We start from the raw sequence: 144,179 nt of genomic DNA on the forward strand, positions 1-144,179 counted from the left end.
AAGTTTAGAGCTGATATCTTATTATTTTAACTATGCATGCAAACTATTGGAAAAACAAAAAACACAATTTTATTCCATGAATCAACCACCCTTTCTATAAAGAAGTGCTTCTTCAAATTACTTCTGAACCTACTACATTTCAATTTAAGACCATGACCCCTTGTTCTGGAATTGCTCTTTTTAGTAGAAATACTTACAGCCTCAGCTTTTTTAAGTTTTCTAAAGGGCAGTCCAGATAATTCAGCACCAGTGTATTAAGATTGTAAACACTGCAAGACTCTGGACCACGGTTTACATTTTCTGTTAAGTTCCTTAAAGGGACATGATACCCAAATGTTGAAGCACTTGAAAGTGACGCAGCATATCTGTGAAAAGATGACTTGAAAATATCACCTGAACATCTCTATGTTAAAAGGGAAGATATTTTACCTCAAAATGTCCTCAGTAGCCACATCCCATTGTAAAGGGACTTTAAGCAGCCAATCAGGATGCTAGTACTGGGACTTGCAAGGGAGTGTGTATCTGTCATGCTATTTCCGTCCTTAGTATAAGGAAGTTTACTATAAAATCTCACGAGATCACAGTAAAACAAATTGTAGCAATGCAACATGCATCTGACAGTAGCTGAAGAATAACTGTTCAGAGAACTTACTCTAGGGAGAAGAACAAATGTTGAGGTAAAATATCTTCTTTTTTACATAGTGATGATCAGGTGATATTTTCTTGTTAGCCTTGTACATTTATGCTGCATCACTTTAAAGCGATTTAGCATATGGGTATTATGTCCCTTTAATATAAATAACTATCATATCACCTCTCCCACCTCTCTCCACTAAGCTATACATATTCAGGTATTTGAGTCTTTCATTGTTTTAATTTTTAGACCATGTACTACTTTAGTAGCCCTCCTTCGAACAGATTCCAATTAATAAATGAACTGTATAAATATATAACACATCTAAACATGATTCGACTTAGTCACCCTATTTAGAGTCTAATACCAGTCACCAAATTCAGAGGCTAATAGTTGCTTTGAAGCTATCTGAGCCCTGTAAATATGTATTATATTAAGGGTTATACCTTGACAGGGCATGAAATATCTGTTGCATTCTTATTGTTGCTCATGTTTTATATGTAGTTAGAGAGCACTGTTTAATATAAGGTTTCCAGAAAAAGTTTAGAAAATGAAGGTGCTTTAAAATGCCATTTATATTTTGTTTTAAAAAAACTTACATTAATAATTTTCATTATTCAGATAGAGTATCCATTTTACTTGCATTTTAAAATGTACATCATTTTCTTGGTATCCATTTTTGAACCACATGACTTAGACACTATATGGCAGCAGCAGTGTTTGTAATAATGAGCTCAATAGTAATATTCTAAACACCATTAATGTCTGCGGGTATTTTGTAAATAAACCATTAGATCGCTAAATGTTTGTGATTGAGCCCAATGTTTGTAACAGTTTTAGACATTGTTTCGAACGCCTTTGCCTTTTAGTGCTCAAGATACGTGCACATTTCTGAGCCTAAATAGGCATTTTGTCAAGGAAAATAGATAAGGAAACCAAGAGAACTAAAAACAATTTGAAAATAGAAATATATTTTTTTTTTAGTTGCACACTCTATCTATATTATGAAACTTTAATTTTGACATCCATGTTACTTTATAGGGACTTTCCAGCATAAGCTTTTTCAAGGGCTCTGTAGCTTCAGAATATTTTGCTACACAAGTTCAAAACTGATTTGCTGTTTAAAAAAAAATAAGAAAAAAAGTGCTGCTGAATGGTTTATTTTTGATTGGTGTGTACTTTACCTCCCACTTGATTGACTGGCAAGTGCACCAATCAGATGTTTAGTGTGTTCTGAAATTGGCACCTTGTGGGTGATTCCCTGCTCACCTTGTAGTTATAGAATAACAAGCACATTACAGCATTAATTAAAAAACTGTGCTATGGCTATAAACCACCAGAACAGTGCATGATGGAATGTTCCATTAATATTCTTTAAAAAAAAATATGACATAGTTATTTATTTAAGCAGACTTTTATAATGAAGTGAGAGCAAGTGGAACAATCAGCTAATAGTTATTGATAGATTCCAAGTGAACAAACCATTTTGCAGAAGAATACAAATCTAATTTATACATCATATTATATTTATCATGTATGTATAACGCTCCAAGTGTATAAATTTGATTTAAACAAAATGTTAACCCAAGGTGTAAAATATTTACGCGTTTAATAGCTATAAATAGTGTCAGTCATATCGATTCCCCATCCTAGCCTGTCTGTCTGTAATGTCATCACTAGGGATGTGTGACTGGTGCCCAAATCAATCAGCTGGAACAATCTGTAGCAGAAAAAAAAGCCTTTATTTTCCAGGTTTAAAAAATTATACTGATTTTCTGCAATGCCAATTCAATTTGCAAATAGTTATTGTTCAGTCATCAGACTGCTGCAATGTCAATATATATTATTAGGAGCCTACAACACAGTCAAACTACTTTTAGCTGATGAAAAGTAAAATATGCATTTTGTTTTCTATATCTCTGCTCTTCTGCAACTAGGGAATAACCCACATATTCATATTACACAAAAACATAAACAGATCAATGTATAGTTGCATATTGTACTGCAATACAGTTATATTATTATATATTTTTTTATCAATTACATGGATATTCACAAAAAATGTAAAGTCATTGCTGTGCCATCATAATAAAATAACTAATAATTTTATATTTTTGCTGAAGACTTTGTGGTGCTTAAGGTGATGATGGGTTTGAATTCATATAAACTTGCTCATACTATGGTTTTATATTCCATAGCAAAGAAGAAGCATGTTACTATTAATTTTCAAATGAAAAAGGAACAGCATATTAATTTTTTTTTTTATATCTAGGTACATTTGTTCAGTTGCCATAACAGGCTGGATATTTAACCAGTAAATAATATTGTTGGAACCTAGACTGCTATTTAGTAAGAGTCATATTTTATAAAAGGGATTATGAGCTCAGATTTATACAGCAACAACTTGAAAATCTATATGAGGGATTTGCCATTTTATACATAATGTGTAAGTGAACTAGGTGCAATACCATTTTGTATTGCAGTCTGAAGCTGCTGTTTTAGGAAAGATTTCAGCCATCTGGTTGTGTCTATCAGCTCAGACCATACTTGCTGCATTAAAAGCTTCAGCTCATTCCCCCACAGTCCCCCTCCTCTTCCTATCCCTTTGTGTCAGCTCCAGCATAGGGAGCACTTGCTGATCACACACAGACATGGGAGTTGCAGCTTTAAAATACTATTATAGCTATAGTAATGTAAAAAACAACTGCTTCATTTGATGACCTAGGGGGCACCTCAGGACGATGCACAGCTTCTTGTCATTTCCTAGTAATTCCTGTTCTTTATCCCCATGCTCCTGCATAAACTAGAGACACAGACAAAATCTAAAGACACAGCAAGGTGTGATAATTGCTGCTAGCCGATGTTAGCTACAGTAGGAGGAGAGAGGCTGCTGGCCCACACAGGCGCAGAGACTAGCAGGAGACCAGCAGGCGGGGCTGTTCAGCACATCCCTGCATGCAAGGCACTGACAGCAGCACATCAGGGAGAAGCAGTTTGCAAAGCAAAGGTCTCTCTTCTCCTGCACCCTCACAGCCTGCAACTCACCTTCAGCCCCAAATTGCATAAACTGCCATGGGATTGTGATAAAGCTCCCCTTCTGTCAGCCCTGCCTGTCTCTGAAAGAGCCCATCACTTTAATCTGATGACAGCCTTGCAACCTGTTTACTACCAAAGGAAGACGGATTATTTTCACTTGAGATTATCAAGGAGGGAAGGGAGAGGAGTTTTGCAGTCTTATCACACAGTAAAGCGGAGAATTTGTTGTACCAAGATGATGCCACTAAGCAGCCTAGACAAACTGTTTAGGTGAAGATAGTGGTGTAAAATAGGGTGGATCCCTCTTATTTTTTAACATCTACAGCATTGTAGTCATTAACTTTTTATTCTGCAAAGCTATCAAGTGATAGAGCTGGCTAAGGAATAAGTCTAATGTATATTGTATTTCCTTTGTTCTGATGAATTACCTGCAAAAATGTGTAACTTGATTCAGGGGAGTGTTTAATTTATTTACAACTCATTGTCACATACCTGTATGGTTTTAGTACACTGAGATCAGATGACATGATTGGAAATATCAGTATATTGCTTAGTTTATAACTGAAGATATATTAAAATCATGCATTCCCCTTTACACTCAATATGCTTTGCATTTTTTGTGTGGGCTTTTGATGTTTTAAATGTGCATACACAAGAGTTGCAAAAAGGATTAATTAAAGTTCAATATGAAGCACTGGATTTTTCAACCTGGTGCCATGCCACTGCAGGTAAACTGTATCCAACCACAAGTGTTTATTTAACATCTCCCACAGAAGGGACCTTAAAAAAACTTCTTTGCAAATTTAAGGTTAATGATGTGCCAGATGAGGACTTAAAAAATCCAAGAATGTCTGTAGGTTTTGGACAGAATTTACATCAAGATGGGGACCCTTCATTCACACAGAATATTCAATCTAATACCTATTTCCAGGAACTTGGAAAAGATGATATAGAGGGAAAGGTATCCATGGAAACAAAATATATTAGTAATGGACCTGAGACTGAAACTAGATATCACATGATCACCCAAACTAGAAGAAAAAGGGGAGCTAACCAACTTCTTGCTAGGAAAGTAAAAGATGGAATGAGCAAAGTGACTAATGAAAATGATGTCTCTATGGATTTAAATGAAACTTTACAAAGACATTACACAATGAAAGAGACAGATCACTTTGCTTTGCCTTTTAATGGTTCCATTCAAATTGCTACCAATGATCTTAAAGTATTTTCTGAAAATATGGAAATTAATCAACCTTTGGCACCAAAAAATACCTCAAATAAAAGACTCAAAATTAAGAATCCTTTTTACCCAATCACAGAACATTCATATGGTGCCTATGCTGTCATGTGTCTGTCTGTTATTATATTTGTTATTGGAATAATGGGCAATATGGCTGTCATGTGTATAGTCTGTCACAATTATTATATGAGAAGTATATCAAACTCACTATTAGCTAATCTGGCATTTTGGGATTTTTTGATAATTTTTTTCTGCCTGCCATTAGTGATATTTCATGAACTTACCAAAAAATGGCTACTGGAAGAATTCTCTTGCAGAATCGTACCCTACATTGAGGTAACATTTTTAATGTTTACAATTGTATAGTTAAATGTTACTTTTTTTCACTTTTTCGTATAGCTTTCTTGCAATCAATTCATATAGCGTGTGTGTGTATGATTGTGTGTATATATATATATATATATATATATATATATATATATATATATATATATATATATATATATATATATATATATGTGTGTGTGTGTATGTCTATGTTTGTATGTGTGTGATTGTGTGTGTGTATATATATATATGTGTGTGTGTGTATGTCTATGTTTGTATGTGTGTGATTGTGTGTGTATATATATATATATATATGTGTGTGTGTGTATGTCTATGTTTGTATGTGTGTGATTGTGTGTGTGTATATATATATATGTGTGTCTATGTTTGTATGTATGTATGTATGTGTGTGATTGTGTGTATATATATATATAATCTACAAATAGGCATGCACTCTTTGGAATTTTTCAAATGTTCTTTTAATGTGCACAAAAAATCATGTGACTTTTTGGGGATCTCACCCTTTCACACACTCACCCACACACAAACACACCATGCAGCACAAAACCTAAATACGCCATATAAATATGTTTGTGTACATAATTATATATGTGTGTATATATATATATATATATATATATATATATATATATATATATATATATATATATATATATATATATATATGTGTGTGTGTGTGTGTGTGTGTGTGTGTGTGTAATTATCCATAATACATTTAATCTGTTTTAGAAACAAATATTGAAACATACTTTCATCATTTAACTAATAAATAAATAAATAAAAAAAAATAATAAAGAAAAAAAACATGTCTACATGATACAGAATTTGACCTTTCAAAATCCTGCATGATACATAACTTCACCCTGTAACATGCTACACAGTGATTGCTTGATTGGTTAATATATGTTAATAATAACTGGTCGCTACAAATAGATGACCATTGCTCACTAAGCTTTTCAGTTGGTATGTCTCTGGACTGGTTACAAAATAACCATTTTGAATGTTTTAAAATATCTGTTTTGTGTGCAGATCTTTTGCAACACAGTCTTGGTTGTAGCTATTTACTGTGCATGTATATAAATCAGTTACATAATTGCCCCTTTTGAAAGTCACAAAACATGTGTGTGCCCTATGTCATGCTCTGCAACAAAATATTCCTGAATTCTGGTTTACTGACTGTGAATTGTCAGTGATGCATATTTGCTCCTTATTTAAAAGTGACCCAGCTTTAGTGCAGTGCCAGTCTGTTGGCATCATTTCTGTAGCTTTGCCAAGCAAGAATAAAGCCAACTGGCTTCATTCCTACCTCCATTCAAATTGTGCATGATGGGAAAACAAAAAGAACATCAGTTACTATGATTATCATGATGATAGTCTGAAATCCAAAAATGTCTGCACTACATTCTTTGTTTCAGACCACTCATATATTTAGTATTCACAAATTATTTGTTTAATACGATTATTATAATGCATATTTAAAAGTAGCTTAAAGGGACATTGTACTCAAAATGCTTCTATTGTGTATATTAAAAATATTTATTTGCATAAAAGACAGTTAAACAAAAGCGTTGTAAATCTGAATAGAAACTTTTGGTAAGTTCACCAAATACCTACGTATCTATTGTTCACTGGCTGAGAGAGAGAACTCCCACAGGAAGAAATAGTTTATTGATCTCAGTAATATCCATAAAAAAGCACTATAACAAATTTTGAAATCTTTGGTTTTAAATGGAACATAGTCAAGATGTTGTTCCATTAAAGCATGTAATTTTATTACTATCGACCCTGCAAATGTATGTGTTTAAACCACACAAAGGAGTTAAGCACATAGGTAAATTACCGATCTGGAGTGGCAGAGAACTGGTGGTCCCATGCGGAAAATGACACTGATCCAATCAGGTTAAGTTTGGTGGGGGCTCATTCGACTACCGGTGCCTATTGGCTTACCAGCAATTTCTTGCTTGGAACCAGCTGTTCTCTGCGACTTCTTGAGTGGTAGTTTACGTGTGGGTTATAAACATAGATTCCAGGGTCAGTAGTGGGAAAACCACATCCTTTAACAAATTTGATCATGTAACTTTTCCACTGCAATGTCCTTTTAATTGAATCCTGGTATTTATTTATTTTATTACAACAAATACCTTATACTTTACCAATAGTAATTCAGTACTTTAACACTGAGATCAGATTCTTACCACTGGTATGTAATTAAAATGTTTTAAACCGACTGCTGGGCTTTGACAGTATGTTAATTACAAGTTGTACAATCCTGTGGTTAATGTACATTAGAGTTTTACCAACAAGACTAAGAAATGAATAGCACTAAGAGAATCACTCTATTAAAGAGATATTCAGTACAGAATTGTAGACCATGATTATAATACGATTTTATTTTTCAAATTGTCTACAGATAATGGTTGTTTTTAAAGGGAATGAAACCCCAGATTTTTTCTTCAATGTTTCCGATAGAGCATACTATTTTAGACAACTTGAATGTACTTCTGTTATCCCGTTTGCATCTTTCTCTTGGTATCCTTGGTTGAAAAGCATACTTAGGTAGGCTCAGGAGCTGGGAGTTAGCTTCTGATTGGTGGAATATACCTCTTATCACTGGTTTACGGATGTGCTCAGCTAGCTCCCAATAAAGCATTTTTGCTCCTTCAATATCAAATACCAAGATAATGAAACAAATTTGATAATAGAAGTAAATTAAAACGTTACTTAAAAATGTATGCTCTATCTGAATAATAAAATATTTTGGGGGTTTCACGTCCCTTTAATACTGCAGAATGATGGTGTGTATGTTTTATATATTTTTACTGCTATTGTTTGTATATTCACTAAATAGGATGAGATGAAGTACATTAATAAATCTTTCTATGTTCATATAGAAATTGATTTAATAGTACGATCTGCTGTGATTTTTTAACATTTGTTAATGTTTCGACAGATTATCCCTTTAGAAAATCTTATCAAATGATTAATCTACAAAAATCCCCATAAACGTTAGAGGTGTTTTCTGTACAACAACACTAGCTTTTCTAAGGGTTGTAATTGACCCCTAAGTTAGAAAATGGTAATTTGCAACTTGTGTATCATTTATTAGTTCTTTTAAGAACAATGAAGGTTAAATTGTTTGGCTTGTTTGAAGTTTCTTAAATTGGGCTCAGTGGAAACCTGGTATTCCTGTTCCATATTATGTTATTATGAGGTTCCACAAGAAGAAATAGCCTTTAAAAAAACATATATTTTATATATAGGGTGTACAGGGTAAAGCTATATTTGTAGTAATTTTGGGTTGTGATTTATGTTTTTGGGAAATGTATTGTTGATGAAGATTTTTACATTCATTTATACCTTGACAGGGATTTTAGGGTTGTATTTGGAGTTTATGGGTTCCTTAGACATTGTTTTGGAGTCGTATTGTTTTGTTGCTACTTTTAGAAGTCTCAAAAAGGTCTCAATAGGTTCTATTGAATTATTTGTTTTGGAAAGTCTGTTGTAGAGTACAAGAGTGTACTTGCGGTATGCTTTAATTTCCTTTCACTGAATGGCTATATGGACACTACACATGTGTTTTCTACGCAACTATATATTAGGGCAGTATGTATCTAAAATTGATTTAATAATTAGCACAATATGTTTTAACAAGCAATTATTGCATCTTTACATTTCTCTCTTGTGCAATTAGTAATATTAATTAAGATATCTTTTTATTCTGAACATCCTGCTGCCATATGCAAAGTTTAGTGCTTTTACATACAGCAACTACATTTTTTCTAAGCACAACACATTTAAACTAACACACAGTGTAGCCTGAATTTGTTTTATTAACACCTGACTTGTTAGTCTCTAAGATGTTAAAAAGACAGGAAAGTCAAAATTTAACTTTCATGATTCAGATAAAGTAACAAATTTTAAAAATAAACTTTCCATTTTAATTATATTATAAAATGTACCTCTTTCACTTAGTATCCTTTCTTAAAATGTAGCTAATTTCTATGAGAGCATACTGAGATAGGCTCACAACCTACATTCTCTACCTCATTGCCTGCAAACATTGTAAAAACTGCTGTTTAAAATTTGACTAATGAGTCATGACTAATTATCTTGGGGTTATAGCTTATAGCAGATTATGTGGTTTTTTTTTTTTAAATATTTCATTTGTCACTTGTGGTTTGTAGAAATCAACAGCCCATATTGTAGCATAACGCATTTCACCCATAATACCAAAGCGATTATAATGTCCCTTATTCACAATTACTTTTACTGCAAATATATGTGAATTCCTTGCATTCACTATTATGTCAACTACTATAGTAGCAGAACTTTTTATGTAATATGCACAAATGTCAAAACAACAATTTTTCAGTTAACAATTAAGAATGAATTGAAGACTGTCCGATATATTCATTGAATTATAGAATTCTTTTGTCTGGCATTTTCCTTTATTCTTGAGTTTCAATGGAAGATCTGTTCTTGCTTGATGAATAGTGCCTAATCAACCAGAAAAAAAAAATATTGGCCCTTTGCTCGTTGTCTGATTTTTGGCTTACAATTTAGCTACATATGAATAATTGAATAAGAAAATTTAAGATTGGCATGAATTGCCAGGAATGTTCTTTCCCCAAAGCAATCTGGAACTGGGTTAAGTTATGTCTTGCAGGGGATGTATAATTGTATCCTATGCAGATGTTATCAAACAACTGTACCTGGGTAAGCTGAGTTTATTATTATTAATAGTAATTATATTTATACATTAATAGAAATGCGCATGTTGCATATAGCACAACATAACTGAACAAGCAGAATACAGAGTAATAATAGTGATATCAAAACTGCTTTAAAAGGGGCTGCTTCTATAGTTACACTAGACAATCAAGACAAGGTAAATTCTAAAAACCAATTAAATGAAACAGTATCGCTATAATGGTGCGTTGCACTACCTACTATTATACATGTGAAGACTTTGAAAAAAAATCAGTTTATGACTTGAAAAAATGCAAGGACAATGTGCCCTAAAGTAGTTCCAATTGTGTATGGCATCAAATTGTGGGGAACTAGATTTAGAAATATATTGTTATTATTATTAGCATTATTATTATATAAGAGATAATGGTCAAAATACTTTAAATCAAGGGATGTTCTGACCCTATACAATATTTTTGAAGATGTCTGTGGAAAGTAGCTCAAGTAAAAGCAAAGAGTAGTTGCTGATAAACCCAACATATCCTTTCATCATGATTCAGAAAGAGTGTAGCATTTAAAAATAAAATTCCACTTATATTGCCAAATTTACTTTGTTATCATGGTATCTTTTATTGGAAAGCAGGTAGGTAGACTCAGGAGCGTGCTTGTGAATAAGCACTATATGACACATTTTGTAAAAATACTATTATACTATTACTACATCTGCGATTATTTTTTCTGTAAATGTATGTATTTTAAAGTTAGAAAATATAATTTTTAAGACATATTAATGAGGTTCCCCACTCATTTCTATTCCAATGCAGTGATTTCTCTATTTTATCCATCTACTTGCAGTACTTTTTTACACCTAAATGTGTAATATTAACATTTTACACTACCCTTCAACTCGGAAATGAGCATGATGAGCAATTTTAGTGATTATTGTATTATTTTGTATACAATATTTTTATCTAAGGGACCACATTGGATTTGTATTTTTACTTGCAAGGTCAACAAAAATAATTTTAAAAAAATATTTTTACCAAGATACATTCTAACTGTATTTAAATGCCAAAACAATCTCTAGAAAGTAACAAATGTAAAAAATAAACTTTCCATTTTAATTATATTATGAAATGTACCTCTTTCACATGGTATCCTTTCTTAAAATGTAGCTAATTTCTATGAGAGCATACTGAGATAGGCTTTAGTTATAACTTTTACTGTGTATGTAGCATGCAGAGAGTATAGCCAAAGAATACAGGTTGCATATATTGTCTGATTGCACTTGTTCAGTAGTAAAATAGTCAAATACCAATGCATCTCAGCAAGCCAGAGTTGGCACCTGGACCTGTGGCAACATGGTACGGAACACCTGGCATAGGTTGCACCTCTCATTGTTTGATTGCACTGATAAGATCTTTCTTGGCCCCATGTACTTGGTCTTCCTATGGTGAGGTATGGTGTGAATGGGAGTATTTTCAATGTAAATAGGTTGCAGAGGAAGAAGTTGGTTGGTTGACTTTATTGCTGGAGTTGGGTCTGGCCATGGAAAGTAAATGGTTGTCTCCTTCTAGGAATTTATTTGCTCTTGCTCTTTCCAGTTTAGATTGTTGTGTCGGATATTATAAAAGGGAGAGTAAGTTCAAAATTAAACTTTCATGATTCTGAAAGAGCACGCAATTTAAAACCACTTATCAATTTACTTCTATTATCTAATTTGTTTTGTTTTCCTTTGGTATCCTTTGTTTAATAAAAAAATATACCTAGGTTGGATCAGGAGCAGCATTGCAGTACTGGGAGCTAGCTGGTCAGCACATAAATGACTCTTGTCTTTGGTTCACCATATGTGTTCACCTAACTCACAGTAGTACAATGATGTTCCTTCAATAAAGGATACCGAGAGCATGAAGTAAATTTGAGAATATAAGTAAATTGAAAAGTTGTTTAAAATTGTAGATTATATATGAATGATTGGGTTTCATGCCCCTTTAAGCTCTTTTTTTTGTTAGACAGATTTTAAAGGTCTAAAGACAATCGCAAGAGGGATCAGCGGCAACCTATTTATTTTTGTTCATGACTAGGTTGTTGTGAATTTTGCTTGAGATCTGTTAATTATGAGAAGATACATTTCAGTGTGTTTTTAGGGGGCTTTCTGTATTTCTAAATTTTGTTAGCCGGCTACAGTGTTAAAGATATTTCTTTTGCAATATTTTGTTTAGGAAAGAGTAAGACTGATTCTTGTGATAGGGGTAGATTATTTGCATTGTTTCCAACTGGTTACTTGCACTTTGTTTTGCAGTTTGAGTTTATGGAGTTTAGACCATCTGTTGGGTATTGTTCTTGATTCATAAGGAGAGTCAGGCTTTGTCACAGTTGCAGTTCTGGTCCTTTCCCAGGAAAAGGTATTTTTTTCTGTTGAGTTGCAGTCCTCATGTGATTAGGTCACAAACCTTCATTGTGAGTTTAGCATATTTCTTTTTTTAACTCTGCTACATGACTGACTAGTCATTTAATCCTTTGAGTGCTAACGACGGCTTGGAGCCATCGCAAATTGTCCCAGTCAGGTGCTGACGACGGCTTAGAGCTGTCGCTAGCACTCACCCACCTTGAGGGCAATCTGGGGGCTCCCACTGACTCCCACCCCGGCGATCTGGCCTGTCTAGTAACAGGCATCGCCGGGGCTTCACGTTTTGTGCAGTTACGTCACACATAATGACGTGATGACGTCACAGCGCAACTTTTTTAACAATTACAATTGACAGTATAGGGAAATAGGGGCATGCTACTTAGAAGCCTGTATCTTAGGCAGACCTCCAAGACACACCGTTGGAAAGGTAAGCGCCTAACCTTTCCAACGGTATAAGTCTTGTGGATCTGGAAAAAAAAAAAAAAAGTAAAAATAAATATATTTAAAAAAAATTAACCCCCCCCCCACTAAAATCCAGTTTAGCAACCAGGTGGGAAATTACTTAGCACTCAAAGGGTTAAAAACTAACAATAATAAGTGCCTTTGGTGTGATTTCAACCTTTGATGTTCAGTACATCAGCAATAAACTATAGTTCCTATGCTATTTGGTGACATCACTTAGAGAAATAGATTATTCATCTATCATAATCATAGGTGAAATTCGTTAACAAGCAAGCACTCGTTGTGAAGCATCTTCAGTAGATTTTTCCACTTAAACAGTGCACCAAAAATCTATATTTATTTTCTATTTTATCTTTATAATTCCCAAAATACTACTATACCTATTTTAAATAAATATGTTTTATTTGCATGAGAAATTATGTAAACACACTTAAATATATCCACTTTTAGGTTACTTTTTAACATTCTTGGTGTGGTCTTGCCAATATCCAAAAATATATTTGCAATTAATTTTCAAACAGACTAAAAATAAATTACATTTGCTAGATCAGCATTACCTTCAAGTATTGATTTACATATACAAGATCAGAATAATTCCTAAAATCAAATTAGGCACTGGTAGTCAGGATCAGAACATCTAGATAGAATTGCAAATTATATTACCTTCTAAATTCAACATAAGCTCCAGATAAATGTAAAATGCAAAACTGCTATAAAAGTTAAAGAACCACTCAATGCAAAATAATTAAATAATTAACAAACAGCTATATTACGAGTTTGGCGTTATGAGTGAAAACGCTGCTATTACAAGTCTTGTAGGTATAGGTGTACCGCACACCTTTTTGGCCGTCACGCAACATCAGTACCGCACTTTTAAAAAAAGTCCTTTCTCAATGGGACTCCCATAGCGCCGGTATTACGAGTTTGCCTGGGAGGTACACCCTATAACTACAAGATCCGTACCGCCATCTAAAGTCAGTAGTTATGAGTTTTACGTTAGAAATCTGTAGCATAAAACTCATAACTAAAGTGTTAAAAAGTGCACTAACACCCATAAACTACCTATTAACCTCTAAACCGAGGCCCTCCCGCATCGCAAACACTGTAATAAAGTTATTAGCCCTTAAACTGCCGCTCCGGCCCTCGCCGCCACTATTAAAATTTATTAACCCCTATTCCGCCGTTCCCCGACATCGTCGCCACTATAATAAACCTATTAACCCCTAAACTGCCGCCCTCCTGCATCGCAAACACTATTTAAATATTATTAACCCTAATCTGCTGTCCGCCCACACCGCCGCTTTAATAAACCTATTAACCACTAAACCGCAAGCCCCCCACAACAAAATATACTAAAATAAATAATTAACCCCTAAACCTCTGACCTCCCACATCACTAACTCTACATAAATATATTAACCCCTAATCCTAACCCTAACGTAACCCTAAGCCTAAAACCCCTAATTTAAATATAATTAAAATAAATCTAAATAAACCTTATAATTATTAACTAAATAATTCCTATTTAAGACTAAATACATACTTACCTTTAAAAAAAAAAAAAAAACTAAGCTAGCTACAAAATAACTAATAGTTATATTGTAGATATCTTAGGTTTTATTTTTATTTCACAGGTAAGTTTGTATTTATTTTAATTAGGTAGACTAGTTAGTAAATAGTTATTAACTATTTACTAGCTACCTAGTTAAAATAAATACAAAATTACCTGTAAAATAAAACATAACCTGCCTTACACTAAAACCTAACATTACAATAAAATGAAATAAATTAAATTGGCTGTTCCAATCAGCCAATAGAATGAGAGCTCAATCCTATTGGCTGATTGGATCAGCCAATAGGATGAAAGCTCAATCCTATTGGCTGATTGCAACAGCCAATAGGATTTCCCCCCTTTAATTCCTATTGGCTGATAGAAATCTTTCAGCCAATAGGAATGTAAGGGACGCCATCTTGGATGACCTCACTTAAAGGGAACCTTCAGTTTACGCCGACGACCGTAAGAAGAGGATGCTCCGCATGTCTTGAAGATGGACCCGCTCCACGCCGGATGGATGAAGATAGAAGATGCCATCTGCATGAAGACTTCTTCTCGCTTGGATGAGGACTTCGCCAGCTGGAGGAGGATGGATGTCCAGACTTCGATAACTGTAAGTGGATCGTCAGGGGTTAGTGTTAGGTTTTTTTAAGGGTTTTTTGGGAGTTTTTTTTTTTTAGGTTAGGGTTTTGGGCAATTCTTAAAAGAGCTAAATGCCCTTTTAAGGGCAATGCCCATCCAAATGCCCTTTTAAGGGCAATGTTTAGCTTAGGTTTATTTAGATAGGTTTTTATTTGGGGGGTTTTGGTTGGGTGGGTGATGGGTTTTACTGTTGGGGGGTTGTTTGTATTTTTATTGCAATGTTAAAGAGCTGATTTGTTTGGGGCAATGCCCCGCAAAATGGCCTTTTAAGGGCCATTGGCAGTTTAATGTAGGCTAGGGTTTTTTTTTTTTATTTTGGGGGGGGGCTTTTTTATTTTGATTGGGCTATTAGGTTAGGAGTAATTTGTTTTTCTTTTTGATAATTTCTTTTTTTCTTTTTTGTAATTTAGTGTTTATTTTTTTTTGTAAGTAAGTAAATTGTATTTTATTAATTTAATTTATTTCATTTTATTGCAATGTTTATTTTACAGGTAACTTTGTATTTATTTTAACTAGGTAGCTAGTAAAAAGTTAACCTCTTGAGTGCTAACGATGGCTCTGAGCCGTCACAGAGTTTCCCACTCTGGTTTCCCACTCTGGTGCTAATGATGGCTCAGAGCCGTCACTAGCACTCTCCCACCTTGAGGTAGATCTGGGGACTCCCACCTACTCCTACCCCGGCGATCAGGCCTGCATAGTTACAGGCATCGCCAGGGCTTCATGTTAGGCGCGGTGATGTCACGCGCAATGACGTGATGACTTCATCGTGCAACTTTATTTATACTTAACAATGTTAAGTATAGGAGCAGGGGCCATGCTGCTTAGACCTGCCTAACCTTTCCAACAGTGTAAGTATTGGGGATCTGGAAAGAAATAAAAAAAACTTAAAAAAGCTTAGCACCCAGGTGGGAAAGTGCTTAGCACTCAAAGGGTTAATAACTATTTACTAACTAGTCTACCTAGTTAAAATAAATACAAACTTACCTGTGAAATAAAAATAAAACCTAAGATAGCTACAATGTAACTATTAGTTATATTGTAGCTAGCGTAGTTTTTTAAAAAAAAATGTAAGTATGTATTTAGTTTTAAATAGGAATTATGTAGTTAATAATTGTGAGGTTTATTTAGATTTATTTTAATTATATTTAAGTTAGGGGGTGTTAGGGTTGGACTTAGGCTTAGGGTTATGGTTACGTTAGGGTTAGGGGTAATAACTTAATATAGTGGCGGCGACATTGGGGGCAGCAGATTAGGGGTTAATAAGTGTAGGTAGGTGGCGGTGATGTTAGGGGCAGCAAATTAGGGATTAATAACTGTAGTGTATGTGGCAGCCATGTTAGGGTCAGCAGATTAGGGGTTAATAACTGTAATGTAGGTGGCAGCAATGTCGGGGGTGGCAGATTAGGGGTTAATAACATTATGTAAGTGGCGGCGATGTCGGGGTGGCAGATTAGGGGTTAATAAGGTCATGTAGGTGGCGGCGATGTCAGGGTCAGCAGATTAGGGGTGTTTAGACGTGGGGTTTATGTTAGGGTTGTTTTAACGTTACTTTTTCTTTTTCCCCATAGACATCAATGGGGCTGCGTTACGGAGCTTTTGTTTCCGTGATCGCAGGTGTTACGCTTTTTTTTGCCGGCTCTCCCCATTGATGTCTATGGGGAAATCGTGCACGAGCACGTCAAAGCAGCGTTTGATTTCGGTGCAGTATGGAGCTCCACGCCATCATATCGCCGTGTAAACCTGCTTTTTTAAAACCTGTAATTGCAGCGCTATAGAGAGGTGAAATTACTCCGAAAATGTTGAGGTCGCTAATTTCCCTATAGCGCTCAAAACTCATAATCTAGCTGAAAGTTCATTATAAAAAGACAATGCAAAAACACCTACTGTGAAATTTTAATAAGCAGTAGATTTTTTTTCTGACAAATGTATTTTTTTTCTCCCATTTTCTGGCCCCCTGTATCATGTGTCAGACATGAGCCAATCTCCGGCTAGTATACGTATACCTTGTGATCTTGTGCCCCAGAAAGTGTGTAATTAAAAGATCATTTAAAAATGGAAGTAAATATTAAAGTGTCCTAAAACTGCATGCTCTTTCTAAATTATAAATGTTTATTTTGACTTGACTGTCCCTTTAAACATATCTGGTGCTGAAAATGCTGCTCAGTTTGTAGTAGTATCAGACAAATTCCAACCAAATTTCCAATAACACACAAGAATGTGAATTAGTCCCTTATTTTCTTTTAACACATTGATTTAACCTCTTGACTACCAATAGGCAGAAATAGTGGTGTGACCCCTTTTTTACCAGTAACTCACAGTGATTTCATATCTTTACAGTAACACATGCTATTCTGATTTAACCCCTTGGTTCATCTATACCACATGCAACAGTAAATGTGCCTTATAATTGTTCATAACTTGCAGAATTTATTTAACCCCCTTATAGTAATTAACACACATGCATAGGGGATGTAACTTCAATGATTTCCAGAAATACTCATGCAGCAGTGCATACAATGAAGGGGAGCGGGAACCCAGTACCTCTATCCAGCTACCACTGCAAAGACATTTACCTGGTGCCAGCTTCTGTTATATAGCTGCTGTTATACATATACAACAAATACATCTATACAGAGAGAACAGTGATGATTGAGTTACAGAGAAGAGAGAAGCTCTATGATTTGCAAATTGGAATGAGTTCGGCAATTTTATGGCCAGCACTAAAGGGCACTAGGTGGGAAAACCCTAATAAAAACAGTATACATTAATAGTGATGATCTGAGTAGAGATACAATAGTTGTCACTTAAAGTGCATTTTATATTAAATCCCCATAATCCCTTAGTGCAATTTGTGTTCATCTGCTTTTGTCAAGCTTCCAAAACAAATTGAAAAGATAGAAAACTCTAAAATGTATATCATGCTTATGAAAGTGCAATATTTAAACTAAAATATAACAAAGGTTAAAGTTAAAACTGTTTATTTTGATTTTGAAGATAACAGGAAGTGCACCTGTGTGTGCAACTGTTTCTTAAAGTCATATTCTCTAAAGCTCTCTGATATGGTGAGACCATCTAAAAAGTCTCATCAGTACTGTAAGAGGTCCCTCAAATAATTGTAGTAAGGCAAATATTAGCTTGATTGCTGTTTATACTGATATGCGCGGTTCTGGATATCAAGGAGAGACACCTAAATTATAATAAAAAACACATATTTTGGATAAAAAATTTTTTTAAAAAACTGCATCACAAATTAGTATTACAGTTTTATATTTTTACGCAATGAACACAGTAAGCAATGTGACTCACTGGTGTCCATATGAAAGTTTTACTGTTGCTTCAGGCTCCAACCCGAAAAGCCAGCACTGGTCTCCAAACCAGGGCAGTCTAAATAATACCAAACATGTTGATAACAGTGTTCACTCTCCCGTATGCTGCACAGAGGTAAACTGTCTAACCATGCGGGCAAGCATCCGTACAGTATACAGTGAGTTTAAGAGATAATAAACTTTATTAGTACATTGTTAAAAACAAGTATAAAAAAATAGACATGTTATGCACTTAGGTAAGCTCATTATCAAAAGTGATATATTTTATAAGCTAGATGCTCCTGTATTTTAAATTTAAAAACAAATGTTTTCTCTTGTTAGGTGTATCCAGTCCATGGATCATCCATTACTTGTGGGATATTCTCCTTCCCAACAGGAAGTTGCAAGAGGATCACCCACAGCAGAGCTGCTATATAGCTCCTTCCCTTAACTGCCATATCCAGTCATTCTCTTGCAAGCTCTCAACATAGCTGGAGGTAGTAAGAGGAAAGTGGTAAAATATAGTTAGTTTTTTCTTCAATCAAAAGTTTATTGTTTTTAAATGGTACCGGAGTGTACTATTTTTATCTCAGGCAGCATTTAGAAGAAGAATCTGCCTGCGTTTTTCTATGATCTTAGCAGAAGTAACTAAGATCCACTGCTATTCTCACATATGTCTGAGGAGTGAGGTAACTTCAGAGGGAGAATGGCGTGCAGGGTATCCTGCAATAAGGTATGTGCAGTTAAGTTTTTCTAGGGATGGAATTTGCTAGAAAATGCTGCTGATACCGGATTAATGTAAGTTAAAGCCTAAATACAGTGATTTAATAGCGACTAGTATCAGGCTTGCTATCAGAGGTATATACTCTGATTAATGTGCAATATAAAACGTTTGCTGGCATGTTTAATCGTTTTTACATATGCTTTGGTGATAGAACTTATTGGCTGGCTTTATTTTTGCCTATAAACAGTTTCCTGAGGCTTTCCACTGTTATAGTATAAAAGTTACAGTTGGTGCAGTTAAAATACAAACTGTGACATTCAGCTTCCCTCAGCAGTCAACTGCATGCTATAGGACATCTCTGAAGGGCTCAAAAGGCTTCAAAAGTAGGAGCTGTGGCAGTTGTTATGACTGTTTAAAAAACATATTTTTCGTTTTGTTAATCTGTTTTTTGTATTAAGGGGTTAATCATCCATTTGCAAGTGGGTGCAATGCTCTGCTAACTTGTTACATACACTGTAACAATTTCGTTAGTTTAACTGCCTTTTTTCACTGTTATTTCAAATTTTGGCAAAATTTGTTTCTCTTAAAGGCACAGTAAGGTTTTTTTTATATTGCTTGTTAACTTGATTTAAAGTGTTTTCCAAGCTTGCTAGTCTCATTGCTAGTCTGTATAAACATGTCTGACATAGAGGAAACTCCTTGTTCATTATGTTTAAAAGCCATGGTGGAAACCCATAGGAGAATGTGTACTAAATGTATTGATTTCACTTTAAACAATAAAGATCAGCTGTTATCTTTAAAAGAATTATCACCAGAGGATTCTGACGAGGGGGAAGTTATGCTGACTAACTCTCCCCACGTGTCAGACCCTTTGACTCCCGCTCAAGGGACTCACGCTAAAATGGCGCCAAGTACATCAAAGACGCCCATAGCGATTACTTTGCAGGACATGGCGGCAATCATGGATAATACCCTGTCAGCGGTATTAGCCAGACTGCCTGAATTCAGAGGAAAGTGCGATAGCTCTGGGGTTAGACGTAATACAGAGCGCGCAGATGTTTTAAGGCCCATGTCTGATACTGCGTCACAATATGCAGAAGCTGAGGAAGAGCTTCAGTCTGTGGGTGACGTCTCTGACTCGGGGAAACCTGATTCAGATATGTATACTTTTAAATTTAAGCTTGAGAACCTCCGGGTGTTGCTTGGAGAGGTTTTAGCTGCTCTGAATGACTGTGACGCAATTGCAGTGCCAGAGAAATTGTGTAGACTGGATAAATACTACGCGGTGCCGGTGTGTACTGACGTTTTCCCAATACCTAAAAGGTTTACAGAAATTATTACTAAGGAGTGGGACAGACCCGGTGTGCCGTTTTCCCCCCCTCCTATTTTTAGAAAAATGTTTCCAATAGACGCCACCACATGGGACTTATGGCAGATGGTCCCTAAGGTGGAGGGAGCAGTTTCTACTTTAGCAAAGCGTACCACTATCCCTGTCGAGGACAGTTGTGCTTTTTCAGATCCAATGGATAAAAAATTAGAAGGTAACCTTAAGAAAATGTTTATTCAACAAGGTTTTATCCTGCAGCCCCTTGCATGCATTGCTCCTGTCACTGCTGCTGCGGCGTTCTGGTTTGAGTCTCTGGAAGAGGCCTTTCAGACAGCTACTCCATTGACTGAAATACTTGACAAGCTTAGAACACTTAAGCTAGCTCATTCTTTTGTTTCTGATGCCATTGTTCATTTGACTAAACTAACGGCTAAGAATTCTGGATTCGCCATCCAGGCGCGTAGGGCGCTATGGCTTAAATCTTGGTCAGCTGACGTGACTTCAAAGTCTAAATTACTTAACATTCCCTTCAAGGGGCAGACCCTATTCGGGCCTGGTTTGAAGGAAATTATTGCTGACATTACTGGAGGTAAGGGTCATACCCTTCCTCAGGACAGGGCCAAATCAAGGGCCAAACAGTCTAATTTTCGTGCCTTTCGAAACTTCAAGGCAGGTGCAGCATCATCTTCCTCTGCTACAAAACAAGAGGGAACTTTTGCGCAATCCAAGCCGGCCTGGAAATCTAACCAGGCCTGGAGCAAAGGCAAGCAGGCCAGAAAGCCTGCTGCTGCCTCTAAGACAGCATGAAGGAACGGCCCCCTATCCGGCAACGGATCTAGTAGGGGGCAGACTTTCTCTCTTCACCCAGGTGTGGGCAAGAGATGTTCAGGATCCCTGGGCGTTGGAGATCATATCTCAGGGATATCTTCTGGACTTCAAAGCTTCCCCCCCACAAGGGAGATTTCACCTTTCGAGATTATCTGTAAACCAGATAAAGAAAGAGGCATTCTTACGCTGTGTGCAAGACCTCCTAATAATGGGAGTGATCCATCCAGTTCCACAGATGGAACAAGGACAGGGATTTTATTCAAATCTGTTTGTGGTTCCAAAAAAGAGGGAACCTTCAGACCAATTTTGGATCTAAAGATCTTAAACAAATTCCTCAGAGTTCCATCGTTCAAAATGGAAACTATTTGGACAATCCTACCTATGATCCAGGAGGGTCAGTACATGACCACAGTGGATTTGAAGGATGCTTACCTTCACATACCGATTCACAAAGATCATGATCGGTTCCTAAGGTTTGCCTTTCTAGACAGGCATTACCAGTTTGTGGCTCTTCCCTTTGGGTTAGCTACAGCCCCAAGAATTTTTACAAAGGTTCTGGGGTCTCTTCTGGCGGTCCTAAGACTATGGGGCATAGCAGTGGCCCCTTATCTAGACGACATCCTGATACAGGCGTCAAACTTCCAAATTGCCAAATCTCATACGGACATAGTGTTGGCATTTCTGAGGTCGCATGGGTGGAAAGTGAACGAGGGAAAGAGTTCTCTATCACCCCTCACAAGGGTTTCCTTCCTAGGAACTCTGATAGATTCTGTAGAAATAAAAATTTATCTGACTTAGTCCAGTTTATCAAAGCTTCTAAATTCCTGCCGTGTTCTTCACTACATTCCGCGCCCTTCGGTGGCTCAGTGCATGGAAGTGATCGGCTTAATGGTAGCGGCGATGGACATAGTGCCATTTACGCGCCTACATCTCAGACCGCTGCAATTATGCATGCTCAGTCAGTGGAATGGGGATTACATAGATTTGTCCCCTCTGCTAAATCTGGATCAAGAGACCAGAGATTCTCTTCTCTGGTGGCTATCTCCGGTCCATCTGTCCAAAGGTATGACTTTTCGCAGGCCAGATTGGACAATTGTAACAACAGATGCCAGCCTTCTAGGTTGGGGTGCAGTCTGGAATTCCCTGAAGGCTCAGGGATCGTGGACTCAGGAGGAGAAACTCCTCCCAATAAATATTCTGGAGTTAAGAGCAATATTCAATGCTCTTCTAGCTTGGCCTCAGTTAGCAACCCTGAGGTTCATCAGATTTCAGTCGGACAACATCATGACTGTGGCTTACATCAACCATCAAGGGGGGACCAGGAGCTCCCTAGCGATGTTAGAAGTCTCCAAGATAATTCGCTGGGCAGAGACTCACTTTTGCCATCTATCAGCGATCCATATCCCAGGTGTAGAGAACTGGGAGGCGGATTTTCTAAGTCGTCAGACTTTTTATCCGGGGGAGTGGGAACTCCATCCGGAGGTGTTTACTCAACTGGTTCATCGTTGGGGCACACCAGAATTGGATCTCATGGCGTCTCGCCAGAACGCCAAGCTTCCTTGTTATGGATCCAGGTCCAGGGACCCAGAAGCGACGCTGATAGATGCTCTAGCAGCACCGTGGTTCTTCAACCTGGCTTATGTGTTTCCACCGTTTCCTCTGCTCCCTCGACTGAGCATCGGTGATCTTGATCGCGCCTGCGTGGCCACGCAGGACCTGGTATGCAGACCTGGTGGACATGTCATCCTTTCCACCTTGGCCTCTGCCTCTGAGACAAGACCTTCTACTACAAGGTCCTTTTAATCATCCACATCTAAGTTCTCTGAGACTGACTGCCTGGAGATTGAACGCTTGATTTTATCAAGGCGTGGCTTCTCCGAGTCAGTCATTGATACTTTAATACAGGCACGAAAGCCTGTAACCAGGAAAATCTACCATAAGATATGACGCAAATATCTTCATTGGTGTGAATCCAAGAATTACTCATGTAGTAAGGTTAGGATTCCTAGGATATTGTCCTTTCTCCAAGAGGGTTTGGATAAATGATTATCAGCTAGTTCTTTAAAGGGACAGATTTCTGCTCTGTCTATCCTTTTGCACAAGCGTCTTGCAGAGGTTCCAGACGTCCAGGCATTTTGTCAGGCTTTGGTTACAATTAAGCCTGTGTTTAAACCTGTTGCTCCTCCATGGAGCTTAAACTTGGTTCTTAAGGTTCTTCAAGGAGTTCCGTTTGAACCCCTTCATTCCATTGATATCAAACTTTTATCTTGGAAAGTTCTGTTTTTGATGGCTATTTCCTCGGCTTGTAGAGTCTCTGAGTTATCAGCTTTACAATGTGATTCTCCTTATCTGATTTTCCATACAGATAAAGTAGTTCTGCGTACAAAACCTGGGTTTTTACCTAAGGTAGTTTCCAACAAGAATATCAATCAAGAGATTGTTGTTCCATCATTGTGTCCTAATCCTTCTTAAAAGAAGGAACGTCTTTTACATAATTTGGACGTAGTCCGTGCTTTAAAGTTTTACTTACAAGCGACTAAAGATTTTCGTCAAACATCTTCCCTGTTTGTTGTTTACTCTGGACAGAGGAGAGGTCAAAAGGCTTCGGCAACCTCTCTTTCTTTTTGGCTTCGGAGCGTAATACGCTTAGCCTATGAGACTGCTGGACAGCAGCCCCCTGAAAGGATTACAGCTCATTCTACTAGAGCTGTGGCTTCCACCTGGGCCTTTAAAAATGAGGCTTCTGTTGAGCAAAGCGGCGACTTGGTCTTCGCTTCATACCTTTTCAAAATTTTACAAATTTGATACTTTTGCTTCTTCGGAGGCTATTTTTGGGAGAAAGGTTCTACAGGCAGTGGTCCCTTCCGTTTAAGTACCTGCCTTGTCCCTCCCTTCATTCGTGTACTGTAGCTTTGGTATTGGTATCCCACAAGTAATGGATGATCCGTGGACTGGATACACCTAACAAGAAAAAACATAATTTATGCTTACCTGATAAATTTATTTCTCTTGTGGTCAGTGTTCCCTCTAAGAACAGTTTTGTGTGCAGCCCAGCAGTGAAACAGTTAACAGGAGAACCATACATTGCCATCTGCATTGTGCAGTGTTTGCTAATTGCAGGGTGTGGTTACCTAATTAACTGTTTCACTGCTGGGTCGCACACAAAACTGGCCTTAGAGGGAACACTGCTTGTGGTGTATTCAGTCCACGGCCCGCCCTGTCCTTTTAAGGCAGGTCTAAATTTTAAACTACAGTCACCACTGCACCCTATGGTTTCTCCTTTCTCGGCTAGTTTCAGTCGAATGACTGGATATGGCAGTTAGGGGAGGAGCTATATAGCAGCTCTGCTGTGGGTGATCCTCTTGCAACTTCCTGTTGGGAAGGAGAATATCCCACAAGTAATGGATAATCCGTGGACTGGATACACCACAAGAGAAATAAATTTATCAGGTAAGCATAAATTATGTTTTTTATTATTACACTTTTGAGGTTTATCTTTGTTAAACTATGTGTCACATTGGATGTATTTTTCAATTTTTTTAAAAAAATTGTGTAGTTTTATAGCTTTAACCAGCAGCTGTATCATCTCTTAGTACAACTGCATGTTAAGGCTATCAAAATATTTAATAAATCTGCACCAAAAGTGTGTTTTTGATAGTTTGTTAAGCCAGGAAAGGCTCAATGATTGAGCAAAGAGAGGCTCAATGACCTAAATATGTATAGCTTAGAGGAGTGAAGGGAAAGAGGTGATATGATAGCAACGTTCAAGTATATTAAAAGGGCAGTAAACCTACAAAATAATGTTATATAATTCTGCACACAAAGTACAGAATTATATAACATTAACTTAGCGCCAAGTATATACAAAAAGTGTTACTGAGATTTTTTACTACGAAGTTAAATTTTTCCAGAATGCCTCTCCTGGCTCTACTGAGCGGGTCTGTTTTTTTCTTAAGCTTATCGTGGGCATGCTGTCTTGTCACAGTGCGCCCGATTGCACCATTAAAATGAATGTAGCTTGCTTCCGCTCTGGTCTGGTAGCGGGAGCAAGCTATGTTCATTTTAATGGCGTGATCGGGCACACTGTAACCAGACAGCATGCCCGCGATGCGCTTCAGAAAAAAGCCAGGAGCGGCGTTCAGTAGAGCCAGGAGCGGCGTTCTGCAAAACACAACTTTGTAGTAAAAAATCTCAGAAACACATACGCCTAGATTTAGAGTTTGGCGGCCAAAGGGGTGCGTTAGCTACGCGTGCTTTTTTTCTCCTGCACCTTTTAAATACCGCTGGTATTTAGAGTTCACAGAATGGCTGGGTTTTCACTGCGTTAGGCATAATTTAACGCCACTGCAACTCTAGATACCAGCGGTGCTTACGGACGCGGCCAGCTTCAAAAACGTGCTTGTGCACGATATCCCCATAGAAAACAATGGGGCATTTTGAGCTGAAAAAAACCTACCACCTGAAAAAAAGCAGCGTTCAGCTCTTAACGCAGCCCCATTGTTGTCTATGGGGAAACACTTCCTACGTCTGCACCTAACACTCTAACATGTACCCCGAGTCTAAACACCCCTAACCTTACACTTATTAACCCCTAATCTGCCGCCCCCGCTATCGCTGACACCTGCATATTTTTTTTAACCCCTAATCTGCCGCTCCGTAAACCGCCGCTACCTACATTATCTCTGTGTACCCCTAATCTGCTGCCCCTAACACCGCCGACCCCTATATTATATTTATTAATCCCTAATCTGCCCCCCACAACGTCGCCTCCACCTGCCTACACTTATTAACCCCTAATCTGCCGAGCGGACCGCACCGCTACTATAATAAAGTTATTAACCCCTAATCCGCCTCAATAACCCTAGTATAAATAGTATTAACCCCTAATCTGCCCTCCCTAACATCGACGACACCTAACTTCAATTATTAACCCCTAATCTACCGACCAAATCTCGCCGCTACTGTAATAAATGGATTAACCCCTAAAGCTAAGTCTAACCCTAACCCTAACACCCCCTAAATTAAATATAATTTAAATCTAATGAAATAAATTAACTCTTATTAAATAAATTATTCCTATTTAAAGCTAAATACTTACCTGTAAAATAAACCCTAATATAGCTACAATATAAATTATAATTATATTATAGCTATTTTAGGATTTATATTTATTTTACAGGCAACTTTGTATTTATTTTAACCAGGTACAATAGCTATTAAATAGTTAAGAACTATTTAATAGCTAAAATAGTTAAAATAATTACAAAATTACCTGTAAAATAAATCCTAACCTCAGTTACAATTAAACCTAACACTACACTATCAATAAATTAATTAAATAAAATGCCTACAATTATCTACAATTAAACCTAACACTACACTATCAATAAATTAATTAAATACAATATCTACAAATAAATACAATTAAATAAACTAACTAAAGTACAAAAAATAAAAAAGAACTGTTACAAAAAATAAAAAAATATTTACAAATATTAGAAAAATATTACAACAATTTTAAACTAATTACGCCTACTCTAAGCCCCCTAATAAAATAACAAAGCCCCCCAAAATAAAAAAATGCCCTACCCTATTCTAAATTACAAAAGTTCAAAGCTCTTTTACCTTACCAGCCCTTAAAAGGGCCCTTTGCGGGGCATGCCCCAAAGAATTCAGCTCTTTTGCCTGTAAAAAAAAACATACAATACCCCCCCAACATTACAACCCACCACCCACATACCCCTAATCTAACCCAAACCCCCCTTAAATAAACCTAACCGCTGCAATTATGCATGCTCAGTCAGTGGAATGGGGATTACATAGATTTGTCCCCTCTGCTAAATCTGGATCAAGAGACCAGAGATTCTCTTCTCTGGTGGCTATCTCCGGTCCATCTGTCCAAAGGTATGACTTTTCGCAGGCCAGATTGGACAATTGTAACAACAGATGCCAGCCTTCTAGGTTGGGGTGCAGTCTGGAATTCCCTGAAGGCTCAGGGATCGTGGACTCAGGAGGAGAAACTCCTCCCAATAAATATTCTGGAGTTAAGAGCAATATTCAATGCTCTTCTAGCTTGGCCTCAGTTAGCAACCCTGAGGTTCATCAGATTTCAGTCGGACAACATCATGACTGTGGCTTACATCAACCATCAAGGGGGGACCAGGAGCTCCCTAGCGATGTTAGAAGTCTCCAAGATAATTCGCTGGGCAGAGACTCACTTTTGCCATCTATCAGCGATCCATATCCCAGGTGTAGAGAACTGGGAGGCGGATTTTCTAAGTCGTCAGACTTTTTATCCGGGGGAGTGGGAACTCCATCCGGAGGTGTTTACTCAACTGGTTCATCGTTGGGGCACACCAGAATTGGATCTCATGGCGTCTCGCCAGAACGCCAAGCTTCCTTGTTATGGATCCAGGTCCAGGGACCCAGAAGCGACGCTGATAGATGCTCTAGCAGCACCGTGGTTCTTCAACCTGGCTTATGTGTTTCCACCGTTTCCTCTGCTCCCTCGACTGAGCATCGGTGATCTTGATCGCGCCTGCGTGGCCACGCAGGACCTGGTATGCAGACCTGGTGGACATGTCATCCTTTCCACCTTGGCCTCTGCCTCTGAGACAAGACCTTCTACTACAAGGTCCTTTTAATCATCCACATCTAAGTTCTCTGAGACTGACTGCCTGGAGATTGAACGCTTGATTTTATCAAGGCGTGGCTTCTCCGAGTCAGTCATTGATACTTTAATACAGGCACGAAAGCCTGTAACCAGGAAAATCTACCATAAGATATGACGCAAATATCTTCATTGGTGTGAATCCAAGAATTACTCATGTAGTAAGGTTAGGATTCCTAGGATATTGTCCTTTCTCCAAGAGGGTTTGGATAAATGATTATCAGCTAGTTCTTTAAAGGGACAGATTTCTGCTCTGTCTATCCTTTTGCACAAGCGTCTTGCAGAGGTTCCAGACGTCCAGGCATTTTGTCAGGCTTTGGTTACAATTAAGCCTGTGTTTAAACCTGTTGCTCCTCCATGGAGCTTAAACTTGGTTCTTAAGGTTCTTCAAGGAGTTCCGTTTGAACCCCTTCATTCCATTGATATCAAACTTTTATCTTGGAAAGTTCTGTTTTTGATGGCTATTTCCTCGGCTTGTAGAGTCTCTGAGTTATCAGCTTTACAATGTGATTCTCCTTATCTGATTTTCCATACAGATAAAGTAGTTCTGCGTACAAAACCTGGGTTTTTACCTAAGGTAGTTTCCAACAAGAATATCAATCAAGAGATTGTTGTTCCATCATTGTGTCCTAATCCTTCTTAAAAGAAGGAACGTCTTTTACATAATTTGGACATAGTCCGTGCTTTAAAGTTTTACTTACAAGCGACTAAAGATTTTCGTCAAACATCTTCCCTGTTTGTTGTTTACTCTGGACAGAGGAGAGGTCAAAAGGCTTCGGCAACCTCTCTTTCTTTTTGGCTTCGGAGCGTAATACGCTTAGCCTATGAGACTGCTGGACAGCAGCCCCCTGAAAGGATTACAGCTCATTCTACTAGAGCTGTGGCTTCCACCTGGGCCTTTAAAAATGAGGCTTCTGTTGAGCAAAGCGGCGACTTGGTCTTCGCTTCATACCTTTTCAAAATTTTACAAATTTGATACTTTTGCTTCTTCGGAGGCTATTTTTGGGAGAAAGGTTCTACAGGCAGTGGTCCCTTCCGTTTAAGTACCTGCCTTGTCCCTCCCTTCATTCGTGTACTGTAGCTTTGGTATTGGTATCCCACAAGTAATGGATGATCCGTGGACTGGATACACCTAACAAGAAAAAACATAATTTATGCTTACCTGATAAATTTATTTCTCTTGTGGTCAGTGTTCCCTCTAAGAACAGTTTTGTGTGCAGCCCAGCAGTGAAACAGTTAACAGGAGAACCATACATTGCCATCTGCATTGTGCAGTGTTTGCTAATTGCAGGGTGTGGTTACCTAATTAACTGTTTCACTGCTGGGTCGCACACAAAACTGGCCTTAGAGGGAACACTGCTTGTGGTGTATTCAGTCCACGGCCCGCCCTGTCCTTTTAAGGCAGGTCTAAATTTTAAACTACAGTCACCACTGCACCCTATGGTTTCTCCTTTCTCGGCTAGTTTCAGTCGAATGACTGGATATGGCAGTTAGGGGAGGAGCTATATAGCAGCTCTGCTGTGGGTGATCCTCTTGCAACTTCCTGTTGGGAAGGAGAATATCCCACAAGTAATGGATAATCCGTGGACTGGATACACCACAAGAGAAATAAATTTATCAGGTAAGCATAAATTATGTTTTTTATTATTACACTTTTGAGGTTTATCTTTGTTAAACTATGTGTCACATTGGATGTATTTTTCAATTTTTTTAAAAAAATTGTGTAGTTTTATAGCTTTAACCAGCAGCTGTATCATCTCTTAGTACAACTGCATGTTAAGGCTATCAAAATATTTAATAAATCTGCACCAAAAGTGTGTTTTTGATAGTTTGTTAAGCCAGGAAAGGCTCAATGATTGAGCAAAGAGAGGCTCAATGACCTAAATATGTATAGCTTAGAGGAGTGAAGGGAAAGAGGTGATATGATAGCAACGTTCAAGTATATTAAAAGGGCAGTAAACCTACAAAATAATGTTATATAATTCTGCACACAAAGTACAGAATTATATAACATTAACTTAGCGCCAAGTATATACAAAAAGTGTTACTGAGATTTTTTACTACGAAGTTAAATTTTTCCAGAATGCCTCTCCTGGCTCTACTGAGCGGGTCTGTTTTTTTCTTAAGCTTATCGTGGGCATGCTGTCTTGTCACAGTGCGCCCGATTGCACCATTAAAATGAATGTAGCTTGCTTCCGCTCTGGTCTGGTAGCGGGAGCAAGCTATGTTCATTTTAATGGCGTGATCGGGCACACTGTAACCAGACAGCATGCCCGCGATGCGCTTCAGAAAAAAGCCAGGAGCGGCGTTCAGTAGAGCCAGGAGCGGCGTTCTGCAAAACACAACTTTGTAGTAAAAAATCTCAGAAACACATACGCCTAGATTTAGAGTTTGGCGGCCAAAGGGGTGCGTTAGCTACGCGTGCTTTTTTTCTCCTGCACCTTTTAAATACCGCTGGTATTTAGAGTTCACAGAATGGCTGGGTTTTCACTGCGTTAGGCATAATTTAACGCCACTGCAACTCTAGATACCAGCGGTGCTTACGGACGCGGCCAGCTTCAAAAACGTGCTTGTGCACGATATCCCCATAGAAAACAATGGGGCATTTTGAGCTGAAAAAAACCTACCACCTGAAAAAAAGCAGCGTTCAGCTCTTAACGCAGCCCCATTGTTGTCTATGGGGAAACACTTCCTACGTCTGCACCTAACACTCTAACATGTACCCCGAGTCTAAACACCCCTAACCTTACACTTATTAACCCCTAATCTGCCGCCCCCGCTATCGCTGACACCTGCATATTTTTTTTAACCCCTAATCTGCCGCTCCGTAAACCGCCGCTACCTACATTATCTCTGTGTACCCCTAATCTGCTGCCCCTAACACCGCCGACCCCTATATTATATTTATTAATCCCTAATCTGCCCCCCACAACGTCGCCTCCACCTGCCTACACTTATTAACCCCTAATCTGCCGAGCGGACCGCACCGCTACTATAATAAAGTTATTAACCCCTAATCCGCCTCAATAACCCTAGTATAAATAGTATTAACCCCTAATCTGCCCTCCCTAACATCGACGACACCTAACTTCAATTATTAACCCCTAATCTACCGACCAAATCTCGCCGCTACTGTAATAAATGGATTAACCCCTAAAGCTAAGTCTAACCCTAACCCTAACACCCCCTAAATTAAATATAATTTAAATCTAATGAAATAAATTAACTCTTATTAAATAAATTATTCCTATTTAAAGCTAAATACTTACCTGTAAAATAAACCCTAATATAGCTACAATATAAATTATAATTATATTATAGCTATTTTAGGATTTATATTTATTTTACAGGCAACTTTGTATTTATTTTAACCAGGTACAATAGCTATTAAATAGTTAAGAACTATTTAATAGCTAAAATAGTTAAAATAATTACAAAATTACCTGTAAAATAAATCCTAACCTCAGTTACAATTAAACCTAACACTACACTATCAATAAATTAATTAAATAAAATGCCTACAATTATCTACAATTAAACCTAACACTACACTATCAATAAATTAATTAAATACAATATCTACAAATAAATACAATTAAATAAACTAACTAAAGTACAAAAAATAAAAAAGAACTGTTACAAAAAATAAAAAAATATTTACAAATATTAGAAAAATATTACAACAATTTTAAACTAATTACACCTACTCTAAGCCCCCTAATAAAATAACAAAGCCCCCCAAAATAAAAAAATGCCCTACCCTATTCTAAATTACAAAAGTTCAAAGCTCTTTTACCTTACCAGCCCTTAAAAGGGCCCTTTGCGGGGCATGCCCCAAAGAATTCAGCTCTTTTGCCTGTAAAAAAAAACATACAATACCCCCCCAACATTACAACCCACCACCCACATACCCCTAATCTAACCCAAACCCCCCTTAAATAAACCTAACACTAAGCCCCTGAAGATATTCCTACCTTGTCATCACCATGCCAGGTATCACCGATCGTTCCAGGCTCCGAAATCTTCATCCAAGCCCAAGCGGGGGCTAGACATCCATCATCCGACGGCTGAAGAAGTCCAGAAGAGGCTCCAAAGTCTTCATCCTATCCGGGAAGAAGAGTAGATCCGGACCGGCAACCATCTTCTTCCAAGCGGCATCTTCTATCTTCATCCGATGAGGACCGGCCTCCACCGCGGACCCATCTTCTTCTTCCGACGACTTCCCGATGAATGACGGTTCATTTAAGGGACGTCATCCAAGATGGCGTCCCTCAAATTCCGATTGGCTGATAGGATTCTATCAGCCAATCGGAATTAAGGTAGGAAAATTCTGATTGGCTGATGGAATCAGCCAATCAGAATCAAGTTCAATCCGATTGGCTGATTCAATCAGCCAATCAGATTGAGCTTGCATTCTATTGGCTGTTCCGATCAGCCAATAGAATGTGAGCTCAATCTGATTGGCTGATCCAATCAGCCAATCGGATTGAACTTGAATCTGATTGGCTGATGGAATCAGCCAATCAGAATATTCCTACCTTAATTCCGATTGGCTGATAGAATCCTATCAGCCAATCGGAATTCGAGGGACGCCATCTTGGATGACGTCATTTAAAGGAACCGTCATTCGGCGAGTAGGCGTCGGTTGAAGAGGATGTTCCGCGTCGGCTTGGAAGAAGATGGCTCTGCTCCGCTCCAGAAGAAAGAAGATTGAAGATGCGGCTTGATAGAAGACTTCATCCCGATGATGGACTTCCGACTTCAGACCGATGATGGAGTTCTTCAGCCGCCGCTTGGATCCAGACTTCAGCCCGAGGATGGACGTCACTCTTCAGCCCCCCGCTTGGGCTTGGATCAAGACTTCGGACCCTCTTCTGGACAGATCGGGACCCGGTGAGGTGAAGACAAGGTAAGGAGATCTTCAGGGGCTTAGTGTTAGGTTTATTTAAGGGGGGTTTGGGTTAGATTAGGGGTATGTGGGTGGTGGGTTGTAATGTTGGGGGGGGGTATTGTATGTGTTTTTTCTACAGGCAAAAGAGCTGAATTCTTTGGGGCATGCCCCGCAAAGGGCCCTTTTCAGGGCTGGTAAGGTAAAAAGAGCTTTGAACTTTTTTATTTTAGAATAGGGTAGGGCATTTTTTTATTTTGGGGGGCTTTGTTATTTTATTAGGGGGCTTAGAGTAGGTGTAATTAGTTTAAAATTGTTGTAATATTTTTCTAATGTTTGTAAATATTTTTTTATTTTTTGTAACTTAGTTCTTTTTTATTTTTTGTACTTTAGTTAGTTTTTTAATTGTATTTATTTGTAGGTATTGTATTTAATTAATTTATTGATAGTGTAGTGTTAGGTTTAATTGTAGATAATTGTAGGTATTTTATTTAATTCATTTATTGATAGTGTAGTGTTAGGTTTAATTATAGATTATTGTAGGTATTGTATTTAATTAATTTATTGATAGTGTAGTGTTAGGTTTAATTGTAACTTAGGTTAGGATTTATTTTACAGGTAATTTTGTAATTATTTTAACTAGGTAGCTATTAAATAGTTATTAACTATTTAATAGCTATTGTACCTGGTTAAAATAAATACAACGTTCCCTGTAAAATAAATATTAATCCTAAAATAGCTATAATATAATTATAATTTATATTGTAGCTACATTAGGGTTTATTTTACAGGTAAGTATTTAGCTTTAAATAGGAATAATTTATTTAATAAGATTTAATTTATTTAGTTAGAATAAAATTATATTTAACTTAGGGGGGTGTTAGGGTTAGGGTTAGACTTAGCTTTAGGGGTTAAAAAATTTATTAGAGTAGTGGTGAGCTCCGATCGGCAGATTAGGGGTTAATACTTGAAGTTAGGTGTCGGCGATGTTAGGGAGGGCAGATTAGGGGTTAATACTATTTATTATAGGGTTATTGAGGCGGGAGTGAGGCGGATTAGGGGTTAATAACTTTATTATAGTAGCGGTGTGGTCCGCTAGGCAGATTAGGGGTTAATAAGTGTAGGCAAGTGGAGGCGACAGTGAGGGGGGCAGATTAGGGGTTAATAAATATAATATAGGGGTCGGCGGTGTTAGGCGCAGCAGATTAGGGGTACATAGCTATAATGTAGGTGGCAGCGGTCTACGGAGCGGAAGATTAGGGGTTAATAATAATATGCAGGGGTCAGCGATAGCGGGGGCGGCAGATTAGGGGTTAATAAATATAATATAGGGGTCGGCGGTGTTAGGGGCAGCAGATTAGGGGTTCATAGGGATAATGTAGGTGGCAGCGGCGTGCGGTCGGCAGATTAGGGGTTAAATTTTTTTAATAGAGTGGCGGCGATGTGGGGGGACCTCGGTTTAGGGGTACATAGGTATTTTATGGGTGTTAGTGTACTTTAGAGCACAGTAGTTAAGAGCTTTATAAACCGGCGTTAGCCCAGAAAGCTCTTAACTACTGACTTTTTTCTGCGGCTGGAGTTTTGTCGTTAGATTTCTAATGCTCACTTCAGACACGACTCTAAATACCGGCGTTAGAAAGATCCCATTGAAAAGATAGGATACGCAATTGACGTAAGGGGATCTGCGGTATGGAAAAGTCGCGGCTGGAAAGTGAGCGTTAGACCCTTTCCTGACTGACTCTAAATACCAGCGGTAGCCCAAAACCAGCATTAGGAGCCTCTAACGCTGGTTTTGACGGCTACCGCCCAACTCTAAATCTAGGCCTTTGTTTTAAATACTTTGCGCTAAGCTAATATTATATAATTCTGCACTTTGTGGTGAATGATATAACATTATTTTGTAGGTTTACTGCCCCTTTAAAAGGCTTAGTAAAGTTGAGGCTGTGACTATTAAAAAGAAATCAAAAACACGGGGTCATGATTACAAGCTGAAGGGTAGTAGATTCAGGAGTAATTTGCTGAAGCACTTCTTAACAAAATGGGTAATTGATACATGGAATAAACTTCCACAAAGGTGGTAGTGACAAACACTGTGGGGGACTTTAAGAATGCATGGGATAAGCATAAGGCTGTCCTACAAAATAGATAAGTTTATTATTTCAGGAAATATCGAGCAGACTTGCTGGGCCTATGGCTCTTATTTGCTGTCAAAATCCAAATTTATTATGTGTTTATTTTGCTTATTCAAGGCAGTTGACAAAAATGGTTAAAAGTTTTAATCAATGTTTTTAAAAATAGTTTGCTAATTATTTTCACTCATTACAGGTATATTAATATTTTTTTACTTTGTTGCATTTGAAAGATGGTATTTTAAAATGTGTTACAGTTTTGTTTTTGTACTGCAAAAACAAACAAACCAATTTTATGATTTTGACGCAAGTCCCTTTCTACTAGTAAAGTTGTGGGAGAGCGCTTAGCTTATCATCATTAGGTGAGTACTTAGTCCTTAAATTTAAATGAAATCCAACTTATTTTTTAGTTAGCTGAAATCCAATGTTAACATACATATATTTGCAGCCACCAATCAGCAGCTTTGGAATCTACCTAGATATACTTTTCAAGAAAAGATAAAAAGAGAATGCAACATATTAGATAACAGAAATACATTGGAAAGTTATTTAAAATTGCATGCTCTGTCTGAATCATGAAAGAAAAAAATGGGTTTCATGTCCCTTTAAAGAGATATTTAACAGCAAATTCATGCTAGACATAATGATGTATTCAAAGCAAAGATAATTTGTAGCTGTATTTACCATTATATAAGTAATTTAAATATTGATGATAGAAGTGTAAAGGTTTAGTTTCTATAAAGTACTGTAGATTCTATAAAATAATGGGTGGCTCCATGTTTAAACTAGTTTTCTATTTTTTTCTGCCTTCTACTGGGGACAATTAGGGAAAGATAAATAAACCAGGCAATACAAAATATCTATCTATCTATCTATCTATCTATCTATCTATTTATCTATCATCTATCTGTCAATGCATATAATCATTATGTTTACACTACACTGTAATCTATTTAGTGTGCAATAGCAGTATGTCTTAAAAAAACAAACAAACATTGTACATAGCATAGTTAAAAAATACTTTATTGCTAAAAAATGCTAACCATCATCTGAACCGAGTCGTAATATTTTTGCTGGTGTGTGTGTGTATACATGTGTATCTATGTGTTTATATGTGTATATGTAAAAATGATGTACACCTGAATATATAATGAGGTACACCTGTATATATATATATATATATATATATATATATATATATACACAGCAACAAAAAAGGCAACAGCACTGTTTCTTCAGATGAAAATGTGTCTTTTATTCAATTGACATATGAGGAAACCAACAGCGACGTTTCGGGCCTAGTCAGCCCTTAGTCATGCTCAGAGCATGACTAAGGGCTGACTAAGCCTGAAACGTTGCTGTTGGCTCCCTTATGTCACTTGAATAAAATACACACTTTTATCTGAAGAAAGAGTGCTGTTGCCTTTTTTTGTTGCTGTGGCTATACTTGGAAGGGCTTACAGGACTCTTGGAGCCAGCAAGCACCTGAAGTAAATCTGATGAGATTGCATTTGTGCTTTAACTATTCTATGGTTCATAGATAGATAGAAACTCGCACCACTTTATGGAGCGTTAAAAATAAAAAAATATTACTCTCTCAAAATTAGGCATTCACTGGTCGGTGCTTGTCTTTATGTAAAGTTTTGGGATACTCAACCCTTCATCAGACCTTCGTCACCTGAAACAGGCCACCCTTTTCTATACTGCTTTTTTTTAACTCTAAAAACGCCAGCAAAGCAGCCAGTGGGAAGCATACTATAAATTTAAATAGCGCAGGCATTACATACAAGGAAGGTCTATTGCAAGTTATAAAGGCAAACATGGAGGAAATAAATAAAATGAATTGTGATTTCAATGTTAATAATAATTTCTGCAATGTGTGCGCACTATTCTTTCATATGCTATTGTCTACTAGCACAAAATACAGTATACTATCAGTGTAAAAGTGGCATCAGTTTAAAATACATTTTCTAACAAACCAGAGCATTTTAGTTTACTCTAGACTGTCCCTTTATTTACAGAAAAGTGTATAGTACAGACATCCCAACCTGCAAAAACTAATTTCAGGGAGGTGGCTTCTCCCGCTACTGCGCCGCTGTCTTAAATTAATATGTCTACCATTGGAATTTCACGACCGCGTCACTTCCGGTGACGTGTAGTCAGCTGCTGGAGGGTTGTGGCATTCTCTGCGCATGTTTAAGGCACAATAAACAGCGCTCACTGGAGGCCCAACCTCCTACAAACAGCTGACAACTTACTTTAGAACACCGGTGTTCTAAAGTAAGTTGTCTACCGCGTAGGAATTACCGCCCGATCGCTCTCTGTCCTCTCCATAACACAAATTTAATTTTGCAATCATTTTGAAATAGGAACTAAATACAGCAAGTAAAAACTTTTTCGCCATTCTATACCTTTATAGCAATATCTCACATTAGTAAACGCTGTACCGTGCTGTATTTTTGTGTATTATATTTTTGTGTTTTCTGAATGATCATTTCCTAAAGCCTCCATTAGACATTGGTGGAAGCAAGAAGTCAGATAATTCATAACGAGGTAAAAACGACTGAGGATTATATTGGAGGCTTTAGGAAATGATCATTCAGAAAACACAAAAATACAGCACAGTACAGCGTTGACTAATTTGCGATATTGCTATAAAGGTATAGAACGGCAAAAAAGAAATAAATACAGCAAGTAAAAACTATTTCAAAAGTATTGCAAAATAAAATCTATGTTATGGAGAGAAGGACAGAACGATCAGGCGCCAATTCCTACGCGGTACACAACTTACTTTACAACACCGATGTTCTCAAGTAAGTTGTCAGCTATTCTGCCTTAAACAGCTGTTTGTAGGAGGTTGGGACTCTAGCGCATGAGCAGTGAGTGCCACAAACCTCCAGCAGCTGATTAAAGTCACCGGAAGTGACGCGGTAGTCACATTCCTACGCGGTAGACAACTAACTTTAGAACACCGCCACCCCCCAGTTATATATTGGACACCTTGAAACCCTAAATAAGATAGGGAGTTATCATTAAAGTAGCTTTCCACTAAAGTCACATTAAAAAAAAGTAGCTTTATTGCACAACCACATACAACAACCTATTTTCCAGTGATCGTACGCTTGTTGAATGCTCAAATATTTTAGAATACAAAGTTTAATTATGTGCAGTAAATAAGGTAGTATTTGTGTTTTTATTTTATTAAAATCAGTGGCTTTTTGGTTACTGATGTATGCTTTAAGGGTTCTATAACATCCCAGCAACTAAAGGCATTCCTTAAAGAAACACTTTTCCGGATTTGGGCCACATTGGATCATGGAACTTGGAGTTTCAGGGAGATAGCACTCCGTTTGCTGGCATCAGGGATCCGCTATTACAATCAGGGAGACTCCCTGAACTTCAGGGAGACTTGGGATGTCTGATAGTAATATCCTCATTTTCTTTATTATGTACAAATCAAGATCATAACCAACTATCTGTATAAAGAATAATGTATGAACTTAGCAAATAATCTCATGTCCCTAAACTGAAACACTTGGCAAACATATAATCATTTTTTCAAGTTAAACGCAGAGTAAACTGATTTATAGGCGTCAACTAGAACACTTATTTATTCTGCTTTTTGGTAACGCTGTGCATCCATTAATGAAATGTTATAAACAAATAGTCTTAACAAAAGTTCTCTGTATTAGTGTGATTTGTCAGATAACAATGTCTTTTGTTTCCAGGCTGGTGGGAAAGTACACAACGCTTGTTAAACCATTATTCCTTTGTTTTGCTCCTTTTCTCATATGTGTTGCATAGTGAGAATATAATTTAGTGATTTGATTCTGAAGAGACAATTTTGTAAGCTGTTTGTTAGCACCTAGCAACTCCAAGATGGTGTTGTTTTTTGAACTAAATGTTTTATGCTGTAAAGTTAAAGGGAATATATCCTCAAAATAAAATTCCTCATAAAAATATAGGGTTAGATTACAAGTGGTGTGCTATTTAGTGCTCCCGCAGAAGAGTAAATTTAGCTAGCAGTAATATTTTTGCACACTTTGGGTTGCGCTCGTATTACAAATTGAAAGTAAAACGTTTGTGTGCGTGTAAAACCCGACGCTTGCTAACTTACGAACTTCACAAACAATATTTTGATCCTGTTAACTTATTCTCCCCATAGAAGTTAATGGAGAGCACAGAAGAAACCCGACAGGAGTTATTCATATTTCACTTTCCAATGTTCTTCACATACAGAACAATGGTATTTTTTTTATTGTAAAGACATATTTCTTTATATATCTGCTTATACCTATATATCTATTCCTATAGATATAAAGGTATAGATATCTATTTTACATTAACATTATCATATATATTTATAGAAATATATATTTATTAATTCAAAAAATGTTCTATTTGAAAAACATAGGAATGTAAAGTATGCATATTGCGCTTTGCCATTTAGGTCTAACGCAGTGTTGGGTTAGTGCACATGAAGAATTGCTAATCTGAAAGCATGTTGGGGTTACTTAGAATATTCTACGGTATGTATGATATTTTTAATTATTATTCATATTTTTTAATATTTTGTATTTAATATTTCCAAAATGTGTTTTGAGATTAGCAACCTTAAGTGCAAAACACGAAGAGTGATGCACATATTTTACATTCCAATGTTTTTCACATAGAAAAAAATAATAATTTTTATTATTAAATAAATATTTATATCTGATAATGTTAAAGGGACAGTCTACACCAGATTTTTGATTGTTTAAAAAGATAGCTAATCCCTTTATTACCCATTCCCCAGTTTTGCACAACCAACACAGTTATATTAATATACTTTTTACCTCTGTGATTACCTTCTATCTAAGCCTCTGCAGACTGCCCCGTTATCTCAGTGCTTTTGACAGACATGCAGTTTAGCCAATCAGTGCAGACTCCTAAATAACTCCACGGGAGTGAGCACAATGTTATCTATATGACACACATGAACTAGTACTATCTAACAGTGACATTTTTTTCAAAATGCTCTGAGCTAGGAGGCGGTTTTCAATGGTTTAGAATCAGTTTGATCCTACCTAGGTTTAGCTTTTCAAAAATACCACCAAGGGAACAAAGCAAATTTGATGATAAAAGTAAATTTGAAAGTTGTTAACAATTGCATGCCCTATCTGAATCATGAAAGTTTAATTTTGACTAGACTGCCCCTTTAATGTAAAATACATATTTATACCTATACATCTATAGGAATAGATATACAGGTTTAGGTATATACAGATATATAAATATGTACAGTAAATATACAGTAAAACACATACATAAATATGAACACACATCTCTCTCTCTCTCTGTATATATATATATATATATATATATATATATATATATATATATACACACACACACACAGATACATACATACCATACATACACACACACACACATTTAGACATGTATATGTATGTATATATACAATATAGCCCTTTGCAGTCATAGAAACATAGAAACATAGAGATTGACGGCAGAAAAGAGCCATAGGCCCAGCAAGTCTGCCCGACCTTACCTAACAGTATAAACTTATCTAGTTCGTAGGATAGCCGTATGCTTGTCCCGTGCATTTTTAAAGTCCCCCACAGTGTTTGTTGCTACTACCTCTTGAGGAAGTTTATTCCATAAATCAATCACTCTTTCTGTAAAGAAGTGCTTCCTCAAATTACTCCTGAATCAGTCAAACAGCTTGTCCTATACATATACATTTGAGCCCTTATATATATTTTTTTACATTTTTATATGAATATGTTTTATTAGATAGTGTTTATATGAGAGTAACTGTAATTTTTTATGTATTTATTGAAAGAGGTTAGACTGCATTTTCATATCCTGGCTAGTCTTATCAGCTGCAGACTCAAACCCAGATTGGTTTCTTAAAATTAGAGCATTTGGTAAATAAAGTTTTGGCTATTAAAAGACATTTTTGTATTAAAAAGGTTTAGACTTGTTGCTCTATAGCAAGACAATAGAACAGTGACGTGCAGTGATGTCAGAGGCTGGTGAGGCAGTGGCTAGGATACGCCTTCATTCTTTAGATATCCTTTGTTGAAGAAATAGCAATGCACATGGGTGAGCCAATCACATGAAGTATCTATGTGCATCCACCAATCAGCAGCTAATGAGCATATTTAGATATGATTTTCAACAAAGGATATCAAAAGAATGAAGAAAATTAGATATTAGATGTAAATTGGAAAGTTATTTAAAATTGCATGCTCTTTCTAAATCATGAAATAAAACATATGGGTTTCATGTCCCTTTAAATGGTGTCTTGGAAAACTGGTCAACTTAGTAAACATCTGATTTTAGTCTAAAGGATTGTAACAGAAACTCTTGCCAGATAACAAAATGCTCTGATTATGAGATCTAGAAATCCAGGCCCATTAAAATATGTTTAAAACATACTTTTTACTTTAATGTTGCAAATTATGCTTATAGATTCTTTCATTATTCAGTAAATATAAAAATGTCTTGATCCAGTGGCGGCTGGTGAAATTTAAAGATGGTGGGGTGCTTAAATAAAGCCCACCCCTTTAAATAAAGCCACACCATCAGATGGCACTATCAATTAATTAATTAAATAAATAAAAGATAGACAGAAACACAGAAAAGCACTCGGGGGAGAGGGAGAGAGAGACGGAGGGAGAGAGACACAGAGGGTTAGAGAGAAAGAGACACAATCACACACAGAGGGTTAGAGAGAGAGAGAAAGAGAGACACAATCACACACAGAGGGTTAGAGAGAGAGAGAAAGAGAGGCACAATCACATACAGAGGGTTAGAGAGAGAGAACGAGAGAGAGACACAATCATACACAGAGGGTTAGAGAAAGAGAGAGAGACACAATCACACACAGAGGGTTAGAGAGAGAGAGAGAGAAAGAGAGAGAGACACAATCACACACAAAGGGTTAGAGAGAGATAGAAAGAGAGAGAGAGACACAATCACACACAGAGGGTTAGAGAGAGACAGATAGAGAGAGACACAATCACACACAGAGGGTTAGAGAGAGATAGAGAGACAATCACACACAGAGGGTTAGAGAAAGAGAGAGAGACACAATCACACACAGAGGATTAGAGAGACACATAAGGGATGAGAGAGTCAGAGGGGGAGGAAGAGAGACAGAGAGAGAAAGAGACCATGGGGGAGAATGACACATAAGGAAAGAGATGGCTAGATAGAGAGAGAGAGAGAGAGAGAGAGAGAGAGACACACACACAAGGGGGGGGGGGAGAGGGACCACTGCATTTTTAAGTAATAAAACAGCAGAGCTACAGAGAGTTCAGAAAGTCAGACTATAAATTAGTGTGAAGTACAGAGGCAAGCTGCTGGGTGTAAATTTTGAGTAAACAAAATACAAAAATGATCCTTAAACTGCTGTAAAAGAGTAAAAAAACAAAAAACACTAAACCACATTCATTAAATTATCATTTTCACTAACAGAATCCCTTTCAGCAAAATCTAAGGTTGCAGAACTTACTTTAATAAAATGTGGCTAAAACACTGCACTCTCTGCATCTCTTCCTGCTCTGTAAGGAAGTGACAGTGGCACATTCCACTGCACTTGGAGGGGTAGTACATAACTCTCTTTTTCACTTTAGCAAAGCTGGCAGCTTCACAGGACAGCAACAAAATAAATGAAAGTTGTTATTTTTCTGTTTTTGTTTTGTTTTATATGATTTAACTTACAGCCCCAACCCTAAGTTCCACTTACTAATGCCTCTCACTGGATTGGGTCAGCCCAAATAGGACTGCCTCAAATAAGCAGTTATGGGCCATGCAATGATCTTAACCACTTTCATCCAGTAGGTGGCGCAGCATGTTGTGTAATGGTGGGCAGACCTGCTTGTGCCTCTCCATTGCACAACATGAAGCTGTGAAAAAAAATTGCAATTTTTTTTTAAAGCCAATAAAAAAATATATATTTCTGACCATATGAGAGGTGAAGCTCTGCCTCGCCTGCCTCTAGTGACTGCACATCACTGCAATAGAAGTGTATTATAATGACAGGGTGTTGAATGTCCCTTTTTTGAGCCAAAACATGACCAACTGTCAATGAAATGCACTCATATCCTATACAATTTGGCTGGAATGTCCCTTTTACATCACCTATTTTGACCTTAAATCAATAAATAAAATATGGATTTCATAGGTCCATAATGCTAAATAAATGAATATCAAATATGTCATGGAATGCATAATATGGCTTAAAGTGACTGCTAGTGTTTCATGAGTTAACTGTCAGATAATGATCAGATTATGCTGATGTTAGTATAATTCTTTACCAAAGAAACCAAACCTCTTGGGTCTGGAGAGAAGTGGTGCACACATACACTCATAATCTGGCCACACAATACATAGATGTGATGGTCATAATCATAAGAGATGCGCTGCGGAATCTGTTGGTGCTCTACAAATGCCTGATAATAATAATGTGCAGACACACAAAAATTGGTTTGTCCAAATCTTTTTTAACGAATATTCAGTGAAATTTGTTTCCCTGAGTATTTGTTGGGTGCACTCTTGGTTTTTTGTTTAATAGACTGGTATATTGCTGGAAGGTAATCATTTATAGGAAAGGCTTCATTCATCTAATCATTTCTAGGATAGACTTAGACAGTGAAAAGCTAGAGTTGTGCAAAGTTACGAGACTCCTGATTGACTTTTTACATTAAGATGCTCATTATAGTCATTTTCAACCTTTTTGATTGAGTTAAATGTAATGTGTTTCAGTGAAAGGCCTGACATTACAATTGATGCAAATGATTTATATTTGAGTCTATCTCTGAACATTAAAGGGACATTCTACTTGATTTTTTTATTGTTTAAAAAAGATAGATAACACATTTAATACCCAGGGGTCAATTTATGTAAGTGCGAGCTGACCTGATCCAATATAGGGGATCATGTTCGCTGCACATCGATAAATGCACCAGCAGTACTTGTGAACTGCTGGTGCAATGCTGCCCCCTGCAGATTTGCGGCCAATCGGCTGCTAGCAGGGGGGTCAATCAACCCGATCGTTTTCGATTGGGTTGATTTCTGTCCGCCGCCTAAGAGCAGGTGGACAGTTTATGGAGCAGGTTATAGAGCAGCGGTCTTTTGATAAATTAACCCCCCATTCTCCAGCTTGGCATAACCAACATTGTAATATTAATATACTTTATAACTTCTAAGTTTATCTGTTTCTAAACCCCAGCTTGCCACCCCTTATCTAAGTGCTTTTTAAATTTTGCACAATAGCCAGGCAGTGCTAGATCATGTGTGCCATATAGATAACAATCTGCTCACACACGTTGTGAATGATCATGGTTATATAAGAACCAGCACTGATTGGCTAAATTGCAAGATTGTAAAAAGCAGTGGGATAAGGGGCAGTATGCAGGGGCTTAGATACAAGGTAATCATAGAGGTAAAAAGTATATTAATATAACAGTGTTGGTTATGCAAAACTGGGGAATGGGTAATAAACATATTATCTATTTTTTTAAACAATAACAGTTCTCAAGTTAACTGTCTCTTTAAGACACATTAAGAGCATTAAAAAACCCAATGTGATTTATCTTTTGTGTGAGAATTCAAAACGAATTAAACATCTAAAATGGGTTTGGGTGCTAAAAACCTACATTGTGCAATATTTGGAGACACTTGATTGACTTTGTGCATATTGTGACTTACAATAAGGTAGGTTTGTATCATTTGAATTTTGTATTGGTTAAACTTTGGAGGTAATTACTTGCTATTTGAGCTTATATTTGTACATAATGGTCTCAATCACAATCTATCAGCTGCAGTTTGGTAAGATGACAGTAGCCCATTTTCGTCTCTTTCGCTCACTCGCACACGTATTTCTGGATCCTTGATAAGACCCCGATTTCTCTTATGGGGCCAATGGGTTCTCAGCGATCAAAGTCCATTTTTGAGTCACTTTTTAACATCTTTTCGACACCAGTTTTGCCTTATAGAATTCGACACCCACTGCCTTGCAACATTGTATCTACCTAGAAGACCCCTGAATGAGATCAAGCCTCCATGAACATGTTTTTATAGGGAAGACCATGTTATGTCCAAACATGGTCACAAGAGGTAACTTTTAAAGTGCTTGTGCTTAAATTATTGAACTTGTAAACTGGAACAAGCGTTCATTGAGGTGCGTCCCCTATAAAAGCTAGTTCACAAGGTACAATACTGTTTAAGGGTCTCCTAGGCAGATACAATGTAGCAACTGGGTCATGATTTACAGTTTAAATAATGTTAAAAATCCAGTAAAAGATATCATAAATCCTTTGCATAAAAACCCAACATTGCTATCTTATTTTTAGTTCCAGTCAAATTGGAAACAGTGGTTTAAAGGGACATTCCAGCCAAAATTGGAACCCATGTGGATGCATTTCAGTTTCGAATAGAAACATTTTTGTAGTATACATCTATTAGCAAAAATGCTTCTAATAAAATCACCAGCATTTTAAACACAGCACTTGCTCAGACAGCCTAAGGTGCTTGTACCATCTGGTAATGACTCAATTTGTTCATTTCTGACACGATACAAAAGTCTCACTGGTGCTCTGAGCAACTGCAGGATTTAAAATGCTGGTGCACTGAGAAGATCTAGCTATGCTTCACATGCACGTGCAGAGAAAAATGTTAACACTAAAACAATGATAGATTTTACTAGAAGCATTTTTGCCAATACATGTATAATGCAAATATGTTTCTATTCAAAGGTGTAATTTATCTATGTAGATTTAAATTTTGATTGGAATATCCCTTTAACAAATAGAGGAAAATATTGGCAGAAAGAAAAGAGCCCAATTGCACTACTGAGAGATATAATAGGGAATATAATTACAAATGATAATCAGAGGAGATGATTTGATATCAGTTTTGCCCTTCTGTTACTAGGTGCTCTGTACACAACTTACAAACAAAAAAGGAGGTGTAAACCTCCAATGTATTGTATATCTAGATAGCACTCTAATTCCCTATATCAATTAAATTAGACAGAGTACTAAGTGGCGGGTGAAACTAGGTAAAATAAAAATTAACTTTTATTGGGACTTTTAAAATCAATGTTAAGACAATACATTTAAAAATTGCAGGAACTAGATTTAACTTAAATCCTGGACGGGAGAAATAGTGGACAAAGTATCCACTTATTTATCAGCTTACACTGACGTGTAAATTGTTATTGTGATAATAAATATCTAGGGTGTCATATTATTCAATAATCCTAAAACCAATATGTGGATATTAATCTCTTGGATGTAAGGCCCAGATATTAGTAGTCGTAGTGTAGGCTTGGTATATCAAAATACTATCTTACTACTATGTAGTGATTTATGGTATAATGAGGTATACCAAGTACATATGATTGGATTGGTATATCACGTGTTTGACATTGCAGTTCGTTTTGCAATGACTAAGCTGCTTGTGTAAATATTATTATAATACACAGAACCGAAGTAGTACCACTTTGTCTATATAATTTACTTAAATAATATCAATCCACTATTAACAGAGTGGTGATACTGGTATCCCACTGGAATTATAACAAGGTAGTACTTATACCATGTACATATAATTGGTATTGGTTTATAAAGTGTATGAAATTGCAGTGCGTTTTTGCAATGACTAAGCTGCTTATTGTTATAATACACAGAACCGAAATAGTACCACTTAGTTTATGTAGTGATTTACTTAAATAATATCAATCCACTATTATCAGAGTAGTAACACTGGTATTCCACTGGAATTATCACAAATGCACTCTGCTGACTTCCCAAGGCTAACTCTGCTACACATCTTTCCCTAATTGGCTTTAACTGATAATAATTGCAAAACAATATACTTTATAATAACATTTTGACCACGACTAGCCTTGTTGTCAGCAGACTGAAGCCCTGATTGGCTCATCCAAATAAGGCAAATGGTTGGTGGATCTCGGCTATTGAAAAATAATTGCAGTAAAATGGATATATTATTCACAGCAACACAATTGAAAGGTCTTATAATTAAGCTACATTATGTAATTTTGACATTAATATTTTACAATGTCCCTACCAAGCACAAATTAAATGCACTAAGGTTCTTGGTCTGTAATAATTCTAGCAAAAATAACTGCAAAGACAGATTTATTGAAACATTAGCAGCCTGAGTTGGCTGTACAAGTTCCACCAACCAGACAAGAAAATCAGGATAATGTGCACCAAACATCAGCTGTTGTTGCTGAAAAAAGTTTCTACAGAATTCCCAACCCCCGCCAATTTTTTTCAGGCTTGTCACAGTTTGGGGACTCTGGCAGCTGTCCCTCCAGCAGCACCCAGGACCTTATTAGCAAAAATCTTTCTTGTACAATTTATTACTGTTTTTCTGCAGCATACGCTGTAAGGGCCTGTGCACTAGTATTTAAACACCACACCTTCTCTGACACAAATTAACCCCTTAAAGACCACAGCACTTTTCCATTTTTTGACCATTTTGGACCAGGGCTATTTTTCATTTCTGCTGTGTTTATGTTTAGCTGTAATTTTCCTCTTACTCATTTACTGTACCCAAACATATTATATACCGTTTTTCTCGCCATTAAATTGACTTTCTAAAGATACCATTGTTTTAATCATATCTTATAATTTATTATAAAAAATGATACACATCTACAACCACCAAAAAACACCCATGCTAAATAGTTTCTAAATTTTGTCCTGAGTTTATAAATACCCAATGTTTACATGTTCTTTGCTTTTTTTGCAAGTTATAGGGCAATAAATACAAGTAGCACTTTGCTATTTACAAACCACTTTTTTTCAAAATTAGTGATAGTTACATTGGAACACTGATATCTGTCAGTAATCCCTGAATATCCATCGACATGTATATATATATATATATATATATATATATATATATATATATATATATATATATATATATATATATATATATATATTTTTTTAGAAGACAACCCAAATTATTGATCTAGGCCCATTTTGGTATATTTCATGCCACCATTTCACCACCAAATGCGCTCAAATAAAAATAATCGTTCACTTTTTCACAAATTTTTTCACAAACTTTAGGTTTCTCACTGAAATTATTTACAAACAGCTTGTGCAATTATGGCACAAATGGTTGGAAATGCTTCTCTGGGATCCCCTTTGTTCAGAAATAGCAGACTTATATGGCTTTGGCATTACTTTTTGGTAATTAGAAGGCCACTAAATGCTGCTGCGCACCAAACGTGTATTATGCCCAGCAGTGAAGGGGTTAATTGGGGAGTTGTAGGGAGTTTGTAGGGTTAACTGTAGCTTTAGTGTAGTAGACAACCCAAAGGGGCCTATCTATAAAGCTTTGAACGGAGCTTGAAGGCCCGTGTTTCTGGCGAGTCTTCAGACTCACCAGAAACACAAGTTATAGAGCAGCGGTCTAAAGACCGCTGCTCCATAACCCTGTCCGCCTGCTCTGATGAGGCGGACAGGAATCGCCGGAAATCAACCTGATCGAGTACGATCGGGTTGATTGACACCCCCCTGCTGGCGGCGAGTCTGCAGGGGGCAGCGTTGCACCAGCAGCTCTTGTGAGCTGCTGGTGCAATGCTGAATATGGAGAGCGTATTGCTCTCCGCATTTAGCGATGTCTATTGGACCTGATCCGCAGTGTCAGATCAGGTCCGACAGACATATGATAAATAGGCCCCAAAGTATTGATCTAGGCCCATTTTCGTATATTTCATGCCACCATTTCACCGCCAAATGCGATCAAATAAAAAAAATTGTTACATTTTTCACAATTTTAGATTTCTCGCTGAAATTATTTACAAACAGCTTGTGCAATTATGGCACAAATGGTTGTAAAAGCTTCTCTGGGATCCCCTTTGTTCAGAATATACATATATGACTTTGGCATTGCTTTTTGGTAATTAGAAGGCCGCTAAATTCCACTGCTCACCACACGTGTATTATGCCCAGCAGTTAAGGGGTTAATTAGGTAGCTTGTAGGGAGATTGCAGGGTTAATTTTAGCTTTAGTGTAGAGATCAGCCTCCCACCTGACACATCACACCCCCTGATCTCTCCCAAACAGCTTTCTTCCCTCCCCCACCCCACAATTGTCCCCGCCATCTTAAAGGGACACTGAACCCAAATTTTTTCTTTCATGATTCAGATAGAGCATGCAATTTTAAGCAACTTTCTAATTCAAGAATGTGAGTTCAGATGTTGGCCTATTTTTGGTGAAAAACCTGGGTTGTTCTTGCTGATTGGTGGATAAATTCACCCACCAATAAACAAGTGCTGTCCAGGGTACCAAACCAAAAAAATGCTTAGATGCCTTCTTTTTCAAATAAAGATAGCAAGAGAACAACGAAAATGATAATAGGAGTAAATTAGAAAGTTGCTTAAAATTGCATGCTCTATCTGAATCACAAAAGAAAAAATATTGGGTTCAGTGTCCCTTTAAGTACTGGCAGTGTCCCTTTAAGTACTGGCAAAAAGAATAAAATCAAACAGCATACCCAACCATTGTTTAACCAAACACAATGGCAATCCGTATATTTTCAAATATTTTCCGATAGATTTTGTTCCAAAACCAACAGATTATAATAGACTAACCAAATTGAGACAGCGGGAGACTTTCTGGATATACAAACTCCACACTCTATATCCAGCGGGTCTCAACGCCAATTTGGATCTTGCAGCTTTCAATTAATTCTAGTTCCCTCCTTTCTATCTTCACGTGCATCACACACAATCACAATTTTCAGAATTCTTTTTAATCGAGTTGGATGATTCAATCGGATTCATTATATAGATATTTTCTATTAAACCCATCATTTCTCATCTTTTATACACTTTCCCATACACATGGCTTATGAAGCCTCATGTCATTTTGAAACAGGGCCCGATATTGTACTACTGTAGTGGGTAAGATCTTTTCAGCAGTAGATAAAATGAACATCTGTACTATCATTTTTTATTTAGTGTTACATACCGGGTTTTATAGTGTATAATAGGTTCCTATTAACATCTCAAATCATAGGTGACAGCTAGCTCCCACCAGTACTATATATTTTCACAAGTATATCCACTAATATTTTATTTTTATTTTTTTCTGTATATGAGAGATGTCTCTAACATAAGAAAACATTCATAGACAAATACTAAATATGCATCACATCGGTTCGATTTCACATTTTTTTTTAAAAACGTCAATTTGATCCACTTATTTTAAATATGTATTTTCCATCCTCGTTGATCATTCCTTTTGGGGTCTCTGATATCAACCTTTGTACATTTCATTAGATTGCTGACATGACCTCTGATTTTTTACCTTTAAATTTTTAACCTCTTTTTTCAGGGAATATGCCTAGATCACTATTACAGTTATAGCATATGTGATGAGAGCAGGATGTGATGTCACTAGTTGGTGGGCGGGGCTTAGGTCCGGTGTCTGTGTCGCAGTTAGTTTAGTACAATCAACCTGTCTAGATGTGTATTGCTATGCTCTGTAATAAAATAGAGTTGTACCATCATTGCTGTGTCCTGCATATGTCCTGCATCTCATGACATGGTGTCAGAAGTTCTGGACTGCGCTTCTGTTCCTGATCGATTGTAATGTCAAAGTTTACCCCACCTGAGCCTTTTGACTTTTCTCAGCCTGCAGCTTGGCCCACATGGCGTCAGCGGTTTCAGCGCTTCAGGATTGCATCCAAACTGAACAAGGAGAGTGGTGAAGTACAAGTTAATTCTCTTTTATACTCTATGGGGAAAGATGTGGAGCCAGTGTTCAATGCTTTTACTTTCCAAGAAGGGGAAGAAGTTAACGTTGATATAGTTATGGATAAACTCAGTACCCACTTTGTGCCCAAAAGAAATGTGATTCATGAGAGAGCTTGTTTTCACAAACGTAATCAGCGAGAGTCATTTGTGCGCAGCCTGTATGAATTAGCTGAATTCTGTGAGTTTGGTGTTGCTAAAGAAGAGCAAATCAGAGACAGAATAGTTATTGGAATTGCAGATGCTGAAGTCTCCCTGAAGCTGCAGTTAGAGCCTGATTTAACGTTAGAAGGGGCTATTAGGATGGCCCGCCAGAGTGAACTGGTGAAAAAGCAAAGTGCTGATCTGAGGTCTGAGAGTATTGTGGATGAAGTGCAACAGTCTAGAAAAACTGCTAGTGAAAGGCACAGTGTGAGCGGTAGATCTAAAGTACTGGAAAGGCCTATAAGTCGATGGGCGCAACATGGCCGATGCACACGGTGCTACCGGGCTCATGATCAGAGTGCTATATGGCCGGCCAGAGATAAAAGATGCAGAAAATGTAACAGAATAGGCCATTTTGAAGTCTGAATACATTAAGGAGATGCAGGTGGACAGTGCCCAGGAGGGTCAGGAAGTGTCTTTTGTGGGGTCTGTTGTGGAACGGACAAGCTCAGAGGAAGATTGGAAAGTTACTTTTACTGTAATGGGAGCCAAGGTTGATTTTAAGATTGACACAGGAGCAGATATCACTGTAATGTCTTTTGCCGAATTTATGAAACTGCCTCGACAGCCCCAGCTGGCGAAGGTTACTACAAATGTCCATAGTCCTGGTGGCCGCATTGATTGTGTGGGGAAATTTCTTGCCAGTTGTGAGTACAAGCAGAGGAAGTTCACCATGTGGGTGCATGTGATCCGAGGCCAGTGTGTTAACAGTTTATTGAGCAGAAAAGCAGCCTGTGACTTGGGCCTCGTGGCCAGAGTGAATGAGATTTCCGAAGATATGTTTGGCGAGTTTGGCCTACTGAACTGCAAACCTGTCCGTATAGCACTTAAATGTGACGCAGTCCCATACAGTATTTCTACTCCTCGTAGAATTCCGTTCCCGCTCATGCCTCAAGTGGAGAAAGAGCTTATGCGCATGAATTCTATGGGGGTTATTGAAGAGGTTGTTGAAGCGACTGATTGGTGTGCCCCTATTGTTCCAGTTGCAAAGAAAAACGGAAAGGTGCGCATCTGTGTGGACCTGAAAAGGTTGAATTTGTGCTGCCGACATTAGAAGATATAGCTCCAAAGTTGGCTGGGGCGAAGTTCTTTTCCACATTAGACGCTTCTAGCGGCTTTTGGCAGATCCCCCTGGATCCAAAGTGCCGCAAACTGACTACCTTTATCACACCGGTAGGTCGGTTCTGCTTCTGCAGACTCCCTTTTGGGATATCCTCCGCTCCTGAAATCTTTCAAAGGGAAATGAGTTCTCTCCTGAGTGACCACGTGGGCACAGCGGTCGTCATGGAAGACATTCTAGTGTATGGGTCTACAGTGGAGGAGCATGATCAGCGTTTGAGTTGTGTGCTACAGGCTATCAAAGAGTCTGGGCTGAAGCTGAATAAAGAAAAATGTCATTTTAGGAAAACTGAATTATGCTACTTTGGGCATATCATCAACGGGGATGGCATCAAGCCAGACCCCGAGAAAATTCGTGCTATTGAACAGATGAAGAGCCCCACTGATGTACATGAGCTGAGACAGATATTGGGCCTTGTAAATTACGTGGGCAAGTTTCTTCCAGATTTATCAACAGTTTTACACCCTATCACAGAGTTGCTTAAGAAAGATGTTGCCTGGGTCTGAGGACCTTCACAAGAAAAAGCTTTACTGCATGCCAAGTCCCTGCTGGGGTCTGCCCCAGTGCTGGGGTTCTACGACCCTTCAAAAAAGACTGTGGTTAGTGCTGATGCAAGCAGTTATGGGTTGGGGGCTGCACTCCTGCAGCTGAATGACAACAAACTACAGCCCATCGCCTACTGTTCCCGCACACTGACGGCTGCGGAGTCAAAATACGCTCAAATTGAGAAAGAGTGCCTGGCTGCAGTTTGGGCCTGTGAGCGCTTTCAGCATTATCTAGTGGGTTTGGAGAAATTTAGTCTGGAAACTGACCACAAACCGCTAGTCCCTCTAATCAATTCTTATGACATTGACAAAACACCCTTGAGATGCCAGAGACTTTTAATGAGACTGCTCAGGTTCAATGTTCAGGCAGTGCATGTGCCGGGGAAACAGCTGGTTGTGGCAGATACACTATCCAGGCTCCCGCTGGCTGCTGCTGAAGAATCCTCCACAGAATCTGATGTGAAAGTGTATGTTGATTCAGTTCTGGCCTCTAAGTCCATTTATTCAAGGAAACTGGAAGAGATAAAGAGAGAGACATATTTGGACACAGATCTGCAAGAAGTTATAAGGTACATAAGAGAAGGCTGGCCCGAGAGCTGGGCAGCCTGGATGTCTTTAAGTGCTTACCAGCCAGAGAGGTCGCAGCTCACGGAGCTGGAGGGGTTGGTGCTGTTCCAAGACCGCATTGTAATTCCTGTCAGCATGAGGAAAGAGATGTTAAACAGGATTCACAATGGCCACTTAGGCATTACAAAGTGCAGAGAAAGGGCAGCTACAGCTGTGTGGTGGCCTGGGATCAGCTCCGACTTTGCAAATCATGTGTCTAAATGTGCCTTTTGCCGGGAACGCCGGCCTACTCAGAGAAGGGAGCCCTTAATGTCTACTCCGCTGCCTGCGGGACCGTGGCAGAAAATAGCTGCTGATTTGTGCGAACTGCACGGGAAGAAGTTTCTTGTTGTGATCGACTACTATTCCAGGCATTTGGAAATTGCACCCCTGAATGATATCACAAGTCACGCCTGAAGAGCTTGTTCGCCCGCTGGGGCATTCCAATGGAGCTGGTGAGTGATAATGGTATGCAGTTCGCTTTTACAGAGTTCAGTGCTTTCAGCAGGGAATATGATTTTGTACATTCCACGTCAAGTCCACATTATCCGCAGGCCAACGGAATGGCTGAAAGGGCAGTTCAAACAACAAAATTCATTCTAAAACAATCTGAGGCGTACCTAGCCCTCTTGTCATACAGGGCGACGCCCATTCAAGCCACCGGGTTTAGCCCGGCACAGCTGATGCTAGGACGCCAGATTCGCACCACTTTACCCTCAGTGGGTGTCTTAAAGCCGCCTGGCCCTGTTCCTCGGGACGAAGTCCTGAGGAACAAGAGTTCAGAGTTCAGTGCTTTCAGCAGGGAATATGATTTTGTACATTCCACATCAAGTCCACATTATCCGCAGGCCAACGAAATGGCTGAAAGGGCAGCTCAAACAACAAAATTCATTCTAAAGCAATCTGAGCAGTACCTAGCCCTCTTGTCATAGAGGGCAACTCCCATTCAAGCCACCAGGTTTAGCCCAGCACAGCTGATGCTAGGACGCCAGATTCGCACCACTTTACCCTCAGTGGTTGTCTTCAAGCCGCCTGGCCCTGTTCCTCGGGATGAAGTCCTTAGGAGGGATGAAGAGGCCAAAAAGGGTTATCGTTTCTTCTACGACAGGAGACATTCTGTCAGGCCCTTACAGGAACTGAAAGCGGGCCAAAGTGTCAGAATTAAACTGGACGATGAGAAGAAATGGAAGACGCCTGCTACGGTAGTTGGCCGCTCTCCAGAACCAAAATCTTATATAGTCCTTACTGAGGGAGGGACGGTTAGACGCCGTAACCGAAGACATCTTCAGCCTGTACCTGAGAATCTGGAACTTGATACCTCAGTACCACCGCCGGTGGATCCCCTGTTCTAAGAGAGGTGCCTTCCCCTCAGCAAGATCACAGCGGGGATATGTCTTTGCCTCCAGCAGACTCTAATTCACCACCTTCTGTATCAGAGGACAGTTCATGCAAAGTTACATCAAGCGGAAGAGTGGTGAAACTTCCGGCCCGATATAGGGACTGACTTTAGCTAGAACAGTGACTGGAAGTATGGGCAGAATAATCCCATGGTCACTGTGGACTAGGGTAGTCTACCCCGATGTCCAAGTCAGGATGTAATTTATTTGTTTATGTTTTCTAACCTATTTGCTCATATAATGTTCTAAAAAAAAAATGTTGTTGTATACTCTGTTCGTATACCTTGTTATTTGTTATATGCAAATGTATGCTTCGCCTTTGAAAAAGGGGAAGATGTGATGAGAGCAGGATGTGATGTCACTAGTTTGGGGGCGGGGCTTAGGTCCGGTGTCTGTGTCGCAGTTAGTTTAGTACAATCAACCTGACTAGATGTGTATTGCTATGCTCTGCAATAAAATAGAGCTGTACCATCATTGCTGTGTCCTGCATATGTCCTGCATCTCATGACACCCAGTAATACCCATTAGGTTGTGGATGAGTCCCACTGCTGTCACTGTCACCACCAATTTTTATAAAGCTGGTAAAGCTTTGCAGAGAGTGCAGGGGGCTGTGCTGTGAGACATTTAAGTCAGATGCTTCTAGTTGTTATGGATGACCTACACTCTCTGCCTCCCTATGTTTAAGCGGAGTCACCTCCCATTCTAGCCATTATGTTATCACATATGGACCCTAATATGTGGCACAATTTAGGCAGCAAAAATAAATACCTTAAATAGAAAAAAAACTATGTCATGCACCAAGGGGAACCCTGAGACAGTCCCCTAGTCTGCCTCTCTTGTAGCACTGGCCCTGATTGCAATAGTGAAATGGAAAAAATGCATCAGTCCTTATAAAGTATTTTTTTCTTCAGTGAAATACCATCACAACTGTTTATTGTAATACTCATTGGTATTTTACGCAATAAAAAAGAGACATAGATTTTTTTTTATACAAAAAATAAATGAGAAATTGAATGAAAAGAGCAGTTTGTATCAACAATGAAAAGGTAGAAATCTATTGTGCATCTTGTATTGTTTATATTAAAATAGAATATTTAAAGTGACGGTAAACTTTGGTGAATGAAAGCCCGTTTTTTAAAAAATACTATTAACAACAGGGGCACTTTCATTCATCAAAGTTTACAAAGCAGCTGCTTCCTCCAATCACAGCTTTACCCCCAGGGTAGTCATTGCCTGAAGCCATGCTGTGAATGGAGGAAGCACGATTAGTCATTGCTGATGTGTGAATAGAGGATCTCTATGTGGGGGAAGCTGCTCTAGCTGTGAAAAGAAAAAAAAGGTAATTTTTTTAACAAAACGGCTGCTTTGTAAACTTTGATGAATGAAAGTGCCCCTGTTTTTAATAGTATTTTTAAAAAACGGGCTTTCATTCACCAAAGTTTACCTTCACTTTAATTCAACAATTCCATAGTAACTGTAAACATACAGAAAATATCTCAAAAACATATATTTTTATTTTAGAGAACAATATTCTAGCTATGGCCTGATTTCTGATACTACTGCTAATAATCTCAGTTTATAGATATTTTTTTTACTAGACTAAAATATCCTATATTTCAGCCTAGTATTTAAGATAAAACAGTTCAGTCTGTATTTTCTGCTTCAAATGTCTCCAGAAAACAGCTAACAGGATTCTCTTCCTCATGGCTAATTCTAGAAGGATATAGAAGACCTTACATGATATGTGGGCGTTGTGGGAAATCTGCTGCTAGCCACCACTAAACTCCAGGCAAAATAGAGAGGATTTATGGAGTGACAAGGGGCCAAGCTGACAATATTTATCTGGCGCTACATCCGACGTGCGCACAATACCTGATTTTAACCTGTTCGATTTTGTAAGTTATAACCTACCTATCCTAAGGGATATTAAACCCAAAATTAAACTTTCATGATTCAGATAGGATAGAGCATGCAATTTTAAGCAACTTTCTAATTTACTCCTAGGTGCTGATTTACCAAGTGTCGGGCGGACATGATCCACTGTAGCAGATCATGTCTGCCCGACATCGCTAAATGCCGATAGCATACGCTGTCTGCATTTAACATTGCACTTGAATTTCTAGTGAAATGCTTGTGCAATGCCGCCCCCTGCAGGTTTGCGGCCAATTGGCCGCTAGCAGGGGGTATCAATCATCCTGATCGTATCTGATCAGGATGATTGCTGTCCGCCACCTCAGAGGCGGATAAGTTAAGGAGCAGTAGTCTTAATACCGCTGCTTATTAACTTATGTTTCCGGCAAGCCTAATGGATTGCGTGGAAATTGCTGCATTTGCAGCTTGGTGATTCGGCCCCTTATTATCAATTTTTCTTTGTTCTCTTGGTATATTTATTTGAAAAAGTAGGAATGTAAGCTTAGGAGCCGGCCCATTTTTGGTTCAGACCCTGGATAGCGCTTGCTCATTGGTGGCTACATTTAGCCACCAATCAGCAAGTGCAACCCAGGTTCTTAACCAAAAATGGGCTAGCTCCTAAGCTTACATTCCTACTTTTTCAAATAAAGATACCAAGAGAACAAAGGAAATTGATAATAGGAGTAAATTATGAAGTTGCTTATAATTGCTTGCTCTATTATCTGATTAATGAAAGATTAATTTTGGCTTTAGTGTCCCTTTAATACATCTTTTCATACTTAAGTGCATCCATTTTTTCAATGACTTATGAGATGTATTGGTAAATTTGCAGAAATAATATTAAAAACATTTACAGTCATTTTTAAAGGGTTTCTCACAGAACAATGCAAAAGTAAAAAAGTTGAGTAATTTAATATTCGTGATTACTGCTTTATTTTTACAATATTTTTAAACATCCAAAGACTACTGCATTTTATTTAATTAAACCAGAATACCATTTTATTTATTTGTTTATTAAGACTGACCATGCACAGAAATGTAAAGATTGAAAAAATAAAAAAGGGGTGCAGACAGCCAGGATGTGAAAAGACAGACCAAAATGGGTTTATAAGTAGTCAAAGATATTTATATTAAATCTAGCAGTCATGTAAAATGTGCTTCCTAATGGACTGGAATGCTGTTGGTAAAGGTGTTTAAGTTTCTGATTAGTATCACATGGTTATGCTACACATATCATCTGATACAGGAGGCATCAGATGAGTCAAAGGGGCATATCTATCAAGCTCCGAATGGAGCTTGACGTCCCGTGTTTCTGGTGAGCCTGCAAGCTCCAGCAGTTATTAAGCAGCGTTCTAAAGACTGCTGCTCCATAACCTGCCTGCCTGAGCAGGCGGACAGAGATCGCCGGAATTTAACCAGATCGAGTACGATCGGGTTGATTTACACCACCCTGCTAGTAGCCAATTGCCCGCAAATCTGCAGGAGGCGGCGTTGCACCAGAAGCTCACAAGAGCTGCTGGTGCAATGCTGAATACAGAGAGCGTATTGCTCTCCGCATTCAGCGAGGTCTGGCGGACCTGATCCGCACTGTCGGATCAGGTCCGACATACCTTTGATAAATATCTCCCAAAGACACCTATGGATAAGCTTAGTCGTGTTCTGTTGTGGGTTCATGATGGTCGGGAGCAGAATTTCATCAGGCGCCCCATGGGCAGGGTGGTCATTATATGGGAGGGGACAGTCTGCAGTGTGCAAGTTAGGGTGTTTAGGGGCATAGCTATTCAGTCCTTGGTTTCTATTTAGAAACTGGGTCATCTTGCAGTCCTGCAATATGTGAGATGGTTGGGAGCTCTGAATGCTGTTTTAAACATATGCGGTTACTGACGTTTCTTGACAGATGTACATTCAATATTATAACTTAAAGTATTAAAACTACATTCAGCAGCATAAGTGTTGATCTTCAGTATTGAGCATAAATGCAGTTTTTGATTTTCATTTGTATTTTGAAAACAGCAGTAAAATATTAGGTTCAGTATAAACTTTAAATATTTAAATGATCTTACACCCCTAACAGACACAAAAGAATAATTAAGGTTGCAAAAATGTGCTGTCTAACACAATAGTAGCAGAATATTTTACAATGAATTAATTAAATCATTAGAATTCACAGTTATAGACAGTACTTGCTCAACATGAAAATTCACAGAAAGCAAAAACATAAAACCAAGTACATATGTTAATCTGTAATTAGAACATAACATTCAGATTCCGCCCTGTATTGAAATATTGGTGATTGTATATACTGAATTAAAAGTAACTCAAAATAAATATTTGCTAAAGTAAAATTTACAGGGAACATGCATGCAGCATGCTGTTTTTGAAAGGGATATTAATCAGTTCTCCTCTGGTAAAAACAAATAAGTTAAATCAAAGAAATCATAAACAGCAATAGATTGTGTAAATAAAGAGTAAACAACTTACTTGATTTCTTGAAAAATTAGCACTTAGAAATTCTCAGTGTAGTTCTGCCCCCAGTGTAATAAGAGAATTTTGAAAGCATAAGTTTGTACTCGAGTCTATTCATTAGCCTAGAAATTTTATGACATCAGGCTAAGATAAACCTTCCTGCAAATGCCTCCTCCCCCTTGTAGGACTCTGACAGGAAGTAAAATACACTACTCAAATGTAGTGTAAAATTAAATAAAAGGTAAAATCCATTTAAATAGATGAATAATACATATTGCAATGATTTCTATTAAAGGGACATGACACCCAATTTTTTTCTTTTATGAGTAAGACAGAGCATGTGATCTTCTATTATCTAATTTGTTCTGTTCTCTTGGTATCATTTGCTGAAAAGGATACCTAGTTAGGCTCAGAAGCTGCTGATTGGTGGCTGCACATATATGCCTTTATGTTATAGGCTCACCCAGTGTGTTAGCTAGCTCCCAGTAGTGCATTCCTGCTTCTTCAACAAAGGATACCAAGATAATAAAGCAAATTAGATAATAGAAGTAAATTGGAAAGTTGTTTAAAATTGTATTCTCTATCTGAATCAAGAAAGAATAATTTTAGATTTCATGCCCCTATAAGTATATTACTGCTTAGTGCTTTTTTAATACAACAATGAAACTTTTTAAAATCCCTTGAATTACAGTATCAGCAAAATATTGTTGACACTGCATGCTGAGAAATGTAGCTGTTGAATTTGTATCCCATAAAGATAAAAGTATTTTATCTTCCTTAAAGATGATTGACATTTTATCCTATAACGCTGATTGCAATCTTATACTCCTCTACAGAAATGTTGTAAATATGACACTTTAAAGGGATATGAAAATCAAAAATAAGCGTTCTTGATTCAGATAGAGAATGTAGTTAAAAAAAAAACTTTACAATTTACTTCTGCTATCAAACTTACATACGTTTCTTGGTATCATATGTTTGTAGAGCATATCTAGGAAGGCTCAGGGGTGTAGAAATGTTTTAACTGTATGGCAGCAGTGTTTTTTATTATGTATAATATTGTAAACACTGCTGCAATATAGTGCTCCAGGCACGTGCATGCTTTTGAGTCTACCTAGGTATGCTCTTCAACAAAGGATACCATAGTAACAAAGTAAATTTGATAATAGAAGTATATTTTTTTAAAATTGCACAAGCTGGCTGAATCATGAAAGTGTTATGTTTACTTTTGTGTATCTTTAGCATAAATAGCTTAAAATTGAAAACTTGGTCTTACTTTTTATTGCACATATCATTACATCTTTCTGCTACATTTCAGACAGGCACAAACCCCTCCTGCTTGCGCATTCTAAGAGGTAACGTGCTGCCTCATGTTCTTTTCTCACCCCGCCCTAAGTACAGCACGTTCTGGCATTCTTTCTTTATGCATTTCCAAAGGGGTTATAGAAGGGCCCAGGGAGCCTGCTCCAATCCATTAGAAGAATCATGGTGATTAGTACAAGTTTTTGAATTAGTGGGGATTGCAGCAGCAATTGGGAAACTTTCAGAGCTGAATTTGAAGATTATTCCCTGGCTACAGGGTTGAATGAGAAATCTGCAGCAGTGCAGGCAGCAACTCTGAGAAGAGTCATGGGCAGTGAATGCAGGAATGTGTATAAGCACAATCTGAACCTCACAGCAGAGCAGCAAGAGAATGTTACAGCCATTTTAGATGCACTGGAAGCTTATTTTAAACCTGCTAAAAATGTCATTTATGATAGGTATGTTTTTGGATGCTGCAAACAAGAAGAGGGAGAATCTCTTTATAACTTTGTTACACACTTGAGAGAAAAGGCAGCAACTTGTGAATATGGTACTCTTAGGGATGAATTAATAAGGGACAAAATTGTTCTCGGTGTAGCTAGTGAGAGCTTACATAGGCGTCTACTAAGAGAACATGACTTAATTTAAACACAGTCATTTAAACGTGCCATACAGCAGAGCTCACTGACTGACATCTGAAAGTTATGGAACAGGACAGACAGCAGACCGACAGCATAAACATTGCAATGCAGCGACAACTCATAAGCAAACCGCAGCAACAACGCCACCTGTTTAGCACAAATGCTGCAAACCCTACAGCATGCAAATATTGTGGGACTGTGCATCAAAGAATTAAAGAGCAATGAACTTCCAGCTTAAGGGAAGTCTTGTAGGTCTTGTGGATAACGTTTGTTTGTCAAGTAAAAGACAGCTATCACTAGGAAAGTTACACACCATGGGGAACACATCTCCATATGAGGAAGAGCCACACACCGCTGAAGTGATATACAGTAGTGAATTGATCGGCATGGTGAAAGCCAGAGGAAACAAATGGTTTGTCACTTTAAATTTAAATAATAAGTCCCAATCCTGCCAACTCGATTCAGGAGCAACATGTGATGTAATGTGTTTGGGAGACAAAATGATGTTAGCACCAGAAGTACGTCTACTGCAAAGTGCACCAGACTAAAGTTATACTCAGGTGAGCTTATGAAATCTCTAGGACTCTTCAGGACAGAATGTGTCATACGTGGAAGGACACACACGCTAGAGTTCTAAATTGTGGAAGCCTGCCAAAAGCCACTGTTATCCAGCTCAACCTGTGAGCATCTAGGGCTGATGCATTTCTCTATCCCCACAGAGCTCAATTCAAAGGGCCCTTGACAAAACATTTGCTATTAAAGGAATTTAGTGATGTTTTTACTAGGCCAGTAGAATCTGTACCAGGGGAAGTTCATTTTGACCTTGACATGAGTGTCCCTCCATTACAATGCGCACCACACAATGTGCCAGTGGCCATAAAGCAGGCAGTTAAGGCGCAGCTCAACCAGTATGAGGCTGATGGACATTTAGCAACAGTGACTGAACCAACTGATTGGATAAGTAACATGGTGATTGTAAACAAGCCTAATAAGCTAAGAATATACATAGATCCCAAATTCTTCAATCGGGCACTGAGGCGATCTCACTACATTATGCTAACTCTCGAAGATGTTTTGTACAAGCTGCCTAAGGCACATCTGTTCATGTTTGTTGATGCCCGGGATGTATTTTTACAATGTAATTTGGATAATGCAAGTGGCTCAAGTTGCCTTTTGGAGTATCAGTTGCACCAGAGGTGTATCAACATAAACAACATGAACTATTGGCTGGAGTGGTATCGAACCAATAGCTGATGACATCCTTGTGGTTGGCTGTGGGGATACAGATAGGGAAGCAGAGCAAGTAAATGTTATAAAATATTCTATTTCTATCTGTTTGATGTAATAAATAACTTTTTAAACGCTTACAGTTAAGAATTATATAGAATAAGGAACACAGACATACCTTGTATTAGTACCACAGACTCTTTTGTTTTAAAATTAGGCGCTCTGTTCACATTCACACAATTTACCAGAAAAAAATCAGAGCTATATGTATATGCCACAGCCAGTGAATGTGAAATCCCAGCAGCGCTTCATATGATTTGTTACCGATCTATCAAAATTCCTACCACACCTCTCAGAGGTTTGTGAGCCATTGAGAAGGCTTCTGGGTAATGATAATGATAATGCGGTGCACAATATCAAACGTTTGGTCACAGATTCACCTGTCCTGAAGTACTATGACATTACAAAACCTGTAACTATTCAAAGCAAGCTGACCAGTCTATCGCTTTTGCTTCAAGGGCACTGACCCTTACTGAGCAAAACTATGCACAAAACGAAAAGAAATGTCTGAGTATTGTGTTTGCCTACCAGTGCTTTCATCACTACCTCTATGGTTGTGACAAGATCACGGCAGAAACTGACCATAAACCTCTGATATCTATTTTCAAGAAACCCCTTTTGTGTGCACCAAAACATCTACAGAGCATATTGCTTATGTTACAAAATTATTGCCTAAATGTTGTCTATAAACCTGAACCTGAAATGTACATTAGTGACACTCTTAGCAGAGCTACAGCAGCAAGTGGTACTCCTGAGAGTGCACAACACACAGTTTGCAATGTTCAACAGGACCTGGATGTCCTGTCACAGATTAATCATTCAGACTATTTAAATGTAACAGACCAACGATTGCTTCAGATAATAAAGCACACAGAAATTGATGAGAGTTTGCAAGCACTTAAATATGTTGTTCTGCAAGGTTGGCCAGATTCAAAGGCAGAGGTGCCATTAATTGTAAGCGAATACTTGACCTTTTTTGAGACGAAATTGGCATTCAGGATGGTGTACTGTACAAGGGGTCAAGAGTCATCTTCCTAAATCATTAAGATTGGAGATGCTGATGCGTATTCATGCCAGTCACATTGGTGGAGAATCATGCTATAAGCAGGCACGAGATACCTTATATTGGACTAACATGCAAAATTAGATTAGAGACTTTATTAGCCTTTGTTCAGCATGCAATGAATATGCACAGACACAACAGAAAGAACCCACAATGTCGCATGTGCTGCCCACATGGCCTTGGCAAATTGTAAGCATGGATTTACTGAATTATGCTGGGCAAGATTTTCTACTAATCGTTGATCACTATTCTGACTTTTGGGAGATTGAGCTCCTTCCCGACCTGTCTGCTGAAACTACAATCAAGCGTTGTAAAGCACAGTTTGCACGTCAGGGACAGCCAGACAGGGTAATCTCAGATAATGGAGCTCAGTTTGCATGTAAGCAATTCAGATGGTTCTCTACAGATTGGGGGTTTGGGCATCTTACCTCTTCCCCACGGCACCCTAAAGCTAATGGCAAAGTGGAATCAGCTGTAAAGATAGTGAAGAATCTTTACAAAAAGGCCAAGTATGAAGGTAAAGCCATTCTACATTGGAGGAACACCCCAACTGAAGGCATTAACAGCATTCCTGCACAGCGCTTGATGTCAAGGAGGCTGAAGACTTAATTGCCAGTGGCAAATAAATTACTTGAACCTTGTGTGGTAACAGGGGTACTGGAGAAACTGCAACGGAGAAAACAAATCTCCAAACTGACATACAATGTATCTGCCAAAGACTTACCTGAATTAAGCTTTGGAGAGCCAATCTGTATGAAGCTGCTCCCTGGTGACATGACTGGTCGCTGGAGACTGGGTACCTGTGTTCAGAGGGTTGCTCCTCGCTCATATTTTGTGGATGTGGAAGGCAGTCTCTACCGCCACTATCGAGTGGACCTGCGAGTGGAGAACATCTCACCACACAAGCCTATAAGCATCCGGCACTTGAGCTTCTCCAGGTTTTCAATGCACCTAGTCCTACTGGACCACATAAGCATGGCAGAGACAATACTGCTGTTATATCAGAAGGATACAATGAGGATGACATAATGCAGCCTCTTATGCCATCAAGTTCTTCCGTGCCAAACACACCAGCCAGGAAAGAGGGCAGCTCCTTAACACCTTCTGGAGCTGAACAGCTTCCCCCAGGCAAAATCCCTGTGGCCTTGTGTAGCGGTCAAGTTTCATGACCACCAGATAGACTCAATCTGTAGTGTATCTACCAGTAATGCAGTATGTTATGTTTGACTATTCAGGATCTGTTTTAGGTAAATTGTTAGCACATTTTGGACTGAATGTAAAAAGGGGAGAAGTTATGGAGTTAATATGCCAATACTGTGACTCTGTTTGTTTATAGTAATATTGCATTGCCTTATACTTCCTGTTTCCTGTCTCTACCTCTGACCTGGATGTAGTTCTATAGTTCAACATGTTTCCTGACACTAACAGCTTGTAGTGTCTTCATTTATATACATGAAACAACTGCCTTTCATAAGAAAACTCAAGACACCACAGATGTAACCACAGGGGTCTCAGAGGTCCCACAATCAGTAATGACATTGTTACAGCGGTGGATGGTAGCTCCCAGACTCCCCATGCTTACTGTGTGGCCTCTCTGTGGGCCCTCATAAAAATAGGGCTCATGGTGTAAGGAAAGTAGATGGATTTCCACAATGTTCTAACAATGTTGTTGTACATAAAACCTGCCACCATATTTGCATAGGAAGGGCATATTCTCACATAAACACAGACACATTACTGAAAGATCTCATCTTGCACCTATGTGGCTGCAGGATCAGCATCTGCTGATTGATAACAACCATAAAGTACACTGTAAAAATAGGGGGCCCTCTACAATCTTTTAATCAGGTGCCCAGTGTGGTCTAGTTACACCCCTGCTAGACACAATGGCATTTTCACATTGCTACTGATGTGTGTGGGGAGGCTCACTAGTGTTTAGTTAAGGCCTTTGTGTTGGTGCAGAATATAGTTATGTAAACTCATTTTTATATTTCTTTAAACTTGAGCCCATATGATCACTACTGGCTTTGAGGGAAAAGGGAGATCACACAACAGTTTTGTGATCTACTGGTCAACTCACACAAGCAAAACTGCAGCATTCAGCTCTTTTTCAAAACCTAATCTAAAAAAAACCCACCCCAAAAATTAAAATAAAAAAGTCTAAACCTAAGCCCCAAATAAAGCCCCAAATAGGTACTCACTGTTCCTGAAGTCTGGCAGGAAAAGGTCTTCTTCCAGACGGATCCATCATGTTCTATCTTCATCCGGAGTGAAGGCGGTGCGGAGCGGAGGTGCATAGCTGTGTTCCCAATGCCTGGATCCTCAGCAGCGGTCCTCAACGGCAGTGGTCATCGGCTGCGGTGGAGGCGTTCCTCGACAGCATGGAGGCTTCACTTCATCCGATGTCCGTCGTAGACTGAAGATTGATATTTTGAAATCAGTCAATAGGATTAGAGCTACTGAAATCCTATTGGCTGTTCAAATCATCCAATAAGATTTCATTAGCTTTCATCCTATTAGCTGATTTTAAAATATCAGCCAATAGGAATGCAAGATACCCCAATAAATATGGGGTACCTTGCATTCAATCTTCTGTGTGCGGTGGACGATCGCATGAAGAGGAGCCTCCACGCCGCCGAGGAGCACCGCCACAGAGGATCATCACATCTGGGAAGACCTCTCCACACTTCCGTTCTGCGCTGCCTTTGCTGTGAATGAAGATAGAAGATGATGGACCCGCCTGGAAGAAGACTTTATCTGACGGTTTTCAGGAACCGTGAGTACCTATTTGTGGCTTAGTGTTATTTTTTTTGGGGGGAGGGGGGTTTATTTTTTATTTTTAAGATTAGAGATTTAGACGCTGTAAAAGAGATGAATGCCCTTTTAAGGGCAATGCCCATACAGATGCCTCTTTAGGGGCAATGAGTAGTTTAGGTTTTTTCAGTGTTAGGTTTTTTTTATTTTGGGGGGTTAGGTTGGTTGGGGGGTTTTGGTTTATTTTTAATGTAAAAGGGCTGATTTCTTTAGGGCAATGCCCTACAAAAAGCCCTTTTAAGGGCTATTAGTTTATTCTTAGATTTTATTTTGGGGGGCTTTTTTATTTTCATAGGAATTAGCTTTATTTTTTTTTATTTTGGATAATGTGGTTTATTATTTTGTGTAATGTTAGACTTTTTTATTTTCTATAATGTTAGACTTTTATTTTCTGTAATTTTAGATTAGTTTAAACTTAGTTTTCTTTATTTTTTTTATTTTTTTTTTAATCTTTTATTGAGATATTTTGCAATAACACTAGATACCAAACATCCATTTTCAAAACTACAAAATGTACATTTTACAAACATGTTATAGTTGCTAAATAATTAAATAGTGGTTTTGTAAACTCACACATATGATGGGTAGGCAGATGGTTAGTTTCTGTAAAGAAATAAGTATTGTTAGGCACTAGCTAGTATAAATAGGAACTAATAAAGCTACTTGGATTGGAGTAATGTGAGAAAATTCTCAAGTGTAGGTTTTGCTTGAAGTCATTTATAACAATAGACTATCTAGAATGTATCACCAAAGTGCTGGGGATGGACATAGCAGTGTGATGTTAGGTTTTTTATTTTAATTGTAATTTAGGATTATTTTAATTTATGTAATGGGGTTAATTTAGGGGATGTTAGGTTAGGAGGCTTAGTGGTTAGTTATTTGCGTTGTGGGGTTTGGCGGTTTAGTGGTTAATAGATTTATTATGTTAATTGCAATGTGGATTAATGGCAGTTTAGGGGTTAATAGATTTCTTAGGTTAATTAGCGATGTTGGGGTTGGCGGATTTAGGGGTTAATAATTTTATTAGGTAGTTTTGTTTTTTTTTAATATTTTTTCATTTTCTTAATACTTATTGCGGGCGGTTAGGTTTTTTTCTTAATACATTTTGCGGATGGTTAGTTTTTTTTTAATACTTATTGCGGGCGTTTTAAAAAAAAAAAAATATTTTATTTATTTTCAAAATTAGAGGTACAACTGTCTACCGTTATGTACACCTCAGCACAAAAGGAATATACATACAACAATTACATTACACTCATTGCTCACATATATCAACACCAAAAGGTAATTATACATTGGTATAGTAGGTAGAGCATTCTGTATCAGAAGGAAGGTGAGTTGGGTTGGGAATAGGGATAGACTGGGTAATGGAAAATAACTGCTGTGAAATGGTGAGGTGTAGGTTTATGGAAGGGTGGTTGTTCTTTTCCATGATCTTGCGATGGACAGTTTTATATCTGAAAAAAGGTATGTACACAGATATCCGTGGTGCTTCGGTAACTTGCAGGAACCTAAGTGGAACAAGGCCACCTCCGGTGCCTTAGAGAGGGAAATCCCTAATCTTGATAATGTGGTAAAACATGTGTTCCACAGTGGTTTGAGTTTCGGGCAACCCCACCATGTATGCATCATATCACCTATGTGGGCGCAGTTTCTCCAGCATTTAGGAGAAGTATTCGAGAACAATTTGGCTAATTTTGCTGGAACATAGTACCAGTGCGGGAGAAGCTTAAAATATGTCTCATACATGGTGATACAGTGGATGGCTTTTTTAGTTAGTACGAGCATGCGTTGCCAGACCTGGGTGGGAATAGATATGTTTAATTTTTGTTCCCATTTCATTATATGCGGGGTTTTATCAAGAGACGGCGCTCCTTCCATTAAACTATAGTGTATTGACATAGGTTTACCTAATCTTAATCCTGGCTGCCATCTAAATTCCCACAGTGTCAGCTGACAGGGAGGCATAGTCTTAAATCCCCAACTAGACAGTAGGCTAATTACTCGAGAGTATTCAAATATCAGAAATGGTGGTATAGGTGTGAATTCCCTAATTTGGTCTAACGTAACAAAGTGTCCTTGTGAGGAGGTAGACCATAAGTCTGAAACCTTTTCAAGTTCTAATCGTGTCCACGTTCCAAAGTGAGAGTCAGAAAGGCCCAATGAGAAGGCTTGAGACAGCAGTGATGGGGGAGGGTTGGGGGGTTATCAATTTATAGTGCCTAATCTGGTACCAGGAAGAAAGGCATTCTCTAATTATAATATTAATAGATAAATTCCTACAGCAGTGTGGCGGGGTCCAAATGAGATCCTGTAAGTAAATGTTAAAGGGTAAGGAGGCCTGCTTAATGCCCCTCCATTTACTTTGGGAATCTTTGACTCCCTATTGAGAAATATGAGTGAGCACCGCTGCATCATGATATCTAACAATGGATGGGGAAGCAACCCCTCCATGTAGTCTAGGGTACTGTAAGATTTTGTGGGCTATATGAGGGGGTTTACCTTGCCAAATGTACTTTATGCATTCACTTTGGAACTATAATAAAAATTATTTGGGTACTCGAATTGGGAGGCTCCAGAATAAGTAGGTCAATTTAGGGAGACAGCTCATTTAAAGAGCAGCAATGCGTCCTAACCAGGAAATAGAGTTGAAATACCATTTTGCGAAAGGGTTCTCCGCTCCGATAGCAAGGGGCAATAGTTTGCATTTATAATTTGGTGGATATCATTTGAGAACTTAATCCCTAAATGTGTTACATGGTTTTCTTTAAGTATAACGTTATATTTATCATGTAGGTATTTAGGTAGGTCTGCGGGGTGCCCTCTGGTAAATATTTCAGTTTTGCTGTGGTTTAGTTTGTAATAAGAGAGGTTGCTGAATGACTCTAGAATTTCTAGTAATCTAGGGATTGTCTGTTTAAGGTTGGCGGAATAAATCGTGATGTCATCTGCGAACAGCTCAACCTTGTGTACTGTGCCATTAAATGTGATTCCCTCCACTTTACTGTCACTCCTGATTTATGCTGCTAGGGGTTCTACCGCTAGAGCAAATAGCAAGGGGGGCAACGGACAGCCCTGCTGGGTGCCATTGGAAATGGGGAAAAGCGGGGAAGTAAATGTTGGTGAAGAGTATAATGCTTTTATAGCCAGTACAGTGTGTTCAGTGAATTCAAATGTTTCCAAGACCCTCCACAGGTAGTCCCATCTAACCCGGTCAAACGCCTTCTCTGCATCAAGGGAGATGACCGACAAGGGCTTGTTCAATCTTTTAGATTCGAATAGGATGTTCAGCAGCCTTTTAGTATTATCCGGGCCCTCCCTGCCAGGGATAAAACCTACTTGGTCAAGATCAATGATATCAGGGAGTAACCTTGAGATCCTGTTCGCTAAAATCTTTGAATCTATCTTAATATCTACGCTAATTAATGAGATGGGTCTATAATTAGTGCAGGATGAGGGGTCTTTATCTGGTTTAGGGATAGTTATGATGGAGGCCTCAAGAAACTCCCTCTGGAACTTCCCTTCCTTGCTTGCCAAGTAGAAGGGGTGAGATTTCATGTAGGTACGTCTGATAGAAGACTTCAGAAAAGCCATCCGGACCTGGGGCTTTAAATGGTTTTTATTTTTTTTTATTTTTTGTTTTATAATATTTTATTGAGATTCTTGGTACGCAAACATCAATGTAATAACATAACCAGTAATATACCTGTGCAATTGGTATTGTCTCTTTTCAAAGTTACATATAGAAATATAAGTCTCGCATAGTGGTATATGAAGGTTGTACATTACATAGTAGTTTGAACATTTCTTTTTGTTACATATCAATAATAGCATTTAACGGTGGCTAATACAATGGTTGCATGTGAACCAACTGATATAGGAAACAAAAGTAATCTAAATATGATAACCACAGAAATTATATACCTATGTATAAATAGTATCAGCGGGTAAACACCGCTTATAAAAAGTAACATCAATGAGGTTAGTATATAGAATATATAATCTCTAAGAGACTTGAAGTCATAAGTAAAAGTAAAAAGGTCTATAAAATTAAATCAAGATATGGTACTTATGATTCTATTCAATAGATGGAAGATCTATAGAGTTATTTAAGCAACTTATACAATATGTCAGTAAAGCATGACGATAACATGTAGAGATATAGGGCTAAGTAACTGTATAATTAAATGCACATGAAAAACTTATACACATAGGCTAAGAATTATTAAATAGCTGTCATGAGGTCAGACAATAAATAAAGTATCATATATGGATATATAGTGGAACAGGCTTATTGATGGATGTCACCTTTATGAAAGTCGACACTATCAACTGGAATCTAGGGTTCACGTGCAGCAGAATAGGGGAAATCAGGGCACTGACTCGAACATGTATATAGGACTAGTGTTTACAACAAAAATTAAGTAGGGAATAAGGTTAGCTCCTATACATACTCTACAGTATAAACAGATGGTGTATCATATGCTTAAGCTAGATTCCCTATACTATATATGTTCAATCGTATAATAGATTCATAAAGCTAAAAGTTTGAAGCTGTAAATTAAATAAAAGGTAAATATAGCAGCAGAAAACACTGGCGTGTTTAATTCTAACATATAATAAAGTTGCTTTTCCGACATCATCTCAATATATAAAGACTATCACCTAGATTACGAGTTTTTAGCGCTATAGGGAAAGTAAAGAACGCCACAAAAGTGGCGTTATTTAAGCCCCTGTAGAGCTGCCATTACAAGTTTAAAAAAAAAACGACTTGCGCGGGCGATATGGAGATATGGAGCTCTATACCGCACCCAAATACAAACAGTGTTTTGACGTGCTTGTGCACACTTTCCCCATAAACATCAATGGGGAGAGCTGGCAAAAAAAAAGCCTAACACCTGCGATTGTGGAAACAAAAGCTCCGTAACCCAGCCCCATTAATGTCTATGGGGAAAAAAAAGTATGTTTAAACCTAACACCCTAACATAAACCCTACATCTAAACACCCCTAATCTGCCGCCCCCAAAATTGCTGACGCCTGCCTACAGTTATTAACTTCTAATCTGCCACTCCCGATATTGCCGCCACTATACTACATTTATTATCCCCTATTCCACCGCACCCCAAAATCGCCCACACTATACTAAAGATATTAACCCCTATTCTGCCGCTTCCAAACATCGCCGCAACTGAATAAAGTTATTAACCTTTAAACATCCGGCCTCCCACATCACTAACACTAAATAAACCTATTAACCCATAAACCGCCAGCTCCCCACATAGAAATAAACTAAATTAAACTATTAACCCCTAAACCGAAAGCCCCTCACATCAAAATAAACAAAATTAAACTAATAACCCCTAAACCTAATGCCCCCTAACGTTATATTATATTTACAATTTCCCTAGCTTAAATTAAATTAAAACTTACCTGTCAAATTAAATAAACTAAGTTTAAATGACCAAATAAACTAATATAATTATTAAACTAAAATTAAACTAATTGCCAATTAAATAAAACTAAACTACACATTAAAAAAATCCTAATACTACTCTAAAAATTATATCTAATTACAAAAAAACCCCAAAGTTACAAAAAATAATAAACACTAAATTTCAAAAGATAAAAAACTATCGGCTAGATTACGAGTTGTGCGTTAGGCTTAAAAAACAGTGTTGGCCGGTCCCAATGCTGCTTTTTAACCCCCGCTGGTATTACGAGTCTTGCAGGTACAGGTGTACCGCTCACTTTTTTGTCCAGACTCGGAAATACCGCAAATCCACTTACGTCAATTGCGTATCCTATTTTTTCAATGGGACTTGCATAGCGCCAGTATTACGAGTCTGCCAAAAAGTGAGCGGTAGACCCTCTCCTGTCAAGACTGGTACCGCATTTTTTTTTTTTTTTGAAAAATATTTTTTATTGAGGTTAAATGTAGCAATACAAATAAAGACACCCATAAACAAAGATTCCAATAAATCATACAAGATTAATATAAAGGCACAATAGAAATATGAATCTATTACAGTTCTAGACATAAATTCTGTGAATCTTTGGGGTAGCGTGGATATTCTACTTACAGGGCTTATGATGTAGTCCGCTGTCTCACCATCTAGTGATAGGACAAGCCAGTCTACATTACTGGGCTAGTGGAAAGGAATGATAGTCTAAAATAAGCTAACTTACAATGTCCGAGAGAATGTTATGTAGGGTGATATGAAACCTCTTTTTTATAATCTGAAGAAAGTAAAAATGGTCCCCGTTTTGCATTGGGAATTACGAACTAGTTTAACTAGGAGAGAGATAGGAAATAGAGGCAAAAGGGGGAGTTGGTAATATAGATAATGGGGTAAGGGTATTTCAGCGGACAATAGCCGCTCTAGGTGGGATAAGGGGAGGGAAGGGGGGGGGCGGAGCCAAGAGTGATATAAAGGGAGGGAGTGGTTAGAGGCTACAGTTGTTATGAATAGCACCAAATTTAAACTTTAAGATAGAATAGTAAGAGATGTTTATAGGTAGATACCACATACCATACCAGTGCTATCACTGCTAAAGTACCCATAGAATGATAGTAGTCTGAGACACTGTGTACAGGTGGGTACGGTGTAATTTCATATCATGCAGTCCTCTAGTGGATTTATTAGTAGGTATGGGAAGGGGAAGCTAGCCAGATATTTGTCTGAGATACAGATGGCTAGATGACTCCATATTTCTAAACATATAGTCACAAAATAAACAGGTAGACTCAGTATCTTAGTTCAGCCATAAAGCACAGTGGTGTATAATCAGTGACATGCTATAATAAAATAATTGTGAGCATAATAACCTGTACTGACTCTCTGCACCTATTCTATTAGAGGACTGTAGTTTGTGAGTTCCCAACACCTCTAAGGATAGCAATACTGTTCTGTTAGTGTGCAAATAAGGGGCACATCTGAAATAATTATAGTTACCCAACCTAACGGTGTAGCATGTAGAGGGGAGTTTATTCATTATCCAATAAGTCCTTAGTTAGGGAAGATAAAGGTTAGGAGCATGATACAATATGGGTAACCCCCTTTAACACTAACATATATTGCAAAATAGTATAGAGCTCTGTAATAGAGGTACTCAGAGCTGTTTATGCTTTATATACCTCTGTCCTTACATGTGTCTCATGCTAGGAAATACTCAATAGACAAGAAGAGACATATCTAGATGACTGGTATACAGATAAAAAGTTAAGCTCTACAAGGGGGGGAGGGAAGAAAAAGAAAATCTATGGTTAAGCATCATTTGAAACAAATATAATGGGAAGCAAAACTAAGCTCCCAACAAACCCAAGGTGTGTTTTCAAAACAGATAAATAATAGGTGCACACAGCTATGTAGATTAATAAGCACGTTCAACAAAAATCTTAGTGTGAAGGGACCAAATTATTCATTAACATATACAAGGTACTGGTGTTAGGTATAAAACAATTGATCAGCATAATAAGCATGTGTCAGATTTATAACTCAGAATTAGACATCATGCTGTGTTTTAGTTAGAGTGAGTAACTGAGTTCCTGTAAAAGGGAAAGTTTCTAACAAAGAGACAAAATAAAAGTCCCAAACTGATCAGGGAGATGTCTGTGTCTGATGAAATAAACTTCATAAATGTCTCCTAAGGCCAGCAAGCATCTATGAAAACCCTGACTTCTGTAGGCAGACATGGCGATATGGATGCATGCTGTAATAGAAGGCAGCTGGTTTACATACACATAGGACGCACTCAGCATGCTAGGGATCGCAAGATAGGCTGTAATGGGAGCAAAAGGGTCTCATCTCACGAACTCAGGAGGGGCTCTCAGCTGCTAAGAGTCTCCGCGATGACTATCCTCTAGCCAACTCCTGAGGCCGGTGTCACGCTAGGATCCGTCAACTGCACTGAGGTGAAGTGAGTATGTGACCGGATTGAATGGCATCTCTCAGAGTCTCCGAGGCTCAAGGTAAGGGAATCACAGGCAATTGCCCATCCGGGAGGCGGAAAGCCTAAGACAGTTTCAGCGGGCAGCTTACATGGTACCGCGCTCCTGAGATCCTCCAGGTAAGTGCGCTTAAAGAGTCTCGGGTTCGGCCCTGTCAGACTGTGTGGAGATTTCTCTCTGCCCCGATCGTAGCGATTCCTGTCTGTCCCAGCTGGGACCGAGACTGCTTTCTGGGGGACAGTGGGATCTAGCTTGTGTGGGGGCTGCATATCGATAGCCAGTGTGGTTCCTGTTTCTTCGCCGCCATCTTGCCCGTCTTCTGTGGCGGGGAACAGGACCCAGAGTTGCTTAAATAGGGAGCTCATTGCCGAGAAATGATCTTTCAGGATCTCCCCCACACGATCCTCGAACCTGTGTAGTGCGGCATCTAGCTCCATTTGGCTGATGTTGAAGTAAGGCCTCTCCGGTAATGTTAGGTATAGGATACCCTCACCGCCTCATTAGTCCATTTAGGCCTCAAACTATAGTGTCTTTGAAAGAACTCCAAGCATCCGCCTATGATAAATAGATTATTTGCAAATGTGACCAGCTTGATTACTCTTAGTATCTGGGCAGTTTAGAGGTGTAAGTTGGCAGATATTTGTACATTTGCTTATATTCAATTAGCTAGAGCAGAGGAGCTCCATGAAAACACATCTGCTCTCTTAGGTAGTTGGCTCCGCCCCCCCCCTGGTACCGCATTTAAAAGTCAGTAGTTAAGAGTTTTACACTACAACGCCATAACATAAAACTCTTAACTACTGTGCTAAAAAAGTACACTAACACCTATAAATTACCTATTAACCCCTAAACCGATGCCCTCCCACATCACAAACACTTAAAAAAAAAAATTAAACCCCTAATCTGCTGAACCGGACATCGCCACCACTATAATAAATATATTAACCCCTAAACCGCCGCACTTCCGCCTCGCAAACACTAGTTAAATTTTATTAACCTCTAATCTGCCATCCCCAACATCGCCGACACCTACCTACATTTATTAACCCCTAATCTGCTGCCCCCAACGTCGCCGTCACTATATTAAAGTTATTAACCCCTAAATCTAAGTCTAACCCTAACCCCCCCTAACTTAAATATAATTTAAATAAATATAAATAAAATAACTATCATTAACTAAATTATTCCTATGTAAATCTAAATACTTACCTATAAAATAAACCCTAAGCTAGCTACAATATAACTAATAGTTACATTGTAGCTAGCTTAGGGTTTATTTTTATTTTACAGGCAAGTTTGTATTTATTTTAACTAGGTAAAATAGTTATTAAATAGTTATTAACTATTTAATAACTACCTAGCTAAAATAAATACAAAAGTACCTGTAAAATAAAACGTAACCTAAGTTACAATTACACCTAACACAACCACTATAAATAAATGAATTCCCTAAATTAAATAAAATTATCTAAAGTACAAAAAAACAAACACTAAATTACAGAAAATAATAAACAAATTACAACTAATTACGCCTAATCTAATAATCTAATCCCACTAACAAAATAAAAAAGCCCCCCAAAATAAAAATAAAAAGTCCTACCCTACACTAAATTACAAATAGCCCTTAAAAGGGCCTTTTGTGGGGCATTGCCCCAAAGTAATCAGCTCTTTCACCTGTAAAAAAAATACAAATCCCCCCAACATTAAAACCCACCACCCACACAACCAACCCTACTCTAAAACCCACCCAATCCCCCCTTAAAAAAACCTAACACTAACCCCCTGAAGATCACCCTACCGGGACACGTCTTCATCCAACCGGGCAGAAGTGGTCCTCCAGACGGGCAGAAGTCTTCATCCAGACGGCATCTTCTATCTTCATCCATCCGGCACGGAGCGGGTCCCTCTTCAAGACATCCGACGCGGAGCATCCTCTTCTTTCCACAGCTACGACTGAATGAAGATTCCTTTAAATGACGTCATCCAAGATGGCATCCCTTCAATTCCGATATAAAATAAATATACCAATTATCACAAACAAACAGGATGTGAAATAAATGTGATAACAATAAAAGAAAAAAACAAAAAACAAAATAAAGTTTTGTCCTCTGGATGAAATATTCAGCTTGCTAGCGTTCCTCAGTGAGATCCCATAGAGAAGGAAACCGAAAATTGCAACATAGTGTGAAACTATAACAGCTCGTGAGAAAGTAGTTGTTTTGTAACAAATGATTACTCACCTTCGTTGGAGCTTTCGACTAAGCTCAAGGATATGCGCACTCCCACTTTATACTGGTGGGAAAACAGTACACTAGGCAAATCTTGGATACAAAATTTATTAAAATATATAAAAGCGTCACAAGAGCCTTTACAACACCAATATAATAGGGTACAGGAGCAAAGTTAATGTAACAAATGCTTAGAAGAGCCAATCCTGTAGGGAGGTGAATGGATCAGTAGATGTGTGACTGCCGAAACCAATACCCCTCAATCACAAGACAACAGCGCTACTACCCCAGGTGTGCTGGCTAATGTAAAGACGCAGTAAAAGTCAAATAAAACAGTTCCGTTCCGATGTACGTTTCGCTGGTATGCTTTGTCAAAGAAAATGCCCACCCAAAATAAAAAAACCTAGCCTACAATAAACTACCAATGGCCCTTAAAAGGGCCTTTTGTGGGGCATTGCCCCAAAGATATCAGCTCTTTTACCTGTAAAAAAAACACAAAGACCCCCCAACAGTAAAACCCACCACCCAACCAACCCCTCAAAATAAAAAAACCTAATTCTAAAAAAACCTAAGCTAACCATTGCCCTGAAAAGGGCATTTGTATGGACATTGCCCTTAAAAGGGCATTTAGCTCTTTTACATTGCCCAAACCCTAAAGTAAAATATAAACCCACCCAAAAAAACCTTAAAAAGCCAAATCAGCCAATAGGATTTAAGCAGCTCTAATTCTATTGGCTAAATCGAATGAGCCAATAGAATGAGAGTTGCTTAAATCATATTGGCTGATTTGAATAGCCAATAGGATTTTAGCAGCCCTAATTCCTATTGGCTGATTTAAATTTTTCAGCCAATAGGAATGCAAGAGACACCATCTTGAATCGCGTCCCTTGCATTGAAGATTCAGTGTACAGCGGTGACCGTATGAAGAGGATGCTCTGTGCCGGATGTCTTCAGGATGGACCCACTCCGCTCCTCCGGGATCAAGATAGAAGATGCCGCCTGGATGAAGATTGAAGAGGCCGCCTAGATGAAGACTTCTCGCCGCTTGGATATGGATGTTGCGGGTGGGATGAAGATTGAAGAGGCCGTCTGGATGAAGACTTCTCGCCTCCTGGATTAGGACTTCAACTCCGGGATGAAGATCATTCAAGCAGGACTTCAAAAACTGTAAGTAGATCGTCAGGGGGTTAGTGTTAGGCTTTTTAAAGGTTTTTTTTGGATGGGTTTTTATTTTAGTTTAGGGTTTGGGCAGTAAAAGAGCTAAATGCTCTTTTAAGGGCAATGTCCATACAAATGTCCTTTTCAGGTTAATGGATAGCTTAGGTATTTTTAAAATTAGTTTTTTTTTATTTTCAGGGCTTGGTTGGGTGGTGGGTTTTGCTGTTGGGGGGGTCTTTGTGTTTTTTTACAGGTAAAAGAGCTGATATCTTTGGGGAAATTCAAGGACCATTGGTAGTTTATTGTAGGCTAGGGTGTTTTTTATTTTGGGTGGGCTTTTTTATTTTGATAGGGCTATTAGATTAGGTGTAATTCTTTTTTATTTTGGATAATTTCATTTTTTATTTTTTGTAATTTAGTGTTTGTTATTTTTCGTAACAGTATTTTTTTTGTAATGTTAGGATTTTTTTTAATCTGTGGCTTAATTTTATTTAATTGGCAGTTAGTTTAATTTTAGTTTAATAATTATGTTAGTTTAATTTTTAGTTTAAACTTAGTTTTTTTTTTATTTGACAAGTAAGTTTTAATTTAATTTAAGATAGGGAAATTGTAATTTTAACATAAAGTTATGGGGGCATTAGGTTTAGGGATTACTAGTTTAAATTAGTTTATTGCGATGTGGGGGGCTTTCGGTTTAGGGGTTAATAGGTAGTTTATGGGTGTTAGTGTACTTTTTAACACTTTAGTTATGAGTTTTATGTTACAACTTTGTAGTGTAAAACTCATAACTACTGACTTTAGATGGCGGTACAGATCTTGTCATTTTAGGCTGTAACGCTCACTTTTTAGCCTCACCGGCGCTATGGGAATCCCTTTAAAAAAACATCATTTTTAGGAGTGCGGGACTGACGTTGCGTTACAGGCTAAAAGGCTTGCGGTACACCTATACCGACAAGACTTATAATGGCGGCGGTGCTGTTTTAACACTGAAATGACCATTTTTCAGCATTAAAATACGAACGCACAAACTTGTAATCTAGGTTTATTTGGCTAATAAAGAATAGTAGGAGCTCCATTATCAATAGGAATACTGCCTCCAATAATCAGACCTATTACATGTATGATATCATAGATTATTAACTATATACTAGTGATTCCCTGTCTATCGTAAGTAAACAATTTGGACCTCATACAAACATAAGGAAAAATATGACTTGGCGATATCAATGGGGCAATGAGGGTTCATACTCACAGTTAGTAGAGTAACATTACTAAAGGGTGAGTATACATGGTTAATAAGTTTCATGAGTGAGTACTTAACACTATAGAAAATGTCTAGTGTTATCTCTATATTCACCTAATACCACTCTTTAGTGGCTGAGCCGGTCCAGATGTGATATCTAAAAAAACTTGAATCCGCTTAAGTAAAGCCCTCCACAGGTCTGAACCATTCTCACGCCAGCGGGTCAAGAAACCCATCCTGGTATGCATCCTGTAAGTTGCGGGAGTCTGTCCCGCTGTTCTTTTAGTTTGACATTGGTAGTCTCTTCGTCCCCTATGTCATTCCAAGTGCTGAAGATCTCTGCGCATAACTCTATGATGCCTTCCTTCTGGAATTTAACCGACAGAGGCTCTTCAGAAGATCCACCCTCTGGCAGTATGAGGGAATTTTGGTCTATTAGGGATCACAATTCCTCAATTAGGTGAGATACATTTTTGTTCCATGTTGCTTCGTTTGACAACAGCTAATGCGGGGCATTGAGGGCACTCATCTGTTTGATGATCACCTTGTTGCACAGTGATAGCTGTCTCTACCACCATCTTGTATGCACGGTTCTCTTGTGTATCAGATGTGGCTCTGAGTATTTGTGTGAGTTTATCAAACCCTTTATGTATTTTATGTTCCAGGTCTTTGAGCAGAGCTTTAATTAGCGAACATTGGTCCTCCTTCATGATTAGTTATTTAACCCAGAAACTCCATGCGGGGGGGGTGTTAGATGTCTGTGAGCTAGGCCTCTACCCGTAGCTATTAATAGTCCAATAAAATGCTCCAATGCAGGTATAACTGTAAAATAAAAACATGAGTTGACTTAGCAAGATGTCATGGATTCATTTCTAAGACTTCTCAAAATAGATGATTGAAATAGCCATAGATATTGATAGATTATCTGCTGGAGTTATAGAGCTTTAGGTTTTTGCTACCAGTCATGGCTGCCACACAGTCACCAAATGGTTTTAATTTTTAATTACTTGTTTGACCTCTTGGATGGAAAAGGGGCTAACCAAAGCCTCTTTCTGTTCATTATTGAGGGTTGACAACTTCAGAGAATGTAAGAAGGAGCTTGTAACCTCTAAGGAAGCTGGTTTTATGGGTTCATGTTTTTGGATATTGTACAGGGCAGAGTAGTATTCACTAAATTTTTGGCCAATCTGGACTGGAAGCCTAAAGATCTGTTTGCCTTGTTTTAAAGCGTGTATACGTTAGACCCCTGTACGTTTTCTCAATCTATTTGCTAACAGGGTATCAGCTTTGTTGCTTTTTGAGTAGAAGGGTTGCTTTAGTTTGAATAGGTGGGATTGGGTTTTCTAAAACTCTATTTGATATATATGTCGTCTGATTTTATTGATTTTAAGTCTGAGGTCCAAGGAACTACAGGTGCGGTTTTGGTGTTCGAGGTCTTTTAATTTACAATGGGAAAGGGAGAGTGAAAGGCCTGCTTGTTTCCTTAAAAAACGCCTGCTTTCTTGTAAAATGGCCCCTAGTGGTAGCCTTAAATGCCCCCAGATGATATAAGCTCAAATTTGTGGGTTGTTGTTTGTTTGTATAGAGAATTGCAACTCATTTCTTAGTTCCTCTCTGAAAGGTATATCTGACAATATATAGTGGGGCAACCGCCAAGTGGATTTGGACCTAACCGTATTTGTGGATTGAAAGTCTAGGATGACTTGGTCATGATCCGACCATGAGCAGATTGATATGCTTGTAGATTGTACTATATCTAGAGTGTCAGAGTGGCAGAATAGGTAATCTAACCTAGAATATGTTTTATGAGGGTGAGAAAAATGGGTGTAATCTTTATCCAGAGTGGAACTATTTACAAATGTCATAGTAGCCGTATTTTGCCATTAGGGTTCTGAATTTCAGACTCGCGGGGTCAGAAGTGTTGGCCTTCTTATTGGTGGGTTTAGATTTCCTGTCCACTTTACTGTCCCAAACCATATTAAAATCACCCACCAAGATTACCCTGCCCTGCTTAACCTTATCTACCTTGCATAAGATCTTTTTTAGGTATGTGGGTTGGAGGACATTTGGGAGATAGATAGAAACTAAGGTATAGGTAATATGGTCTAGGTTACATAAGCTACTCTTTTGTGTACAAGTATGGCTGCTCCTTTAGCTTTTTTAGAGAAAGGGGCCGATTCAAAAATTGGAAAATCTTTTGAGATGGATGTAGGTGGGCCATCTATCAGGTAATGTGTTTCCTGGAGAAACTCCACATCTGCTCTGTGAGATTTTAGAGATCTAGCCAGCAGGATTCTGTTTCCTGTCATGTTTAGGCCTCTCACATTGTGTGTTATAAACCTAAGGGAGGATATATGTAATGTTAAACCCTAAATCGGCTTTGATTTTACCTAGCAGCTTATTGCTTAGTGAAGGGAAGAATATTGGGGTAAAAATAAAAGCCAGAATGTGGGGGGGGGTAACTGGGATCGATATGTTGGTGTAGTCCACCTAATTGGAACCCTAAAGTGGGCTCTAAGTTTGGGGGGGGGGAGCAAGTGCAATTAAGAAATGAAGCTGAAATAGTAAGCCCCCGCTCTCGTACAGACATCTAAATGTGAACTAACAATTCTTGACTAAACTTGAGATAACAACTCATACAGAATACAACAGTTATAGTATAATTTTCTTATACCACATCAGAGGTGGGTTCCATTTCAGGTCGGCAAGGTTTGAGGCCGTAGAGACTGATTGAGAAGGCTGGATTTCTGCTGCTTAGGTCTTTGCTCTCTTATGGTCCATTCTGGAGCCGAGGCCCTTAGTTTAGTAGGATGGATAGCTGGCAAAGACACTTGTTCTTTTTGCAGACCCCAGTTAGTCAGGAGAGTGTTGCCTTGAGAGGGAGATGTCACCATATGGGTTTGGTTATCCCTTGTCACTATAAGCTTTCTTGGGTAACCCCACCTATACTTGATATTTGTCCCTCTGAGCAGAGTGGTTATTGGTATATAGAGTCTGCGTTGTTGCAGAGTATGGGAAGACAGGTCTGGAAGGAGTTGAATATCTTTAAGGTTGTCTGGTAGAGCTGGTTTGTTGAAGGCGGCCTGCATTAGCCAGTCTTTGAAGGTAAAGTTATGGAAACATACCACAACGTCTCTAGGCCTGTCTGATGACATTGTCCTTGGTCTCAGAGCTCTGTGAGCTCACTTCATAGTGTGCAAGGAACCCTCCAGGAGGCCCAAAAGTGCAGTGAAAAGACTTGAGATATTCTTACAGTTCTCCTGCCGTAACGCTTTGCGGTATACCTCTAAATCAGACATTGTTTCTCCGAGCTCTATCCTCCACATCTGCCAGCTTTAACTCTAGTTGTGTAATTTGATCCGCAAGGCTCTCAGTATAGGAGAGTAAGTTTGAATGATCCATGGTAAGGTCATCATGTTGCCTCTTTAAGGTATCTACTCTTTCTCCAATCTCCGCAATATCCTTTCTAAGCTCTGCGGAACTACGTTGGATCTCAGCAGTAATAGATTTTGTTTGCACAGCTAACATTATTTTCATAGTGGATTCAATGATGTAGTGCTGCAAGTGGGCGATAGACTGCGTACTTGATTGAGATCCCTCGCCTTTTGATTCAGGATCACTTAAGTCCCTTCTGGTTGGGTCTGGGTCTTTTGACTGTTGAGAAAGTGGTCGAAGACAGTCTTTTTAACAGTTGCCGGAGTTTTGGGGTGCCTTCTCAATGTTTGCGGCATATTTGATGAAGTTGTGATCAACCTTGAGATGTGACCTTGATTCCTTAGTCAGTCTCACCAGTACTAGGAATGGTAATAAGCTATGCCTGACTATCTGATTAATACTAGTGTATATAGAATAACATAGATGCGAGCGGGGCTGACCGCAGCCTACTCACTGGAGCTACACCACCTCCATCATGAACAGTGGTGCAACCAGGAACGGGTCAACCCCCCCACCCCATGCAGTGGGATATGTTCTCTGCAGAGGGGGAAAAAGGTAGGTGGAGGTGACCCACCCAGGCTAGCTGGGCGGGAAAGGGTGAGGCGGGAGGGCAGGCCCGGCCCCAGACACACCAAAGACAAGGCAATAAATACCTTCTGTATTAACACTGGGAGGTCAAAAGATCAATCCTAGTGTAGCCCCAGAGAGACAGAATACGGGGTAAAATAAGACACAATTTCCAGATATGACCGACCCAACCTTAACGTGTAGCCTTAGAGAAACTGAAATACATAAACAAGCAACAGATATGTTCCCTCTCCTCTAGGAAAATGGGATGCTTCCTCACAAGAGGGGGGAAAAGGAGTGTGTAGGTGACCCGTCTAGACAAGCTTAATGGGAAAGGGAGAGGAGAGGATGCAAACCAGCATAAGTTACCTAGCAAACAAACATGTGATTGTTAGACAGTTTTACTGTAGTTCACTTTACACAGTTATTGATAATCCAGTTTTTTTCTGAATTAGTCCCAGTAGTGTAGGGGTAAGCCTAGCATGAAACTGGCATGATACAGTTAATGAGGTTTGCGGCTTAGGTACTTAAGGAGCTTGCCAGTCAAGGCCCTGTACCCTAGCTAGAAGGTGTTTCCACAAACCTCAAAAAGGGACTGGTTAGGCTGGATGCAGAGTTAATATTTTCAGATCCTAACTCCTCTTTATTTTAATCATAATCTCAATATTCAGGTGAGGTGCCTTTACAGACACCCAATCCAGGGCACTGAAGTTCCTCAAGTGGGGGTAATTCAGGTCTCAGGCTTCCTAGGTCTAGCCCACCTAATGTATGAGGGTCCTGGTAATATATGAGGGAGCTAGTAAGGTGGTGTATGCTGTGTGATTCCCCACTAAGATCTGTGCTGTGGGTGTAGTGTGGATCTCACACAGATGTCTGCGGATAATAGCCCTCTGAAGATTGCGACTTCACATACGGCACCAGCCGCAGGAATAAAAGCGGGTCAGCCTCCGGGATTCAGATGGGGAGGGTCAAAGGTGCTCTCTTACAGCAGGCTTAAATAAATAGCACAGCCTGATGTCCAGCAGCTTCAGCGTTTTTTCAAGGGCCGCAAAGTCAAAATGGTCGGCCGTTCACGCCAATTTACACTTCAGCTGCACCCGCAACTACTTTTAGTTTGGTATCCACAGGATGGCTCCCAATCACTCCGACGGCTCTCTTCTCCCCTCCTCCTGTTCTCCACTACTCCGGAGCGGATCCCCGATCCTCCGGAGTTGCAGTCTCAGTTGATTCCAGCTCCTCAGATGGGTAAGCAGTAAGACGACTGCACACCCGGATATCCAGGTGGCTCCCAGAAACCGCACTTACCTCCCACAACATATATATTGGGCTGTGTAGAGTGCCCATGTATTCCCCCCAATATTTTAAGGGTGTTTAGCTAACTTAATTCTGGTTATTTAGCCGGTTAAGACCCGGAGCTCTGAACCTAGACGTCTGTTCAGCACAGCAGTTAGCTCCGCCCCATCTATTTTTTTAACACTTATTGCAGACGGTTATTTTTTTTTTTAACACTTATTGTGGACGGTTAGGTTTTTATTTTTTGTAATGCTCCGTTTGCCTTCGCTGCATCCAGGTGGATTATTTTGGCTGCACGCGCAGCCAACATTCTTTTGGCTGCCTCATGCTGCCAACATTCCTTTGAGGATGTGTGCGCAACTGGCGATAGCGACGGACGTGTTACAAACGCGATAATAGTATAGATATGTGCAATTTGTTTAAAATTCACAGATAATGATTATAAACTACTAGAGTATATTATTTCCTTAAATGTTGAAAGAAAGAAATATAAACAGCATCATTTTCATATTTTAGCCCAGCAAAAATCAGAAAATCAAAAAAGAATATAGAACTGGGAAGAAAACTCTACCATATCAATATATTACAACAAAGTTTAAAAAGAAAAAGTTATATCCAACTAGTGCATAATTTTGAAGCTAAATAAAGCATACAGACAGGAGGCAGTTTTGCTGGATGTGTTCTAACTACATTGTATGTGTTAGGGAGGAACATGAATAGTGCTGTCCAGGGCCACTATTCACGTGTTGTCCAGGTGCGCAGTGTATGTTGCCCTCTGCACACCCTGCAGCATGTGTAACTCAAAAGTTTCCAGGGAAACTTGGCAAAGGGGGCAACCCTAGTGGGGAGCTGTATATCAAAGTCCTATTAATTCTACCAACACAGCTGCCTGTTTCCCCTTTTTCTAAATATAGTTGAACCAGTCTGGCTCTAATTTCTTCTTCTAGATTATTAGCTTCACCTCTGTAATTCCTTTAAATATCTCTTTTGTAGCTGTCAGCTCCATGCAAGAAAGTAATGTGTAATGCGCAGGATATCATTTATTGACCTATTTGTTTAAATATCAAATGTCCCTGGGGTAATATAAAATATAACAGTAGGTTATCCTGACCTTCAGAAATGTAGAATATTCCTCGGTAAATTAATTAAGTTGCAAAGACGATTTTAGTGCTTGGTATAACTTCTTGACACTCAACTCTGAGTATTGATGTTGTGGTCGAAGTTGAAAGAGTTGAATTTCAGTCTTTGACATATTGATTTTTAGATAATTGGAAGCTATCTAGGAAGAGGCAGTCACTAACATGAGTTAACAGTAATGAGGCATGCAGTGGCACATAACCCAGAGTAATTATAGAGATGTAATGTGGAGTGAAAATCAATATTGTTTTGTCTGTATATTATATAGAGTTTCTATGTGGTGTGCAACTTTGCTGAGGCTTCTGTTAATGTTTTTTTTCCAAATTTAGAGCCTAAAGTACTGCTGATGAAAACTTTGATATTTTACTTATCCCAAACTTCTGATTGTGAAGTCGCGCACTATGGGTTTTCCAAAGTATTTTAAAATAAATATTGCACACAAAAGTTAGAAGGGATCAAAGATATGAGATCTCGGGTCTTAGAAAATATAGCAGACAAAGGGATTTTATATTGACTTACATACACATACATAGAGTAACATGGATTTATATGTATAGACATATGTTTAATTAGGGAGATAAGGAAAATATTTCACATTATAATTTTATGCACATTAAACAATATCTCAGAGGGATTTTAAAACAGATATTAACATATAGATTTAGAGATATCTAGCCATATATATATTCATATACCTATCTCGCTATAAATAGATATTTCTGGCCACAAATCGTCACAAATATATTATTTACATATAAACAGATTTCGTTAACAAAACATTGTTGCAATATGAAATATTCTCATTTTCAGGTACACTGTTCGTGAAGGAAAATACGTCATGGGCTTTGCGCAACAGATTAGGGTTTTATTTTTTATTTTTTCTCTTTGTCTTCTCGATTGACTTCTATGGGGGAATACATGAACGTGCATGTGATATAGCTTTTTGGGCTACACAGCTTAACGCGTGCATAAAATAAGTTATTTTGCAACTTGTAATACCTGTGCAACCCCAAATGCGCAAAAGCATAACGCGTGCGGTGTTTTCGCAATTGTAATTACAAGACATGTCTCTTGTCTTGCTATAGAATAACATATCAGCCAAGTCTAAACATTTTCAAAACAAATTAAATGGAATTGAATAAACCTCAGTCAAACAAATAAAATGACAATAAAACAAACAAATGTCTTGAAAAATAGAATTGGGGCAAAAAAAGTTAGGTATGTTAGGAATCCTTTCTTTTTCAGTTATAGCAGAAAAAACACGAGGTGAATAAGTGCATGAAAAACAAAAGGTGCAGATTTGCATGAAGACACAAAGCTGTACATTTGTAAAGACAAAAATAATAGTACTTATTTCTGGGTCTTAGGCAAACTCAGTACATTGCAATTAACTTATGTACCAATCTCCTATGTCTCGGTCTTTCACATTGCTAGTTTGATTACAAGCACCAAGGGAATATTGATTGAATTCAGTTTGTGGTCTTGTTTAATTTAATTTAATTTGCATTTGAACTGTCATAAAATAGGAGGACAGGAAAATGCAAGATAGATGATTTGGTTAAATAGAAGAGTTTAATACTTTAATCCAAAATCTTTGAGTGAGACTTTTAAATGTTTATGTTTGGATTACAATGGAGAATATAAGTGAATGTCCCAATACTTAAACATAAATATGAATATCCTTTATAGAAAAGATGTCCGTGCAGTGATATTGAGAGGGGAACAGGGTAACAAGTTGACAGTCAATTCATACAGGTATTCTGATGTTTATATATTAAACATCGATCTCCCAAAATATTGTTTAAGCTCTTAAAGCAGGATTACTTGATTAGCCTTTACCTTGTGCCGTATTGTAGGTGGGGACTCTGTCTCTCTTACTCTCAGCATTCGGCTCACAGGGTTTGTCCAGCTATTCCGCTTGTCAGCGTTCCTTGTGGCTTGCAATCTTCCGTACCCTTACGTCACAATGACATGACCTGCCCTCTATCCAATCTAGGCACTGCAATACCGGCACACCTGCTCCTATCCGTTATGATAACATAAAGCGTCCGGATAACTGGAACTTGAAGATATATGAAAAAAGAGGTTTTATCCGTCAGCTGTTTTTTAAAAAACTTGACTTTTTATTTATACGCCCTAAACTACACCATGTCTGTTTGTTTGCTGACCCATGTTTTTTTAAAGATTGCACCAATAAAGTCAAGTTTTTTTAAGAAACAGCTGACGGATGAAACTTCTTTTTTCATATGGATTACAATGGACTCATTTGATTTTAGTTTGATTTTGGAGTTGAAATCAAGAATATGACTTGGAATGGAGTACACAATGCCAAAAAAATAAATGGCTTATAGAAGGTCTGTCCAACCCAAGGCACAGTGCATTCTATCTGGCCCTCCTCTTCCCAATGCTTATGAATACTTTTTCTAAACCTGAGGTGACTTTTTCTGTGCTTTTATCTGAAAATAGTTATATTCTTCTTCAAGTAGAAAATATATTTGATTAAAGATGCCAGGTACAACAAGCACATCATGCAATTAAATGTGGATCATAAGTTTTAGATACTGGTACAGATTGAGTTAGCACTCACTAGACTATTGCTGAACCACAAAATGGAAGTGGTAAGGATTGCACTCTAGTAATGTTAATGCACCACTGGCATTTTTGCACTCCACTTGTAATGTAGGCTTCTGTGTTTTAGGTAAAGACTGTCATAGACATAACATGATAGTATTTAGACTATTGGACTGTAACGTATTGATAGTGCTGTGTGGCAGGGCCTTACTGTTATTGGACCAACTTGTATTAGTGTCATGTACTGTGCACCCATTGCTAATGTTCTCATTGATGCAGACCTTACACATAACTGATGAGGATGATAATAATAATATCAGTGATAATTATTTTAATACTATTAGCATTTAAAGTGCTTATGACATTGTATTAAATGTTCACATAGTCATATTACATTTTTATTTATTTATCTCACTGCAAAATTTGTTAGTCATGGAAAGACAAGTAAAGACGCACTTTGCAGTACCTTACTGCTCTCTCATATTTTGTTTGCTCCTTACTGCCAGTCTCTTTAATGCTTATAATATTCTGAGGAACAAAATCACCAAATGTTGGAGAAATATTAGGGCTTTAGTGCATAATATTTAGAGCTTAACATTTAACTGGAGAGTCTGAAGAGAATTTTAATGAATAAACTCACTGTGTATTTATTTATTTATCCTCAAAATGTTATTGCTTTTTGCTTGTGTGCATGGTTTGTCTTGAATGAAGAACCTGAAACACTGTACACTTTTTCCTCTCTCTTGGTTCCCTTCATATAAAATATCTGCATCTTGTTGGCTTTTTAAGCAAACAATTAAAAACATACTTTTATTTTAAAATTTAGCTCTTTCCCTTTGTTTCCTTGGTTGAAATGTGGTCCCTTAACATAAGATTATATTAAGGTAAGCTCAGCAATGGGCCATTTGTGAGAACTATGTGTCTGCAACAGTGTGTTTAACAATGCTATTATACAAGCAACGTGTAGAGGAAGATTTAAAGTGCAGTAGCTTCAGCTCTATGGTAAATTAAGCATGTGCTATACAGCTGGAAGCACTGTTTAATAAATAGGACAGTCTGAAACAAACTAAGAGGGCATCCATCATTGGAAAGGTAACAGTGTGTCAATGTTAAGTAGAATATGTGTTCCCTGCTGTCACTTAGCACAGCCTGCTGAAGCCTTCCTCTACAGGTTACTCAAATTGTAGTATAAATTTAGTGTCCACATAGAAAGGTGCCAAGTTTTAAAAATTGTTCCCTCTTTCTAAATCATGTTTAATGTTGACTTTAACCCCTTAATGACCACAATGTACCCTGTATGTCACTGGTCGTTAAGGGTTTTTTCAGGACATAATAGCACAAGTCTAGCAAGAACACGCTATTAATGCCCTCCCTCCAGCAGGCTTTGTGGAACAGAGCAGTCTCAACGCTGGTGGCAAGACCACGCTATAAAACAATCAAGTCCCAAAAAAAGGCCAGCGACATACAGGGTACGTCGCTGGTCCTTAAGGGGTTAATAACCCTTTAACTAAGTCAGTGTTTAACCTTAAATAATGTATGTTGTAAAGGAGGGATTCTCCCTTATAATTGAACATAACATTTCTGAATTCCTTTTACTTTTACAAAAAACATAAATAAATTATAAGACATGTAGGGTCGGTCCTTGAATAACCTCCAGTATAAACAAAAGGAATTTGAATTCAAAGAGACATAAATTTTGTTTTACCAAAAGGTGAAAATGCTATTAAACATGCAAATTCAATTATGAAACACTATCTAAATTATTAATTAGCAAATGCTTCATTGCTTATTCATCTTGTTACCAGCATTTGGTTTCATGCTTTAAAAGCAAAAAAATAAAATATTAAATTCAGTTACAAATATTTTACATTTACTTTTTCGGCTTATGCCACAAATTATATATTTTATGAAATATGAGGTTCAAAAGAGCATATATGTTAATATTTTAAAACAATTTCCACAATGATCAAACTAGGTCATTTAAAATATTATACACAACAAATATTGACTTTAATAATGATTTATTTTCAGAATAATGATTTCACATTTGTATATTAGCACCATCTGCATATTCGTTTTCTTTTTCTGATAAGGTTCTATTTCCTAAGATTGAGTGCCAAAATATGTGTTTGATTCAGAGAGAAGTTTTGGCTACACTATATTTAAAGGTACTAGCTATACATGGAAGTAGTAACAAACATTATTATTTTTTTTTTTTTACAGATAGCTTCTCTTGGAGTCACAACTTTTACATTATGTGCCCTGTGCATTGACCGTTTCCGTGCTGCAACTAACGTACAGATGTATTATGAGATGATTGAGAACTGTACTTCAACGACTGCCAAGCTAGCTGTGATATGGGTCGGTGCCCTTCTCTTAGCATTACCTGAGCTTGTCCTTCGTCAGTTATCTAAGGATGAGTCTGGATTAAGTGCCAACTCTGTAAGCGAACGCTGTGTTGTTAAAATTTCTACAGAACTTCCAGATACCATTTACGTTTTAGCTCTGACATATGATGGTGCCAGACTATGGTGGTATTTTGGGTGCTATTTTTGTTTGCCAACTCTTTTTACAATCACCTGTTCCCTGGTAACAGCAAGAAAGATAAGAAAGGCTGAGAAAGCGTGCACGAGAGGTAATAAGAGACAAATTCAACTTGAAAGTCAAATGAACTGTACCGTGGTAGCCCTAACAATTTTATATGGCTTTTGTATAATCCCTGAAAATATTTGCAACATCGTAACAACCTATATGTCTACGGGAGTATCCAGGCAGACACTGGATCTTCTTCATTTGATTAGTCAATTTCTTTTATTCTTCAAATCATGTGTAACCCCCATACTACTTTTTTGCCTTTGCAAACCCTTTAGTCGGGCTTTTATGGAATGTTGTTGTTGCTGTTGTGATGAATGCATTCAGAAATCCTCGACTGCGACAAGCGATGACAACGACAATGAATACACCACAGAACTTGAACTTTCCCCTTTTAGTACCATACGTCGTGAAATGTCCACATTCGCTTCCGTTGGAACTCATTGTTGATATTGTACTTTAAGTTTTCTAAACATTCTTTAAAAAGTACTCTGTGATATACATTTCCCATTTAAAAATATTTTAGTTCTATTTTTTTAATTAAATATTTAGCATTTATGATATGAATTTTAGGAATCTATATTTATTATTTTTTAGATTCTAACAGGGTATGTTTCCAAGAAAGAAAGTTAACTTGATTTTGCACCTTAAGTAGCTTGTTGCTAGCTTTTTCATAATTACAACTAGTAACTTTAAAAATGAATTAATAATATATAAAATAGGTGAAATAAATATATTCAAAGGTTGTTTCAAATATATACTGAAAAATATTGCTTTATGTTAACAGTAGCTAACATTCATATACATCTTGTTTGTACTGTTAAGTATTTTGTCAACATGTTTTTTTAAAAAAAAACTATGTATGCCAACACTGATATTGTGTAATACATCTAATGATGTTTGTTGTTTTTAAACTTACTGTATTTTAATGCAGTTTAAATATTGTTAAGCAAGAGCTAATAAGCCGCAAGTGTTCATGTGTAAATTATACAAATTAAAGGGATAGGAAAGTCAAAATTACATTTCCATGATTTTGATAGATCATGTCATTTTAAGACACTTTTAAATTCACTTATATTTTCAAATGTGCTTTGTTCTCTTGGTATCCCTTACTGAAAAAGAATAAGCACATATAGCTGCTGATTTGGACCGGCACACATTTGTTTCTTGTGATTGGCAAACTAGATCAGAGTTCAGCTAACTGCCAATGTTCCTTAAGCAAAGCATAACAAGAGAATGAAGCAAATTTGATAATAAAAGTAAATTGGAAAGTTGATTAAAATCGTATGCTATATCTCACTGGTTTTCAAACTGGTTTTCACCTGTTCTTCAGTTTAGATATCCTCAAAATCTGGCCTGTTAGGGAGGCCTGAGCACATAGTTGAAAACCAGTGCTCTATCTGAATCACAAAATACAATTTTAGAATCTCCTGTCCCTTAAAAGTGAATGTAAAGTTGAATAAATGAGTGCCCGGTTTTTAAAAATACTATTAAAAACAGGGGCACTTTCATTCATTAAACTTTACATTGCAGCGTTTTTTAAAAAAAAAACGTACCTTTTCTTTAGCAAAACCAGACCGACGATCCTCTCATGCTGTACTTAACACCTCATTGACGAAACTGGCTTCCTCCAATCACGGCGTGGCCTCATGAGCTGGGTGCTCTAGGGTGCACGCCATGATTGGACGAAGCTGGTTTTGTCAATGCTGAGGTAAGTACAGAGGAGCGGAGTATCGCCAGTCCAGGTTTGCTAAAGAAAAAGTTAAGTATTTTTTTTAAAAAAAATCTGCAATGTAAGGTTTAATGAATGAAAGTGCCCCTGTTTTTAATAGTATTTTTTAAAAATGGGCACTCATTCATTCAACTTTACATTCACTTTAAGGTATCTAATACTTATAGCCACAATTGCAGCCTCATTTTTCAGTCCTAATTTTAAGAATTAATATTTTATAACGGATTTCTTAAATTCACAATGCGCTCCAGGCATTATATTCTATCAGCACATAGATGATATTGACATATCCAACACTAGAAAGGTCTATCTTCCACACATTTGTAACATGTTATTCCATCATATGTAGCACAGTATACTGATGTAAAGATAGGTGTAAATTTCACATTCGCAAATGTAATTTAATAATATTAATCTAATTTTCATTTGTTGTAAAACATTTTGTGCTATGATGAAACATGCAACTCTATGACACTAATGTATTTAAATCTAAAGAAATCTATGGCTTCACCAGATAAATGGGTTCATTCAACATATAATGTTTTTTTATAGCATGCATTTTGTGTGTAAGGTAATTTCTCTGACACGTAAGATTAACGCATTGGAGTCTCTTTTTTAGTATTTTTATTAGTTTTTTTTCTACATTTTCAAGATGTAAATAATAATATCTTTTCATACACAGAATGGTTGAAAAAATTGAACTTTTCAAGTATCCATATAAAATGTAGCAGAACACTAATCAGATTGTTATGTTGCTTTTTTATAACAAGTTAATAAATTTCTATGTTGAACATGTATTTATTGGAAAACTTTAATTGAAGTCATGAATATCTTTCTATATATCTGACAAAATTAACATGGTCATTTTATATTGTTTTATTAACCTTGACAATCGATCATTTTGTGTACTTTTATAAAAATCAGTACAGCTTTGTTGTTTAACAGCAAATATATGTCAACTTTAACAAAGGTATTGTTTCTCTGTTTATTTGAAGCTGAAGATAAAACCACATGTTAAATAAGGATTTGCCACATTCACTTTAAAAGACACTGTACCCTAATTTTTTTCTCCCCTTTAATTTGCTCCCAATGATTTAATTCACACCTGCTAGAGTGTATTACATTGTTTACAATTAGATTCTTTACCTTCATATTGACATTTGAAATAGTCAATTTTGCCTGTGATATCCCTACATATACTGAAAGTTTCTATATTTAAAGAGACACAAAACCCAAAATTGTTATTTCAGGATTCAGATAGAGCATACATTTTTAAACAACTTTCCATTTTACTTATTATTAATTTTGCTTCATTCTCTTGAAACCCTTTGTTGAATGAGAAGCAATGCACTACTGAGAGCTAGATGAACACATTGGTAAGCCAAGAGTCATATATGTGCCACCACCAATCAGCAGCTAGCTCCCCAGCTCTTGAGTCTATCTAGATATATTGGGAAGTTGTTTAAAAGGGAAGGCTGTTTCTGAATCCTAAAGGAAAAATGTTGGGTTTCATAGCCCTTTAAAGGGATACAAAACCCAATTTTATTAATTCATGTTTCGAATAGAGCATGAAATTTTATGCAACTTTCTCATTTACTCCTAATATCAAATTTTCTTAGTTCTCTTGGTATCTTTATTTGAAAAAGCAGGAATGAAAGCTTTGGAGCCGGCTCATTTTTAGTTCAGAACCTGGGTTGCGCTTGTGATTGGATGGCTAAATATAGCCACCAATCAGCATGCGCAATCCAGGGTGCTGAATTAAAAATAGACTGGCTCCAAAGCTTTTATTTCTGCTTTTTAAAATAAAGATACCAAGAAAACAAAGAAAAATTGATAATAGAAGTAGGTTAGAAAGTTACTTAATTGCATTCTCTATCGTAATAATGAAAGAAAAAATGTGGGTTTAGTATCCCTTTAAGTATAGTCTATAGAAAAGCTGTGTAAACAACAGAAGAAATTACATTCACAGTTGTGGTTAAGAGAGATAAGTAATAAAATGTTACGTTTTCAATTGTTCTAAGTATTGCACTTTGATATACAGATAGAGAAAATATAAAGAAGCATGTGTATGTAAAGAAAGTGATAAAACAAATAGATCTGATTTCCCTGCAAGCTCAACCCGGATTTTGAGTGGAGAGTATTTATCGCTCCCACTTGTGAATTAACTCCGAAGTATGCCTTTTGCACGTGTCAGTAGTGCATGTATTACAAGTTAAATGTAAAAAATTTTTGCTCGATTGCTAACCTGACACGCGCAAAAACCTTGTATGTCACGACCGTGTTAAGGAATCCTGCCTTAGACTTCAATGGAGCGTGAGAGTATAAAAAACCTAACACCTAGAAAGTTGTTAAAACCCGATTGTGCGCTAACCTAACATACAAATTTGTATATTTCACATTCCAATGTTCTTCACATAGAAGAATATGTTCTATTTATTCATAAATACTTATTTCTACATATATCTGATACATATTTAGACATGTATATGAATGTATCTCTATGTTAAAGCCCTTTGCAGACCTTTTTTTTTCAAACACCTAAGACCTCATGGGGGATCAGGTCCACCAGACCCCGCTGAATGCGGAGAGCAATACGCTCTCCGTATTCAGCATTGCACCAGCAGCTCTTGTGAGCTGCTGGTGCAACGCCGCCCCCTACAGATTCACGGCCAATCGGCCGCCAGCAGGGAGGTGTCAGTCAACCCGATCGTACTCGGGTTGATTTTCGGTGATGTGTCCCCGCCTGCTTCATAACTGCTGTTTCTGGAGAGCCTGCAGGCTCTCCAGAAACACGGGCCCTCAAGCTCCATCCGGAGCTTGATAAATGGGCCCCCACATCTTTAAGCCCTTATAACTTTATATGCATTTTTTAATAAAAATAATTGTTATTAGATGGCGTTATTATGAGTGTAATGGTATTTTTAAATGCATTTTTAATATGTTTTGTGCAGTTTTAAATTTAAAGCATTAAATTAGAATGTTAACCGTTACACTATCCAGACGAGCGCTAAATTTAATTGCGCTTGAGCAAACACATTTTCTTTCAACTTGTAAAAACATAATTTATGTAAGAACTTACCTGATAAATTCATTTCTTTCATATTGGCAAGAGTCCATGAGCTAGTGACGTATGGGATATACATTCCTACCAGGAGGGGCAAAGTTTCCCAAACCTCAAAATGCCTATAAATACACCCCTCACCACACCCACAATTCAGTTTAATGAATACCCAAGTAGTGGGGTGAAAAAGAGAGGAGTAAAAAGCATCAACAAAGGAATATGGAAATAATTGTGCTTTATACAAAAAATCATAACCACCATAAAAAGGGTGGGTCTCATGGACTCTTGCCACTATGAAAGAAATTAATTTATCAGGTAAGTTCTTACATAAATTATGTTTTTTTTTCATGTAATTGGCAAGAGTCCATGAGCTAGTGACGTATGGGATAGTAATACCCAAGATGTGGAACCCCACGGAAGAGTCACTAGAGAAGGAAGGGAAAAATAATAATAGCCATTTTCCACTGAAAAAATTAATCCACAACCCAAAATATAAGTTTATTCTCATAATGAAAAGAAAAAACGTACACATAAGCAGAGGAATCAAACTGAAACAGCTGCCTGAAAAACTTTTCTACTAAAAACTGCTTCTGAAGAAGCAAATACATCAAAACGATAGAATTTAGTAAATGTATGCAAAGAAGACTAAGTTGCTGCTTTGCAAATCTGATCAACTGAAGTTTCATTTCTAAAAGACCACAAAGTGGAAACTGATCTAGTAGAATGAGCTGTAATTCTCTGAGGCAGGGCTTGACCCGACTCCAAATATGCCTGATGCCAAGGAAATGGCAGAAGCCTTCTCACCTTTCCTAGAACCAGAAAAGATAACAAATAGACTAGAAGTCTTCCTGAAATCTTCAATAGCTTCAACATAATATTTCAAAGCTCTTACCACATCCAAAGAATGTAAGGATCTGGGGGTGGAGCCTGGTAGCTGTCATGAGAGCAGCATAATTCCAGATCTCTGTCACAAAAACCCTTTATCTACTGGGAATCCTGGCCATCCTTACCCAAACCACAAATAAAAATATATGGTAGCCCTCCTGCATCCCCCATCTGCAATCTAGAAGTGGTATTTTTCTATTTTTAGAAAAGATTGCCCCTTGTAAAGGCCTTGGGGGACCCTGGAGAGGCTTCAGAGACCTAATATTTACATTTAAAATTCATAAACTTTAATAATTCTATTAAAATATCAAATAATTTCTGTATTCCACTATATACATTACCCTACCCTAAAACCTAGCGTGTATCACTTCCCTGTTTCCTGGCCGATAGCGGGAAACGTCGGCTTCAGGTGACAGAAGTGATAACACACTGTGCTTAAAATAAACTAATAGTGAATATCGATAAAGTTTGCAGCAAACGCGTTTCAGCCGATTTCCCGGCCTTTCTCAATGCTCTGTTACATCAGAATGATTAAGCACAGTTGTGTTATCACTTCTGTCACCTGAAGCCGACGTTTCCCGAAAAAAGAAATTATTTGATATTTTAATAGAATTATTAAAGTTTATGAATTTTAAATGTAAATATTAGGACAGGAATGAGTACTAGTAAAGTTCCTTATTTTCTCTTCTCTACATAATCCAAATGTCTATTTAAAGGGACAGCACCAATACTATCTTTTTTAAAGAGGTATTTTTTCCTTCCTACTACATGTAGTGCCAGTATTTATTTTCTTTTCCTCTAGGCTTCAGAGACCATCATATCCAAAATTGAGTGACCTGGGAACATGAAACGGCCCCCTCATCACAGACCGATCCAAAAATAAATTTAGCCTGGGGATTGGGCCTACCACAGAGCTCCGGATAGAAAACGATAGACCCCTCAATATAGCTCTACATTTGTTGGCTCCTCTGTGATCTGACCACACTACACCAGCACCAGCAACTGAAGCAACCCCTCAGCAAAGGCCGGACAACAGCCAGCAATCTAGACTGGTAATTAGGCCTACCACAAGGCCGGAGCCTCCTAAAAAGTGACAGTGTCATGCTACTGTCCCTTTAATTAGAGGCATGCACCTTTTTCTCACTCTGCCTATTTAACCACACCTCTGATAACTTTTAGTTGCTTGTTATTGTGGCATGTGTTCACTTCTCTGGAATACAGCACCTAAAGCCTACTCATTTGTATTAACTGAAGTACAAGACTTACCTGCTCATTTTCTGAGCATTCTGGATTTTCATTTACTCAGTAGCTGCAATCAGCTGTGTGCAGCTCTGCCTTTCTCTGACACACCTTTCTCACAGCCTGGATCACAACCAGACCTGCAGACTGCATCAGCCGCCATAACAGCGTGTCTCCTCTGAGCAGAACCTGCTCTATCTGGGATCCCAGCACCGGTAACTACACTAAATGCAATATTGCATGACAAATGTAAGTTATTTTGCTACAAGTCTAAAGTAACAACTTATAACGTGTAATTTGTATTATTCTCACAGCCTTAATAGTAATCCACATACCTGTAGCCTGATTTCTATTCCTGTGGTTTCCTACCTGTATCCTTAACCAGTGTTCATAACAATTGTTATTCTATTAACCCTTTGTGGCGCTTGGGGCTATGTGAATATATGACCTGCACTCACTTGTTATCAAGGGTTAACATACTAAACTGCCTATTTACTGACACTTACATAAAACTATTAGATAGAATTTATCAAGTAAGGGAATAAATGCGATTAAATCAATTATTGTTTCCATTTTCACAAAATGTCCGTTGGATTAAATGTATTCTATTATGTCTATAATTAAATGTTCCATTTTCAAAAGAATAAGTTGGGAAAATTGAAGAAGTAACCGAGAAGTAACTGAAAGACAAGTTGTCCCTTTAAGAAAAGACATATCCCTTTAAAGATATCTGCATAAGAAGGCTGCTGTACAGGAACAGACTCATCTTGAAAAAAGCATTAAGCTGAAACGCGTAGATGAGTGAGGATCGTGTCCGTTCAGCTGGCCAGCTTTTATAACGGAATTGTTATCCCTATACACAGCAGCCCAATCGTGCAAGTACCACGGGTGATTAAGGAACCAAGAAAAGCCTCTAGAGACCTTACTACTAAACACCCTTGAAAGATATCGATACCTTTGAGGAATTACATTACGGAATTTTAAAAAAACTGCCACCGGTAACCCGACCTGGCTATTGGAGCAGCGGAGTAATCACGTGACACACACGTCACAGCCGAGGTAACGGCTAGTTTGGAGACACTAACAGCGCTGCAATAGAAGGAATAGCAGTGTCGGGGAAAGGTAAAAGAAATAAAAAACCTTTCGGATTCTGGTGAGTGACTATCAGTTTTTATTTTGGGACATTTTAACCCACGCATATAGAGGATACAAGGGATTGTCTGTTATGAATACTGTTTTAACCAACGACTGCTAATCACCCAATGTATAAAACATACAGCAATAAGAAAGATCTTTTTGGGGACTGAAAAGACTAAAAATAGCAACATAAAGACGACAACGTATTTATTGTGTTAACATATGGTTACAAGAAGAAAAAGTTTTTTCGAATACATAAAAGGAACATTGTTGCAGATATATTTGCGGTCTAATAGAACCGTGTCTATGTTTGCCCCTAAGCATTTGGGATATTAAGTTGTGTTAAACAAAAAGCAGCTTATTAAGATATTATTAACTATAAGGTGCACCTTATAATATTTTAAAGTGTTTTAATATATATTGTGAAAATAAAGTATACATTGAATTTATTATAAATTTTTTAGTAGTTATACTTTACTATATGGTAATACTGCATTTATAATTTAATTTATTTCCGAATAGAAAATAGGTAGAGCTGTTTGCAGCGCACTCTGTTTCTTCTGCATTATATTTATATTTGGTGTGGGTTTTTGGGAAACCACACAGTATAGAGTTGCTTTATTCTACCACCAAGGGTTTACTTTTCCTGTTGTTTTCATATATTTTTTTCCCTTAAACCCTTATAGTTAGATTCAAATACTATGGATATATTTAAAGTAAGATTAGATTTATTTACTGAAATAGAAAAATTGGAGGATTCTACTGAACCTATGACACAAGTTCCATTAGGGAACATTCCAGAGATGTGTGAGGATCTGGAAAAAATACTAATTAAAGAGATGAAGCAAAAATTAGAAGTCAGCTTTTTGCAAAAATACATTAATCTAAATATTGTGCCTAGGGGCTTGAGATTATTAAAGGATTGTACTTTTCAATTACAAGAACCCCTTCAAAAAGAATGGTTTGAGACCTTAAGTAATGCATCTGTGACTCTAATGAAAATAATTGTAAAATCGAGGAATATCAGTTTGAGGGAATTTGGAGAAAAAATTGAGCATCTAAGTAATGAACTATCCCCCTGGAATATGGAGGCAGAATATAAAAATATACAAACAAATATTATAAATAATCTAAAAGATATAAAAAAAGAAACTATTGAGATGAAAATGAGAAAAATGAATAGAGATATAGTGGATTATAAAAATACTGATAAAAATAATGATATCCAATCTCCAGAAATTGAAATAGATAAACCACAACCAGAAAATGATCAAAAATGGAAGATTTTTTCTAAAAAGAATAATAAAAAGAATATGAAATCAAATTCTTTTGCAAATAGAATTTATTTAGGGAATAAAAATATAGAACAAAATAAAAGTAGAGACTCTGCTTCTAATCAAAGAATACCAGGTGAACATTTTAAACCCAATTCAAATTATAATAATAATTGGAATAAAGAGAGAAACACTGAAAACTATAGTTTCCCTACATATAGAAGAGATAATTATAATAGAGAGCGAAATACTGAAAATTATGGCTATTATACACACCAGGGTGACAACTATAATAGGCCCAGGTACAATTATAATAAACAGAATTGGAGAGCTAAAAAAGAAGATTGGAGACAAAAAGAATCAAATTGGTCCACTCACAACAGATTTGAGCCCTTAAGAGATCTGGATTTAAGAACTAATCTAGATAGCCCAAAACAAGGCACCTCAGTCTCTTTTTTAGGAGAGGACAGGAGAGAAACAGACAGAATGAAACAGAAAAAAAGAGAAAGAGAGGAACCAGAGGTAGGGGAGGAAAGAGAGAAACAGAGAAGAATGTGGTAGACAAACAAGGAATTTTTAATCTAAGCTCTATAGAGTTGAGCGATATTCAATATAAAGTATTACAAAAAGGTCTGACATTCGCACCATCAAATAAATTGAATAAATTCAACACTTTGATAAATGTAAATAGCTTTATTCGAAATGTCACTCTAAAAAGATATTTTATAAAAAATCCCATAGAGCGTGAAATAGATAATGATAAAAGAGGCTTTCATCATACTAATTTTAAGCCTAAATCTCATTTTTTTCCAACTACAGAAAAGGGCAGAAATATAGAAATGTTTGAGAGGGCAGTTAAAAAAGATATTGAAAACATGAATGTAGATAAAATGAAATATAATCTTACAAAAAAGGAAAATGAAACTCTGAAGGATCTACAAAATAATCAACTAATTACTATTAAGCAAGCGGATAAGGGAGGGGGGATTGTTATATTAGATACAGGAGAATATGAAAAAGAGGCTAATAGATTATTGGATGACAAGGAAACATATAAGAAAATAAAAATAAACCCCACTTCCAAACTAAGCAAAGAATTAGTAAAATTATTAGATAAAGCACATAATAAAGGAATTATTAATGGGAAGGAATATGGTTTTTTAAATATAGAATACCCACGAATACCAATTTTTTATTACCTCCCAAAAATACATAAATCCCTAAAAAATCCCCCGGGTAGGCCTATAATTTCCGGGATAGAATCTATTTCTTCAAATTTGTCAGAATATGTGGATAGTTTCCTTCAAGACTATGTAATTCACCTCCCATCCCATTTGAAGGATTCTACAGAATTAATAAAGATTTTAAAAAATATTAAATGGGAAAAAGATTTTATTCTAGTAACATGTGATGTGTGCTCTTTATACACGAGTATTAAGCACACTCTAGGTTTACAGGCAGTAGAATACTTTTTAAATAAGAGGGGAGAAATGCCCATAGAACAAATTCAATTTTTACTCGATAGTATATCTTATATTTTAAATAATAATTACTTTAATTTTAATAATCAATTTTACTTACAAATAAAAGGAACGGCGATGGGCACCAAGTTCGCCCCCAGTTATGCAAACCTTTTCATGGGATTCATAGAAGAAAAGTTAATTCATGGATCACACTGGGAGGCGAACTTGGTGCTCTATCGTCGTTTCATAGATGACATAGTTTTAATATGGAAAGGGGATAAGGAAATTTTAGATATGTTTTTAGAGGATTTTAATAACAATGAATTTGATATTAAATTAACTTATGAAATCAGCACTAGCAATATAAGCTATTTGGATGTAGATATTGAAATACATAACAATGAAATTATTACAAAAACTCATTTTAAGGAGGTTGATTCAAACGGTTACATTCATAGTAACAGCTGTCACTATAAAAAATGGTTAGAAAATATTCCCAAAAATCAATTTCTACGAATAAGAAAAAATTGCACTAGACAGGAGGATTTTGAACTACAGGCCAATCATTTGGAGGGGAAGTTCAAAAAGAGAGGTTATAATAAAGAACTTTTAAACACTGCTAGAGTGGAAGCTAAAAGAAAAACTCAGCAAGATCTATTACAAAGTAGAATGAGAAAAGAGTGCAATAATGAATTTCTAAATATCCCTTTTATTACGGATTATAATATCAATCATAACAAATTAAGAGATGTTCTTAATAAGCACTGGCACTTACTTCAAAGAGATCCCTATATTGGTGAATCTCTTACTGACAAACCAAAAATAGTGTTTAGAAAAACAAAGAATTTTAAAAATATATTAGCACCTAGCACTTTTAAACCTATGAAACCAAGTTTAAGAGATGTAGACCTAAAAGGACACAAAATAGAGGGATATTTCCCTTGTATATCTTGCAAAGCCTGCAAGTATAGCAGTAAAAAAACTAGTGTAAAATCAAGTGTAACTCAAAAAGAATATAAAATTAGAGACCAGATAAAATGCTCTGATAAAAATGTTGTGTATATAATAGAATGCCCATGCCATAAGCAATACTTGGGAGAGACCTCACGTATGTTGAGGGACAGAATTAGAGAACATATCCTAAATATAGAAAATGGATATGAAAAACATTTGCTCTCTAAACATTTTAAAGAAGAACACAATCAGAATCCGAAAGGCATGAAATACTGGGGCTTGAGAAAGATTAAACAAGATTGGCGTGGGGGAGATATTAATAAGAAACTTTTAAGGTCAGAAGCAGAGCTAATTTTTAACTTTAAAACCCTTACTCCCTTAGGCCTTAATGCAGAGCTAGATCTTAATCCTTTTATATAATGTATTTTTAAATAATACATTTTAAAATGATGCAGATGATATGATTTTATTAATTATAGAAATATATATTTTTTACAAAAAGATTTTAAAGTATATGACAAGTTTTAATATATAATTTTAATATATAATTTTAAAATTCATTTTGTATTTAATAATAGGAAAGAAATACTCAATAAATAAATACATCTATATTATATTAGTTTTGGTATAGATTCATTTAGATTAACATGAAAGTTGTTTAAAAGAAGGTAGTTAGGAGTTTTGAATTTGGGCTATTAATAATTTATTATCATTATTATATTCTGAATACTCTATTAGATAGAATTTATCAAGTAAGGGAATAAATGCGATTAAATCAATTATTGTTTCCATTTTCACAAAATGTCCGTTGGATTAAATGTATTCTATTATGTCTATAATTAAATGTTCCATTTTCAAAAGAATAAGTTGGGAAAATTGAAGAAGTAACCGAGAAGTAACTGAAAGACAAGTTGTCCCTTTAAGATAAGACATATCCCTTTAAAGATATCTGCATAAGAAGGCTGCTGTACAGGAACAGACTCATCTTGAAAAAAGCATTAAGCTGAAACGCGTAGATGAGTGAGGATCGTGTCCGTTCAGCTGGCCAGCTTTTATAACGGAATTGTTATCCCTATACACAGCAGCCCAATCGTGCAAGTACCACGGGTGATTAAGGAACCAAGAAAAGCCTCTAGAGACCTTACTACTAAACACCCTTGAAAGATATCGATACCTTTGAGGAATTACATTACGGAATTTTAAAAAAACTGCCACCGGTAACCCGACCTGGCTATTGGAGCAGCGGAGTAATCACGTGACACACACGTCACAGCCGAGGTAACGGCTAGTTTGGAGACACTAACAGCGCTGCAATAGAAGGAATAGCAGTGTCGGGGAAAGGTAAAAGAAATAAAAAACCTTTCGGATTCTGGTGAGTGACTATCAGTTTTTATTTTGGGACATTTTAACCCACGCATATAGAGGATACAAGGGATTGTCTGTTATGAATACTGTTTTAACCAACGACTGCTAATCACCCAATGTATAAAACATGCAGCAATAAGAAAGATCTTTTTGGGGACTGAAAAGACTAAAAATAGCAACATAAAGACGACAACGTATTTATTGTGTTAACATATGGTTACAAGAAGAAAAAGTTTTTTCGAATACATAAAAGGAACATTGTTGCAGATATATTTGCGGTCTAATAGAACCGTGTCTATGTTTGCCCCTAAGCATTTGGGATATTAAGTTGTGTTAAACAAAAAGCAGCTTATTAAGATATTATTAACTATAAGGTGCACCTTATAATATTTTAAAGTGTTTTAATATATATTGTGAAAATAAAGTATACATTGAATTTATTATAAATTTTTTAGTAGTTATACTTTACTATATGGTAATACTGCATTTATAATTTAATTTATTTCCGAATAGAAAATAGGTAGAGCTGTTTGCAGCGCACTCTGTTTCTTCTGCATTATATTTATATTTGGTGTGGGTTTTTGGGAAACCACACAGTATAGAGTTGCTTTATTCTACCACCAAGGGTTTACTTTTCCTGTTGTTTTCACACCTTTCTCACAGCCTGGATCACAACCAGACCTGCAGACTGCATCAGCCGCCATAACAGCGTGTCTCCTCTGAGCAGAACCTGCTCTATCTGGGATCCCAGCACCGGTAACTACACTAAATGCAATATTGCATGACAAATGTAAGTTATTTTGCTACAAGTCTAAAGTAACAACTTATAACGTGTAATTTGTATTATTCTCACAGCCTTAATAGTAATCCACATACCTGTAGCCTGATTTCTATTCCTGTGGTTTCCTACCTGTATCCTTAACCAGTGTTCATAACAATTGTTATTCTATTAACCCTTTGTGGCGCTTGGGGCTATGTGAATATATGACCTGCACTCACTTGTTATCAAGGGTTAACATACTAAACTGCCTATTTACTGACACTTACATAAAACTCTGTAAAAATAGATTCAGTAAACAGCATTACAAAATAACAAGCCTAAAAAATGGATCCTACAGAGCTGTCCTCACATGTGCACAACCTAAACCAAAGGGTAGAACAATTAGCACAGGGACTAAGGGAATTACAAATTCAAAATGAAACATTTAGGGGTGTAATTAAAGACACAGCAACACAAAAAGTTCAGTTAACTGAAGCTACTAATGAACCTAATGTTAGCCCTCCTGAGAAATACTATGGGGATAGATCCCTTTTCAGAGATTTTTACAACTCATGTAATTTGATGTTTGACCTTAAGCCAAAAACTTATGCCACAGAAAAACATAAGGTCTTGACTGTAATATCTTATCTCCGTGCAGAACCAAGGTCATGGGCAAATTCATTTTATGAAAATAATGACCCCATACTTAATTCCTTAGACTCATTTTTTAGAGCTATGGCATTGTTATATGATGACCCACTTAAGCAGTTAACACTTAACAGCAGAAAATAACATGAGATCTCTGAAACAGCTTAGACGGCCAGTAGAGGACTATATAGCTGATTTTAAAAGATGGTCTAGAGACAGTGAATGGAATAACATTGCTCTAAAAAACCAGTACAGAATTGGCCTGTCTGAGGCCGTCAAAGATGAGCTTGCTAGAGTAGAGATTCCTGACACTTTAGATGAATTGATGTTACTAAGTATTAATATCGACAGGAGGTTAAGAGAAAGAAAGAAAGAGAGAAGCACTTTAGAACCAATTAAAAACAAACCTTACAACAACACCCCCTCATACCCATCAACATCAACAACTGAACCTATGGACGTGGGGTTGGCTAGGGGCCCCCTCAAACCTGAAGAAAAGGCAAGGAGACGACTCTTGAATTTATGCTTATATTGTGGAACCAAGGGGCATGAGGTTAAGGACTGCCCTGCCCTGGCAAGGACTAAGAAAGGTAACAAAAAAGACATTCATTATGATACTGTTTATAACCTCTCTATTTCCCATTACTGTCATCTTCTTATTGCTTTACAGTGGGGACACCATCAGACTGAAGTCACAGCAATAGTGGCGCCTCACGTATATTCATAGACACATCACTCATCACTGTAAATAAAATACCCACTGTTAAAAAGCAATATCCAGTCATTTTGCGTGTATTTGATGGTACTTCTTCCTCAAATGGTCCCATCACACATCAAACCAAACCACACCGTTACTACTCACTACAAAAGAGGGTCATACAGAACATATAGGGGGGTAGTTATCAACGTGTCAACTTTCCTGCCTTCGCCGGCCCAATACGCCCGCCTAAGCTCGACTCATATCGCCGCCGCGGACCTGAAAAAATTCTCCTAAGTTATCAAGTAAAGCTGTCAAAAAGCCGCTGGGCGATGAGCAGCGGACTGTGAGAGTTATCACTCATCCAATCTCGCTGCTCTTCGGCTGTTTGACAGCTTTCTTGCTAGCCTGTCACTAAGCACTCACACTAAACTACACTGTTCTACCCCCTATACCGGCGCCCCCGGAGCCCCCCGCAACTAAATAAAGTTACTAACCCCTAAACCGGTGTTCCGAGACCCCGCTGCAAGTCTTATAAATGTATTAACCCCTAAACCGCCACTCCCGGACACCGCTGCCACCTACATTATACTTAGTAACCCCTATCCTGCCCCCCCTATACCGTCGCCCTCTATAATAAAGTTATTAACCCCTATCCTGCTGATCCCGCACCTCGCCGCAAACAAATAAATAGTTTAACCCCTAAACCGCCGCTCCCTGAACCCGCCGCAACCTATATTAAATTTATTAATCCCTATCCTGCCCCCCCTACACCGTCGCCACCTATAATAAATTTATTAACCCCTATCCTGCCCCCCACTACACCGCCGCCACTGTAATAAAATTATTAACCCCTAAACCTAAGTCTAACACTAACCCTAACACCCCCCTAACTTAAATATTAATTAAATAAATCTAAAAAATATTTCTATTATTAACTAAGGCCTAGATTTGGAGTTTGGCGTTAGCCGTGAAAACCAGCGTTAGAGGCTCCCTGGTTTTAGGCTACCTCCGGTATTTGGAGTCACTCAAAATAGGGTCTAACGCTCACTTTTCAGCCGCGACTTTTCCATACCGCAGATCCCCTTATGTAAATTACGTATCCTATCTTTTCAATGGGATCTTTCTAACTCCGGTATTTAGAGTCGTGTCTGAAGTGAGCATTAGACATCTAACGACAAAACTCCAGCCGCAGGAAAAAAGTCAGTAGTTAAGAGCTTTCTGGGCTAACGCCGGTTTATAAAGCTCTTAACTACTGTGCTCTAAAGTACACTAACACCCATAAACTACCTATGTACCCCTAAACCGAGGTCCCCCCATATCGCCGCCACTCGATTAAATTAAATCTGCCGACCGCCACAATACGTTATCCTTATGTACCCCTAATCTGCTGCCCCTAACACCGCCGACCCCTATATTATATTTAGTAACCCCTAACCTGCCCCCCACAACGTCGCCGCCAGCTACCTACACTTATTAACCCCTAATCTGCTGACCGCAAAGCGCCGCCACCTACGTTAACCTTATGTACCCCTAATCTGCTGCCCCTAACACTGCCGACCCCTATATTATATTTATTAACCCCTAATCTGCCCCCCACAACGTCGCCTCCACCTGCCTACACTTATTAACCCCTAATCTGCCGAGCGGACCTGAGCGCTACTATAATAAGGTTATTAACCCCTAATCCACCTCACTAACCCTATAATAAATAGTATTAACCCCTAATCTGCCCTCCCTAACATCGCCGACACCTAACTTCAATTATTAACCCCTAATCTGCCGACCGGAGCTCACCGCTATTCTAATAAATGTATTAACCCCTAAAGCTAAGTCTAACCCTAACACTAACACCCCCCTAAATTAAATATAATTTACATCTAACGAAATTAATTAACTCTTATTAAATAAATTATTCCTATTTAAAGCTAAATACTTACCTGTAAAATAAATCCTAATATAGCTACAATATAAATTATAATTACATTGTAGCTATTTTAGGATTAATATTTATTTTACAGGCAACTTTGTAATTATTTTAACCAGGTACAATAGCTATTAAATAGTTAAGAACTATTTAATAGTTACCTAGTTAAAATAATTACAAAATTACCTGTCAAATAAATCCTAACCTAAGTTACAATTAAACCTAACACTATACTATCATTAAATTAATTAAATAAAATACCTACAATTACCTACAATTAAACCTAACACTACACTATCAATACATTAATTAAATACAATTTAGCTTGCATTCTATTGGCTGATTGGAACAGCCAATAGAATGCGAGCTCAATCTGATTGGCTGATTGGATCAGCCAATCGGATTGAACTTGATTCTGATTGGCTGATTCCATCAGCCAATCAGAATATTCCTACCTTAATTCCGATTGGCTGATAGAATCCTATCAGCTAATCGGAATTCGAGGACGCCATCTTGGATGACGTCATTTAAAAGAACCGTCATTCGTCGTTCAGTCGTCGGCCAGGATGGATGTTCCACGTCGGAGGTCTTCAGGATGCTGCCGCTCCGTTCCAGATGGATGTCGATAGAAGATGCCGCCTGGATGAAGACTTCAATCGGATGGAAGACCTCTTCTGCCCCGCTTGGATGAAGACTTCTACCGGATCATGGACATCTTCAGCTCCCCGCTTGGGCTTGGATCAGGACATCGGAGGAGCTCTTCAGGACCGATCGGTGAACCTGGTATGGTGAAGACAAGGTAGGAAGATCTTCAGGGGCTTAGTGTTAGGTTTATTTAAGGGGGGTTTGGGTTAGATTAGGGGTATGTGGGTGGTGGGTTGTAATGTTGGGGGGAGGGTATTGTATGTTTTTTTTACAGGCAAAAGAGCTGAACTTCTTGGGGCATGCCCCGCAAAGGGCCCTGTTCAGGGCTGGTAAGGTAAAAGAGCTTTTAACTTTAGTAATTTAGAATAGGGTAGGGCATTTTTTATTTTGGGGGGCTTTGTTGTTTTATTAGGGGGCTTAGAGTAGGTGTAATTAGTTTAAAATTGTTGTAATATTTTTCTTATGTTTGTAGATATTTTTTTATTTTTTTGTAACTTAGTTCTTTTTTATTTTTTGTACTTTAGTTAGTTTATTTCATTGTAGTTATTTGTAGGTATTGTATTTAATTAATGTATTGATAGTGTAGTGTTAGGTTTAATTGTAGGTAATTGTAGGTATTTTATTTAATTAATTTAATGATAGTATAGTGTTAGGTTTAATTGTAACTTAGGTTAGGATTTATTTGACAGGTAATTTTGTAATTATTTTAACTAGGTAACTATTAAATAGTTCTTAACTATTTAATAGCTATTGTACCTGGTTAAAATAATTACAAAGTTGCCTGTAAAATAAATATTAATCCTAAAATAGCTACAATGTAATTATAATTTATATTGTAGCTATATTAGGATTTATTTTACAGGTAAGTATTTAGCTTTAAATAGGAATAATTTATTTAATAAGAGTTAATTAATTTCGTTAGATGTAAATTATATTTAATTTAGGGGGGTGTTAGTGTTAGGGTTAGACTTAGCTTTAGGGGTTAATACATTTATTAGAATAGTGGTGAGCTCCGGTCGGCAGATTAGGGGTTAATAATTGAAGTTAGGTGTCGGCGATGTTAGAGAGGGCAGATTAGGGGTTAATACTATTTATTATAGGGTTAGTGAGGCGGATTAGGGGTTAATAACTTTATTATAGTAGCGCTCAGGTCCGCTCGGCAGATTAGGGGTTAATAAGTGTAGGCAGGTGGAGGCGACGTTGTGGGGGGCAGATTAGGGGTTATTAAATATAATATAGGGGTCGGCGATGTTAGGGCAGCAGATTAGGGGTACATAGGGATAATGTAAGTAGCGGCGGTTTACGGAGCGGCAGATTAGGGGTTAATAATAATATGCAGGGGTCAGCGATAGCGGGGGCGGCAGATTAGGGGTTAATAAGTGTAAGGTTAGGGGTGTTTAGACTCGGGGTACATGTTAGGGTGTTAGGTGCAGACGTAGGAAGTGTTTCCCCATAGCAAACAATGGGGCTGCGTTAGGAGCTGAACGCGGCTTTTTTGCAGGTGTTAGGTTTTTTTTCAGCTCAAACAGCCCCATTGTTTTCTATGGGAGAATCGTGTACGAGCACGTTTTTGAGGCTGGCCGCTTGCGTAAGCAACTCTGGTATCGAGAGTTGAAGCTGCGTTAAAAATGCTCTACGCTCCTTTTTTGGAGCCTAACGCAGCCTTTATGTGGACTCTCAATACCAGAGTTATTTTTATGGTGCGGCCAGAAAAAAGCCGGCGTTAGCTACGCGGGTCGTTACCGACAAAACTCCAAATCTAGGCCTATGTTAATCCTATTTAAAACTAAATACTTAGCTTTAAAATAAACCCTAATATAGCTACAATATAAATAATAATTATATTGTAGCTATCTTAGGATTTATTTTTATTTTACAGGCAACTTTCAATTTATTTTAACTAGGTACAATAGCTATTAAATAGTTATTAACTATTTAATAGCTTACCTAGCTAAAATAAAGAGAAATGTACCTGTAAACTAAAAACTAACCTAAGTTACAATTACACCTAACACTACACTATACTTTAATAAATTATTCCTATTTAAAACTAAATACTTACCTATAAAATAAACCCTAAGATAGCTACAATATAATTAATAATTACATTGTAGCTATCTTAGGATTTATATTTATTTTACAGGTAACTTTGTATTTATTTTAGCTAGTTAGAATAGTTATTAAATAGTTATTAACTATTTAATAACTACCTAGCTAAAAGAAATACAAAATTACCTGTAAAATAAATCCTAACCTAAGTTACAATTAAACCTAACACTACACTATCATTAAATAAATTAAATAAATTAACTACAAATAACTACAATTAAATACAATTACATAAACTAACTAAAGTACAAAAAATAAAAAAAATAAGTTACAAACATTTAAAAAAATATTACAACAATTTTAGCATTTACCATAGCGAAAGTACAAGTTCACTGCTGCCAGACATCCCATTGATTTCTATGGGAGCTGTATACACCTAACACCCTAACATGTACCCCGAGTCTAAACACCTCTAATCTGTCCCCCCCTACACCGCTGCAACTAAATAAAATGATTAACCCCTAAACCGCCACTCACGGAGCCCACCGCAAGCTACTCTATACATATTAACCCCTAAACCGCCGCTCCCGGAGCCCACCGCCACCTACGTGATACCTAGTAACCCCTTATCCTGCCCCCCTATAATAAAGTTATTAACCCCTATCCTGCCGATCCCGCACCTCGCCGCAAATAAATAAATAGTTTAACCCCTAAACCGCCGCTCCCTGACCCTGCCACAACCTATATTAAATTTATTAACCCCTAATCTGCCCCCCCTACACCGTCGCCACCTATAATACATTTATTAACCCCTATCCTGCCCCCCACTACACCGCCGCCACTGTAATAAATTTATTAACCCCTAAACCTAAGTCTAACACTAACCCTAACACCCCCCTAACTTAAATATTAATTAAATAAATCTAAATCATATTTCTAAACTAAACTAAAATTAATCCTATTTAAAACTAAATACTTAACTTTAAAATAAACCCTAATATAGCTACAATATAAATAATAATTATATTGTAGCTATCTTAGGATTTATTTTTATTTTACAGGTACCTTTCAATTTATTTTAACTAGGTACAATAGCTATTAAATAGTTATTAACTATTTAATAGCTTACCTAGCTAAAATAAAGAGAAATGTACCTGTAAACTAAAAACTAATCTAAGTTACAATTACACCTAACACTACACTATACTTTAATAAATTATTCCTATTTAAAACTAAATACTTACCTGTAAAATAAACCCTAAGATAGATACAATATAATTAATAATTACATTGTAGCTATCTTAGGATTTATATTTATTTTACAGGTAACTTTGTATTTATTTTTGCTAGTTAGAATAGTTATTAAATAGTTATTAACTATTTAATAACTACCTAGCTAAAATAAATACAAAATTACCTGTAAAATAAATCCTAACCTAAGTTACAATTAAACCTAACACTACACTATCATTAAATAAATTAAATAAATTAACTACAAATAACTACAATTAAATACAATTACAAAAACTAACTAAAGTACAAAAAATAAAAAAAGCTAAGTTACAAAAAATAAAAAAAATAAGTTACAAACATTTAAAAAAATATTACAACAATTTTAAGCTACTTACACCTAATCTAAGCCCCCTAATAAAATAACAAAGCCCCCCAAAATAAAAAAAATGCCCTACCCTATTCTACATTAAAAAAGTTCAAAGCTCTTTTACCTTACCAGCCCTTAAAAGGGCCTTTTTGTGGGGGCATGCCCCAAAGAATTCAGCTCTTTTGCCTGTAAAAGAAAAATACAACCCCCCCAACATGAAAACCCACCACCCACATACCCCTAATCTAACCCAAACCCCCCTTAAAATAACCTAACACTAATCCCCTGAAGATCATCCTACCTTTAGTCGTCTTCACTCAGCCGAGCCACCGATGGAACTGAAGAGGACATCCGGACCGGCAGAAGTGATCATCCAAGGGACGCTGAAGAAATCTTCCATCCGATGAAGTGATCCTCCAAGCGGCGCTGAAGAAATCTTCCATCCGGGTGATGTCATCTTCCAAGAGGCGCTGAAGAAGTCTTCTATCTGGGCGAGGTCATCTTCGAAGCCGGGTCTTGAATCTTCATCCCGCCGACGCGGAACATCCTTCTTTCCCGACGGACTACCGACGAATGAAGGCTCCTTTAAGGGACGTCATCCAAGATGGCGTACCTTCAATTCCGATTGGCTGATAGGATTCTATCAGCCAATCGGAATTAAGGTAGGAAAAATCTGATTGCCTGATCAGATTCAAGTTCAATCCGATTGGCTGATCCAGTCAGCCAATCAGATTGAGCTTGCATTCTATTGGCTTTTCCGCGTCGGCGGGATGAAGATTCAAGACCCGGCTTTGAAGATGACCTCGCCCGGATAGAAGACTTCTTCAGCGCCTCTTGGAAGATGACATCGCCCGGATGGAAGATTTCTTCAGCGCCGCTTGGAGGATCACTTCATCGGATGGAAGATTTCTTCAGCGCCCCTTGGATGATCACTTCTGCCGGTCCGGATGTCCTCTTCAGTTCCATCGGTGGCTCGGCTGAGTGAAGACGACTAAAGGTAGGATGAGCTTCAGGGGATTAGTGTTAGGTTATTTTAAGGGGGGTTTGGGTTAGATTAGGGGTATAAGGGTGGTGGGTTTTCATGTTGGGGGGGGGTTGTATTTTTCTTTTACAGGCAAAAGAGCTGAATTCTTTCTTTTAAGGGCTGGTAAGGTAAAAGAGCTTTGAACTTTTTAAATGTAGAATAGGATAGGGCATTTTTTTATTTGGGGGGGGTTTGTTATTTTATTAGGGGGCTTAGATTAGGTGTAAGTAGCTTAAAATTGTTGTAATATTTTTTTAAATGTTTGTAACTTATTTTTTTTATTTTTTGTAACTTAGCTTTTTTTATTTTTTGTACTTTAGTTAGTTTATGTAATTGTATTTAATTGTAGTTATTTGTAGTTAATTTATTTAATTTATTTAATGATAGTGTAGTGTTAGGTTTAATTGTAACTTAGGTTAGGATTTATTTTACAGGTAATTTTGTATTTATTTTAGCTAGGTAGTTATTAAATAGTTAATAACTATTTAATAACTATTCTAACTAGCAAAAATAAATACAAAGTTACCTGTAAAATAAATATAAATCCTAAGATAGCTACAATGTAATTATTAATTATATTGTATCTATCTTAGGGTTTATTTTACAGGTAAGTATTTAGTTTTAAATAGGAATAATTTATTAAAGTATAGTGTAGTGTTAGGTGTAATTGTAACTTAGATTAGTTTTTAGTTTACAGGTACATTTCTCTTTATTTTAGCTAGGTAAGCTATTAAATAGTTAATAACTATTTAATAGCTATTGTACCTAGTTAAAATAAATTGAAAGGTACCTGTAAAATAAAAATAAATCCTAAGATAGCTACAATATAATTATTATTTATATTGTAGCTATATTAGGGTTTATTTTAAAGTTAAGTATTTAGTTTTAAAAAGGATTAATTTTAGTTTAGTTTAGAAATATGATTTAGATTTATTTAATTAATATTTAAGTTAGGGGGGTGTTAGGGTTAGTGTTAGACTTAGGTTTAGGGGTTAATAAATTTATTACAGTGGCGGCGGTGTAGTGGGGGGCAGGATAGGGGTTAATAAATGTATTATAGGTGGCGACGGTGTAGGGGGGGCAGATTAGGGGTTAATAAATTTAATATAGGTTGTGGCAGGGTCAGGGAGCGGCGGTTTAGGGGTTAAACTATTTATTTATTTGCGGCGAGGTGCGGGATCGGCAGGATAGGGGTTAATAACTTTATTATAGGGGGGCAGGATAAGGGGTTACTAGGTATCACGTAGGTGGCGGTGGGCTCCGGGAGCGGCGGTTTAGGGGTTAATATGTATAGAGTAGCTTGCGGTGGGCTCCGTGAGTGGCGGTTTAGGGGTTAATCATTTTATTTAGTTGCAGCGGTGTAGGGGGGGACAGATTAGAGGTGTTTAGACTCGGGGTACATGTTAGGGTGTTAGGTGTAGACAGCTCCCATAGAAATCAATGGGATGTCTGGCAGCAGCAAACTTGTACTTTCGCTATGGTCAGACTCCCATTGATTCCTATGGGATCCGCCGCCTCCAGGCTGGGCCGTAAAAATGCCGAGCGTACCTGCTAGTTTTTTGATAACTAGCAAAAGTAGTCAGATTGTGACGCACTTGTGTGCGGAACATCTGGAGTGACGTAAGAATCGATCTGTGTCGGACGGAGTCCGGCGGATCGAAGTTTACGCCACAAAATTCTACTTTTGCCGGTCTCTAGCCTTTGATAACTAAGGCCGAATCAGCCTCGCCACAAATACGCTGCGGAATTCCAGCGTATTTGAGGTTGACGGCTTGATAACGACCCCCCCATAGTATTTGATGTTACCTGTTCACCATTATTCCCTGTAGTATTAGGTCTGTCATGGCTTAAACTCCACAAACCAGTTATTAACTGGGACATGCTCACTATCACACTAGATTCAGACTATTGCAAGGATAATTGTTACTTCAGTCACATTCTAGCTTCCTCCACCAATGACACAATTCCCACACAATACCTAAATAGTATTCAGTAAAAAGGAGGCAGAAACTCTGCCTCCACATAGGACATACAACTGTCCCATTGAATTGCTTCCTGGTTCACCGATATCATTAGTTTGTGTATACCCCTTATCACAGCCTGAGTTACAACACCTCAAGGAATATATAGATGAGAATGTTAGGAAAGGATTTATAACACCATCCACTTCCCCTGCGGGTGCCGGAATATTTTTTGTCCGTAATAAAGACAACTCATTACGCCCTATTATTGATTACCAAGCACTAAACAAGGTTACAAAAAAGAACAGGTATCCGCTACCGCGGATACCGGGATTAATAGAAAGACTTTCCTCAGCCAAGATATACACTAAATTAGACCTAAGGGGGGGCCTATAATTTAGTAAGGATCAGAAGTGGTGATGAGTGGCACACCGCCTTTCGCACACGATACGGCCTATATGAATATAGGGTGATGCCGTTTGGGCTGTGTAATGCCCCCACCACATTTCAGTTTTTTGCGAATGACGTATTTCATGATCTATTGGATATATTCATTATTATTTACCTAGATGACATACTGATATACTCAGAGACACTAGAACAACACATACAACATGTAAAAATAGTGCTTATAGGCTCAGGAAGCATCACCTATTCGCAAAACCGGAAAAATTTATATTTCATACCACTCAGTTATCATTTCTTGGTTATAACATCAGTCCCCAGTGCATACAAATGGAAGATAATAAGATCACAGCAATCACTAACTGGCCTGCTCCTAACTCAAGGAAACAAGTGCAAAAATTCCTGGGTTTTTCTAATTATTATAGAAAATGTATACAGGGTTTTTCTGGAATAGTAAAACCACTAACTAGATTGACCAGTAAAGCTACAAAATTCCAGTTGGCTCCCCAGGCACAACACCCATTTGACCTCCTAAAACTTAAGTTCACCACTGCTCCTATCCTCCACTTTCCGGACCATAATCTACAGTTCATTCTAGAAGTGGATGCAAGTGACTACACCATTGGAGCCGTTTTATCTCAACGGTAATCTTTGGAACATCCTATGCATCCTATCGCTTATTATTCCAAGACGATGTCCTCCTCAGAACTTCATTATCCAATAGGTGAGAAGGAGCTATTGGCAATCAAAGTTTCATTGGAACATTGGAGGCATCTCCTAGAGCAGTGCTTTCCAAACTGTGTGTCGGGACACACTAGTGTGTCGGCAATAGTGTGCAGGTGTGTCCCAGCTTCAGCACAAATTTTTTTTTTTTTTTGGTTTCTGACTTTCCGCCTTCCTGCTACACATATCACATGGTTGACACGTGATTGATACCTAGGGGGATACAGATCATCTTAACCTATTGGTGCAGCTCAGTGGGAACTGAAACTATTCCCATTGGCGGCACATTGGCTCCTGACTGCACGTGTAGTCTCCTCAATCGGCTCGTAACTGCACGTGTAGTCAGTGAGTGGGACAGCAGTGTGTTTGCAGCACGGGCAGTAGTCAGTCGAACTCACAGAGCTCTGAGGGCGGCAGCTTAAACTCTGAGCTGAAGTCAGTGAGGTTTTTTTGGCAACTAGCTCCCAGTAGTGCATTGCTGCTCCTGCTCTTGATATATGGATAGGAAGTGGAAGGTTAAAAATGCTTGATGATGAAATGCGAGTGTCTTTAGCTAATATTCCACCAAATATTCAGAAACTGTGTTCATCCCATCAACCTCATACAACCCATTAAAATAGTAAGTAATATTGGTGCTATTAAACTTTTTTTTAATTCTTGCACATACATACTGTTACTTGTAAATACATTTTGTTATTATATCATTTATGTATGTGTCCGTATCTCTTAAAACAAGTTAGTTTAACCTCCTGTTTGCTAGTACAACTGAATTACTGTGTTGCGAAATTATGTAGGTCTAAAAAGTGTGTCGCCAACATAACAAGTTTGGAAAGCTCTGTCCTAGAGGGTACAGAAAAACCAATCATAATATATCGATCACAAAAACTTGGAGTAGCTACAAACCACTCGTACCTTATCCACACATCAGGTTCGCTGGAGCCTCTATTTCTCCAGGTTCCACTATCTTATAATGCATAGACCCGGATCTCGCAATGGAAAACCTGATGCATTCTCTAGGTTACCCCCTCAACCAACTAAAAATACTACACCAGGTTCTGTTATATCAAATACTCATATAATTGCTATGAACATATCCTTCCAACAAGTTTGTGTAGCACAAAATCAAGATAAGGAAAAACCTCTCCATAAACTAACAATACATCCAGATAGATTGTATTACCATGACCAGATGTTGTATATACCTCCACAACTTCAAAATGAAGTACTATATTATGTTCATGATTCGGTTCTCTCAAACCATCCGTGTGAGAAGGAAACCTTAGAATTATTACAGCGTAACTTTTGGTGGCCAAACATGACTCACACCATTAGTAATTACTTAAAAACTTGTCCTATCTGTATACAAACTAAGCCACAACACAAAAAACCTTATGGTTTGCTACTCTCCCTACCAATAGCAACTAGACCATGGAGTAATATAGCTATGGATTATATAGTTTAATTACCATCCTCTTCAGGATATACAATCATACTAGTTATTGTGGATCTATTCACAAAGAAGGCTCATTTTATCCCTACAGAAAGACTTCCAGCTGCTTCCATCACTGCTCGCCTATTCCTTGCTAACGTAGTAAAACTTCATGGATTACCTGATACCATAACATCAGATAGAGGAAGCCAATTTACCTCCAGATTCTGGAAGGAGCTCTGCAGCCAACTACACATTAACCAAAGACTCAGTTCTGCCTTCCATCCTCAGTCCAATGGACAAACTAAGAGAGCCAACCAATGGTTGGAACAATACCTATGCTCTCATTGTAATGAACAACAGGATAAATGGGCAGATTACCTACCTTATGCAGAGTTCACTTATAACAATTCTGTCAACTCCTCTACTAAATACTCACCCTTTTATGCAAACTACGGATACAACCCTACTTTTCACCCTCTTATGGAATCTACCACCAATACCCTAACTACTGAACAACTGGTGAGGGATCTCGCCAAGATCCATGAGGTCATGAAGTATAACATTCAAGAAGCCCAAGCAACCCAAAAGTTTTATTATGATCTCAGGAGACGTGAACCACCCACCTACAACATAGGTGATAAAGTTTGGTTGTCAACAAATAATTTGAACCTTCATGTCCCATCAAAGAAACTCACCTCTCTATATATAGGTCCTTATTCAATCAGCAAAATAGTGAATAAAAATGCTGTGACTCTCAGCCTCCCATCAACTATGCGTATACACCCGACTTTCCACGTCTCCTTACTAAAGCCATACCATCAAATCCGGGGTAAGCCTTTGCAGGTCCCACAAGTTGATCTCTCGGATCATCCGGAATATGAGATCTCTGAAGTTCTGGACTCACGACGTCGTGGGCGTATTCTTGAATATCTCTCGTTCATTGGAAGGGCTACCCCCATGATGAAGATTCGTGGGAGCCCTCGACTAATCTTCGTGCCAACCGTCTAGTATCTCTATGCCATCGTCGGAATCCGGACAGGCCATCTCCGTGAACACCTTTGTCGTTCCTTGTGAGGGGGGTACTGTCATGCTACTGTCCCTTTAATTAGAGGCATGCACCTTTTTCTCACTCTGCCTATTTAACCACACCTCTGATAACTTTTAGTTGCTTGTTATTGTGGCATGTGTTCACTTCTCTTGAATACAGCACCTACAGCCTACTCATTTGTATTAACTGAAGTACAAGACTTGCCTGCTCATTTTCTGAGCATTCTGGATTTTCATTTACTCACTAGCTGCAATCAGCTGTGTGCAGCTCTGCCTTTCTCTGACACACCTTTCTCACAGCCTGGATCACAACCAGACCTGCAGACTGCATCAGCCGCCATAACAGCGTGTCTCCTCTGAGCAGAGCCTGCTCTATCTGGGATCCCAGCACCGTTACTACACTATATGCAATATTGCATGACAAATGTAAGTTATTTTGCTACAAGTCTAAAGTAACAACTTATAACGTGTAATTTGTATTATTCTAACAGCCTTAATAGTAATCCACATACCTGTAGCCTGATTTCTATTCCTGTGGTTTCCTACCTGTATCCTTAACCAGTGTTCATAACAATTGTTATTCTATTAATCCTTTGTGGTGCTTGGGGCTATGTGAATATATGACCTGCTCTCACATGTTATCAAGGGTTAACATACTAAACTGCCTATTTACTGACACTTATATAAAAGGTTGTATAAGGATCATAAGCAGGCTACAAATACATAAGAAATGAGATTAACCCCTAATTCCTTAACTCTGTAAAAATAAATTCAGTAAACAGCATTACAGTAAGCACCTCTCATTCCTCTTTACTTCCCAGTATCTCACTAGAGACAAACATCTAATCTCCCATTACCCCTACTCTTTGTTTACTGATCTTAATCTCAACCTACCTGCCTCAGTAATCGAAAAAGACACTAACAGCTTCCTGCAGTTTCCACATTGAATAAACTGTATAGGCCCAAACACTCCTGAGCCCATAAACTCTCCTCAAAAATTTAGATCTCCTTCTTCATATTGCCTCTGAGAATTAGGGAGCAAATAAATTAGACAGGGTAAAAATAAATAAAAAAACCAAACAAAAAAAAAACCCTCCTTCTGCAAATAGCAATTATTTTCCCTTAACATATTGTCAGGTATTAAATTACCCCTTCAGCAGCTTAGGTTTATTGCCTGCCTATTGCACGTTGAGCCAAAAGAACAGCATCTACCTCAGCTGCTATAGGATCATTTTGGGAGCAACTACCACCAATAATGGCGCCCAAACGTAACACTAAGCAAGATAAAATGTAAAAACCTATATCGGGGAAATCAAATATTTTGTCCTCCTTTTTTGCAGTGTCCTGATTCAGCAAATACTTCCCCTACTAGTCACAAACCTAAGGAAAACCCCTGCAAGTACAGACACAAGAACCTAAATCTAGCAGAAACCTGCTCTCTCCAAATTTTTTGCAAAACTTACCTTCAAAACAAGACATAGCAGACATTGTCCGCTCTTGCATCAGAGAAGAGCTGGCGGAGTTGAAACAAGATATCCATACGCTGGGCTTTCAGGTCGAAACCTTGGAAAGCAATTAAGATATCATTAAAGAAGACGTCAATCAACTGACAGAACAATTAACCTCTCAGCAAGAGACTATCCTCTCTCTTCAAGATAAACTTGATGATTTGGAAAACCGAAGCAGACGCAAAAATATGCGTATTAGGGGAGTACCTGAATCAGTGCTGCCAAGAGACTTTCCTGTTTATCTCCAGCACTTTTTCCATCATCTAAAAGATCCCTCTCACACGGATGACATTCCTTGGGTCAGAGCTCACAGAACCCTGAGACCAAAGCCACCAGACTCACCCCCACCAAAGGACATCGTGATCCGCCTCAAGAACTTTCAGGAGAAGGAAATGCTCCTGAATCAAGCCAGCAAAAACCAACCTGTGAGGTTCAGGGGCGATGTCTTGCGGTTCTTCCAGGATTTGTCGACCCGCACTCTACAACGCAGGAAGGAATTTTCACCCCTCACCAACTTGCTGCGGAACAAAAGAATTCCGTACAGATGGGGCTTCCCAACTAACCTCTGGACAATCAGCAACAGCACCCGTGTAGTATTCAAAAACCCAGAAGACATTTCAACCTTTTGTGTAACATTTGGACTTGAACCCCCCTTAGACACGCCCCCTTCTGGGCCTCTGAGCTCTCAAACCCTCAAAAGACAGAACATTCCAGGGGAATCCTGGTATACTGCCCTACCTAGGAAACGTAAGCCAAAAGATGCCACCAATAGAAGACACACTACCAACAGTTCTGCTTCCTCTAACACCTCACCATAATGAACTTCATATTGCACACTTTCTGTGCTGTAACAACAGGACTTGATTACTGAGCGATGTCTTCTCTTTAGGGATGGGCAAGTAACTTTAGCATTTATATAAACCTTGTCATAGTATATCTCACAAACCCATGTTACCCCCAGGTATGGAGGCCCGCATACTGTATCATACCTCTCTAAATTTCACACCCCCTTTCCTTCCTTTAACATACACCCACCATCCCCCTCCCTTCCTCATCCTCTCCCTCCCTACCCCCCAATTCCCCCCTCCCTCCCAGGAGCCAGATCAGGATTCCCAATTACGTAAAATTAATAAACTTTTAATATTCATAGGGCGTATTGTTGTTACTCCCCCGAAATACTCTCATATATGCCCTATAATAGGAAGAGAGACTTTTTGTTTTATTTTAATGTATTCACGTTTGTTACTGTTTATAATGTTATAATGTTAGTTAAGATTCAACTACTGTTTTGTTGCTATGTGTTTGTCTTTTTGCAGATATGTATCCATTTTGTGCTTCCATACTCTAAGCAGTACCAGAAGGTATATACTATCCCTAATCTCATACCAACACCCTCCACACTGTCATGCACCCCCATAAAGTGACTTCCCCCAAGCAATTGACCTTGCTCACACAGAATGCGAAAGGCTTGAACTCCCCCCATAAAAGGTCCAAAGCACTTGCAGACCTTGCAAAGAGACAAATAGACATAATTTTCTTACAAAAAACACACTTTAAACAAAATAAAGAACTGAAATACTTAGGAAAAACTTACACCACACACTACCACAGTTCAGGCCTAGAAAAGAAAAACGGGGTTAGCATACCGTTTAAAAAATCTCTCCCTTTTACCTTGATACAACTTTCCAGAGATGGAGAGGGGCGTTTTTTAGGTTTGATGGGCCTTCTGTATGGCAGACCCATCACCTTAATTAATATTTATGCTCCTCACAAAAATTAAACCACTTTCTCTAAAAACATATTCAAGAGAACACTGGATATCACTAAAGGCCCATTGTATCTAGCCGGAGATTCAACACCCTACTTGCAACCCCTAAAATATAGCTCCAACCCTAACATACAAATATCCAAAAAAGTTACCACCACTTTGTGGAACGGTTTGAAGGACCTTAACCTATATGACACATGGAGATTCATTCACCATGATAAAAGAGACTACACCTTTTTCTCGCATCCAAATAAATCTTATAGTAGACTGGATTATGTACTTATAAACCAAAAAGGCCTAACACATCGCAGTGATATCTCACCCACATCGGGGTCAGACCACTGGCCCGAAACACCTTCAGAACCATATTCCTGGAAACTAGACGAGTCTCTACTAAATAATCCTGGCACACTAACCATGTTATGCAAAACCATCTCTGAATACTTTACAAACAACTCCAACTCTATCACTGACAATTTTAAAATTTGGGAAGCAAGCAAATGTATGTTAAGGGGAGAATTAATTAAAATTAAGGCTCAAAATCAACTAGCAAATCGTACACAATACAAAGAACTAACAGATACCTTTTTTAAACTAGACCTAACGCTAAAAAAAGATCCCACTAATTTTAATATAGAGAAAGATCTTCAGGCCACTAAAACAGCCCTAGACAAATTTCTAGACATTAAGTACCAAATTCTACGAACCAAAACTAATAGCATGTTCTATTACGAAAGTAATAGAGCTGGTAAACTGTTAGCTCGTGGCTTAAAAAAAAAAAAGGATTTAAATCCTATATCTATGAAATCACTACTCCACAAAAAAGTTGCTTAAGACTATGCCTGAAATCTTACTGGCCTTTCAAGAATATTATACAAAACACTACAAAATACATGAAGACCCCCCCACACCCAAACATCTCCACGATCTCTCAACATACATAGCGAATTAATTGAATTGAGTGGTTTAGTGCGCGCTAAAGGATGGTAATACTAAACACTACTCTAAAGATACAATCTCTGTATGTATCAAACACAAGTAAAATACTAAAAGAGCGAAGCCTAAGCTTCAGGATAGAGAAAGTGCGCTAGTAAGCTTAAAGTATACACACCATATACAGATTAAAGTAAAAATTTAATGAACATATAGAACATGATACACTAATATATAAAAAGACTAAAAATAAGGACGTCTCCCTGTAAGGTGATGTTGATGGGGAAAAAATCCTAATATAGAAGCAAGTTAGAACCTATACATAAAGCGGATATTACAGGTACCAATTAAAACTGGTAATAAAAAAGATTATAGCATAAAAATAATATAACAGTGATATATTAAAATAAAACAAAAGAGACAAGCACCAAGTTCTTATGCATCAACACAGTGCAAGTGGCCGTATGCAATTTAGTATCGATATTGGAACAGTGGAAAACAAGTAACGACTTATACCACAAATAGATACAGTTTACTGTACCGTGAGTCCAAAGAATGTTCGGAGGGTGTTACCGAGGAAAAACAGTCCTTCGGTCAAGGCTTGGACCGCGGCTACAGTAACTGCCGTTCCTGGAGACAGAAGTGTGCAAAACCTCTGCACATGTGAGTCGGCGTCTGACGTCACAGGCTTCTCGTCGGCTACTCTCAGGGTGTTTCTCGCTGCACCAGCAGCGTAAAGGAAAAGCAGCTGATTACTGTGTCCTGGTGGGGACTTTCTGTGTAGGCAGACTTGGCTGCAGTAGATATATTTCTTGATCCAACGTGATAGTGGGGCACAAGTTATCCCTCATTCTGGGATATTCAAAGAAGCTGGAAAACCCGGGTTTAGAGTTGCAGTACAGACTGTACTGAAATATCCCTTATTGATTCAAAGTAACAGTGTCACAGTGTCACAAATGCAAGCGACGCGTTTCGCCCTCTCTTGGGCTTTATCAAGATGAATCTTGATAAATCCCAAGGGAGGGCGAAACACGTGTGTTAGGTTTATTTAAGGGGGCTTTGGGATAGATTAGGGGTATGTGGGTGGTGGGTTGTAATGTTGGGGGGTATTGTATGTTTTTTTTTTCAGGCAAAAGAGCAGAATTCTTTGGGGCATGCCCCGCAAAAGGCCCCTTTAAGGGCTGGTAAGGTAAAAGAGCTTTACAATTTTTATTGTAGAATAGGGTAGGGCATTTTTTTATTTTGGGGGGCTTTGTTATTTTTTTAGGGGGCTTAGAGTAGGTGTAATTAGTTTAAAATTCTTGTAATCTTTTTTTATTTTTTGTAATTTAGTGTTTTTTTTTGTAATTTAGTGTTTGTTTTTGTAATTTAGTTTAGTTGATTTTTAGTAGATAATTGTAGGTAGTTTATTTAATTAATTTATTGATAGTGTAGTGTTAGGTTTAATTGTAACTTAGGTTAGGATTTATTTTACTGGTAATTTTGTATTTCTTTTAGCTAGGTAGTTATTAAATAGTTAATAACTATTTAATAGCTATTGTACCTGGTTAAAATAAATACAAAGTTGCCTGTAAAATACATATTAATCCTAAAATAGCTACAATATAATTATTATTTATATTGTAGCTATATTAGGGTTTATTTTACAGGTAAGTATTTAGCTTTAAATAGGAATACTTTAGTTAATAAGATTTATTTTATTTCGTTAGATAAAAATTATATTTAATTTAAGGGGGTGTTAGGGTTAGGGTTAGACTTAGCTTTAGAGGTTAATACATTTATTAGAGTAGCGGTGAGGTCCGGTCGGCAGATTAGGGGTTTAATAATTGTAGGTAGGTAGCGGCGACGTTGAGGGGGCAGATTAGGGGTTAATAAATATTATGTAGGTGTCAGCGATGTTAGGGGCAGCAGATTAGTGGTACATAGGGATAATGTAGGTGGCGGCGGTGTGCGGTCTGCAGATTAGGGGTTAAAAAAATTTAATAGAGTGGCGGCGATGTGGGGGGCTCAGTTTAGGGGTGCATAGGTAGTTTATGGGTGTTAGTGTACTTTAGAGCACAGTAGTTAAGAGCTTTATAAACCGGCGTTAACCCAGAAAGCTCTTAACTCCTGGCTTTTTGCTGCGGCTGGAGTCTTGTCGTTAGAGTTCTAACGCTCACTTCAGCCAAGACCCTAAATACCGGTGTTAGAAAGATAGGATACGCAATTGGTGTAGGGGGATCTGCGGTATGGAAAAGTCGCGGCTGGAAAGTGAGCTTTAGACCCTTTCCTGACTGACTCTAAATACCAGCGGTAGCCCAAAACCAGCGTTAGGAGCCCTTAACGCTGGTTTTGACGGCTAATGCAGAACTCTAAATCTAGGCGATTGAGTCTTTGCAATGCTCCACTAGTTGCCAATGTGATATAAAATTTTTATCTTTGGTAAATGGGGCGCTCATTTCTGCATATGCAAATTTTTATCTTTGTTAAATGAGGCGCTCATTTCTGCATATGCAAATTGAATATTGACCAGCTAATTGTTCACTAAATGTTTCAATAAAGCTCTTTTGAAAAAAAAAAATGTAAGGATCTCTGCAAAGAATACTTAGGATTAGGACACAAAGAAGGGACAACAATTTCCCTATTAATGTTGTTAGAATTCACAACCTTAGGTAGAAATTTAAATGAAGTCTGCAAAACTGTCTTATCCTGATGGAAAATCAGAAAAGGAGATTCACAAGAAAGAGCAGATAATTCGGAAACTCTTCTAGCAGAAGAGATGGCCAAAAGGAACAACCTTTTCCAAGAAAGTAGTTTAATGTCCAAAGAATGCATAGGCTCAAACCGACGAGCCTGTAAAGCCTTCAAAACCAAATTAAGACTCTAAGGAGGAGAGATTGATTTAATGACAGGCTTGATACGGACCAAAGCCTGTACAAAACAGTGAATATCAGGAAGCTTAGCAATCTTTCTGTGAAATAAAACAGAAAGAGCAAAGATTTGTCCCCTCAAGGAACTTGCAGACAAACCCTTATCCAAACCATCCTAAAGAAACTGTAAAATTCTAGGAATTCTAAAAGAATGCCAAGAGAATTTATGAGAAGAACACCATGAAATATGTCTTCCAAACTTGATAATAAATCTTCCAAGAAACAGATTTACAAGCCTGTAACATAGTATTAATCACTGAGTCAGAGAAACCTCTATGACTAAGCACTAGGTGTTCAATTTCCATACCTTCAAATGTAATGATTTGAGATCCTGATGGAAAAAAAACGGACCTTGAGACAGAAGGTCTGGCCTTAATGTAAGTTGCCAAGTTTGGCAACTGAACATCCGAACAAGATCCGCATACCAAAACCTGTGAGACCATGCTGGAGCTACCAGCAACACAAATGATTGTTCCATGATGATTTTGGAGATCACTCTTGGAAGAATAACTATAGGCGGGAAAATATAAGCTGGTTGGTAACACCAAGGAACTGTTACGCATCCACAACTTCCGCCTGAGGATCCCTGGACTTGGACAGGTACCTAGGTAGTTTCTTATTTAGATTTGAAGCCATCAGATCTATTTCTGGAATACCCCACATCTGAACAATCTGAAAAAACACATCTGGATGGAGCGACCACTCCCCTGGATGGCTGATATAATCCGCTTCCCAATTGTCTATACCTGGGATATGAACCGCAGAAATTAGACAGGAGCTGGATTCTGCCCAAGCAAGTATCTGAGATACTTCTTTCATAGCTTGGGGACTGTGAGTCCCACCCTGATGATTGACATATGCCACAGTTGTGATATTGTCTGTCTGAAAATGAATGAAGGGTTCTCTCTTCAACAGAGGCCAAACTTGAAGAGCCCTGAAAATAGCACAGAGTTCTAAAATATTGATTGGTAACCTCGCCTCTTGAGATTTCCAAACCCCTTATGCTGTCAGAGATCCCCAGACAGCTCCTCAACCTGAAAGACTTGCATCTGTTGTGATCACAGTGCAGGTTGGACGAACAAAAGAGGCCCCTTGAACTATGCGATGGTGATCTAACCACCAAGTCGGAGAGAGTCAAACATTGGGATTTAAGGATATTAATTGTGATTTCTTTGTATAATCCCTGCACCATTGTTTCAGCATACAAATCTGGAGAGGTCTCATATGAAAATGAGCCAAGGGGATCGTGTCCGATGCTGCTTTCATGAGATCTAAAAGTTCCATGCACATAGCTACTGAAGGGAATGATTAAGACAGAAGGTTCCGACAAGCTGAAACCAATTTTAATCGTCTCTTGTCTGTTAGAGACAGAGTCATGGACACTGAATCTATCTGGAAACCTAAAAAGGTGACCCTTGTCTGAACAATCAAAGAACTTTTTGGTAAATGCCTATAAATACACCCCTCACCACACCCACACCACACAACCAAGTAGTGGGGTGATAAAAAAATGGAGTTAAAAGCATCAACAAAGGAATTTGGAAATAATTGTGCTTTATACAAAAAAACATGGACTCTTGCCAATATGAAAGATGAATTTTTCAGGTAAGTTTTTACATAAATTATGTTTTCTTTCATGTAATTGGCAAGAGTCCATGAGCTAGTGATGTATGGGATAGCAATACCCAAGATGTGGAACTCCACGCAAGAGTCACTAGAGAGGGAGGGATAAAATAAAAACAGCCATTTTTCGCTGAAAAAAAAAAAATCCACAACCCAAAATATAAGTTTATTTTCATAAATGAAAAGAAAAACGTAAAACATAAGCAGAAGAATCAAACTGAAACAGCTGCCTGAAGAAGTTTTCTACAAAAAACTGCTTCCAAAGAAGTAAATACATCAAAACGGTAGAATTTAGTAAATGTATGCAAAGAAGACCAAGTTGCTGCTTTGCAAATCTGATCAACTGAAGCTTCATTCTTAAAAGCCTATGAAGTGGAGACTGATCTAGTAGAATGAGCTTTAATTCTCTGAGGTGGGGCTTGACCCAACTCCAAATAAGCTTGATGAATCAAAAGCTTTAACCACGAAGCCAAGGAAACAGCAGAAGCCTTCTGACCTTTCCTAGAACCAGAAAATATAACAAATAGACTAGAAGTCTTCCTGAAATCTTTAGTAGCTTCAATATAATATTTCAAAGCTCTCACCACATCCAAAGAATGTAAGGATCTCTCCAAAGAATTCTCAGGATTAGGACACAAGGAAGGGACAACAATTTCTCTATTAATGTTGTTATAATTCACAACTTTAGGTAAGAATTTAAATAAAGTCTGAAAAACCGCCTTATCCTGATGAAAAATCAGAAAAGGAGACTCACAAGAAAGAACAGATAATTCAGAAACTCTTCTAGCAGAAGAGATGGCCAAAAGGAACAACACTTTCCAAGAAAGTAGTTTAATGTCCAAAGAATTCATAGGCTCAAAAGGAGGAGCCTGTAAAGCCTTCAAAACCAAATTAAGACTCGAAGGAGGAGAGATTGATTTAATGACAGGCTTGATACAAACCAAAGCCTGTACAAAACAGTGACTATCAGGAAGTTTAGCAATATTTCTGTGAAATAAAACAGAAAGAGCAGAGATTTGTCCCTTCAATGAACTTGCAGACAAACCCTTATCTAAACCATCCTGAAGGAACTGTAAAATTCTAGGAATTTTGAAAGAATGCCAAGAGAATTTATGAGAAGAACACCATGAAATATAAATCTTCCAAACTCGATAATAAATCTTTCTAGAAACAGATTTACGAGCCTGTAACCTAGTATTAATCACTAGTCAGAGAAACCTCTATGACTTAGCACTAGGCGTTCAATTTCCATACCTTCAAATTTAATGATTTGAGATCTTGATGGAAAAACGGACCTTTAGACTGAAGGTCCGGCCTTAATGGAAGTGACCAAGGTTGGCAACTGAACATCCGAACAAGATCTGCATACCAAAACCTGTGAGGCCATGCTGGATCCACCAGCAACACAAACGATTGTTCCATGATGATTTTGGAGATCATTCTTGGAAGAAGAACTAGAGGTGGGAAAATATAAGCAGGTTGATAACACCAAGGAAGTGTCAACGCATCCACTGCTTCCGCCGAAGGATCCCCAGACCTGGACAGGTACCTGGGAAGTTTCTTGTTTAGATGAGAAGCCATCAGATCTATTTCTGGAAGACCCCATATCTGAACAACTTGAGAAAACACATCTGGATGGAGGGACCACTCCCCCGGATGTAAAGTTTGACGGCTGAGATAATCCGCCTCCCAATTGTCTATACCTGGGATATGAACCGCAGAAATTAGACAGGAGCTGGATTCCGCCCAAGCAAGTATCTGAGATACTTCTTTCATAGCTTGGGGACTGCGAGTCCCACCCTGATGATTGACATATGCCACAGTTGTGATATTGTCTGTCTGAAAACAAATGAACGGTTCTGTCTTCAACAGAGGCCAAATCTGAAGAGCCCTGAAAATCGCACGGAGTTCCAAAATATTGATTGGTAATCTCGTCTCTTGAGATTTCCAAACCCCTTGTGCTGTCAGATTTCCCCAAACAGCTCCCCAACCTGAAAGACTCGCATCTGTTGTGATCACAAGCCTCTTGAACTATACGATGGTGATCTAACCACCATGTCAGAGATAGTCGATCATTGGGATTTAAGGATATTAATTGTGATATCTTTGTATAATCCCTGCACCATTGGCTCAGCATACAAAGCTGAAAAGGTCTCATGCCAAAACAAGTAAAGGGGATCGCGTCCGATGCTGCAGTCATATGACCTAAAACTTCCATGCACATAGCTACTGAAGGGAATGACTGAGACTGAAGGTTCCGACAGACTGCAACCAATTTTAAACGTCTCTTGTCTGTTAGAGACAGAGTCATGGACACTGAATCTATCTGGAAGCCTAAAAAGGTGACCCTTGCCTGAGGAATCAAGGAACTCTTTGGTAAATTGATCCTCCAACCATGTTTTTGAAGAAACAACACTAGTTGATTCATGTGAGATTCTGCAGAACGTAAAGACTGAGCTAGTACCAAGATATTGTCCAAATAAGGAAACACCGCAATACCCAGCTCTCTGGTTACAGAGAGTAGGGCACCGAGAACCTTTGAAAAGATTATTGGAGCTGTCGCCAGGCCAAAAGTAAGAGCTACAAATTTTTAATGCTTGTCTAGAAAAGAGAATCTCAGAAACTGAAAATGATCTGGAGGAATCGGAATATGAAGATATGCATCCTGCAAGTCTATTGTGGACATATCATGTCCTTGCTGAACAAAAGGCAGAATAGTCCTTATAGTCACCATTTTGAAAGTTGGTACTCTTTTACATAACGATTCAAAATTTTCAGATCCAGAACTGGTCTGAATGAATTTTATTTCTTTGGGGCAATGAATAGATTTGAATAAAACCCCAGACCCTGTTCCTGAAATGGAAGTGGCATGATTACCCCTGAAAACTCCAGGTCTGAAACACACTTCAGGAAAGCCTGAGCCTTTACTGGATTTGCTGGTATGCGTGAGAGAAAAAATCTTCTCACAGGAGGTCTTACTCTGAATCCTTTTCGGTACCCCTGAGAAACAATACTCAGAATCCATTGATTTTGGACAGAATTTATCCAAACATCCTTAAAAAATCTTAATCTGCCCCCTACCAGCTGAGCTGGAATGAGGGCCGCACCTTCATGCGGACTTAGGGGCTAGCTTTGGTTTCTTAAATGGCTTGGATTTATTCCAATTTGAAGAAGGTTTCCAATTGGAAACAGATTCCTTGGGGGAAGGATTAGGTTTTTGTTCCTTATTTTGTCGAAAGGAACAAAAATGGTTAGAAGCTTTAGATTTACCCTTAGGTCTTTTATCCTGAGGCAAAAAAACTCCCTTCCCCCCAGTGACAGTTGAAATAATCGAATCCAACTGAGAACCAAATAACTTATTAGCTTGGAAAGAAAGAGATAGCAATCTGGACTTAGAAGTCATGCCAGCATTCCAAGATTTAAGCCACAAAGCTCTTATAGCTAAAATAGCTAAAGACATAGATTTAACATCAATTTTGATGATATCAAAAATGGCATTACAAATAAAATGATTAGCATGTTGAAGAAAGCGAACAATGCTAGACAAATCAGAATCCAATTCATGTTACGCTAAATTCTCCAACCAAAAAGTTGATGCAGCTGCAACATCAGCCAAAGAAATTGCAGGCCTGAGAAGATGACCTGAATATAAATAGGCTTTCCTTAGATAAGATTCAAGTTTCCTATCTAAAGGATATTTAAAAGAAGTACTATCTTCCATAGGAATAGTAGTACGTTTAGCAAGAGTTGAGATAGCCCCATCATTTTTGGGAATCTGTTCCCAAAACTCCATTGTAATTGAGAAAAAAAAGAGAAAAAATAACATATAAAGCAAAATTATCAATTTCCTTATATGGCAGTTTCAGGAATTGGAAAAAAATTCAAACAGCATAGCCCTCTGACATAGAAAAAAGGCAAGAGGCATATAGTAAAAAAGGGTTTAAAATAATGAAATTATTTGGCGGCAAGTATGACGCACAATGTAACTGAATTTTTTTTGGCGCTAACAACATCCGGAAATGACACACTTGCGTCACAAACGACGCAACCTTGTGCTAGGAACAATTTCCTAAAAAGCAGTCAATTTGAAAAAAAAGACTAAACCCCAGGTAAGGAAAATATTTCCTAAATATATTTTTCCCCAAATATGAAACTGACAGTCTGCAAAGGAAATAAATAAACCTGACTCATGGCAAATATAAGTGCAATACATATATTTAGAACTTTATATTAATGCATAAAGTTCCAAACCATAGCTGAGGTGTCTTAAGTAGCGATGTCCCGAACTGTTCGCCCGTGAACGGTTCACAGCGAACATAGCTTGTTTGCGTTCGCGTTTGTGGGCGAACACATGGCGATCCGCCCCTATGTGTCATCATTGTGGAAACTTTGACCCTTTATGTCACAGCCGCCTGACACATTAGAGCCAATCAACATCAGACACTCCCTCACAGACACTCCCAGCTACTCGGAATCTGCCATTTTAGACTCATAACGACCTTGCTTTCTTAATGAGAGGACGTGTTGTGTTTTTGCTCCTGACATTAATAGGAAAAACATAGCTAGGCTAATGTATTTAGTGTCCAGAAGGACTCCACTCATCTCTGCTGCAAGCACAGCACCCCAAAAAGCCCTTTTTAGGGCTATATTTCGTGCCGTTTTTTTTTTTTTTTCGTTTTTTTTTATTAGCATTTGCCTGGCTTTCAGCTGTGTGTTTAAGGCTCACAGCATATGCTGTGACTACTGCCACTACTGATGTCTCCCTAACAACATTAGTTTAAATTTAACTAACCCAAAATTTGTATTATTTTTCTAGTGTAATTTTTTTTCATTTTCTATCAGGCCAGTGTCACACAGCATATACTCTGGTTCATTGCCCTGTGCCAGCCAGCAGCCACCAGTGTTAATATCCGTTTATAACATTATTTTAAATTTAAAAAAAAAAAAATATTTTGCTAGTGTAATCTAATTACATTTACTATCATGCCTGTGTCTGTCATGCTCACTCAGCATTAATATACCTCCTTTTTTTTCAGTATTTTGGTTAATTGGTCTGTGCCAGGCAGCCACCCAGCACTCATATCTATTCTTCTTCACCTTAATTTTAATATATAAAAAAAAAAGTTTAAATTTTTTTGCTAGTGTAATCTAATATAATTTTCTATCCGGCCTGTGTGTTTTGCTGACATAGAGAGCCTACTGTGTTTTCTTGCTGCCCTCCCTAGTCTATGAGCCACGACTCATATGTGTTTAACCTTTTTTTAATTTCCCCCGCCAAAAAATAATTCCAATAATTTTTCTAGTGTAATCTAATAGTATTTTCTATCAGGCGTGTGTGTATCCGACTTACAGAGCCTACTGTTTTTAATAGCTGCCCTTCCAAGGCTATCAGCCGTGACTCATATGTATGTGCTTAACCTTTTTCTTAAAATTTACAACAAAAAGTCTTTAAATCATTATGCTAGTGTAATCTAATTGTATTTTCTATCAGGCCTGTGTCTAACTGTCTATCTGACTTACACAGCATACTGTTGTTATAATTGCTGCCCTACGTAGCAGCCAGCCAGTGCGACCACTCATAGAGTCATATGTGCATTGCACTTCTTAACATAATTTTAATATTAAAATCTAAATTTTAAAATATTTTGCTAGTGTAATCTAACGTAATTTTCTATCAGTCCTGTGTTTTTGTCACTTACACAGCATACTGTGTTAAATTGCTGCCCTACCTACCATCCACGACTCATATCTGCCAGCCTGTCTGCCAGGCCCAAGTAGCCAATTAGTGGCACCAATCACAATTCTTGTAACAGTAATTAAAAAAAAAAATCATAATTTTTTGGACTGCAAATATCCAGTCTCCTAGTGCCATTGAATTTCATTTACCTCCTGCCTGCCACTGCCAGCCTTTTGTGCCAGGCCGTCTAGCCAACTATTTACACCAATCATAATTGTTGTCACAGACAGTATAGTTAGTAATTTAAATAAAAATTTTTTTTAGTGTTGATCTTAATCCTCAGTTTGCTTGTGCCCTAGAATTGCACTTTTCTACTGCCTTCCAAGCCTGTGTGCCAGGCCTACTTGAAAAATATTTACACCAATCATAGTTGTTGTGACAGTATTCTTAATAATTAAAAATTAAAATTGTTGGTAATAGTTGTTGTGAATCCTCAGTTTGCTGGTGCCAGTGAATAGCACTTTCCTCCTGCCTTGCAGCCTGCTGTGTGCCCGGCCCACCTAGCCAATTATTGCCAGCAATCATATTTCTTTTAACAGTATTGCAAAAATTGTCAATCATCACTGTTTTGACTGTCAGTAATCAGTCTCCTAGTGTCCTTGAATTGCATTTACCTCCTGCCTGCCAGCCTTTTGTGCCAGGCCGTCTTTCCAACTATTTACACCAATCCTAATTTTTTGTCACAGTATAGTTACTAATTAAAATTAAAAAGTTCTTGATTGTTGATGATCTTAATCCTCAGTTTGCTCGTGCCCTAGAATTGCACTTTTTTACTTCCTTGCAAGACTGTGTGCCAGGCCTACTTGAAAAATATTTACACCAATCATATTTGTTGTGACAGTATTCTTAATAATTAAAAATTAAAATTTTTGTTAATAGTTGTTCTGAATCTTCAGTTTGCTGGTGCCATTGAATAGCACTTTCCTCCTGCCTTGCAGCCTGCTGTGTGCCAGGCCCACCTAGCCAATTGTTGCCAGCAATCATATTTCTTTTAACAGTATTGCAAAAATTGTCAATCATCACTGTTTTGACTGTCAGTAATCAGTCACCTAGTGTCCTTGAATTGCATCTACCTCCTGCCTGCCGGCCTTTTGTGCCAGGCCGTCTTGCCAACTATTTACACCAATCCTAATTTTTTGTCACAGAATAGTTACTAATTAAAATTAAAAAAATCTTGATTGTTGGTGATCTTAATCCTCAGTTTGTTAGTGCTCTAGAATAGCACTTTTCTACAGCCTTCCAAGCCTGTGTGCCAGGCCTACTTAAAAAATATTTACACCAATAATAGTTGTTGTGACAGTATTCTAATAATTAAAAATTAAAATTTTTGGTAATAGTTGTTGTGAATCCTCAGTTTGCTGGTGCCATTGAATAGCACTTTCCTCCTGCCTTGCAGCCTGCTGTGAGCCAGGCCCACCTAGCCAATTGTTGCCAGCAATCATATTTCTTTTAACAGTATTGCAAAAATTGTCAATCATCACTGTTTTGACTGTCAGTAATCAGTCTCCTAGTGTCCTTGAATTGCATTTACCTCCTGCCTGCCAGCCTTTTGTGCCAGGCTGTCTTGCCAACTATTTACACCAATCATAATTGTTGTCACAGTATAGTTACAAATTAAAATTAAAAAATTCTTGATTGTTGATGATCTTAATCCTCAGTTTGCTCGTGCCCTAGAATTGCACTTTTCTACTGCCTTCCAAGCCTGTGTGCCAGGCCTACTTGAAAAATATTTACACCAATCATAGTTGTTGTGACAGTATTCTTAATAATTAAAAATTAAAATTGTTGGTAATAGTTGTTGAGAATCCTCAGTTTGCTGGTGCCATTGAATAGCACTTTCCTGCTGCCTTGCAGCCTGTTGTGAGCCAGGCCCACCTAGCCAATTGTTGCCAGCAATCATTTTTCTTTTAACAGTATTGCAAAAATTGTCAATCATCACTGTTTTGACTGTCAGTAATCAGTCTCCTAGTGTCCTTGAATTGCATCTACCTCCTGCCTGCCAGCCTTTTGTGCCAGGCCGTCTTGCCAACTATTTACACCAATCATAATTGTTGTCACAGTATAGTTACTAATTAAAATTAAAAACATTTTGATTGTTGATCTTAATCCTCAGTTTGCTTGTGCCCTAGAATTGCACTTTTCTACTGTCTTCCAAGCCTGTGTGCCAGGCCTACTTGAAAAATATTTACACCAATCATAGTTGTTGTGACAGTATTCTTAATAATTAAAAATTAAAATTGTTGGTAATAGTTGTTGTGAATCCTCAGTTTGCTGGTGCCAGTGAATAGCACTTTCCTCCTGCCTTGCAGCCTGCTGTGTGCCCGGCCCACCTAGCCAATTATTGCCAGCAATCATATTTCTTTTAACAGTATTGCAAAAATTGTCAATCATCACTGTTTTGACTGTCAGTAATCAGTCTCCTAGTGTCCTTGAATTGCATTTACCTCCTGCCTGCCAGCCTTTTGTGCCAGGCCGTCTTTCCAACTATTTACACCAATCCTAATTTTTTGTCACAGTATAGTTACTAATTAAAATTAAAAAATTCTTGATTGTTGATGATCTTAATCCTCAGTTTGCTCGTGCCCTAGAATTGCACTTTTTTACTTCCTTGCAAGACTGTGTGCCAGGCCTACTTGAAAAATATTTACACCAATCATATTTGTTGTGACAGTATTCTTAATAATTAAAAATTAAAATTTTTGTTAATAGTTGTTGTGAATCTTCAGTTTGCTGGTGCCATTGAATTGCACTTTCCTCCTGCCTTGCAGCCTGCTGTGAGCCAGGCCCACCTAGCCAATTGTTGCCAGCAATCATATTTCTTTTAACAGTATTGCAAAAATTGTCAATCATCACTGTTTTGACTGTCAGTAATCAGTCACCTAGTGTCCTTGAATTGCATCTACCTCCTGCCTGCCGGCCTTTTGTGCCAGGCCGTCTTGCCAACTATTTACACCAATCCTAATTTTTTGTCACAGTATAGTTACTAATTAAAATTAAAAAAATCTTGATTGTTGGTGATCTTAATCCTCAGTTTGTTAGTGCTCTAGAATAGCACTTTTCTACAGCCTTCCAAGCCTGTGTGCCAGGCCTACTTAAAAAATATTTACACCAATAATAGTTGTTGTGACAGTATTCTAATAATTAAAAATTAAAATTTTTGGTAATAGTTGTTGTGAATCCTCAGTTTGCTGGTGCCATTGAATAGCACTTTCCTCCTGCCTTGCAGCCTGCTGTGAGCCAGGCCCACCTAGCCAATTGTTGCCAGCAATCATATTTCTTTTAACAGTATTGCAAAAATTGTCAATCATCACTGTTTTGACTGTCAGTAATCAGTCTCCTAGTGTCCTTGAATTGCATTTACCTCCTGCCTGCCAGCCTTTTGTGCCAGGCTGTCTTGCCAACTATTTACACCAATCATAATTGTTGTCACAGTATAGTTACAAATTAAAATTAAAAAATTCTTGATTGTTGATGATCTTAATCCTCAGTTTGCTCGTGCCCTAGAATTGCACTTTTCTACTGCCTTCCAAGCCTGTGTGCCAGGCCTACTTGAAAAATATTTACACCAATCATAGTTGTTGTGACAGTATTCTTAATAATTAAAAATTAAAATTGTTGGTAATAGTTGTTGAGAATCCTCAGTTTGCTGGTGCCATTGAATAGCACTTTCCTGCTGCCTTGCAGCCTGTTGTGAGCCAGGCCCACCTAGCCAATTGTTGCCAGCAATCATTTTTCTTTTAACAGTATTGCAAAAATTGTCAATCATCACTGTTTTGACTGTCAGTAATCAGTCTCCTAGTGTCCTTGAATTGCATCTACCTCCTGCCTGCCAGCCTTTTGTGCCAGGCCGTCTTGCCAACTATTTACACCAATCATAATTGTTGTCACAGTATAGTTACTAATTAAAATTAAAAACATTTTGATTGTTGATCTTAATCCTCAGTTTGCTTGTGCCCTAGAATTGCACTTTTCTACTGTCTTCCAAGCCTGTGTGCCAGGCCTACTTGAAAAATATTTACACCAATCATAGTTGTTGTGACAGTATTCTTAATAATTAAAAATTAAAATTGTTGGTAATAGTTGTTGTGAATCCTCAGTTTGCTGGTGCCAGTGAATAGCACTTTCCTCCTGCCTTGCAGCCTGCTGTGTGCCCGGCCCACCTAGCCAATTATTGCCAGCAATCATATTTCTTTTAACAGTATTGCAAAAATTGTCAATCATCACTGTTTTGACTGTCAGTAATCAGTCTCCTAGTGTCCTTGAATTGCATTTACCTCCTGCCTGCCAGCCTTTTGTGCCAGGCCGTCTTTCCAACTATTTACACCAATCCTAATTTTTTGTCACAGTATAGTTACTAATTAAAATTAAAAAATTCTTGATTGTTGATGATCTTAATCCTCAGTTTGCTCGTGCCCTAGAATTGCACTTTTTTACTTCCTTGCAAGACTGTGTGCCAGGCCTACTTGAAAAATATTTACACCAATCATATTTGTTGTGACAGTATTCTTAATAATTAAAAATTAAAATTTTTGTTAATAGTTGTTGTGAATCTTCAGTTTGCTGGTGCCATTGAATTGCACTTTCCTCCTGCCTTGCAGCCTGCTGTGAGCCAGGCCCACCTAGCCAATTGTTGCCAGCAATCATATTTCTTTTAACAGTATTGCAAAAATTGTCAATCATCACTGTTTTGACTGTCAGTAATCAGTCACCTAGTGTCCTTGAATTGCATCTACCTCCTGCCTGCCGGCCTTTTGTGCCAGGCCGTCTTGCCAACTATTTACACCAATCCTAATTTTTTGTCACAGTATAGTTACTAATTAAAATTAAAAAAATCTTGATTGTTGATGATCTTAATCCTCAGTTTGCTAGTGCTCTAGAATAGCACTTTTCTACAGCCTTCCAAGCCTGTGTGCCAGGCCTACTTAAAAAATATTTACACCAATCATAGTTGTTGTGACAGTATTCTAATAATTAAAAATTAAAATTTTTGGTAATAGTTGTTGTGAATCCTCAGTTTGCTGGTGCCATTGAATAGCACTTTCCTGCTGCCTTGCAGCCTGCTGTGAGCCAGGCCCACCTAGCCAATTGTTGCCAGCAATCATATTTCTTTTAACAGTATTGCAAAAATTGTCAATCATCACTGTTTTGACTGTCAGTAATCAGTCTCCTAGTGTCCTTGAATTGCATTTACCTCCTGCCTGCCAGCCTTTTGTGCCAGGCCGTCTTGCCAACTATTTACACCAATCATAATTGTTGTCACAGTATAGTTACAAATTAAAATTAAAAAATTCTTGATTGTTGATGATCTTAATCCTCAGTTTGCTCGTGCCCTAGAATTGCACTTTTCTACTGCCTTCCAAGCCTGTGTGCCAGGCCTACTTGAAAAATATTTACACCAATCATAGTTGTTGTGACAGTATTCTTAATAATTAAAAATTAAAATTGTTGGTAATAGTTGTTGAGAATCCTCAGTTTGCTGGTGCCATTGAATAGCACTTTCCTGCTGCCTTGCAGCCTGTTGTGAGCCAGGCCCACCTAGCCAATTGTTGCCAGCAATCATATTTCTTTTAACAGTATTGCAAAAATTGTCAATCATCACTGTTTTGACTGTCAGTAATCAGTCTCCTAGTGTCCTTGAATTGCATCTACCTCCTGCCTGCCAGCCTTTTGTGCCAGGCCGTCTTGCCAACTATTTACACCAATCATAATTGTTGTCACAGTATAGTTACTAATTAAAATTAAAAACATTTTGATTGTTGATCTTAATCCTCAGTTTGCTTGTGCCATTGAATTGCACTTTTCTACTGCCTGCCAGCCTGTGTGCCAGGCCCAACTATCCAATTAGTGCCAGCAATCATATTTCTTTTAACAGTATTGCAAAATTTGTCAATCATCACTGTTTTGACTGTCAATCTGCAGTCTACTAGTGCCCTTGAATTGCATTTTCCTCCTGTCTGCCTACCTGTGTGCCAGTCCCAACTAGCCAATTAGTGCCACCACTCATATTTATTGTAACAGGATTGGAATTTTTGTTAATCATAACTGTTTTGACTGTGATTCTTCAGTCTCCTAGTGCCATGGAATTGCTGTTTCCTTTCTCCCAGCGTGTGTGCCAGACAGGCCCATTTGCCAAATAGTGCCAAACAATCATATTTGTTGCCACCGTACTTGTAAGTTGTAATATTTATTTGTTGTCAGTCTCACAGCAGATACTGTGCCCACTTTCACAGTGCCACCACTCAATTGGTGTAATAGTATTGTTAGTGTCCATTTAAAAAAAATGACAGGCAGAGGCAGGCCACCCCGCATGTTCCATGGTCGTGTTCGTGGTGCTGTGATTCCTTTAGACCCTACAAATATGCACATTGTTCAGACGCCGGGTGCCAGGGGGGACGCAAAAACTTCTGAGGAGGACCTAGTTGAATGGCTAACACAGGACACCCAATCTTCTTCAGCTTCCGCTGCTAGTCCTCCTAACCTTGACGCACCTTCTAAGTCCAGCTGTGCTTTGGGCAGGTCTCAAGTGACCAGTGCCACTCCGCCGCCTGTCGCCACCACCAACACTAGCACCACTTGATCTGTCACAGGAGTTATTGACACATCATTTGGAAGAAATGAGTGATGCGCAACCATCATTGACAGAGGATGTAGATAATAGTAATCAGTCTCAGTCAGGCAGCATTACCGACATGGAGGTACGGTGTGATGATGATGATGATGTTGTACCCGCTGCTGCTTCCTTTCTTGATGTTTCAGATACAAGTGAAGCGGTTGATGATGATGTGTCGGTGGATGTCACGTGGGTGCCTGCTAGAAGAGAAGAAGAAGAGGGGGAAAGTTCAGATGGGGAGACAGAGAGGAGGAGGAGGAGGAGACAATTTGGAAGCACGGGGAGGTCGTCTCAAGGAGCTAGTGGCACAGTCAGACAGCATGCATCGTCACCAGGGGTCAGCCAGACAGCACGCCGACGCCCATCAACGCATGCTGTTGCCACCACCAGAATGCCGTCATCGCAGAGCTCAGCAGTGTGGCATTTTTTTTGTGTGTCTGCCTCTGACAATAGCGATGCCATTTGTAACCTGTGCCAAAAGAAACTGAGTCGTGGGAAGTCCAACAGCCACCTAGGTACAACTGCTTTGCAAAGGCACATGGTCTCCCATTACAAAGGCCGATGGGAAGAACACATGAGTAGAAGCAGCACACAAAGTGAAAGCCGCCCTCCTCCTCCTGCTCCAGCATCTTCAGCCACGTCAACCAGTGCTGTCCTCCTTGCCCCCTCTCAACCATCCTCCACTCAGTCTCTCTTACGTAGCAGTTCCTGGTCATCTGCCCACAGTCAGGTGTCTGTCAAGGACATGTTTGAGCGTAAGAAGCCAATTTCTCAAAGTCACCCCCTTGCCCGGCGTCTGACAGCTGGCTTGTCTGAACTCTTAGCCCGCCAGCTTTTACCATACAAGCTGGTGGAGTCTGATGCTTTCAAAAAATTTGTATCTATTGGGACACCGCAGTGGAAGGTACCTGGCAGAAATTTATTTTCACAAAAGGCAATCCCAAACCTGTACCTGTTGTGAGAAAGGAAGTTATGGCATGTCTGGCACACAGCGTTGGGGCAAGGGTCCATATGACCACGGATAGCTGGTCTGCAAAGCATGGTCAGGGCAGGTATATCACCTACACTGCACATTGGGTAAACCTGCTGACTTCTGACAAGCATGGGATGCGTGGCTCTGCAGAAGAGTTGGTGACACCGCCACGACTTGCAGGCAGGCCTGCTGCTACCTCCTCTACTCCTCCTACTCCATCCTCTTCCATAACCTCTTCCTCGGCTGAGTCCTCTTCAACTTCTGCGTCTTGCTCCACATCTATGGCACTCCCCCAGCTCCCCAGGTACTATGCTACATCCCGGGTACGGCAGTGTCACGCCGTCTTGGGGTTGACTTGCCTGAAAGCGGAGAGTCACACCGCACCAGCACTCCTGACCGCCCTGAACGCACAGGTGGATCAGTGGCTGACTCCGCACCAACTGGAGATTGGCAAGGTTGTTTCTGACAATGCAAGTAATTTGGTGGCGGCATTGAAATTGGGCAAGTTGACACATGTGCCGTGCATGGCACATGTGTGTAATTTAATTGTACAACGATTTGTCCATAAGTACCCAGGCTTACAGGACATCCTGAAGCAGGCCAGGAAGGTGTGTGGCCATTTCAGGCGTTCCTACACGGCCATGGCGCACTTTTCCGATATCCAGCGTCGAAACAACCGGCCAGTGAGGCGCTTGATTTGCGACAGCCTGACACGGTGGAATTCAACACTCCTAATGTTTGACCGCCTGCTCCAACAAGAAAAAGCTGTTAATGAGTATTTGTATGACCAGGGTGCTTGGCCAGCCTCTGGGGAGCTGGGGATATTTTTTCCAAATTACTGGACGCTCATGCGCAATGCCTGTAGGCTCATGCGTCCTTTTGAGGAGGTGACAAACCTTGTCAGTCGCACCGAAGGCACCATCAGCGACATCATACCATTTGTTTTCTTCCTGGAGCGTGCCCTGCGAAGAGTACTGGATCAGGCAGTAGATGAGCGTGAAGAGGAAGCGGGAGAGTTGTGGTGTCCATCACCCCCGCAAACAGCCGAATCAGCATTGCTTGCTGGACCTGCGGCAACGCAGGAAGAGGATTGTGAGGAAGAGGAGTCAGAGGAGGAATGTGGCTTTGAGGAGGATGAGGAGGAGGAAGACTGAGCACAACAGTCATCCCAGGGTGCTCGTTGTTGTCACCTCTCTGGTACCCGTGGTGTTGTACGTGGCTGGGGGGAAGAAGATACCATCAGTGAGATCAGTGAGGAGGAGGAACGCAACATGATTAGCTCAGCATCCAACCTTGTTCAAATGGGTTCTTTCATGCTGTCGTGCCTGTTGAGGGACCCTCGTATAAAAAAGCTGAAGGAGAATGACCTGTACTGGGTGTCCACGCTCCTCGACCCCCGGTATAAGCATAAAGTGCCTGAAATGTTACCAAATTCCCGCAAGTCAGAAAGGATGGAGCATTTTAAGAATAAATTAAAAACTATGCTTTACACAGCGTATAAGGGTGATGTCACAGCACCACAGGAATGTAACAGGGGAAGAGATGAAATTAATCCTCCTCCTCCCACGACCACGGCGGCAAGGACCGTGCACTTTTCTGACGTCTTGTTGATGGAGGACATGCGTACCTTTTTAACTCCCATGCACCATCAGAGCCTTTCGGGATCCAGCCTTAGAGAAAGACTCAACCAACAGGTAGCAGACTACCTAGCTTTAACTGCGGATCTCGACACTCTCAGGAGCGATGGACCCCTTGACTACTGGGTGTGCAGGCTGGACTTGTGGCCTGAGCTATCCCAATTTGCAATGGAACTTCTGGCCTGCCCCGCTTCAAGTGTCCTGTCCGAAAGGACTTTTAGTGCAGCAGGAGGTTTTGTCACTGAGAAGAGAAGTCGCCTAGGTCAAAAAAGCCTTGACTATCTCACTTTTATAAAAATTAATGAGGGCTGGATCCCGAAGGGACTGACATTGGGCGATACATTTGAATAAAAAAGTCCTGATGATGAGATGAGCTGGCTTGGGCTACAACTGGTACACAGGCTGGCCTTTTTTTTTGTTATAAAGCCGGAGGACTTGCTTGACTTATCCGCCAACAAGTAGTGTTCAAGCCACAAGCTTTTAGGGCACTTTATAAATGTTTTACAAACATCGATTTTTCTGTCCGCTGCTACAGCAGTTGCTACAACAATACCCCAATTTTTCAGTCATTTGTACATTCCGAATTTTTCTGGCCTCTGCTGCAGCTCTGTGGGTACAAAACTCAAATAAAAAAATAAGGCACATAACACTAGTGATTAAACTGTTACGAATTGTACAACTTAACACACCACTCATATCTGGTGGACCATTAAATTGAACGCAAAATGCCACAAATTTGAAAGAGTAGGACCGACCAAGCATCTTTATCTGTCTCTTGGTTGCTCTAAATTATCTCTGTGTTCCATCTATGCCATACCTGTACTCTATTGTGCAAAAGGGTGGCATATGTGGTGTTTCATGCTGTTGCGGGTCGTGGCCCATGATATAAAAAGGCTGAAGGAGAACCACTTGTAATAGGTGCCCCATCCAGTTTTTAGAAAAATGTTCCTGGTTCCTCTCAATTATCTCTGGGTTTCTAAAATTGATGCCATACCTGTACTCGCTTGTGCAAAAGGATGGCATATGTGGTGGTGTTTCCTGCAGTTGTTTCTGTTGAGGGTGCTGGACCCTCTTATAAAAAAGCTGAAGGAGAACGACCTGGAGTGGGAGTCCAAGCATGGTTTTTGGGGCTATTTCACTTTTACAAACAATTATCTGTGGGTTTCACAAATCAATGCCGTACCAGTACTCTATTGTTCCAAAGTATGCCATATGTTCTCTTTCCTGCTGGTATTTTGTTTGAGGGTCCTGGACCCTCTTATAAAAATGCCTAAGGAGAAAGAGGTGTACTGGGTGTCCACTCATTTTTTTTTTCTATTTAACAATTGACCAAAATGATCTCTGGTTTTGTAAAATCAATGCTGTACCTGTACTCTATTATTCAAAAGGAAGCCATACGTCCTCTTTCCTGCTGGTGTTTTTTTTGAGGGTCCAGGACCCTCTTATAAAAAGGCCTAAGGAGAAAGAGGTGTACTGGGTGTCCACTCATTTTTTTTTCTATTTAACAATTGACCAAAATGATCTCTGGTTTTGTAAAATCAATGCTGTACCTGTACTCTATTGTTCAAAAGGAAGCCATACGTCCTCTTTCCTGCTGGTGTTTTTTTTGAGGGTCCAGGACCCTCTTATAAAAAGGCCTAAGTAAGGAGAAAGAAGTGCACTGGGTGTCCATCGAATCATTTTTTTGATTCAAATTTCCATTTGCAAAAAATTATCTCTGGGTTTCTAAAATCAATGCCTTTCCTGTACTCTATTGTTCAAAAGGATGCCATATGTCCTCTTTCCTGCTGGTGTTTTGTTTGAGGGTCCTGGACCCTCTTATAAAAAGGCCTAAGGAGAAAGAATTGTACTGGGTGTCCATCCAATCATTTTTTTGATTCAAATTCACGGTTGCAACAAATTATCCCTGGGTTTCTAAAATCAATGCCTTTCCTATAATCTTTTTTTCACAAAGGATGCCATATGTCCTCTTTCCTACTGCTGGTTTTGTTGAGTGTCCTGGAGCCTCTGCTAAAAAGACCTAAGGATAAATAAGTGTACTGGGTGTCTATTCAATGTTTTTTTAGATTTCCCGGTTATAACACATTTTCTCTGTGTTTCTAAAATCAATGCCTTTCCTGTAATCTATTTTTCAAAAGGATGCCATATGTCCTCTTTCATGCTGTTGTTTCTGTTGAGGCTCCGGGACACTCTTATAAAAAGGCCTAAGGATAAAGAAGTGTACTG

The 144,179-nt window shown here is 38.2% G+C and overlaps 1 protein-coding gene across 1 annotated transcript; it reads left to right on the forward strand.

The window, feature by feature from the left end:
- Positions 1-3,371: 3,371 nt before the first annotated feature.
- GPR37 (G protein-coupled receptor 37) lies at positions 3,372-92,756 on the forward strand. Its single transcript, XM_053716653.1, has 2 exons — positions 3,372-5,246; positions 89,859-92,756. Exons 1-2 carry the CDS (start codon positions 4,251-4,253, stop codon positions 90,675-90,677), a joined length of 1,815 nt encoding a protein of 604 aa, XP_053572628.1. The 5' UTR covers positions 3,372-4,250; the 3' UTR covers positions 90,678-92,756.
- The last annotated feature ends 51,423 nt before the right edge of the window (positions 92,757-144,179 follow it).

The sequence above is a fragment of the Bombina bombina genome, chromosome 6, assembly GCF_027579735.1.
Source record: "Bombina bombina isolate aBomBom1 chromosome 6, aBomBom1.pri, whole genome shotgun sequence".
Lineage (NCBI taxonomy): Eukaryota > Metazoa > Chordata > Amphibia > Anura > Bombinatoridae > Bombina > Bombina bombina.

Excerpts from the sequence above, each read along its gene's own strand:
- GPR37 (XM_053716653.1), top strand. The coding sequence starts at position 4,251 with ATGCATTCCCCTTTACACTCAATATGCTTTGCATTTTTTGTGTGGGCT. Across the intron at positions 5,247-89,858 it reads GAATCGTACCCTACATTGAG|ATAGCTTCTCTTGGAGTCAC; the intron begins GTAACATTTTTA and ends TTTTTTTTACAG.